General features: G+C 39.7%; 4 protein-coding genes and 2 pseudogenes across 11 annotated transcripts; 5 read left to right on the top strand and 1 right to left on the bottom strand.

The window, feature by feature from the left end:
* The first annotated feature begins 7,890 nt into the window (after window positions 1-7,890).
* LOC105102701 (CD5 antigen-like) lies at window positions 7,891-17,216 on the top strand. The gene is made up of 5 exons (XM_064477883.1): window positions 7,891-8,053; window positions 11,667-11,693; window positions 12,035-12,199; window positions 14,530-14,853; window positions 16,213-17,216. Coding segments are annotated over exons 1-5 (543 nt in total). The 5' UTR covers window positions 7,891-8,028; the 3' UTR covers window positions 16,215-17,216.
* A 7,015-nt stretch (window positions 17,217-24,231) lies between these two features.
* Window positions 24,232-38,328, top strand: FCRL1 (Fc receptor like 1). Of its 3 annotated transcripts, XR_010377498.1 has the most exons (12): window positions 24,232-24,342; window positions 28,142-28,162; window positions 30,441-30,704; window positions 31,930-32,217; window positions 32,382-32,660; window positions 33,007-33,111; window positions 34,133-34,160; window positions 35,160-35,242; window positions 35,469-35,540; window positions 35,770-35,881; window positions 36,105-36,136; window positions 37,064-38,328. XR_010377498.1 is itself a non-coding variant. In XM_010996118.3 (11 exons), the coding sequence occupies exons 1-11, from the start codon at window positions 24,312-24,314 to the stop codon at window positions 37,133-37,135; spliced, it is 1,275 nt and encodes a 424-aa protein (XP_010994420.1). In that variant the 5' UTR covers window positions 24,232-24,311; the 3' UTR covers window positions 37,136-38,328. The 3 variants fall into 3 exon arrangements, 2 of the variants coding, with proteins under 2 accessions (XP_010994420.1, XP_031291879.1); XM_010996118.3 differs by lacking the exon at window positions 35,770-35,881; XM_031436019.2 differs by lacking the exons at window positions 32,382-32,660; window positions 35,770-35,881.
* Window positions 38,329-50,246: 11,918 nt separating this feature from the next.
* LOC105102703 (Fc receptor-like protein 2) lies at window positions 50,247-101,935 on the top strand. 6 transcript variants are annotated; one of them, XM_064477874.1, is made up of 15 exons: window positions 63,980-64,233; window positions 64,917-64,942; window positions 70,703-70,835; window positions 79,111-79,131; window positions 80,505-80,747; window positions 81,240-81,494; window positions 81,733-82,017; window positions 82,810-83,097; window positions 92,314-92,592; window positions 92,976-93,104; window positions 94,244-94,271; window positions 95,320-95,438; window positions 95,652-95,720; window positions 97,206-97,237; window positions 97,328-101,935. In XM_064477874.1, exons 3-15 carry the CDS (start codon window positions 70,805-70,807, stop codon window positions 97,466-97,468), a joined length of 1,920 nt encoding a protein of 639 aa, XP_064333944.1. In that variant the 5' UTR covers window positions 63,980-64,233; window positions 64,917-64,942; window positions 70,703-70,804; the 3' UTR covers window positions 97,469-101,935. The 6 variants fall into 6 exon arrangements, with proteins under 6 accessions (XP_064333945.1, XP_064333947.1, XP_064333948.1 ...); XM_064477875.1 differs by lacking the exons at window positions 63,980-64,233; window positions 64,917-64,942 and adding an exon at window positions 50,247-50,328; XM_064477876.1 differs by lacking the exon at window positions 79,111-79,131 and having other exon boundaries at window positions 63,979-64,233.
* On the top strand, window positions 53,746-55,387 carry LOC116148225 (Fc receptor-like protein 2; annotated as a pseudogene).
* Window positions 60,411-61,566, top strand: LOC105102707 (voltage-dependent anion-selective channel protein 1-like; annotated as a pseudogene).
* On the bottom strand, window positions 88,239-89,281 carry LOC105102702 (prothymosin alpha). The gene has a single exon (XM_010996115.3). The coding sequence runs from the start codon at window positions 88,990-88,992 to the stop codon at window positions 88,681-88,683; it is 312 nt and encodes a 103-aa protein (XP_010994417.1). The 5' UTR covers window positions 88,993-89,281; the 3' UTR covers window positions 88,239-88,680.
* Window positions 101,936-122,172: the final 20,237 nt, after the last annotated feature.

Genomic DNA, 122,172 nt, shown 5'->3' with positions numbered 1-122,172 from the left:
GAGATTTTGCCTTTATCTGATCAGGTTGTCTCTTCCTGATTTTCCCTGCAGACTAGTATCATGTTCCCTCCACTGCAGAGTATCTAGAATCTAGAGGCCAACTAAACTGCCTTGATCGAGTCATTGAAAAGCTCTTTAATCCTGAATCAAAGCGGGTTGGAATTTCACAAGGGGAATTCTGACTTCCCCTCAATTTCTGCTCAAAAATTTCTTTTGTAAAAGTCCACCTTTAAAAGACCCCAAAGAACCAATTAGACAAAAGTAACACCTTCCAATGCAGAAAGCAAGACATGGCAGAAGTTTAATAGTGTTAAAGTTCTGATAAGAATGTATCCTTTAAAGAGAGGAAATTGAGAGGCTGAAAGACAAAGTTGACACTAGCGTGTTAGCACTGTCCAGGAGAAAAGTGTTCTCTGGCCCAAGAATATGGTTGTTTATCTTGATTTCCAAAGTGGACAGGGATAAAATAGCGTATCAGAGCCTGAAGAAATTAGCAGAGTGACAACTACTGACAGTGCTCACAGATATTCATGCCTGCCTCTTCTTCCTGGTCTATCCTTTGTCTTATTAGAAGATACACCAGCCAGTCCTCCGGGCCCCACCCTAGCAGGGCAGTGCAGTAAACTGGAGCTCTGCAGTCAAAGAGAATATTACCCATTGGGTATTTTAGGTGTTGCCAGTTGGCACACAACTTATCCCCCAAGGACCTGTCCTGTAACCAGCATCTCCTGAGCTTGCCCTGTTCTGCAGAACTACCTGGCACGTGCAGGCTCACTGCACATTCGTCCAGGGGTCCTGGGCAGCAATGACCCTCCAGGTCTGTGGAGCTGGAGCCTAACACCAAGTACCTACGTATTCTCCAGTGAGGAGGGAGGCCACCCCGGAAATTCACCCTGAGGTGGTAGCTGCAAATTGGCAACAGTCAGTCCCCATTTGGACTTGCTGCCTGGTGGCTCCAGGCTTCTCCAGCAACCAGGGCTCCCAGGTCTTTTATCTAGGTGGGACCATGTGTCCAGTTATTACAATAGCAGTGATTTATGACACCTTCCCATCAAGGCAGATAACAATAGCTTGCCTCCTCCGTGCTCCTTCTCTCCCTATCTTCAGGCTTGTGAAGACCCCAAGGACCTAGGGGAGGGCATACTCAGAAGACAGAAGGAGCCTGGAACTCTGAATGATTGTGTGGGGCCGGGGTCTGTCACTCACACTCTGCTGATTGTGTCATGATTAAGAAATAAACATTATTTCTGTTAAGCCACTGAGATGTTGGGGTGGTTTTTGCAGTAGTTAGTTTAGTCTGACGAAAACAAACATAAACATTGTAACCTGACTATACTTCAATAAAAAGTAAAATAAAACAAAGAAAGATAAATAGTATTTATAAAAAATCCACTACATTGTTTCAAACCTCACCAAATGACTTTCTGACAACGGGTTGGCTTCCTCAAAACTTCTGGGTATCTAATATTCCATACTTATCAGGAAATGTGAGACTTGGCCCACACACCATTTTATTTCTGGTATAAATTAACTCTGTTTTATTTTTTAAAACACTTTTTATTGATTTATAATCATTTTACAATGTTGCGTCAACTTCCAGTGTTCAGCACAATTTTTCAGTTATACATGAACATATATATATTCATTGTCACATTGTTTTCTCTGTGAGCTACCATAAGATCCTGTATATATTTCCCTGTGCTATACAGTATAATCTTGTTTATCTATTCTACAGTTTTTTTTAACATTTTTTATTGATTTATAATCATTTTACAATGTTGTGTCAAATTCCAGTGTTCAGCACAATTTTTCAGTTATTCATGGACATATACACACTCATTGTCACATTTTTTTCTCTGTGAGTTATCATAACACTTTGTGTATATTTCCCTGTGTTATACAGTGTAGTCTCTTCTACAATTTTGAAATCCCAGTCTATCCCTTCCCACCCCCCACCCCCTTGGCAACCACAAGTTTGTATTCTATGTCTATGAGTCTGTGCTTCTTCTTGATTCGATGATTTTCTGTATTTGTGTGATTTGACTCCTTCCTTTTTATCTTTTATATATCTACTACATGTTTTTGTTTTATAGTTATCATGAGGGTTACATAAAACGGAGTTATAAGAGTGTATTTTAAGCTAATAACAATCTGACTTCAAACTCACACAGAAGCTCTATGCTTTTACACTCCCCTCCACATTTTATGTTTTTGATTTTTTACATATTTTAACATTGAGTATTCATTAATAAATTATTGTAGATACAATTATTTTAGTACTTTTGTCTTTTAGCCTTTATACTAGAGATATAAGCGATAACCTACCAGTCTTACAATATTAGAATATTCTGAGTTTAAATATATAATTACCTTTACCAGTGACTTTTATACTTTCATATGTTTTCCTGTTACAGATTAGCTTCCTTTTATTTCAGCTTGAAGGACTCTCTTTAACCTTTCTTGTAAGGCTGGTTGAGTCATGAATCCCTTCACCTTTTGTTTGTCTAGGAAACTTTTTCTCTCTCCTTCAGTTCTGATGGGTAAGTGTACCAGGTAAAATATTCTTGGTTGGCAGCTTTTTCTTTCAATTGATAGCCGTATGGGGGCTTCCTTGTGAAGAACAAGTCTCTTTTCTCTTGCTGCTTTTGAGATTCTGTCTTGTCTCTTAACTTTTGACAATTTAATTAAAATGTGTCTCAGTGTGGGTCTCCTTGAGTTAATCTTTTTTGGTATTCTTTTTGCTTCCTGGATCTGGGTGTCTATTTCTCCAGATTAGAATAATTTCAGCTGTTATTTCTCTGAATAAGCTTTCTACTCCTTTTTCTCTCACTTCTTCTACTCTTCTATAATGTGTATAATGATCCACTTGTTAGTGTCCCATCAGCTCCTCAAATTATCTTCACTCTTTTTAAAAACTTCTTTTTTCCTTTTCCTTTCTTGATTTCTTCCTTGATACAATGAATTCCACTGTCTTCTGTTCTAAGTTTGTTGATCCTTTCTTCAGCTTAATCTAGTGTGCTGATCTGCTCTACAGATTTTTTAAAGTTAATTATGACAGTCTTTATCTCTAAGTTTTCTGTATGGTACTTTTTAATATTTTCTATATCTTTGTTAAAATTCTCTCTTTATTCATGCATTGCTTTCTTGATTTTGGTGAGGACTTTTGGACCATTATTTTGAACTTTCTATGAGGTAAATCATGTATTTCATTTCACTAAGATTGTTTTCTGGAGATTTATCTTGTTCTTTTGTTTGAAATACATTACCCTGTTTCTCATTTTTCTTGACTCTTTATGATGGTTTCTGCACATTGGACATAACAACCACTTCTCCTGTTCTTGACAGACTGGCATCATGTAGGAGATGTACCTTGTCAATCAACTGAGTCTGAGCTCTTGGTTGCCTCTCAAACCTTTGTGATTTTCTAAGCTGCTGTCCTTGTTCTTAGCAGCTCCCAGTAGATGAAGGTGTTCCAAGACCCATCAGTATCCAAGGGCAAGGAAAATATCCATACACCTGTTCAGGTTCCCAGAGGACACAGATGGTTCTCTTGATCACACAGATTAAGGAAAACCATCATCACCTTGGTGAGGAAGGATTGGAACTTGACAGCACAATTATCCCCACGGCTAATATCCACATGCACAATTTACATGTCACATGAGTGAATTGTGCATGTGACTCTTTACAGAGCCCTTGTATCAGCGTTAGGATACTGTCCTCCATGGTGAGGCAGCAGAGTGCACTGATGCTCAGTAACCCCTTGGACACTTCCCGATTTGAGGCTGGTTCATAGGTTCATCACACAGCTTTTCGTTCTCTCCTCTCATTGGTGCTGTACTGACCATTTATTCTTACATTACCAGAATAAGGGCTTTTTTTCCGACTTGAGAATGTCTGTCTTTCATGGGGACTAGGTTTAGGATCAGTTATGTCTAGGGAGCTAACTTTCCAGCACAGAAAAACTACATAAGGCTAATTAGCTTGAGGAAAGGAGTTGGCCTCCTGTGTTTGGTGATTAACTGAGAAGTCACCCTATAAACGACTTGCTTTGCTGTCATTTTTGATTTCCCATTTAAAAGAGGAACATGAAACTGGATAAAGCAGGATTAAATTACTGAAACATTTATTTAATAAAAAAGGCAGAAGTGAAAACTGATCATTCTAGCAGAAAAGGTTTAAATCATGTTCAACAGAACTACCCCAAAGGGTCAAAGTAACTTGCTCAAAGTCACATGGCTATTAAGTGACACAGTAACCAGGTCTGTGTGCCTCCAAAGCACATCCTCTTAGCCCCTGCACTGCAATGCTTCTTTGTAAGGACAGTCCCAGGAAAGTCCAGAAAAGCACAGGTTGAAGTTCACTGGGCAGAGCACACCAAGGACATAAAGACGTCCAGGGCCAGTTTTCTGCCAGCAGGATGTGGACAGTCCAGGAGGATGCACACAGAGCAGCCAGGGTTACAAGATTTCTTCCCTGTGAACCTTACTCTTTTGGCTGCCATCACCCGTCCTCTTCTCTCTTGGGTTTGTCACTTCAGGTGCCAGAAGAATGAGAGGCCATTATGGACTTTGTTGTGTCCTGAGGGGGGCCACAGTCCAGGAGTCCTGCCTGGCTCAGCATACCTGACAGGATTGCTGCTGGCATTTTCAGAAGACTTTAGGATCTTTTTCCTGATCGTGTTTAGAGTGTTTTTGCAATTTTGAGACTTGGTGACCAAAACATAATTACTAATAATCAACTAACCATAAATAATGGAATCTATTAGTAAACCGTATGACTAAATAGCTACAGTTATAGATCATGTTCTCTCAGAGAACCTATTTTGTCTTTAGAGTTTTCTCATGATGCGTTGAGCAAATATTTTCCTGAAGTGTCCATTCATAGGTTTTGTTATCTCCTCAGGAATACCACAAAGCCGTTTTATTCTAAACGCCGGAAAAGTGTCCGTGTGCTTCCTCAGTCCCGAGTCCTGGATCTATTCCTTATTTCGAGCTCCTTCTCACTGATAGGTGTTTACAGAGGTACACGGGAAAGGGCAGCCATTCCACCAGAATCCTGTTTTCTAGACCAGGTATTATAGAAAGACAGCCCAAGAGATTCCTAGTCATTCTGCCAACCATCTCAGAATGTCAGTCTTTACTTTCTCCCAGCCAGGAAGCACACCCCAAAGGCTGTCACCTGTGGGTTCAGTCCCACCCATCTCCAAAGCCCATCCTGCATAAGATAGGTGCACATTAAACACCTTGTCTCACCAAAAGTGACTAGAATGAGTCTTTCTGGAAAATAATCCCATTATTATGGTGCTGGACACCTGACTGAATTAGTATCCTATTAGCTTTTTCAGACTGCCCTTTGATTATGCAAACCCTAGAGAGGCAGAATACTTATTTCCTGCCAGTTTTTTCTCTTGGAGTCCCTAAAGCCCCTGTCTCCTAGCCCATAAGAGACAATGCGGACATAATAGACAAGAGGTGATGTTTCTTTGGTTCTATGGGCTCAGTGATGTCCTTTGGCTGCCAACATAATCCTTTATTCATTCACAGAGTCAACAGTCACTTATTGCATAACAAGCACTGGGCATACAAGGGGAACGACTTGGATGGTTTCCTATTCTCATAGAGACCACCAGTAGTAGACATACTCAGTTCTTTGTCAGATGGATTTCACTTTGATGCTCAAGCAGCAGAACATGCAGCTCATCCTTCAGTAGAGCACCCCAGAGAATGTCTTCTATGCTCTTCTGTTGTTACACATCGATGTTCTCCAGACAGCTATCTACTTCCACACAGCTTTGGGCTTACCACCCCCTGCATCCCACCCCATCTTCCTCATCTAGAGAAGCCTCATACTGATAGCCCCTTCTCAATTGCCTAAACCCCTCCGCTTTGGAAACTTCCACCTTCATTCACTTTCAGTCCCCTGACTTGGGACTTGTCATTGCCATTGCCCAGAACTGCTTCTCCTCCAAAACCTTAAACACTCCCCTCCAAGTCTCTGAACAACTTGTCATCCCGTGAACTTTCTGTCACTTTCATTTCCCCTAGCCCTTCCTCAGTGAGATCCTCTTTCAGACAACTTGTTTCTCTGTTCACTTGTTATCAGCCAATTTCCTGATCTCTAAGTCTTGTAGGCTACTTGAGTTACTCTCTCATCTCGAGCCCCTTACTTTACCAACCTCCCAGCACACTTTCTTACAAGGCTCCAACAAGGAATCCATCAGGCTGATAATCTCATGCTGACCCTCTGACTGCTGCTTGAGAGGACCTCACAATGGGGCACATTGGTTCCCCTTAACAAATGCAGGTTTTCAACCAAGTGCTTGTCTTTATCCAGGGTCCCTTTTCCTCTCATTTACTATGTCAGTCCCTTACCACTTTTCAGAAGCTTCCTGTCCAATCCAGCCTCTCTGGCTCCTGTTATGCAGCTCACCCTCCATTCCACCCCCCTGACACTGTGACGGTGAAGTGTAGTCTCCTACTTTCCACGTACCATTGCCGACATTCATCTTTATTTTCACCCTCTGTCACATTTTTTTCCCTCCAGAAATCTGGAAATCGTCTCAAAGCACTAATTATTCCTCATTTTCACATCCGAAGAGCAAAGTCTTCTTACAGATTCTACAATTAACTGTCTCATACCCGTCCCTTCCCCTCAACACCTCTCACCAGCCTGTCAGTTTGAAGTTTCTTCTACTCTCCCTGGACTGTCTACATTTTAACACCAATAGCCCCTGGCACCTACCACCAAGCAGGCTGTGACTCAGCATTTCCAAACTCCCCTTTGTTGTTTACATGGTTCATGCTACTTCACTTGTCTGCTTATGCAGAGCAACGTCTTTTCCCACTTTGACTCTCCATTCTACTATCCTTTATTTCCTGTTCAAGTGTCATTGTCTCTCTAAAATCTATTATTAACCCCAAGTAAAGGTGACCACTTCCTCCATCGTGTTCCCAAAGTGTCTTATACTTTCCTATATGAAAGCTGTTTTTACATGGTATTCCAATTACAAGAGCATTTCATCTTGAAGCAGCAAATATCCTTTATTCATCAAGGTACTGCCTCCATAAATCATATTCACCTGGCACTCACGGTTGCTAAAACCTTTTTACTGAATATAATAAGAGGTAAAATATAGGAGAAAAAAGCAGGATTAAATATAAATGCCTATAATGAACCAAAGTTTGTGCGGAGGAAACTGAATGTTACAAAGAAGCTAAGATGTTTTATCATAGAGGAAAAAATTATTCTGTTTGAAAGAGTAGGGAGTGATAATAGCATACATAATTGAGTCCAGAGTTAAATAGCTCTTGAAGTATAGCTGCACTTAATAGCAAGGCAGGAGGACCTGGGAATATTGAAGGTCTTGCTACTCAATCCCTGACCTTTTTTTATTTTAGACCTAAGAATGTCTTGATTCCATTACCACAAGGATCTGTTTCCACTCACCTTCCAAAAATGGGCATAAACCAGCATAGCAGAAGAGCAGGTCCATATCGCACTGGAAAAGCTGGTTTGAAGGACATAAAGCCAGCCCTAGCTGCAGAGAGTGACACCTTGATTCTGAACGATGGTCCTGACTCTGGATTAGGGTGCCTCCAAGGGCAACTCTGGAGTTATTCTATGATCTCTGGCTTCTATAGTTTTTAGCCATTTCCATCTGGAATGAAGGAACTAAGTTTGGCTTTTTGTCCCACAAACTACATGGGGCTCAGTCTCTGGATGGATGGAGCTAGGATTACAGCAGAACCAGGTCATAACATCTTGGGATTTTTCTGTTTGTTTTCAGCATCTTTCTACCAGTTCTGGCCACCTGCCTTCCTCTGGGGACATGCTGATTTCAGCAAGTCCAGCTCCGTCATTCTTCCCCTGAGCCCATTGGTTCCTTGTCATTTGAAAGGCTCTGCAGCAGATAGGAACTGCTTCCCTCCCTCTTCTTGGCACACTTGCAGTCAAAGCTGAATTCTGCTCTTCTGACATCTCCTTCCAGCCTTCGATTTCAACTCATCGTCTTTAGCTGCCTTGGTCATGGCTTGGCTGTTCTTGATCCTTGGTGAGTATTTCTGCTCCTTTTGGTCTAAGCTTTAGAGTACTCTGGACCTGTGATCGGGGGAATCTCCCTGCCCATCTGGTGCAGATCTAAGTATTTTTAAAGGATAAGCTCCTCCCTCCTCTCCTCCTTTCTGTATTTCTGGCAATTGTTCTAAATCCCCAAAGCCACTTAATCCATACCCAATTTATAATCCACCTTGATTACTGGATAATTTTCTATTTCCCTATATTTGCAGTGACAAATTCATATTAATTTATCCCATTCCCTTTTCACATAAATTTTCCTACATGCACTATTTATAAAAAGACAAATAAATAGACCATGGGTTGCCACAGGTACAGCAAGAAAAAGAAGTAGAGCTGCAGGACAAATACCTTTCATTGATCAAATTGTGCAGTTTCCTCTAAAAGGTGTTTCATATAATGTTTCCCTAGCTTTCCCCAGTTTCTTATTGCTCAGATTAATGTAGAGTAAATGGGGATTTTGGAATCCAAGAGATCTGGGTTACAATCCTTGTTCTTTGATTTCTTAGTTGTCTGAATTTTTAAATTTTTATTGAGTTATAGTCAGTTTACAATGTTGTGTCAATTTCCAATGGAGCACACAATTTTTCAGTTATATATGGACACATATATATTCATTGTCTCATTCTTTTTCACTGTGAGCTACCACAAGATCTTGTATATATTTCCCTATGCTATAAAGTATAATCTTGTTTATCTATTCTACATATGCCTGTTGTTATCTACAAATTTTGAACTCCCAGTCTGTCCATTCCCCATCCTCCCCCTGGCACCCACTAGTTTGTATTCTATGTCTATGAGTCTGTTTCTGTTTTATATTTATGTTCATTTTTCCTTTTCTTTCTTTCTTTCTCTCTTTCTTTCTCTCTTTCTCTCTTTCATTCTTGCTTTCTTTCTTGCTTTCTTTTATTCTTCCTCTTCCTCCTCCTTCTCCTTCTTTTTCTCTCCCCTTCTTCCTCCTTGTCCTCCTCCTCCTCCTCCTCCTTCTTTGCCTTCACCTTCACCTTTAGATTCCACATATGAGAAATCTCATATGGCATTTTTCTTTCTCTTTCTGGCTTACTTCACTTAGAATGACATTCTCCAGGGACATCCATGTTGCTGCAAATGACGTTATGTTGTCACTTTTAATGGCTGAATAGTATTTCATTGTATAAATATACCACACCTTCTTTATCCAGTCATCTGTTGATGGACATTTAGGCTGTTTCCATGTCTTGGCTATTGTAAATAGTGCTGCTATGAACATTGGGGTGCAGGTGTCTTTTTGAAGTAGGGTTCCTTCTGGATATATGCCCAGAAACAGGATTCCTGGGTCATTTGGTATGCCTATTCTTAGTCTTTTGAGGAATCTCCATACTGTTTTCCACAGTGGCTGTACCAAACTGCATTCCCACCAGCAGTGTAGGAGTGGTGCCTTTTCTCCACAGCCTCTCCAGCATTTGTCATTTGTGGACTTTTGAATGATGGCCATTCTGATTAGTGTGAGGTAATATCTCATTGTAATTTTCATTTGCATTTCTCTGATAATGAGTGATATTGAGCATTTTTTCATGTGCCTATTGATGATTTGTATTTGTTTCTTGGAGAATTACTTGTTTAGGTCTTCTGCCCATTCTTGGATAGGGTTGTTTGTTTTTTTCTTGTTAAGCCATGTGAGCTGCTTATATATTCTGGAGATCAAGCCTTTGTCAGTTTCATCTTTTGCAAAACTTTTCTCCCATTCCGTAGGTTGTCATTTTGTTTTGTTTATGGTTTCCTTTGCTGTGCAGAAGCTTGTAATTTTATTAGGTCCCATTTGTTTATTCTTGCTTTCATTTCTATTGCTTGGGTAGACTGCCCTAGGAGAACATTTTTGAGATGTATGTAAATTACCACATCTTTCTGAAATCTCATTCTCATCTATGAAATTCAGATACTATGTTTTTCACAGGTTTGTTAGGAGCCTTTTCACAAGATACCAGTGGCTGCTAGATCCCTTCCCTAGTCAAATGCATCCATTTTTATTGTCTCAATTATTCACTGCATTACTGAAGCCCATACTGGCTTCTCCATTAGACACTTGTGTGTTTTATGCAGGAGACTGGTCACATCATTAAACTTCTGTGCATCCCCTATGTCACCTAGCAGGTAGTCTCACCCATCATGAACATACTATTGAATCTCCCAGGCTTACTTTCCATTCTACCTTCTTCATGAAGCCTTTGGATCTGGGATACTCATAGTTACCTACTCTGCTACAGAGCTTTCAAGTCACTTTTGGGCTCTATCACTTTCACACCTGCATATCAGGCTCATCACATTCACTTTCCTTTGCATGGACATATGTTTTGTACTCTTCACTAAACATGTGGGGTGTGTTGTATAAAATAAAGTTGAGTTTTGGCCAATTGCAGACAAGGTCTTACTGAGTCTGGGAGTGGACATATCCTAAAGATTAAGGGCTTGGGGTTGATAAGAAATTACTTGGAAATCAAATGCAGACAATATTCCAGGACAGGCCACTGAAATACTTGGATGTGCCTCAAAAGCTCTAGGTTGGAAGTCCAGAGATATTAGCTCCTTCAGAAAGGTCCTATAAGATGGGGTGTTGGTGAGGGGGATGATGGGTTCTGCAATTCAAAATGCCTAGATCTCAAGGACCATTGACAGTCACAGGGCTGAGGACTCTCACTACAACATTACGGGGAATCCTAATGGATAGAAGAGTCCAATTACACAGAGATCCTGTAGGAAGAAACTCTGATGTTTCAAAGATGTGCTGGTGCTCAAACCTGGAAGTTTAGAAGTAAATGTAAAAGTGCCTTCTGACCTATTGATTCAGGGTTTGGAAAAGTACAGCCTGCAAACGAAGAATGGATTTTACACTTTTAAATGGTGGGAAAAAAATCAAGAGAAAAATAATATTTGGTGGCACTTAAAGGTTACATGAAATCTAAATTTCATCGTCCATAAATAAAAGGTTCGTTGCAACATGGCCATGCTCACTCATTTACTTATACATGGCTGCTCTCGAACCACAATTGAGAGAATTCAGTTGGTATTAACAGAGACAATATGGCCCAGAAAGCCTGAAGCAACTGGCTCTTTACAGGAAAAGTTGGTTGATCCTAGTCTAAATGCAGTGTCAGTGAACACAGACAAATCCTGCTGATTTTCCTGTGTCCTTTGTGCTGTCCCCATGACATCTTTACCTTCTGCAACCAGTGGGCCTTATCAGTGGTCTCCAGCACACTTTCCTGTTGAGCCCAGAGGTTGTATCACCACACGTCAGTGGTAATCATCAATCAATCTAATTGACGAGAATAGAAAACTAAATCTATTCACACTTGGGTAGAGCCAACGTCAGATGTAAAGAGAACATGATGGGTCAGTTAGCTGTGGTGTTTGTGGTTCCTAGCCAGTGTACGTCCTTCGGGGCTGGTCATTCCAACATGATAAGGTCCCAACAGGAATGACTTTGGAAGCTATGTATTTACTACTCTAATTGTCACACAAAGTTTGGCAAAGACTTTCTAGAGAGTTGTGTTTTTGAACAAACTCTTGGAAATTGACTCATGATCTCACTTACTTCCTTCTTTTTCTCTCAGCCTTTTTCACTGGACCTGGCCTTCTAGGTAAGATTTTTTGGGTCTTAAGAGGGAGGCCTTTAAGCTCTGGAGAGGGGGTTGTGAAAATTCCAAGCCAGGGAGGCTCTGGTTAGAAACATACCCAGTAGAATTCTTTCTGGTTTCTCAGCCCACTTACCCTTTCTTACATGAGTATACTTCCACTTCCAAAACCTAGAAAGAGTTATCTTGCAAAGAGATCCCTCCTCACTTGCCCTCTGTGGCCCATGACTCTCAGCCACTTCTAAGTAGTAGATGGCTTGGTTTTGGCTCAGAAGTTACCTTATCCCCTTGTGTGCATATCTGGGAAATAAACTTCCTTTTCCCCTCATGAGTTCTACCACTTACAGGTGCCTCTGCCAGCTTTAATAGTACATTTGTACTAGAAATGCATCACCTTCTATGCAGCACATGGCTTCGCATGGCTTCTATGCAGCAGAGTGCAGACTGGGTTTCTGACACCACTGGCCACCTCCCCGAGGAGTCTTTGGGCACTGCGCAAACTATTCACAGAGGTGAGGATGGGACTGCACAGAGAGAATTAGCTTGTGGGAGAAGAAGGCTCTGATGGTCCAGACAAGGAGGTTGGCTGTTGATTATCAGTTTCTTTTACCTTATCCTTTCAGTCTATTCTTTCTCTTGATGGTAAAGTCTTTACCAGGAAGGGGCCACTATAAACTCTGCTATGAATGTGGAGGATCCTACATCCCACTCGGTGCCTTTGAATCCTTAAGGAGTGCTGCTTCTGGGCCTCATCCAACACTCAGATTACTTGGTCTTTTTTATTCTCTGGACTCCAGGGCTGCCCCTCACCGCAAGTGCAGTGAGACAACTGCTCTCTGTAGCGTCCTGACATTCCAGGATATTGGTCCTCCACCCTTGGGTCTCTCTCTCAAGCCCTCAGCTAATGAAGTAGACTGCCTAGGACACAGCCTAGGGCACAGCTGCCCTGACAACCCCCTGTGTTCTTCTCTCTGACTTTCAAATGTTTCCTCAACCTTTCTTTCCTCTCAAGCTGGATTTTTCAAATATTTATTCTTTCTTTTTCTTTTTCTTCTTCCTCTTCTTTTTCTTCTTTTAATGTATTTCTTCTTTCCTAGGAGGTGTTCCAGTCCTCCAGTACATGGAACATGAAAATTTATTTAAAACCAGAAATTTATAACTCAAAATCAAACAACCTGTGCATGAACCTGATGGCTGCTATTTGCTTGAGTACACCGTAATGTCTATCCAAACTCTAATTAATCTTACTTATAATGCCTCAAAAGTTATTCCTAGATAACTCTACTTGAATTATATTTGTACTCAGATATATATGCCTTAAACTTTGACGTGCAAAAACTGAAATTTTTTCTTAGTTTTTTAAATAGTTTTATTTTAATTTCTAGCTCTAACCTCCATTCCTCATACTGCTTCCCTCAAGAAATTATGGAAGACAAGGAGAGAAATAAACGCAAATGAACAAACCAAACATAAATTTCCTAATACAGTTTAAAGTAAGCCAGGTCAGAATTTTCTCACTCAACTGCTTCTTCTCGGGTTGATACCAAGTTCTAAGAGGATTTGCGCAGGGTTGAGACAAGGTAGACAGTGGAAAATCTGATCCTCTGATGTCAGATTCCATTCATACATGTGTCTGTCTTATTCCATGTGGCCCATGTTGCCATATGTTACACTGATTATATTCCTATAAACCACAGGCCACCAATCCAAATGTGGCCCCTACGGGTATAAACGACCTCTGTCAGTCAACTGCCCTCCTCCATGGAAGCATGGCAGATGTAGTTCTTTATCCCTGTGTCACTCTGGGGCTGAGGAAACTTGGTGGGATTACCTCAAGCCTACAAAATGTAATCTCCTTGGGGTCAGCAATGCTGACTACCTTATTCATCACTATTCTCTGAATTCATACAACAACGCCGCTATTGTAGTACTCAAAAATTTCTTTCCTGATGGGCTCTTCCTTGGTGTCCTCACACATCCATCTCTACTCAGTGTCTAAGTCTTGCTAGAAAGGAAAGAATTTCTGTTAGTCTTTTCTACCTCCATAGCTGTAGTCAAAAAGCAGAAACAAGTCCTGGATTCCTCAGAACGTATCTGAAGGCTCTGTGAAGTCTCTCTCTTACTACCAATGCCTAGAATGGTCTAGACTCTGTTTTGGGGCTCTGAGACTCTGAGGCCTGACTCTTACCTTGCCCAGTACTCTCTGTATTTCTTCTGAGCTGGGTTCTTGGACATGGGAAAATGTCATAGGAAGTAACAAGGATGGGTAGGGCTGGATTATTGACATTGGGAGAGAGAGTCAGCTTGTTCAGCCTGAAATACATGCAGGCAACTTGCCTCAATCTAGCTGCTGTGGAGAGGAGGCAGAGTCATGAAGAAGAAAACACAACAGATATCATCTCTACACTCAGGTTCTGACCTGGAGCTTCCACTATTTGACAGAGTGACCATATGATCTTCAATTTCATGAGGATCATTTTCTTCACCAGTGCAATTGTGGGGCAGACTTGATGATCTCTGTGGGTCCTTCTTATCCTGACCGCCAGAGATTCTAAAAACTCTGCTGATTGTTCAACCATCTTTCTCTTAATCTTCAAACTCAAAAGCCAGCAGTTATATCTCGGTGTCTTGAGGTGGTAACATAGTATATGGAAGGTTAGAAAACCAGAACTCAGAGATGGGGTCCTGAAGCTCCTCATCATCCTCTTCCGTTTTGACCTCTTCTCTCTCATTCCTCAATTTTCCATACCCTGCAAGTGTTGGAAGAGTTCCAAGAAGACTGTATACTGAGTACTCTCCAGGCTCCTCCCAGATCTCCAGCCAATATCTCATATCTTTGCAGAATCTTCATCCCACGTACGCCTGGTGGGAGGTCCACATCGCTGTGAAGGGCGAGTGGAAGTGCAACGGAATGGCGAATGGGGCACCGTATGTGATGACGGCTGGGACATGAACGACGTGGCTGTGGTGTGTCGGGAGCTGGGCTGTGGAGCAGCCATATGGACACCCAGTGGTGTTATATATAAGCCATTGGCAGATGAAGACCAAAAAGTCCTTATCCAAGACGTCAACTGCACTGGGGTGGAAGAAAATCTAATTCAATGTGAACAAGATGAAGACGTTTTTAGTTGCTCCCACAATGAGGATGCAGGAGCGAAGTGTGAATGTGAGTATGGCAGTGCTCAAGAACTATCTGCCACCTACCTGTACCCCACATGCCCACTCTTGTCTTTATTCTCCACCATGAAATTTCACACAATGGCTGTTTGGCTCCTCGTCCTTCACATCTCACACTTTCTCAATTTGGGCCCTGGAGACAAACATTATCTTCACCTAGATGTGTTATTTTTCCTTGATTTCTATCTATATGAGAATCAGTTTCTCTTCTTCATATACACACATAAACATGCACAGATCCAACAACCACTAAATATTTGTTGAATAGTGTATCTGTATTTCAAGGGATGTAATTGAGTCATTCTAGTAATGAATAGAATAATTATAATAATAATGAAAAACAATACCATATATTATTGAATTTGAGAACAAGAGGGGTTTTGAAGATTATTGGATTAACATCCTTAGATTAAACATGAAGAAAGTGTAAGTCAGAGAACATAGGTGACTTTGCAAAATTAAAAAAAAATGCTTTTGAATGATGGAGCAGAACTAAAATGACCAGGCTTGACTCTTAACTCGGAATTAGTTCTCTTAGATGACTGCAACCTTCAAACTCTAAGTTTAAACTGCAGAACATGGTCCCACCTCATTCTACCGATTGTCACTCCCCAGAATGTAAGTTCATCTGTGGGAATGGAGCTAGGGTAGGGGGCTATTTGGGAATGCCCATGAGAGTGTCTTTCCAGAGAGGCCAGAGTACCAGCCCTGCACTGCAGATCTCTTCAGGGGAGTGAATGAAGAAACCCTGTCCCTGCATGAGCCAGGAAATGCAAGCGTGACCCCTAGGTGGCTAACTCAAGAGAGTCACACTCTGAAGCCCAGCTTTATAATCAGGCTGGGAAGCTGGTGTGCACGGCTGCTTGGTTAAACCCTCAGCTATGGAACCAGGGAAGAGCTGACCGTTGACCAGAGATGTCAAGCAGTTAGTGCCCAGAAGAGGAGAGATTTAGTGACAGAAGACTAGGCTTTGAATCCTGCTGCTGCTATTCTGAGGCCATGTAATCTTAGTCACTTCACTGCTCAGAAACTCAGTATTTTCATCTGTACAAAGGGAGACACTTATCCCATTTCTCTTGAAGAGCTCTGTGATCGTGTGAGGGTAAGAAGCGTTAATATGTGAACGCTGCCTGTGACTCACATGGGAGCTGGTTGAATGAGTCCCTGGGACACTGCACCAGATTCCGACTTGGTTCACGTCAGTGTGAGACGTGTGTGTGATGAAGCTCTAGGAGGGTCTCCTTTCCTATTCTGGGACCCCATTTTTCTTGGCCTCTTTGTGACTGAAGGAAATAATCCCCTCTTGGCATGTCTGCATCCTAACTGTGCATTCTTCTTCTCTTTACAGAACATAATCCTGACCTTCTTGGTGCTTGACCTGCAGGTCCAGAGTGACCTTTACTTTCTCATGGGGCCCTGACTGGCCCAGCATGAGCACTGGGCCTGCAGGCTTTACCTGCTGCTCCCTCAGCCCCTCAACAGGAGTCTGAACACTCTGCCACACCTGGCTCTCAGAGCCAAGTAGCCCCATCGCTGCCTGGAGATGTGAGTTGTTGAAGTGTTTCTTGCTGGAGAAGATGCACTCCCAGTCACCCTCTCCTCACTGCTGACCCTTTGACATTGGTTCTCTCCTCTCCTGCTTCTTCTCAGCCAGCCTGGGATCCCCAAGCCTGTTCCTTTAACCATGACAGTCCATTTCTAAGACAAGATCTATGTCTGTAAAGAACGTGAAAGGAATGCGACAAGAAAAGGAATATTGGAAAGGAAATGTGGGTAAACAATTATCTATGGAAGTGGCAGGAAAGCTTAGAGTCTTTTTGAACTCTTTTTCTCAAGCTTCAGGTGTTCATCACCATAACACCTCACTATTCTCTTATTCGTTGATGACAGTAGACCATTTTTCAAGAGCAGAGCAGGATTTGTGATCCTAGAGATTTTCATGACACTTGAGAAGAGATTTCACATCCCCTGAATGCCCATAGTAAAACATTTTTGTTGACCATCTGCATACAACTTGCTAATGTGCTGTGCATTTAACAAGAAGAATCTCACAAATGAATTATCTTAGGAAAAATATATTGGCATAGAGCTGCCACTGGGAGAAGGGAAAGGAAGGGATGCAAAAAGAGTTTGGGGAGGTCCAGAGTTGTGTCTCATGCAAATCAGATGATATCATTTTATTTTTATCAACTCAGACTTTGAAGTCTGCAAGTCTGAGGCAAGACAGAGCAGCACTGAGCTGAGTATCATGACTTAATCCTAAAAATGGACAACTTTAGACTCAGACTAACTTGAGTGGCTGCAACAAGCCTACATTTATGCTTTCTAATAAAGTACATCTTGAAGTCTCAACAGTTGCCTCTCTGCATGATAAACTCTTTCTACCTAAGGGGAAGCAGGAATGTCAGCTTTCCAGGGATGGCGTTTGAGGCAGGATTAGGTAGAAAACAACCTGCCAGCAAATGCAGTCATATGTGGGTACGTGAAACTTGGTCCACACATCATTTTATTTCTGGTATAAATTAACTCTGTTTTATTTTAAATATTTATTTTTGATGGTCTTCTGAACACCTTCTTCCCCCTAACAACAATGCAAGATGCTCATTGAGAGTTCCTTGCAGACTTTTTTTGGTGTGTGTATCTTAATACTTGATTTTTTCTAACAGAGCCACTTTAAGTTCACAACGAAATGAAGTAGAAGCTACAGCGAGTTTCCATATACCTCCTGCCCTCACACAGGCATAACTTCCCCTATTCTTAACATTCCCAGCAGAGTAGTAGATTTGTTACAACGAACCTACAGTGAAATATCATTATCACCGAAATCCCATAGTTTACCATTTTACATACGTTACAAATTTATAAGCACGTATTTACCATTACAGTATCATACAGAATAGTTTCAACATCTAAAAATCCTCTATGCTCTGATTATTCATCCCATATTCCCTTCTAATCCCCGGCAACCATTGATCCCTTTTACTGTCTCCATAGTTTTACCTTTTCCAGAATGTCATATAATTGGAATTATACAGTATGTAGCCTCCTCAGATTGGTTTCTTTCACTTAGTAATATGCATTTGCATTTCCTCCATGTCTTTTCATGGGTTGATAGCTTATTTCTTTCAATCACTGAATAATATCACATTGTCTGGATGTACCACATTAAAAAAATCCATTTATCTATTGAAGAGTATCTTGGTGCTTCCAAGTTTTGACACTCATGAATAAAGCTTCTGGAAACATCTGTGTGCAGATTTGTGTGTGGAAATAAGTTTTCAACTCCTTTGGGTAAATACTAAGGGGCATTTTTCAACAATACAATTATGCCATCCTGGCCACGGTTGATACCAAGAGTGGACATCTGTTTCAAGCTGGATGAATCACCCCTTCCCAGGAGACAGGAACTGTAACTGTAAGTAAATTAGTTTCTTCAAGTAACTGGCCTGTGACAAGTTAACCCAGGAGTTGTGGGTAGTCATTTTCCACATACCACGTAGATAAGAGAATGAGAGGAAACCCTTCCACAGAGATACATGACATGAACTAAATAGATGCACAGAGAGGACCAGAGATGACTGATCTTGGTTCTGTGACAATTTGTTGTGTATTTATAACATATGTATATATATAATTTATAACATATATAATATATAACATTTATGATATATATTAAACTTTTTTTTTCAAATTGTCTCATTGGTTTTTGTACTTCTAACCCAAATAACCCTAACCAACTTTCCTGTTTTAAATTAATAAAGTGATAATTCACCTGTCCGGTGTAAGTTTAGTTAGGTAAGCTCATTTATCAGTAATGAATCAATTCTCACTGTATTTATAAAGTCAGATTTACGGAGCTGAAAATGAGGGACAAGGACCTATAACAAATGTACCACTACAGCATGTTACCCTTGAGTGGTTCTGGTTGGATGGATGACCAATAAACTTATTTCTGCAGGTGACATGTATAGCGCATGCTCTCCTTATTAAAACACAGATGAGCTAAGGTGATGTCATCAAGATGGTGACATAGGTCATTCCACACTTCAGTCCTCATAAGAAGACCAGCTAGCAACTATCCACAGACAGGACATCACTGTGGAAATTCCCAAAACCAGAGGGTAAGGCTGAAAAGCACCCTGGGCCACCAGGACTGAGAGGGACCACATTAAGGTTAGAAGGAGCACTTGCACTTTGCATCGCCCCTCCCCTAGGCTGCTACAGTGCCACCCCGAGAGCACCTCCTTGGGCCTGTGGTTTCTCCAGTAGGAAAGAGAGCCCAAGGTGGACACCCAGCTCCCCCAGCATCATGGGATGCTCCCAGGAGGTCCACCCAGGTCTTGCCTCATGAGCATCATTTCGGCCTTTACTTCAGTATTTCTTCATCAGGATACCCAGTAATCTATTCTGAAGGGGAGATGACCTAGACCTTGAGCAGTCAATAAAATTGGCCACAATTTTATTTGAATTCATGAATATGCTCTGAAAGTTGTAAGAATGTCTTCATCTCATGATTTCTTCCAGAAGCAGGACCCTAGACCCAAAATTCTCCAGAGAGATTCCTGGGAAACTAGATCCTGCCATTTTTATCCTTCCCCTGACTCACACTTGCCCCTCCTAGGGTTTCTTTTCTTCTCCTCTGAGGTGAACGCATCATCTTATGGGATTTGACACATAATAATGGGACAGGTGTGCCTAATGGTCCAAGTCCATGTGTTCTGTACAGACTGGCAGTGGGCAGGGGTAGAATGCATCTTCTTGTTGAGGGTCACAGTCTAGGGTGGCTCTGTCCATAGATATGTAACATGAGCCACATTTATAATTTCAAATTTTCTAGGAGCCACATTAGAAAAAAGTTTAAAAAAGAAACAAGTGGAATTAATTTTAACAATATATTTTATTTGACTTAATATAGCCCAAATATTTCCAGTTTTAATCAATATAAAATTTCACAAGGTATTTTACAATCTGTTTTTTTTTCTTACTAAGTTTTAAAAATCCAGTGTATAAATTACACTTACAACGTAAGTATAAGATAAAGCCATTGGGGGTCATATCAGCCTTAGTTCTTATCACAGGTAAAACTCTGAAAATTACTGAACGTCTTTGAGTTGTAGATTCCTCATCTGTAAAGTGAGTAAATTTTTTAGCTCATAATGTTCAAAACTCAACAGATTTGAAATGTACAAATATCTTCTCTTTATGTCCTGACCTTTATCTTACTTCTCCATCACCATCACAGTTATGGTGGCTTTATGATCCCACCTTAAAGAAAAAGACAAAAAACAACTTGTCTCTCTCTTCCTGCACACCCACAAGTTTTCTCTCAAACTTTTCCTTAAGTCCACTTCTCTCAATTCCTGTTCCTGCTTCAGATCTCCGTCATGTGCAGGCTATCCCCTCACTAATTCATCTTCTATATGTTTAGTTGTGTCTTTCCCCTACCATCACCCCCATCACCTAGAGCAGAAGTCACAAAGCTGTGGTGCTCTACAGAAATGCTTTGCTTTTAAGCAAAATTTTAAATTTATCTCGAACATTTAAAAATTAGTAGATTTTACATATAGTTCCAAAACTCTGGTCTCAAACAGATGATCTAGCAACAGGTTTTAACCTCATGACAATGACCAACTGAACAGAGTAGCAACTGCTCCCTTAGATGAGGGATGCTTTCTCCAGCCCATTGTTGCCCAACCTGGCCCAATGCCCCGTGTGGATATTACACCCCCAAATTCTTAGTATAGCATCTAAAGCCTTTCACAACTTACCCTCTATCTGTGTTTCTTTAGTCTCATTAATGAGCAATATTAATTTGAAGATGAAATCAAAGTGATAATGCATTATAGTAACCAGCAACGAATCTATTGTGAGACTGTATTAGCTTTTCCTGTGATAAATAATCTGTATGGATATCTCATGGCTTACGATGTAAACTTTTGTTTCTTGCCCAGGGTAACCAAGTTGGGCTCAGCTGGCCTCAGCGGGGCTTGGCTGCAGGCCATGGGCTGGGTTCAAGTTTCCCCTGTTTCCTCATTCTCAGAAGGGGTTTGAGGAGCAGTCAAATCAAACCGTGCCACTGCAATTAAGTGTCTGATTGGAGACACAAATACCTTGTACATTTACATCCCTTTGGCCAATGTCCTATAGCCAAGTGAAAAGCCAGTGAATCAGGCACATCCACTTCTCCCAAAGGACACTTGAGCAAGTCCCCTGACACTGAGAAAGCATATATAATTCTCTTACAGGAAGGAGGGCAATAGTTGGAAGCAGTAATCCAATCTAATACAGTGTCTTGAAACAAATTTTTTCTCTTCTATGGGCCACATTTTCTTCATCTATAGTATTTGGGAATGAAAATTTCTTTTCTACTTTTTTCTTTTTTTTTTTTTTTTTTACTGCACATCTGGGCATGTGGCCCAGCCAAACTGACACATAAAATGAACCATCAGAGCTTCCCCTATGGAAGTCAAGTCCCAGTTTGCTGGATATGACCAGTGAGCCTTGTAGATCTCTTTTCTGTATTGTGCCATGGTACTCACCTCCCCAAACTCTTAAATGTGAGTTCAAGTCACCTCTGTGCCCTCATCACTGCTCCATGGAGCAAAAAGTGATTTCCCAAAAGAATCCAGATCCACCGTCTTGTGAAAATTCTTATCCTGATGGTGGAAACCCCATGATAAAATTCTTTCCACATTCTTCTCCTGTCTGGTGGCTCACCATTTCACTCACCACCTCTCAAATCATCTCTTACCCCCATGTACCGCATTACAATCTTTGTGAGTGGGTTCATGATTTTTCGTTCATTACAGTCCTGCATAATTTATATGCATGTTCCATTTCTTAGTGTATCTCTATGTATTAATGTTATAAAAATAAAAGCACAAAATCTTTTAAACCCATGGAGAAGGAGGGGAGAGATATTTTAATCTGAGGGAATTGTGAAGGCACACATGTGCACAGGAGAAAGGTGTGAAACAGCACAGGGTATGTAAAAAAAGTCTTATGCTCTGAGTTTAGAGGGCTCCACATTTCTAATTGAATTTTTTAAATTTTATTTTATTGAGTCATAGTCAGTTTACAATGTTGTGTCAATTTCTAGTGTAGAGCACAATTTTTCAGTTATATATGAACATACATACATTCATTGTTGCATACTTTTTCACTGTGAGCTACCACAAGATCTTGTATGTATTTCTCTGTGCCATACAGTATAATCTTGCTTATCTTTTCTATATACACCTGTCACTACCTACAAGTTTTGAATTCCTAGTCTGTCCCTTCCCACCCTCCTCCCCCTGGCAACCACAAGTTTGTTTTCTATGCCTATGAGTCTGTTTCTGCTTTATATTTTTGTTCATTTGTCTTGTCTTTTTCTTGTCTTTCTTGTTCATTCTTTCTTTCTTTTTTTTTTTTTTAAGATTACACATATGAGTGATCTCATATGGTATTTTTCTTTCTCTTTCTGGCTTACTTCACTTAGAATGGCATTCTCTAGGGAAATCCATATCACTGCAAATGGCATTATGTTGTTGGTTTTATGGCTGAATAGTATTCCATTGTATAAATATACCACATCTTCTTTATCCAGTCATCTGTTGATGGACATTTAGGCTGTCTCCATGTCTTGGCTATTGTAAATAGTGCTGCTATGAACATTGGGTGCAGGTGTCTTTTTCAAGTAGGGCTCCTTCTGGATATATGTCCAGGAGTGGGATTCCTGGGTCATAGGGTAAGTCTATTCCTAGTCTTTTGAGGAATCTCCATACTGTTTTCCACAGTGGCTGCACCAAACTGCATTCCCACCAGTAGTGTAGGAGGGTTCACTTTTCTTCACAGCCTCTCTAACATTTGTCATTTGTGGACTTTTGAATGATGGCCATTCTGACTGGTGTGAGCTGACACCTCATTGTAGTTTTGATTTGCATTTCTCTGATAATTAGTGATATTGAGAATTTTTTCATGTGCCTATTGGCCATTTGTATGTCTTCCTTGGAGAATTGCATGTTTAGGTCTTCTGCCCATTTTGGATTGAGTTTTTTGGTTTTTTTCTTGTTAAGTCATGTGAGCTGCTTATATATTCTGGAGATCAAGCCTTTGTCAGTTTCATCTTTTGCAAAACTTTTCTCCCATTCCGTAGATTGTCATTTGGTTTTGTTTATGGTTTCCTTTGCTGTGCAAAAGCTTGTAAGTTTAATTAGGTCCCATTTGTTTATTCTCATTGTATTTTATGCCTTGGTCCTGAAACTTTAAACTAGGCAAACTCATCCCCATAGAGGCTTTCTCAAGTCAATAAACAAAGCTGTGGCATACTTGTCTTGTTTTCTTGCAGTTTCCTAGGGGCCTTTAGTCTGCTCCCAACACTGCTCCTCCTCCCCTCCAGTTTTGCACATCATTGGCCGCTTGTTTCTTTTCTCAATTTTTCTCTTCGGACTTGATACCTGGACTTGGATGCCATTGCTGAATAGCATCTTCCTATGTCCCCTAATATCTTAGCTTCCACATATGCTTAATTCTAGACACTCAAAGACTCAGGAAATGTTGAAAATTAATACGGCTTATTCCCCTCAGATCCACAGTATGAATTATATACAGGCCTTAGGTGTGGAGAACTGATAGCCCCAACGTATGTAAGGAAGAAATGGGAGAGATCATAGATACCCTGATTTGGGGTGAGGGGAGGAACAGTATTACAAATGCCAGGGTTAGTGATAATAATGAACTGACCCCAAATGCTCAGAAGATAGTTTGCATATGTCTATTTCCTGTATTTCACTTATAAAAATCCCCCAGACTGTAATTCCCCTCGATTTTATTTTTCAGTTGTTTCATGCTCACATATGGTACACGGTGAACACTTAAATGAGAAAGCTAGTATCTTACGAGTAGCTTGACCCCACAAATCATCATATGCCACAATTGTCAGACATTTCACATAACCAGGGTGACAGCCCATCAGTCCCTGGCTTATTGAAATTTGTGCCTAGTGTGACTGCAGTAGAGGCTGTTTTGAGACAAAAGCATGTGCTGATTAGATATGGTTGAGGAGACATCAAAGATGAAGGGCATGATATTTGAATTTCAGCAGGACCCCTGCCTGAGGAGACTCTCATCAAAGTCAGAAATGGCCTCCGGGAAACCTCCTCTGAGATACATGAGTCCTTGAAGAAGGCGCTGATGTATTATTATGCATTATCTTCAAAATTTGGAAATAGAACCAAATTATAAAAAAGGTGTATATTTAATTTTCTTGGCATCCAGAGCAGAGGAAATAGAGATTGGCCACCAGAGGGTTCTTGTTCCTTCTTCTATTTCCGTAAACTTGTGCTTTCAATCGTGTGACTTCTGAGCCTGAGTTCCTCTGACAAGCCACTGCCTCTTACCTTTGAGGTGAATTCTATTTTCAGTGAGAGAGCATCTTCAGTTACAGTCGACCTCGACCTGGTCCTCATGCTGCTGAGGCTCTTGCTGTTGATCTGTGGTGAGTAGGGCAACTCAGAGAAGGGTGTGGGATTCCAACCACTAGCACCCTGCCTCCTGACGAGCTTTGGGACTTCTCAGGACTAAGTTTCTGCCTGGCCATGGTCAGGTGAACTCAGATCTCTATTTCCTACTGAGGGGTCAGTGTTGGGCAGAAAGAAGAAAATTATCATTTTAGCTTTTATCTCATAGGAAGTGTTCACTGTATGTCTTTCTTTTCACTATTAATTCTGACTTTGTTCTTGGCGGTTTTGATAGCCACAAAGATAATTCATATAACAAATTGGCCTCTCAGTTCCCTGCCCTCTTACCATCAACACTATTTTCTTTTATCCTTCCTTGACTTCCCCATTTCTACCATCAAATCCTAGAACTTATCATCACCAAAAACTGTCCCATTTCCAACATCTTTGTTTTCAGTATCTACCCTCTACCCAGCTATACTGTATTTCCAGCTCTTTCTCTGAATCTTCAACATGTCTTCAGCTTCCCAAGATTACTTTTCCATTGTCATGTCCTCACTCTTTATAATACTTAGCTTAAATTCTGCAGTCCCTCACCTTGGATACGCCTTCGTCCCTCTGCCCCCATAGCACTCTCCTGATTAACACACTTTTCTGCATGCTTTACACCTCCGCCTAAGCAGCTGACTGTGACTTTAAACCAAAGGCACAATCCTGCTGGCTTCGCTTCCTTCAAATGTAGGACCACCAATCTCAGGTGGCCGTCAACAGTGCCACACAATCCTCCAATCCTTTCATAGTCAATGGTCTTCCATTCTTGACCATTTCTTCACACCTACTTCTCTCTACTCAAACTTCTTTCTTCTTACTCTCAATTTATAATATGAAGAAAATAGAAGCAGTCAGAAGAAAATTTTCCTCATCTTTCTACTGCTGTATCTATCAGCCTGTCCACCTTTGCCTTTACATACTCTGCCTTTTCTCCTGCCGTCATGGATATATTTTCCCTCCTCCTGTTGAAGACAGGACTCTCCTAGAACGTGTGCATTGGCTTCCAGACCCCCCTGATCCGTCATCAAAGTATATCTCCATCCTGGATTATTCCTATAAATATACAAAGAGGCTATAATATCTTCTATCTTAAAAAAATAAAAATGTGGGCTCCCTTTGCTTCACCATTCTGTGTATCCTTTACCGTTTTCAGTGCATTGCTATCTTTACCTGATGTTCTCTTATCCTTTCCTTTAAAAATCATTTTTAATTTACATTATAAGATTCCCTTTTTGGATGCACTGTCTATGATTTTTGACAAAGATTTAGAGTCATACGACTACTACCGTGGTAAGAACACAGAAAATTTCTATCACTTTGAAAATTCCTTCACACCCTGAATCCCTTTATGGTCAACTCCTCCCTCATCCTTAACCCCCGGAATCTGCTAAACTGTTCTAGGTCTTTCTAGTTCTACCTCATCCTTTCTTGAACCCACTTCAATCAGCCTTTGTCCCCACCAGTCCATTGAAACTGTTCTTGTTAATATCATCACTCATCTCTATGATCCCCGACCCAGGATTTAATTTTTATTTCTCATTTTATTCAACATCTCAGGAGTGTTTGACATAGTTGATCACTCCCTTCTTGGGAACTACTTTTCCACGTGGCTTCTAGAATACTGTATTCTGCTGGTTTTCTTTCTGACTTAATGCCTGCTGCTTTACTGACCTCAAAATATTTGACTTTCCCAAGGTTGGTACCTAGACTTCTCCATCCATACTCATTCCCCCAAGTTATACAGTTTAGACACTTAATGGGCCATGTTAAGCCTAAATAGCTTAAAATAAAGCTTATTTATCCAAATTTGATCTCACTTTGAAAACCTTTCATGTGTTCATCTGCCATTCAGCTGTCTAATATGTATTTTAAACTCAACATGTCCAGACAGGGCCTTTGATCTTCCCCATGAACTACTGCCACCACAGAACTTAAATCTGTTTCTCCCTACAACATCTCCATTTCTCTAAATGTCACCATTCTTCCAGCCGTTGTGGCCAAAAATCTAAGAGTCATGCTTAATTCTTCTTTTTCTTTTGCCCTTTACATCCACTCTGTAAGTAATGCCTGTTGATTCTACTTCCAGATTTGGACTGAAATGTGTCCACTTCACAGCACCAGTGCTGCCTGGCCTGCGCCATCACCCTCACTCTTCCCGACTAAACTCCCACTAATGTTCTCCCTGCTTCTTTTGCATGTCTGCCTGTTCTTTTCACAGTGAAAGAGTGATTTTACAATGTAAATTAAGTCAGAACTGTCCATAGCACCCATTACAGCATTAATAGAACCCTAAACTATTACCAAGTCCACAAAGCCGTCCATGAATGGCTTCTGCTTAACTTTTCACACACCAGTTTCAACCAGTGCCTACCTACCTAGGCAGTTTCAGATGCATCTGCCCTCTCACTCTTCCTTGGACAACCGCATTCCTTCTCAAGTTCTTTGCATTTACCGTTTCTCTGCCAGGAATGCTCTTTTCCCAATATTCGGAAGGCTTGCTCTCTCATTTCATTCATATTTCTATTCAATTGACATCTATCTAAATAGTCAGGCCCATCCCAAGATACTCTCTAACTTATTTTTCTGCTTTATTTTTCTTACAGCACTGATCAGTCTCTGAAATCATGTTACACGTTTCTTTTTAAACTGGCTCTCTCTCACTATAATTTAACTTTCTTGACAGGAAAGATTGTCATTCTTGTCCATTCCTCCTGTAACCCCAGGGCCATGTACAAAGCCTGGCATGTAGTAGGCACTCAAAATTATTTGTTGTGTGTGTGAATTAATAAAATATGATTTTCATGCTAGCCTCCACTGATTCCCTTCTCCTACCCAAGGAGATAATTATTCAAATGAACATTTAACCTAAAACAGTAGACATTTCAGACTAAACTGGACTAAAATAGGAAATAATAATGAGATATTATTTACTGAGTGCTAGGTAATGAATACTGGATAAATATTGAATGCAGGCATTCTTCAAAGCATTTTGTGGATATCACCTTTTTAATCTTCATAAAACTCTGTGAAATAGGTCTATTATTATCTGCATTTCACAGAAAAGAAAACTAAAGCACAGAGAGTTAAAGCATTTTTCCCAGAGTCACACAGTTTATAGGAGGAAGAGCCAGGATTCAAATCTACATCATCTGGCTACAAAGCCTGCATTTTCCCCAGAATTTTCCATTCTTGACCATTGTGCCATAGTATTAGGGTCAAATCCCTGGGAGATGAGAGAATCTTAAGAGAAACCTAAATTCTTTCTCTGGACATTAGCCTCTTCTGCTTTGAAATTGTTAAATAAAGGGGCATCATGTCTTGAGAATGAACCTGTCCACTCTCCTTGTCTGACTGTTACTACTCTGAGTCAGCAAGTCCAGAGCTGGACCACCAAGACTTTTGAGACAAGGGATGAGGATGATGGCCTTGAGGAAGGGAGCTGCTAAGTAGTTACAGAAGAAAGACCCCCATGTCATAAATCATAGATGAGAGAAATCGTTGGAAACCACTCTATGATCAACTGGACTATGTGTTGTTTTGTAGGCAAGTGGTTGATGTGGAATGTGGGAAAAGGAACAGAGAGAAAGAAGGAAGGAAGCAGGGCAGGAAAGAGGTGGAAAATAAGGAGACAGAGAGGGAAGAAGAGAAAAAGGAGAGAGGAAGGCAGAGGTGGGCAGGGCGCGAGGGGAGGAGAGCGCGTCGTTGGGCGAGCTCTCCCGGGGGCTAAGCTTCGGGCATGTTTGGGACTTGCTGCTTTGTACTGATCTCTGCTGATTTCTCTCCCAGCTCCACTCTGCGAACCAACTGGTGAGTCACACTTCCTTTTCTTCTTCACGGTCTGTGGGTATCTTGTCACTTGAGCCAGTGCAGGAGGCCTGTGGATGACTGTTTGACCCCCGGTGACAGCTACTGAGGTATACAGATGACAGTGGCTCCCTTGGGCCCAGGTTGCATATGGTCATGCCAGTCTCTGCACATGACATGTGCCTGCTCAGCTGGTGTAGCAGTCTTGCTCTGACCTTCTCAAGACCACAGCCTTTTTTTTTTTTTTAATGGGAAGTCCCAGCTCAGAGAGAGTGATGCTCTCTGCTCAAGGAAGTCAGGGGGTACCAAAAATTGATGTTAGAAGAACTTCTTCCCTCTGCCTGAAAGCTCCAAAGCTCCCGTCTACTTCCCAGCTGGGTTCTTCACCAGGAGGGATGAAGCAACTGCGGAAGCCACACCTCCGTGGAGAACAACATCACAGTCAGTGCTCAACCCAGGTGCAGCCTGAAGCAGTAGGGCCGCCTCCTTCCCTATTTTCAGCCCTGCTCTGCAGCCATGACTGCTACCCCAGGGCGATTCCTCTCTCCGACTCTGTTTATGCAGACTTACTTCATCACTCTGATCCTGATTCAGTCTTACCAGATGAAGAAACGAGGAGATTTCCCCCCAGAAGAAGTCTTTCACTAAAGTATGTTTAAATCCAATATATGTGAGGACTGTTTTCTTGTGCATAAAATAATAACCACAGGGTTAAAGGAGGTTATCCTGCTCCTTGAAGAACACAGGCTACATGTACAACTAGGGAACACAGGGTTAGGAACTCCTATGACCAGAGACACTCAGAACCAGCTCAGCCTTCTGGGTTCGTCACTTGATGCTTGTCCAAGTCTAACTCATGACTTGTGTTAATGTCATGACACTTTGTGCCTGGCTCCACTTTTACCCCATAAGCGCACGTGACCAGTCAGCCTAAGCAGAAATCCAAAGCCACATCGAGGATGAAGAAGCAAAGCTTCTGTCATCAGGAATTTGCCAGGTGGCCTGTGTGCCTGAGAACTATCTGAAACAAGCTCTGAGCTACAAGACTGAGCTCCAGACCCGTGCACACTGCCCTGTCTGGTGTCCTACTCCTCCCTCACCTCAGACTCATACCTAAGGGTGGGTTTTAGGTGCCAAGATGCCTTTTTTATTCCTTTCTCTGCTCAGCCTCCAAAGCTGTGTGTCTCCTCAGTCCTCTGGGGACTACAGTTTTCCAAGGAGAGAAAGCGGCGAATGCACAGGATATTCCATGCCTGTACACAGAACAAACATTCTGTTCTAATGGTTGAATTGATTTTTTAAAAGTCCTAGGGTAAAGTATTCCAATAGAAATTCTTGGGGATTATAGATACTGGACCCAGGAATCACCCTTCAGTGATCTAGAACACTTAGCATGTTCATCTGTTAAGGCGAGAATGAGGCTTTTCTTAGGAATATTCTTAAAGATTCCCAAAGAGCAAAGGCTCTGAGGGTTGGATAAACAAATGCCCAGAGAGCGAATGCTATGAGGGCTCTTGATATTTTATGGGCTGCTGCAACGGGGATGGGTAAGGAGAGGAGATGAAAGCAGAACACAACTTGACCCACCTTCAATTCATCCAGAAAAGAGCCCCCACAGCCAAAGAGGGATACATGGCTTCTACAGAGGTTTGTACAGAAGCCCCAGAGCAAGCACAGGTGGATGTGCGGATGCAGGGTATTTCTAGGCAAGTGCACCCCTGTTCCTTCCATCTGGAATAGCAAATAAAAGGAGCAGAAGAGAAACAGTAAAGAAGAAGTTGATTTCCTCTAAGTATTTCCCAGGCTGACAGATCCTCCCCTGTCTCATACTCTTTGAAAGAGGTAGTGTGGGTCTGGGACATCCAGGAAAAGGGAACAGGAGAAAATGATTAATATGGTTGATTACAAAGATTACAAGTTTCTAAACTTCAAACTTCACCATCTCCGATGCCCACTCCGCAACGGTTGTCAATATCCCTGCACTCTCTCTGGAGTTTTTAGTTTACGGACAGAAACTTCAAAGAGTTAAGAACCAAGTCAAAGGTAAGGGTTGCCTTGTGCGAGGAGGTGATGCTGTACAAGGGCAGGATGTGCAGGGGGTGAGCAGCTGGAAGCCCATGAGCCATGTCAGGGTGGGGTGATAATGTGGGAGGTGGTCGGCGTGTGCAACTAGCTGGTTCTTTGAGTCTTGTTGAGAACAAATGCTGAGAACACAAAGTGCCTCCCATCGGGAACTCTGAACCCCATTGCCCTAGAATATGTGTTTAATTCTTCTCTCTAGGGCTATTCCTGACAGCCAGCCCCTCTCGGCCCACAGAGGGTAAGTCAATGACCCTGGCCTGTAAGACCTTTCCACAGAAGTTAGATGGCCAGCACCAGTTCCGCTTCTACAAAGATAACCTGGCTCTAGGACTGGACTGGAACAGCTTCCCAGAACTCCAGATTCCTGCCGCGTGGAAGGAGGACTCAGGATCCTACTGGTGTGAAGCAAAGAGCATGCAACAAAAAGTCACACGGAGCCCAAGAGTCCTGATAGAAGTGCACAGTGAGTGCCGGCGGGGCCCTCTGCTGGGGTGGGCTGAGAAGGGCGAGGCAGAGGCTGGTCTGCCCTGGTTCTGCTCCTGCGTGAAGGGGTGCTTTCTGAGACAGTACCTGAGCTCCTCTTCATCAGAGTTCCTAAGGGGTCTTCCCTTACCCTTGCTATTCCCATTCAAGCAAATCAAAGAATATTTAGGAAGCCCTTACTGTGCGTCTTCACTGTGCTGGAGGGTGTGGAGGAATTAGCTGCATAATAGATGGTCCAGGACTGTGAGAAGCTGATGTTTCACTGGCGTCCTTAACAATTAGGGTGAAATATGTGGTGAGGCTGTACTGGTTGACTATTAATAGAAACTACAGAGAGGGGAGAAATCAGAATGAGGTGGTATGAGGAGGCTTTGAGGAAAAGGCGATTGGGGAAAAGCTTATGGAAGAGAAGTTAAAGCATGATTTTGAAAGATAAAGAGGAAAAGAGGTAATTTTGTAACTCTGAAACGTGTTATTGCATGTCAGGGTTGACATTTCTGGCATCCTCTCCCACGCTCAGACAAAGAGGTATCTATGATACCATAAAGCACATGCTAATTCCTCCAGAAAGCTGGGCTTTCCCAGACCTGCTCAAAACGTGATACGGTGAACCTGGACCACTGCCAAAAAACAAAACAAAACAGAACAAAACCAAAAAAAAACCACTGGACAGTTCATATGCCGCAGGCCCTGTTGTGGTGCTTCGCACATACTGTTTTACTGAACCCTCACAACTATAGGAGGTAACTGTCACTGTCATCTCCACTCATCAGATGGGAAATTGAAGCTCAGAGAAGTTAAGTAATTTGATCAAGTGCAACACTAGAAGAGTTGGGACCCACATTCAAACCCAGGCAGTTTGATTTGCAACCTAGACTTGTAAGCACTGCACTATTGTACCTTGAAATGGGAGTTTGAGAGACCCAGGTTCTAGGAATCATACTTTTCCAGGCAGGGAAATAACATTGCAACCGAGCCTCATGGGAATATTGTGGTACCTTTCTTACCTTACCATCATCAAACCAAGCAGTGTCAATTCCAAATCAGCAGACTCCCACACCCCCTGCCCTGTCCCCTGCCTCACCATTAAACTATATAAACTATTGACTTTACCCAAGGACTTTGCTTTCAATGCTGTCACACATACTCTGTCCCTGAAACAGTCTCTGCTCAGGGCCCTCATGTATCATCTTCTGTTCATGTAGGAGTCCCCATCAGTAACGTAAGCTTGAAGATACAACCTCCAGATGGACACCTGGTGGAGGGAGAGAAGCTTGTTCTTGTCTGCTTGGTTGCTGAAGGCACAGGAGATATCACCTTCTTCTGGTACAAAGGGGCCTTGGGTTTAAACCTGGAAGTGAAGACCCAGCGTTCACTGACGGCACAGTTTGAGATTCCTGCAGTGACAGAAAGTGATGCTGAGCAATATTACTGTGCAGCTGACAATAGCTTTGGCCCTAGGCTCAGCGAGCTGGTGAGCATCACTGTCAAAAGTAAGTTCCACTGCCCTTCAGCTCGGCCAGCGTGTCACAACCTGGGGTCCATATTCCCCTGGGGCACCTTGAGGAAGTTCAGTAGAGCTGAGCCTTTCTAGGCAGGGATTATGAGTCTGTCACATCATCAGAGACCCTCTCTGAAAGTCTACTATCTCCATCAGTTCCAGTGTCTCGCCCTGTCCTCACCCTCACGGCCCTCAGGGCCCAGGTTGTGGTGGGGGACGTGGTCCAACTTCACTGCGAGGCCCGGAGAGGCTCTCCCCCGATCCAATACTGGTTTTATCATGAGGATGTCACCTTGAAGAACAGCTCAGCCCCCTCTGGAGGAGGAGTGTCCTTCAACCTCTCTCTGACAGCAGAACATTCTGGAAACTATTTCTGTGAGGCCAAAAATGGCCGGAGGGTCCAGCGCAGCGAGGTGGTGCCACTCAACATCACAGGTACAGCTCACAGCGTGGAGCTACCTTGGTCAGTGCCTCTTTCCCAGGATCCTGGGAGAGTTTTGCTGCCCCCACGATGTTTCCAGTGGTGTGCTACCAAAGATGGGGCTTCTGCGGGTAGTGTAGTCCTGGAGATGTATCCGGGGGAGTGTGGAGGACGTGGAGGCTGGTGCCTCTCTTCTTTCATCCATATGATAAGCTGCAAGTCCCTAGGTACCTAAATAAGTCCCACCTCTCTACCTTCCCCAGGAAGAGCAGACCTTGGCCTCAACCCACACCCAAGATGTCTGCTCTCCAAACCCAAGCCCTTCTCCTTGGCAGCTCATGCACAGGTCTCTCCCTTCAGGGCCTGCAGAAGACAGAAAAGAACTTCTTACTTCAGGAGCCATTGGCATCGTTGGTTTCATCACTATGGCCCTATTATTTTGCTGTTGGCTCAAAAGAAGAATAGGTTAGTATATACAGAGATTAGTACTGTGTTACTGTGACCTTTGTTTTCACTGAAATAAGGCTATTTGTGACATGTGCACTATAAAGGATGAATTTGTCCCGTTATCCACCTTGCCTGCAGATCTGCTCACAGCCCCCAAGCTCATGGGATGGCGCCTATTAAACTAGTGCAAGTTTTTAGTTAAGCCCTTTATCCCCATGTGTTATCAGTCGTGCTTCTGTGATTTAATTTTTATTTAAAAATTTTAATTTATTTAAAGTAACTGATCAGCCGCCAGAAGAGAAATACAATGAGCAGTTCCAGCCGTACTGACCATCTCCCAGTTAAAGTCAATGCATTAATTCTTACTCATCTTGGAGTATCATCACATGGTTTTTCTTCTCCCTGAAATGCTCATCCACACATCCACACATCCACACAGTCTACTCGTTGCTGGATCTTTCTCACCTTTCAGCTTAAATGTTATTTTCCCCAAGAGGCTTCACCTGGCCACACAGCCTAAAACTCTCTTCTACTCTTCTTCATCAGAGGACCAAGGTTTTTAGCTTCACATTTTATTACAATTGGTAATTATGTATTTATTTGTATGTTTAATCTTGGTCTCCTGTTCTCCACTGAGCAAGTTGGAGATGGGGCAAGAGAGGACAATGTGAGATTCTCACTTAAATTCCAAGCTTTCTGGGCATCTTTGGACATTTTACCCTAACTATGGTGAGTCTGTGGCAGTGCCTAGTATGGTTGTAAAACAAAAACTAAAAAATATAGTAGGTGTGCTGGTACAGAAGCTTGGGCTCAAGTTTAGTCCTGGTGTTAACTGTCTTTGGGAAGCTTAGCTAAGCTGGACCGGAGTCTCTCCATCTGCAGTATAAAGCATCTGCCTAAATGTCAAGTATCCTCTGGGCACACAGTGGCATCCTATGTTGGGCATCTTGAAACAAGGCACATTCCCTGAGCCAGGACTGTATGAAAGTACCCAGAAAGTTCCTTAATTGACATATATTTTCATTTGTTTGACTTGCAGGAAGACGTTCAGCCAGGGATCCACCCAGGTGAGGCCTCTGTTTCCTCCATGGGCCCTGATAATATAGAAAAATATGTTTCAAAAATGTGAATTGTTCTCTTTCATGAGCTTTTTTCATATTCTGTCATCTCCAAAAATGCCACTCCAAAGATCTTCCACTGAAAAGTTTGAACATCCTCTTGTGATTCTGCTCTTTTTACATATTAGCTAATTAATTTAGATCTTTTCATCATTCTTCCCAATTTAGCTCCTTCACTAAATCTGCAGAATAAGAACATTGTATTATTTTGACCAGTTTCATGCATTTACTCAATCAATTAAGTAACATCCGAGAGTCTGTGAGTCATTTTGTTGAGTGCTAGAAAGCATGGAAATATGGAAAGATCTTGACAGCCTTAAAGTATTTAGCTATATACAGATTTGTCTAATGCAGGCCAGAGAGTAATAAAAATGCTGAAAAATTGTTGATGAAGTTCCTTAGAAGATTAGTGGAGGAAAAGATTTTTAAAATACTTCCATCTGGGGATATCCATGTTTAGTTGATACCTTTTAATACTGTTATTATTTTTTACCATCAAAAACCAGATTTTCACCCCAAGACAGAACAGAATTTTTCAGTGGTATATGTACATGCAAGACCATTTACTGCTTTTCCTTCCTCAAGCTGCTCGTTCTGCCTAGCAACCTGTTTCCATCTGGGGTGAATCAATATTTACTGAGCCCTGTGATGTGAATGGCACTGTTCTGGGTGTGGGCAACAACACAGCGAGCCGTCAGATAAGGACTTACTCTCATGGGATATGTACTGTAGTGATGCTCTGCAATGCCCTGCTTAGTGTAGGTATGGGGCCGTGGCTTGCACCAGACAGCTGTGCTGATTGCTAATTTTCCCATAAATTAGTATCTGCTCAGGACATCTTCTAACAGGCTTTTCTCCTCCAGTATTTTACTCATAAACCCAGATAGTTATGCCTGGGACATCTGGGATGCGCCCCAAGATAGATAGCATGTGTTTCTGTGTTCGCAGGAATCCTCCCAGCCCTGCACCCCAAGAATCCAACTACCTCAACTCTCAAGCCCCAGGGCAACTACAGCCTGAATACGAAAATGGTAAAGCTTCCCAAATGACCTGGACCAAAGTAGATAGAGCGAGCCGGGGAAGAGGCAATGAGGTGACGCCTGTTATGCAGATCTGACCCTACTGTGTCCCAACCACCTCTAAAAATAAATGACTCGTCTGCTTTCATGGCTGTGATATGACAGGTGGCAGGTATGGAGTGAGTTACATGGCAGGAAGAAGGGACTGTATCCTGATGCCTCCCTTTTTCTCTTTCAGTGAACCTTGTAAGTGGAGACAAGATTTACTCTTTGGTGTACTGCGTGCAGCAGGAACAGCACTCAGCAGTAGGTGAGGCATGAGGGAGTGGATCTGTCTCTGACTTTTGTCTTTCCTGGAACCAGGAGGATAGTCAGTGACCATGTATGACAACATGGCAGTGCTCTTCGGTTCTGCTGCTTCTGCCCTTGAAACTGACTAAGAGCACTGTCTGAAGATTGGCGTTTGGTCTGGAAGCTGCCTTGAGTAGATCCCAGTGCTGTTGCTAACTTGGCCTCCTGTATATCTCACTCCCAATCAGATGGCAGCGCTGGAGATGGTACCCACTATGCACTCCCTGCAGACCCCAGTGCAGCTGCCTAGTTGCTGTTGTTGACCCATCCAGTACTCTGTGGGCACAGAAATGCTGAGAGGTACAAACGCCAGGAGGGACCTACTGACCCTTCCACACCCAGGCTGCCAATTTTCCTCTGTACAGCAAGGGAATCATATTTGTAATAGGCAGAAAAATCAAGACTGAAAATATTAATGGAAATAAATCCATGGGAAACAGATGGGAGAGAAAGAAGTCTATTAACACTGATTCAGTGAAGCATTTAAAATGGAATCTTACAGTACATACATTTGTCTTCACAGACAAACCCCCGGGGATCCATACTGAGGACAAGGTGAGTTGGAGTCCCTGTTCTTTCCTCCATGTTCTTTTTCTCCTTCTTCTGAGGACTGGTTCTCATACTTAAAAAATTATGACCACTTATGGAAAACAAAAGTTCTCATGGTGTATCTCCTGCCTTATCTCCCCACACCATGGTGATAAAAACATTTGATTATGATAGTAAAGTGTCATCGTATAAAGCAATTTGGGGGGCTCACATACACATTTTTAAAGCAATGGACATATGGGTGGTTTGTGGCTAAACTGTAGTGCATGCCTGGTCTAAAAATTCTATTGACTTGAAAATCTTTATCCTGAAATACTGTTGAACCATACACTTTGTGCTGACATACAACATGTCAAAAACTATGTTAATATTGAATAAAGCAAAACTAGTAGTGATTATTGTCATTATAAACCAGTAATTTCTAAATCTTGATCAATTCATCACTGGTGATACAAAAATGCTTTCTGAAAATCACAGAAATTCCAACTCTGCTTGTGTGCCAGGAGATAGGCGCTTTGTAATTTTGTCTAGCTGTAATTTTGCATCTGGTGTAGCAGCCAGATGTCTCAGGACAGAATTCAAGTCCTTGATAAACTCCAGTGACAGGGTAAATTTAGTTTATGAATACAAAATTCTGACATCCTTAAAAAGTTTAGCCCACGGAACTGCCTAACAATGGCCCATACGAATGAGAGAAGGCCTTGCATGTTTAGATCTGTCTGCTCCTCAGGAGCACCTGTGTAGCCCACCAGTGGGATGCAGCCCCTTTCAAAATGCTGGCCTCGGGCCACAGTCTTCCAAGAGGCTCCAAGTTATGTGCTGAGTGATGCCCCATGATAGGGGGCACCCAGACTGATCGGGGAAAAGAACCTGTGGGAGACATGGCTACTTGTCTTCCCTGCTCAGGTCCTACCCATGTACCTTCGTTTCTAGGACTCCTTGGACATCTATTCGAGGCTGAAGAAGGCAGATCTTACAGATGTGGACTATGAAGATGCTATGTAAAGAAGGTTCTGCTCTTTGGAAACCTCCATGACCCCACACCTCATAACTAAAATGCCCTTCGGAAATCCTGGGGGATTCCATTACACCTCATCCAGGTGTTTTCCTCCATAAGACGATTTCTGCATCTCCTGGGAAGTGATGTTAGCTCCAGCTTTGAAGGGATCACCCAGAAGAACCAACAAGAACTCAGGAATGGGAAGAACTTTGTTGTCAGAACCCAATTCCCATTGGTCCTTTCAGGTACAGGTCAAACTGTGCTCTAACTTTTTACAGGAGAAAACAGGACGGGATAAAAGAACTTGAGATCTTGGGGTAGAGGGACAGTGAAGCTTAGAGTACACAAACCCAAGACTTGTGATTTTGTGGGACTGCTCCATACAGAGAGCTACGTCCACCTTCAAGTGCTTTCTCTGCTCAGACAGTACAGAGCTCTAACCCTACCACTTACATTAATCATCCTATTTCTGCATAAAATATGTGACTCAGTGCATTTGGGGTCACTGTTACCAAGTTAGAATTAAAGCAAAGTTACATAAAAAGTTATTGTGGCTACACTCAATTTTAACACCATGTTTTGTATGCATGGGCCAGTCTCGGTGCTCCCCTATTTATAATGAGATGTAATCTTAGTAGGTTTCACTGCATCCAAAGTTCTGTATTTGTTGCAGCCTCTAGAAGCTTTATGAATATAATTCTTTTTTAATTTACAAACTTTTTGAAAATACGTGATAACATGATGTGAAGTCTGTATTTTAATTTTAAAACAATCATAAGCTAACAAATAAGTTAAAACATTTTAAAATTATGTAATATAAAAATCAAACCTTCCCTATAAACTGACACCATAAGTGGTACCCATTGTTAAATACTTAGTATTATTAAAAATCTTCATTCTGCCCACATTTTTAAATTTTTTTGTAGAAACCCATCTACATATGTGTGAATATAAATTTAGAAGTATACCTATGTAATAAAATATTACAAAATATTTTCAAGTCTGCATATAGATTATTGTACTATTGTAAAAGGTTGTGTAGTACCCTGTTATATGATAAATCATAATATGTATTTTTCTTTTTTATTTTGTGTTTCTTCTATTTTTTCTTTTTTATTGAGGTAACATTGATTTATAACATTATGTAAGTTTTATGTGTATATTCTATTTTTTAAACTGAAGTATAGTTGATTTGCAATGTTCTGTTAGTTTTAATTTGTCTTCCATTTACACTACAGTGTGCTTACCACCAGAAGTTTAGTTTCAATTTATTACCATATAATTGGCTCCTTTTATCTATTTTGCCCTCTTCCCACCCCCTTCTCCCCTGGTAACTGCTAATCTGTTCTTTGTATCTATGTGTTTGTTTCTGTCTTGTTTTTGTGAGTGTTGTAAGATATGGGTCAAGTTTCATTATTTTGAAAATGAATATCCAGTTTTCCTGACATCATTTATTGAAGAAACTGTCCCGTCTCTGTTGAGTATTTCTGGCTCTTTTATCAATTATTAGTTGACCAGATATGAATGGGTTTATTTATGGGCTCTCAATTCTGTTTCATTGGTCTGTGTCTGTTTTTATGCCAACACCATACTGTTTTTTATTATGATAGCTTTGCAGTACAGTTTGAAATAAGGAAGTGTGATGTCTCCAGCTTTGTTGTTCTTTCTCAATATTGCTTTGGTTATTTGGGGACTTTGGTAATGCCATACAAATTTTAGGATTTTTTTTTTTTTGGTTATATTTCTGTGGAAAATGTCATTGGGATATTGTAGGGATTGCATTGAATCTATAGATGGCTTTGGATAGTATGGACACTTTAACAATATTAATTCTTTCAATCCATAAACAAGGATTGCATAAAATGGATATCTTTCCATTTATTTGTGTTTTCTTCCATGTCTTACATCAAGGATTTATAGTTTTAAATGTACAGATCTTTCACCTCCTTGGTTAAATTTATTCCTAAGCATTTCATTGTTTCTGATGCTGTAATACATGGGATAGTTTTATTTCTTTTCAGATAATTTGTTGTTAATGTATAGCAGTGCAATTGACTTCTGTGTGTTTATTTTTTATTTTGAAACTTAACTGTATTCTATTTCTAACAGTTTTTTGGTGGAGTCTTTAGGATTTTCTATATATAAGATCAAATCATCTGCAAACAAATATTTACCTCTTTCTTTCTGATTTGGATGCCTTTTGTTTCTTTCTCTTGTCTAATTGCTCTGGTTAGGATTTCCAGTGTTATGCTGAATAAGAGTGGTGAGAGTGGGCACTCTTGCTTGTTCCTGATCTTAGAGGAAAAGTTTTCAGCCTTTTCACCTTTGAGTATGATGTTAGCTGTGGATTTGTTATATATGGCCTTTTCTATATGGAAGTACATTCCTTCTATACTCAATGTTCAGAGTTTTTATCATTAAAGGATGTTGGGTTTTGTCAAATGCCTTTTCTGCATCCATTGAGATGATCTTATAGTTTTAATTTTTATTCTAGTAAATTGATATATTCCATTTGTTGATTCGCATATATTGAACCATCCTTGTATTCTAGGTATGAATTTCATTTGATGATCATAATGTTTGATCCTTTTAACATGCTGTTGGATTCAAAGTATTTTGTGGATTCTTTTTGCATCTATATTCATCAGGGATATTGGCCTGTAGTTTTTTTCTTTTCTTGTAGTGTTCTTGTTTCACTTTGGTACCAGGGTAATTCTGATCTCATAAGATATTTTTGTACATGTTTATTTTCCTTCCATTTTTTTGAACAGCTTGAGAGGAATTGGCTTGAATTCTTCTTCAAAAGCTTGCTAAGATTCACCTTCTATGTTGTCCAATTTGTCAGAATATAATTTTTATAGTAGTTTCCTATGATCCCTTGCATTTCTGAGGTATTAGTTCTAATGTCTCCTTCTTTCATTTACAATTTTATTTATTTGAGTCCTCTTTTCCTTTTTTTGTTTAGTCTAACTAAAGATTTGTCAACTTTGTTTATCTTTTCAAAAGAACCAACTCTAGTTTTCTTATTCTCCTCTGTTGTTTTCATATTCTCCATTTCATTTATTTTTGCTTAATCTTTTTTATTTCCTTCCTTCTGCTAATTTTGAGCTTAATTTGTTCTTGTTTTTCTAGTTACTTGATATATAATGTTAGGATGTTCATCTGAGGTTTCTTTTTTAATTCTTTTTAAAGGTAGGCATTTATAGCCATTAACCTACTTCCTTAAACTGTTCTTGCTGCATTCCTAAGTGTTGGTTGCATTTTTATTTTATTTTGTCTCAAGATACCTTTTGATTTCCCTTTTGCTTTCTCTTTTGATCCATTAGTTGTTCAGGAGTGTGTTGTTTTATTTCCATGTATTTGTGAATTTTCCAGTGTTCCTCCTGATATTGATTTCTAGTTTCATACCATTAATGGTAGGAAAAAATACTTGATATAATTTATTTCTCCTTAAATTTGTTGGCACTTGTATTGTGGCCCATCATGTTACCCAGCCTAGAAAATGTTCCATGTGTACTTGAAAAGAGTGTGTATTCTGCTGCTGATGGATGGAATGTTCTGTGTATGTCTGGTAGGTTTATTAGGTCTGTAGTGTTGTTCCTATTTGCTGTTTCCCTATTGATTCTCTGGATGATCTATCCATTGTAGAGGCAAGGTAGTTAAATCCCCAACTATTTTTGTGTTGATGTTTATTTCTTCTTTAGTTCTGTTGGTATTTGCTTTACATATTTTGGTACTCCAATGTTGGATACATAAATATTTACAATTGTTATAGTTTCTTAATGAATTGACCCCTTTTACATATATAATGACCTTCTTTATCTCGTATTATAGCTTTTGACTTAAAGTCTATTTTGCCTGCTCTATATACAATAGTTCTCTTTTGGTTTCATTTACTCAGAATATTTTTTTTCTTCCCTTCACTTTGATCCTATGTATGTCCTTATAGATGATGTGTCTCTCTTGTGAGCAGTGTATACTTGAGCCTTGTTTTATTATCCATTCAGCCTTTTGATTGAAGAACTGAATTAATTTACATTTAAATAATTACTGATATGTAAGGATTTACTAATGCCAACTAATTCATTATTTTCTGCCTGTTTTGTAGTTCTCTGTTCCTTTCTTCCTCTCTCATTGTTTTTTTTTCTGAATTGATGATTATTCATAGTGATATGTTTAGCTTCTCTTCTTTTTATATTTTGTGTACTACTGTATGTTTTTGCTTTATTGTTGCTATGAGGCATAACTTACATAAAACATCTTGTAAACATAACAGTCCATTTTATGCTGATAACTTCAGTTGCATACAAAATTTCTACCTTGTTACTACTTTCACATTATGTTTTTGGTGTTACAATAGACCACTTTTTGTAATATGTAGGTATTAACAAATTATTAACATTATATTTATTTTTAAACTTTTGTCCTTTAAATTTTATGCCAGAGTTAAGTGGTTAACATCACCATATTGTAGTATTACAGCATTCTGAATTTGACTATATACTTACCTTTACCAATGTGTTCTATATCTTTGTATGTTTTCTATGCTTTTAATTAGCATTCTTTCAACTTAAAGAACTCCTTTCAGCATCTCTTATAAGGCAAGTTTAGTAGGTGATGAGCTCCTTCAGCTTTTGTTTGTTGGGAAAGTCCTTATATCAACTTTATATCTGAAGGACAACTTTTCTAGTTTTCTTAGTTGGCAGTATTTTTCTTTCAGTGTTTTGCATATATCATCCCACTTCCTTCTGGCTTGCAATGTTTCTGCTGAGAAATCCACTGATAGCCTTATGGGTGTTACTTTGTATGACAGAATTTTTTTCTTGCTATTTTAAAAATTCTTTCTTTTTCTTTGGTTTTAGACAATTTTATTATCATGTGTCTTGGAAAAGATTGTTTTGAGTTGAAATTTTGGGTGGCCTATTAGCTTTATGAACTGGATATCTAAATCTCTCTCTAAATTTGGGGTGTTCTCAGCAATTATTACTTTAAATAAGCTTTTTGTCCCATTTGCCTTTTCTTCTTCTGGGATTCCAATAATGAATAGATTATTTCTTTTGATGATATCTCATAGTTCTTATAGAATTTCTTTACTTTTTAATTCTTTTTTTTTCTCTATTCTCCTCTGATTGGATATTTCAAAGAATGTGTCTTCTACTTCTCAGATTCTCCTGCTTGATCTAGTTTATTATTGATGGTCTCTGTTGCATCTTTTATTTCATTCATTGTATTCACAGCTCTAGAATTTGTTTGGTTCTTTTTTTATGATTTTTATCTTTTTGTTAAACTTTGCATTTTGCTCATATATCACTTTCCTGATTTCATTGAATTATCTTTCTGTGTTGTCTGGTAGTTCACTGAACTTCCTTAAAACAGTGATTTTTTTAATGCGCAAATCACAGATCCATATTTCTTTTTTTTTTCTTTCAAGTTTCTACATTTTTTTTAAATTGAGTTTTAGTCAGTTTACAATGTTGTGTCAATTTCCAGTGTAGATGTTGGTTATTGAAAATGATCGTATTCCTTTGGTAGTATTATATTTCCTTTATTTTTTATATTTATTGGGATCTTGTATTGCTGCCTTTACATTTCAGAAAGCAGTCACCTTCTTCAGTCTTTACTGACTGATTTTGGGAGAAAAATACCTTCTGTCAAACCTGCTAGGAATTCTAAGGCTTTCTTAGATCCCTTCTGTGAGTACACCTGATCCACATTTGTGTTCTCTCTTGTAGCAGAATTCTTAGGTTGGTATGCCTTCTCTTGATCTGTACAGCCAAGCCAGGTGCTGCCAGACTCCCTTTTGCTTTCTCTATGGTGGTCCTGAATGCTTAAGTTGTGTTATTTCTCCTAAGCCCACAGAGTTGTTTCAGCTTTCTGTGTGTGTTCATTAGCCATTTTCAAAGGTTAGTTCTTGCTGCTGTTGGAAGCATGCATAAAGAACCAGCCCTGCAGTGGGGAAATGTGTGAGTGAGGCCTGTGGAATGCTGTAGGTGTCTGTGAGCTAGTTGTGATGCAGTTAGTTGCACTGGTGTCCCTTTGGTCCCCTCTGACAGCCCTATCTGCCACTTTCCTTGTTAGTCACAGAACACATGTCAATATTCCCTTTCAGTGCGTCCAATATCTGATTTTTTTGGCCCAACACTGTGTTGGAACTTCTCAGATGGACTCAAAGGCATTCTTGTTCTTGGGGGATTGTCTAAATTGGTGGCCTTGGAGGAAAGACGGAAGAAAACTATTATTCTGCTATGATGACAATGTCACTCCAGTCCAATTTTTTTCTTCATGAGCTTTAACTTTCTAGTTCGTTTTGCTACAGTCTGTGAGTTCATTTGTCCAAAAGGTGCAAAAGCAGAATTTAAGATTGATAGTTTACTTTTGCTCTCAGTAGTTTTAATATTTTATTCCATGGTCTTCCTGCTTCTATTGCTGCCTTTGAGAAAATTTCTCTCAGTTTAATTGTTGTTTCTTTGTAGTTAATCTGTCTTTTGTCACTGGTTAGTTTTAAGTCTATCTTTGGTATTATGTAGTTTCATTCTGATGTGCCTAAATATGAATTTATTTTGCTTTAGATAAATGCTTCTTAAATCTGAGGATTCATGACTTTAAGCTTAGAAAATGCTTAGTTATTATCTCTATTATTATGTTGCCTCATCATTGTCTTAATTCTTTCTTTCAGAAATTCATATTAGAAGTTCTCTGGACCTTCTCATGCTATTCTCATGACGCAATTAGCTTTTCCAATTTTTCATGTCTTTATCAAGCTTGTGGCATTCTGGGCAATTTCTTAATCTCTATCTTTCAGCTATATCTACTTTATTGTTTAATCTATTTCTTTCTTATTTCAATGACTTTTAAAAATTCCTTTTGAGAGGTATTAGTAGCAAAATTTTAAAAGCATGGTTTCTGAAGAGGTGCCTGGATGTACATTTTGGCACCACCATTTACTAGCCCTGCAGTTTTGGTGAAATTAATTAACCTCTGTATGTTTTTCATGCTTAAAATTGGGATAGCAATTGTACCCAATATATAATGCTATTTTGCTAATTATGTAAAAATCATTTATTTAAAATGCTTAAAAGTATATTTGGCACGCATTAAGTTCTCAAAAATATTATTATTACCACTTTTCAAATTTGCCTTTTTGTTATTTAGAGTATTTTACTGTTATGGGCTTAATGCAGTTGACCCTTGAACAACGTGCATTTAAACTGTTTGAGTCCACTTACATATGAATTTTTTTCAATACATGTACTACTACATGATTCATAGTTGAATCTGTGGATGCAAAACTGAGGACATGGAGGGCCAATTGTAAAGCTGCGCGTGGATTTCAGGTTGCAGGGAGAGTTGGAACCCCTCACACCTGTGTTATTTAAGAGCCAACTGTACGTTATTATTTTAACAACCTTAGAATAGTTTAAACACATTTAATTTATTATAATTCTTTGTTCTTCTGAAGTTTTAGGTAGTTAAGCCTGTATTCATCATATATTTTGAATCTTGTTCCTCATAATTTTATGACTTTAGATTAAGAAGCTTTTTGTACAGGGTAGGAATTCCATGCACCCTGGGCTTCTGAGTGCATCTCTCAAAAGCCATTTTGTATTTGCTTCTTCTAAGCCCTGGGAAGTCACTGGCCCAGGACCAAACTGTGTGATAATTCTTTATTTGGAGTTTTCCAGGGAACACACATGAGCATGGCAGTCTTGGTCTTTCATTATTTCAGAGGAAACTTAATTTTCCCCAAGTTTGTAAAACACAAGCTTAACTTGCCATCTATCCTTACTTGTGACTAATTTTTTTTCTCACCAAATTACTCACTTATTAAAATGAAAATTTGATGGCCCAGATTTTATGCAAAAGTTTTAGTTTCAAGTTTCTGCCTTTTGTAGGCCCAATTCCTAATTCCACATGGACTTAAAGTGTGAAGCATATAATTATTTTCTGTAATATTTTCACCCTGACTCCTCCCCAGGGAAGCTGTAATGTAATTTACATGTTTGGCACTCTGTTTTCACTTCCTTTTTTTTCTGTCATAGGGGAATTTCCCTTCTTACCTGCTTGGTTATGCATTTTAAAAATCATGTAAAATTTATCCATCCCTTAATGAATATACGGATGCTTTCTCTGACTGGGGATTATACCTTTGCAAACTGGGGAAGAGTTGTTAAGAGAGCATGTTAGGAGAGTGAGCAAAAACCCTCTGAAGGGAAATCAAGATCAAAAGCCTGGGTATAATTTGGATCTTGGCACTTGTTTATGTTTTGACACCAATAAGTGATGTTCAGCTGCTAGGAATTTACCCACAGGAAGCTGCTGTAGGTGGTGCTATAAAAGTGGGTATAGTCAATTATCACAGTTCCTCTTGGTAATTGTCTTTCCTGCCTGGAAAGTCATAACTCATCCACCTTCTGGAAAACCCACAAACAGAAAGTAGAGAGCTTCAGATTGAATTGTCTTTGATTGGTGGGGGCCTCTCTGCACCTGCTGTCCCCAGGGAGTCCAAGCCAGTTACCAGGAGGTGTTTTTACACATGGAGGGAGGACTGCTCCCTGGTGCAGATGCTGTTCAGTTATCTACCAAGATCCTCACTAAGTCCTCCTGTGCCTATGTCTCCTCTCCGACTCCAAGACTGAGTTCACCTCTACTCACCACAGGAATAGTGATGCCTTCTTTAGAGAAGGTTTACAATAACTTCTCCCAACACTGAAGAAACTGGTACTTCTCACCAAGAACTATTTGAGCTCTGTAAAATTCCAGTATCCTAAAACAATCACTATCTGAAACTAAAACTTGCCCTTCTTTAATTGCCTGGAGAAAATATGTGGATAATTCTGTTAGAAACTGGATCTCTGGAGCATTTCCCTTTTCATATCTGCCAGGGAGGTAATGAACAACAGCTTCCAGGTATTTTTACTCAGTCTGAATTCCAGGCTATGCTGTCTGGCTTATGCAAGGCCCCAGCAGATATCTAGAAATTAATTAATTGCATTGTAGAAAATCTTCTGGGCAGAAGGGTTTGGTTCTGCCTGAATAACATCTGAGGAGTGTCTACATAGACAATGTCAGCATTTCCACTAGCCAATTCTGCTCCAGATGGTCTCCGATAAACATTATCACCTTCAAAAGTATATATTTATTATCCTGGACATAAAATTGCTAGGTCAAGCTCTATTCAACAAAGACATATCGTGTTGTTCAAGATTATTATAGTAGCTATTAAAATTACTACTACAGTTACTACCACACAATGATGATGATTATGAGTGTAACTCCTTCTACTGTCATGTGTGCAGCAATTACTTATGATGTATGATTTATACACATTATGACATTTAATTGTATTTAATTCTATAGTGACCTTGGAAATCCAAGTTCAGCCATATATATCCAGAGATTTCCAGAGTTTATCAGCCTTATTTTTCCACTCTAACTGTCCTAGAAATCAACTTCCTCAAACAGGAGACGTTATTTATTTTGTACTGAATTACATTTCATGAAGACTCTCTTTGTCTCTGTCTCAATTCTGGCATACCCCATCTTGGCACTGGACTTTGTGTCCCATGCAAAACAATGAATAGAGTTTACAGTGACTGCTTTTGCTCAGCATCTGAGATAGCATCCTTCTGTATCCACCTGTGAAATCTCCAAATCAAGAGTCTACCTGGTTGAGCCAAGGGGCTTTTATATCTATGTGTAACTCTGCTTCCCTCTGGTACCTGTGAATCCATCTTGCTGGTGGTTAAATATCCTTGCACAAGGGGTATTTTAATTCACTTTGGCCAAACCTACACACACACACACACACACACACACAATTTCACTTCTGCTATTAAAATCTTAAACAATAAGTTACCTTTTCCTCTATTGAACCACTTAGCTTCCTAATCTCTGCTGTGGTCTCTAGTTTGCGTCCAAGTTTAGGTATGTTTCTAGTCTATGTCTATCCACATGCAAATGTCTACCATTTGCCAACTACAGACAGGACCCAGATGGAGCTTGTCAATCATCTTAGAGGACTCGTTGTCCCCACGGTGGCCTATCCACCTCACTACGACAGCACTTGTCTCTAACAACTCATTATTTCTCTTTTCCACCTGCAACACTCACTTTCACACAAACCATTGCCATAGAGGACATGTAGGGATCAATGAAAGGATGTGAATATTTTGAAAAATCTTCTCGGATGTCTATGAAAAACTTATCCCTAGCACAAACTCCTTCATCATCTTTTGCTTGCTCCTCTCTCTGCTCTCTTCCTGAATTCACTTCCATCCATCAGAATCCTGTGCCCTCCTGGCTGGCCAGGATAAGGAGGAATTACACACCACTTAAGAACCCTTCCAATGGGCAAGGACTTGGTGGAAGCTTAGTGATCAACTCTGGTCCCAGGAAAAGAAGAACTCACCCTCTTCTAAACACAAATTAACTATTATACCTATGCAGAAAGTTAAAGTAGCATTGCTTGATATACTTTGAGATGAGAAAGGCCGTAAAACCCCCGTTTTAAAAATGAATCTTTTAAAAATACATAAATAGCATATATTTATTGTAAGAATACTAGAGAACACTGATAAGCAAAATGAGGGAAATAAAAATCACTTTGATTACATTATTCAGATATAATTACACAAACGCTTTGGTGTTTATTGTCCCAGATATTTTTTATTAGGGAGTGGGGGAGTAATGTACAGCAGATAAATTGCATCTGCTTTTCTTAACAATATATCATGAGCATCTTTTATTGCTATTAAATATTCTTTTACAGAATCATCTTAATGGCAGCTCGGTAGTCCACGGTCTGACATATCATTTGCTTTTCAATCTGCCTTTGTTGGGTGTTTTTAGTGTTTTCTTTTTACATTATTATAATGATGTATCACATCACATCCATACATCAACATTTCCCAAAGTAAAACCACTTTTATGGTGAGTGATAATGTTAAGTATTCACCTGAACAGATGACATTTATTCTATGATTATTACTTAATTGTCAGTCAGTCCCCAGGTTACAAACATTTATGATTTGGGGATTTAAAGTTTTGCACTGCATAAGATCCAAAAGGGCAACTTGCATCTGCCCAGATAGCCTGATCCTGAGCAGATTATTATGTATGATATTTATGAGGACTCCATCTATCTAATCAGAATGAGAGTGATAATAGGCTTTGATACAATGCATGCTTTGCAGGGTGTGGCTATATTAGGACCAGCCTATGGTACAAAAGGCAATATGGATTAGAGAGAGGGAAAGGGACAATGTTTGCAATGATAGTTGCAAGTGTTTTGAATCTCAGTAAAATCCCATTCTACAAAGTTAGAAATTGACTAAGGAAAATTTCATATAAGAAACCTGAGCCATGACAACACTGCCCTTGTTATCTTAAAGAACATTAAGAGTCAATATATCATAGTAAAACATCAAAGTGTTTAAGGGCAAGACTATGGAACTGGACTGCCTGGCTTTAATTCCCGACTGTTAATTACCAGAAATTGATCATGTTGATCTTGATCAATTTACTTGCCTTTTCTGTGCCTCAGTTTCCTCAATTGCATAAAGGGGATAGCGCTGACTTCACAAGCTTACTGAGGGTATTAATAACTTAGAAAGCATAAGCCACTCCAAATCTATCTAATTCAATAACAGCCATGAAAGTGTTAGCTATTATCAGCGAAAAGATGTGGAGTTTCTCTGGCATTGAGAGGATCATCTTTAATTCTCTTAGCACATTCTGGAAAGAAGGCAGAGGTGAGAAGAATGAAATTGGAACATTCCTTAACACTATATTAAAAAAACTCAAAATGGATTAAATATCCTAAATTTAAGACTGGAAACCTTAAAACTCCTAGGGGAAAACAGGCAGAGCATTCTTTGACATAAATCATAACAATTTTTTTGGATCTATCTCCTAAAGCAAAGGAAATAAAAGTAAAAAATAAAAAATAAAACCCAGATGGGACTTAATTAAACTGAAAAGTTTTGCACAGCAAAGAAAATCATTGACAAAAATGAAAAGACAATCTACTGAAAAGGAGAAAATATTTGCAAATTATATGACTGTAGAAGGGGTTAATATCCAACATACATAAATTGTGCATACAACTCAACATCAAAAAAGCAAACAACCCAATTAAAAATTAGACAGGAGAACTGAATAGACATTTTTCTAAAGAGGAAATGCATATGGTCAATAGGCACATGAAAATATGCTTAATGTCCCTAATTATCAGGGAAATGCAAATCAAAACCACAGTGAGATATCACCTATCAGAATGGTTATCATCAGAAAAGAATACAGATGTTGGTGAGGATGTGGAAAAAAGTAACCCTCATACACTGCTGGTGGGAATGTAAATTGGTATAGCCACTATGGAAAACAGTATGGAGGTTTCTTAAAAACGGAAAATAGAAGTACCATATGACCCAAGAATTCCGCTCCTGGGTATGTATCTGAAAAATAAAAACACTAATTCAAAAAGATACATGCATCTCAATGTTCATAGTAGCATCATTTATAATAGCTATGATATGGAAGCAACCTAAGTGTCCATCAACAGAGAAGTGGATAAAGAAGATTATATATACACACACACACACACACACACATATACACATACACACAAGGGAATACCGCTTAGCTATAAAAAAGAATGAAATTTTGCCATTTGCAGCAACATGGATGGACTTGGAGGGTATTATGCTAAGTGAAGTAAGTCAGATAGAGAAAGACAAATATGTACGATACCACTTATATGTGGAATCTAAACTAGTGAATATAACAAAAAAGAAACAGACTCACAAATACTAGTGGTTACCAGTGAGGAGAGGGAAGTGGGAGGGGCAATATTGGGGCAGGGGATTAAGAGGTACAGACTATCATGTATAAAATAAATTACAAGGATATATTGCACAACATGAGGAATGTGGTCAAAATTTTATGATAACTGTAAATGGAATATAGCCTTTTAAAACTGTGAATCAATATTGGACACCTGTAACTTACATCATATTGTACAGCAACTATACGTCAATAAAAAAGAGTTCTTCTACTTCCCTATTTTGCTAATTATACAAAGCTTGCTTTGAAAAGCAGTTTTCATTCCTGCACGGGAGGCTCAGCTGGTGGCTGAGGGAGCATCTTCTCAAAGAGCTGAACCAGGCTTTCAGGCTATTATGGTCATTGCCAATCAACTTTGGTGAGTTAATTATTTGATTTAGAACTGAAGTGGAAGCAAGGTGAGATCTCCAGCTCCTGAGAGGTCTAAGGAGTTATCAGAATCCAGGGACCAGTACGAATGCTCAGGTCTCTGCTTCCAGGTTTGATTTCAAAGGCAGATGCAAAACAGTGGCCCCAAGTAAATCATACTGCACTGCATCCTAATTCTTAATGTTCAAGACAAGCCACCTTAGCATTTGTCGATAATAAATTGAATGAATGAGTGAATGAATCTTTTTATATCCTGGATCTCAGAGAGCAATATGTTCTCATAAATAAATTTGTCATGATTTCAAAACTTCATCCTCCTCCATAAAAACTATTTAGTTATCTACAAGATTTTGGTTCAACAGTTGCATTGAGACCCTTTGCTAATGTTCCTGTGCTTAGTCGTGGGCTATGAGGGAGGGGAGGGCTGCTGCTGGGAAAAAAGATTCCTTTCTTACATTCAGTAGGTACTGAATATTTATTTATTTAAAAAAAATTTTATTGAAGTACAGTCAATTGCAATGTGTCAATCTCTGGTGTACAGCACAATGTCCCAGTCATGCATATATGTACATATATTCATTTTCATATTTTTTTCATTAAAGATTATTACAAGATATTGAACATAGTTCCTTGTGCTATACAAAAGAAACTTTTTTTAAAAAATATATTTTTATATATAGTGGTTAGCATTTGTAAATCTCAAACTCCCAAATTTATCCCCTCTCATCCCCTTTCCCCGGTATAAATATTTCTTAATTGAGTCAAAGGACTGACGCATAAACCATGACCAGAGAAAAGAGATCAATTCAGGTTGTCTTCAATTCTCATAACTCTCACTGGGTATGTTTCATGATGAGCTCTTTGCAACATGAGACCATGTTATCATGTAGCAGTTTGTCTACCCCTTGAAAAGCCTGGGTGAGAAGGCAGTTGGTGGGGGAGAGGAGAAAGAAAATGAAATGGAGAGAATCACTGAACATCTAACATCCGTGGGACTATGCATGGGTCTGCAACTCCCCTTGTGATTGTAAAGTAAATAAAGGTCAGTTGTATGTTTGAGGGAGACTGAATTGTTGGTGATAATGGAGTAGGGGCATAGAAAAGGAGGGAGAGATGAAATGTTTTTGAGCAATGTAGCAGAGTAATGTATATTTCTTAATTGTGATGCAAATGCTCTATGCTAACCTTGGAGTTTTGATCCCCTCACTGCTCTGCTCAGTGAACAGGCGGGCAAGCTATACCGTGTCTTTGTTGTTGGTAGTCCATGGTATATCAGTCACATCTGTAGAGATGGATGTAGAAAGACTGGGGAGATGTCTCAATGTCATTGCTCCCCTGGGCCAACCTGCTCCAAGGTCACAGTCTGCTTCCGACCCTGCCTTCTTGGCTGGGTAAAATTAAGACCTGTCCAGCCTTCCCAAGGCTCCAGTGTTTACCTCCTTCTTAAAATGGCAGGTGGAGGCAGGGAAGTGACATCTGAAAGAGGATGTGCAGAGTGGACAGAAGGGTGATTTGGAGAGAACTGTTTTCCTGGCCACTGGACCATAACTCTTCAACGTTGTTTTGCCTAACATCCTCACAGCTCTGAAAACAGTTATTCTCTGAGGAAATTGCCTAAGAACTTTTTTCTGGTCAGAATGACCATGCATCTATCATTGTTTCTCTGGCTGTGGCTCAGGAGTCAGCAAACTTTTTCCATAAAAGGACAGAGAGTAAATATTTTAGGCCTTTTGGATCTCTGCTGTAACTACGTAACTCCATCATTGTGGCAGGAAAGCCATTACAGACTGTGTGTGAATGAATGGGCACAACTCTACCCCAGTAACATGTTACCAGAACAGGCAGCTGACCAGCTCACAAGCCATGATTTGCTAGTCTTTACTCTAGACCATTATTTAATTCTGGATTTTTTTTTTCATACGTGTGATACTTTCCTAAAGTTGTGTCTCTAAAGCTAATTTCACCTCAGTCTTCTTGATTTAAAGCTGTGCTCAACAAAGGAGGTAAATGAAAACAATATTTTATTCTCTGTATAGAAAATCCACATGAGCCAAGACTAAATCTGAGAAAATGGAGAGTTGTTTCCTTGCTTATCCAATGAGAACCATCAAGTCAAAGGGGCTCTGTGGGCTCTAAAGAACTGTACTGGGACAAACAGATCCCTGTCTCACCTTTAATTGTGAGACATTAATGGAACAAGAATGTATAGGAACACCCACAGGAGTTTTGGCCTGGAGCTATCTCAGGAGCAAGACTCCGCTCTTGCATTCACTCCATCCCAAGAGTAATCTTTAGTGACTGACTCAAAGGTTCAGTTAGCCAACTACAGCCCTGAGCATGTGAGGTTGTCCATCACACGTCTTTTTAATAGCATCTCTAACCATGACTCAGAATATTTCCTTCTTAGCCCTGAAAGCATTCTCCCTGGGAATTTTTTCCAGCCTCTAGATGAAGACTCTACTAATGGTTTAAAAATTGGCTTGATTGTAGGTCCCAAGGCCAAGTCTCCATGGGATCTAGTCTCTATCTGTGAAGGAGGGCAAAATTCTTGAACTAAGTTAATTGATTCTGCAACCCACATTTCTGCTCTTCCAATTTTGTTAACACACACACACACACACACACACACACACACACACACACACACAAACACAAACACACCAGATTATCCTTAATGTTCAAAAGATAAATCTGGTTCTCCACCTGTAATGGTCAGTAGCACACTACATATTTTTCTTAAAAATTATCATCTCAAATTCCATAAGCTTCCTGTGGTATTTGGCTCTGAATCTGCAGTGCTATTTTAGGAGGCATCTTTTACATGACTGACCTCTGTTTCTTCACACTTCATATCCAAATTCTAGCAGTCATGGTACAATTGAACAGTGATAGGCAGAATATTTTTATTTGAGATATGACTTAGTTCCTCACCTTGAGGTCAAAATCCTCAACTATTATCCTAAAATATAATGCAGATGTCACAAACACAGAACATAGTCTGGAACCATAAATGAGTGACGAGACAGGGTGGAAGTTAGAGAATCCCTAGCCAATCTAAGAAGAGCAGCCTTGGGGGAGGACGTTTGTCTTTGGCAATGACTTTTTTTCCTCTCTATAATCATTCACCTAAGAACTGAACCTTGGATTAAAACATATCTCTACCTCCTTATACATTGAAGGATGGGCAAACATTTTTTGAAAACCTTTAAGTGGAAAGTTCTGACAATTAAAAATACTGGATCATATTCCAGTTACCGGCTTATTCCCCAGTTATCCTGGCCACTTGGTGGTTTCATCTAGCAGGGTAAGAAGAAGGAACAGAACATGAATTTATAACACAGTGTAGTGTCTTTAAAGACTGGATGAAAGCATAGGGGGTGGGAAAGCACAATGCTCACTGAGGACAATGGTCCCCTGTGTGATGTCACCAGTGGAGAGAACTAAGGAGCAGGAGCCTTACCAGAACACCCTTCATCCATGTAAAGAGTTATATTTACTTTGACATTCCCTTCAATGGACTGAATGCTTTAGCCCACTCATATGTTAAAACCGTAATCCCAACGTGATAGTGTTTGGAAGCGGGACATTATTTGTGAGATAATTAGATCACAAGGGTGAGAATAATGGAGGACTTGTTATTGGTATTGTTATGAGGAACAGAGCCTTTTCAAAGGTAGGACTAGTACTACCGGTGACCCTCTGCATTCGATGCAAAAGGTGTCGGTCTGCACAGTGACTCATCCCAAAAATATGTTTCCTCTCTCATAGAGTGGATGATTCATCATAATTCTTAAATGATTGCTAGCCATGGAATTAGCCAAGATCAGGGTTAGGACTTGCAAGTGTCCACATTCTTCAAGGATAATTACCATGGATTCCTTACCTTTGTATACTTATAATACATTACATAGGCAATACTCATATTCCCACTCCTGGCATTAGAGTGCGAAATAAGTCTACCTTCTGGTTCTGAGTCTTTCATAGTCAGGGTTCTCACATATCATCTTCTATTCATTGAGAAGTCCCAGTCTCTCATGTAAGCTTAGATACCAGGTCCCTGGGGGATGAGTAGTTGAAGTGGGGAATCTCATCCTACTCTGCTCAGTGGCTGATGGCACAGGAAGCATCACATTTTCCTGGCACAGAGAGGCCACAGGAATGAGTCTGGGAAAGAAGCCCCAGCATTCCCTGTCAGCAGAGCTGGAGACCCCAGCTGTGAAGGAGAGCAATGATGGCCATATTACTGTAGAGCTGACAATGGTCATGATCCCATCCAGAGCAAGGTGGTGAATATCCCATGAGAAAAAGAGCTACACTCTCATCCATCTCAGACAGAAACCCCCAAACCTACAGCCAAGAATCATGGGGAAACTCCAGCAGATCCCAGCGATCAGTGTGGTGGAGAACCAACAACAATTTAAGGGTGGGTTACCTTAGCAAGTTAAGCTGTTGATATCTTTCTCTTCATGGAAGAAAACACAAAGGGGGCTGGATTGGCATTAGAAATAAATAAGATGAGAACAACACATGAACACGCCTCTGGACAATAACAGAGTTGATATCTCCCCAAATTTCCAAAGACATTGTTGAGAAAACAACCTCTGATTTGCTCTAGGTGGGATACGAGAGTGGAAGGAAGACACGATGACCAAGGGGCCAGGCCCTTTGTTGAGATGCTGGTGGGGAGTCTGTGAGTCTAATGCAGCGTCACAAATCCTCTCTGATAGCCCCCTTCCGGTCTGTTAGTTCCAACATCTTGTCCTGTCCTCACCTTCAGGGCTCCCAGGACCCAGGCTGTGGTGTGGGAGGTGGTGGAAATTTGCTGTGAGACTTGGAGCTGCTCCCACATGTCCCACAATCTTGTACCAGTTTCAACATGAGGACATCACCCTGGGAACAGCTCAGCACCTTCTGGAGGAGGAGTGTCCCCCAACCTCTCTCTGACCATGGAACATTCTGGAAACTACTCCTGTGAGGCTAACAATGCCTGGGGGCCCAGGGCTATGACGATGCCACTCTCTATCTCTGGTGGGTTGCTGGTCCCTTGACACAGGAGTCATATTATTATCACTGGCTTTGTTCCAGCCATCTTTATTGGTACCATTTTGGGGTTTCAGAAGATAGGTGGATGCCTGCCCTGTGGGAGAAATTAGAGGAGGTGATCTACGTGCCTTATTACTTTTCTTGTCTCCACACTAACCTGAAAAGTACACACTATACTTAAATAAAGTTACATGAATTTATACTTACCATTCCTGCATAGTATTGGCAAAGATTCAAGGGGTCCAGTACTGATATAAATTGGATTTGTGGTGGGAGGAGAAGCAAAAAGAAAACCTTTAAAAACCTAATCAATTATTTTCATGCTTCACAATTTTCTAAGGTTCCATGCAGTGGGTAATGTTGCCATGTTACTAATTTCACAATATGTCATTTTCCCCTGTGTGTAGTCACTTGAGACTAAAACCATTAACACATTCCTCCATGTTTGACTTTTAAATTAAAAAGTCCAGTAACTAAATATAAGTTAATAATTTTCAATAGACATAATTAGCTTATATGCAACGGAATAAAATGTAATAAGGAGCTATATCTAAATAAATTAAAACAACTTAGTACATTATTGTGTATTATTTATCAGTTTCTTCTCAGTTACCGTACTTATAACAAGAGCAGTGACTCCTTTTTGAATTCTTGGATCTATTATATGTATCATGAGGGGCCACCCTCACCCAGGTGTCTGGTGGTTGATGCCGGCTGTGGGTTGGGACCTCAACCTGGGTTGCCATTTGGCACATGTATGTGTGATCTTACAATGTGGTCTGAATTTCCTTGTAACGTGCTGGCGTTGGGGTAGTCAACCTTTTTACATGTTGGCTTAGGCTTCAAAAAAAGAGCGTGATAGTGAATCTACAACATCTCATCAACTAATTTACAAATTATGCACTATCCCTTCCACCAAAATTTTATTGGGTCCTAGTGCCTAACGAGCTTGCCCGGATGCAGGACGAGGGAGCATAAGACTCCACCTCCAAACTAAGGAACCATTGAAAAATTTACAGCCAATGACTTCTTTGATAATTTATAATATTGCATTAGCTTCAGGTGTACAGCATAGTGATTTGGTTATTATTATTTCAGTTTATATTCCACTATAGGTTACTATAAGATATTGAATATAATTCCCTGTGTTACACAGTAGATCCTTGTTGCTTATTGATTTTATGCACAGTAGTTTTATATCTGTTAATTCCACACTCCTAATTATCCCTTCCTCCCTCTTCCCTTTGGCAACCATAAATTTGTTTTCTACGTCTGTGAGTCTGTTTCTGCTTTGTATGTAGGTTCATTTGTATTACTTTTTAGATTCCACATAGAAGTGGTATCATACAGTATTTGTCTTTCTCTGTCTGATTTCACTCTAGATCCCTCCAAGTGGCTGCAATATTCATTCTTTTTTATTTTACAGCCATATTTCTAAAATTTCCACACACACCAACACGAGTTTCAATGCATGCCTCCTAACCCCCCAAGACTATGTTAAAGAACACGTCTCTTAGCTGCCCTCCAAGGACTTGGCAAATGTCCTTTGGAACAAGTGGTTTCAGAGCCAAGTTTATGTCCCTGAACTCCTTTCTTCTCTGATCTTGTCTCAGAAATTCTTCACTATCTTATTATCTCTTCAGTATCTTTAAATAGACTTTTAAAAGTATTTTGCCCAGCATTTCTAGTGATTCTGAGAAGAAAGGTTAGTTCAATTTCTTCTTCCGTCATTACTGAAAACATAAAAGCATCCACCTTTTATAACCAGTACTTTCATAAAGCTGCTGTGTGCTTAGCATTTTCAGCATGACTGTATCTCCTTGCAGTATATTATTTTTAAGACCAAGAATTTAGAGAGTTCCTCTAAGCGATAATTCATAACTGATCCGTAGAAATATTCTACTAGCCAAAAAAAAATGTTACCAATGACCAATGATTGGATCTGTTGTGTATGGCAAGCTTACATATATTAACTGTAATTATAAAAAAAATAAAATTTAAGTGTGTATTACTGTCCGGGATTAACAATCTCAGAGAAGCAGTTTGCCATATTCACAGGAGACGGGACAGCTAAGACCAGAATCTATATTTGCCTGAGCACAAAGCCTCAAACCTGACTTTCTTGCAACTCTGGACTTTATTTTACTCTTATAAAAACTTGTAAATTTCACCCATTTTAGTAAAATGTCATTTATTAATCTATAAAATACAAGACAACGTGGAGTACAGCTGAACTGCAAGGTATAATTTAAAGCTGTTGCAAAATTGCTTCCTTAGACTTATCTATGACCACCAAGTAAAAGAAGTTTGGAAATTCGACAATCTTTTTCCATGTAGAAAAAATTTAATCCAGTTTTTTTTCTAGTCTAATGTAAGCTATATTTTTTTAAACAGACGATCTAAGACTAAGATACTGTGGTATTACACCAACTGGATCCTTCTCTGCTTCTCTAGTCCCCAAATAACTTTCCCAGGCTCTCATTCTTTCGTAGAACCTCCTGCTTCATCTCTGCCTTGCTTTTTTTGTGGATGAGATGAACTTCCAGGACCTTCTGTATGTATAACCAGCTCTGTTTTCTCATCCACAAAATAAGAAAATAAATTTACCTCAGATCTATCCCAGGACACACCTGACCTATCTTCAACTCTTCTAGGCTTACAAAAGGGGAGATTTATTGTTTTCCATGAAGACAGCACAGAGTGTCCGAGAAAGGGCAAGTGCCCATGTGAAAACACCTTTTGAACCTCCTGTTTAGTCACCTTTGCTATCGCTCTGCTGGCTAAAGTTAGTCTCAGGCTTATGTCCAAATGTGAGTTGCAGAGAAGAGTGAAGGGGAAGACTGAAGAAGAAATGGAGAGGATGAGTGACAAACAGAGGGAACCAGAGAGGTGCCAGGAGTCCTGGTATGAGTCTTGGAAGGTGGTACAGGACGGCCAGGCTGCAGTGTTAGTGACTGTACTCCCCTTACTGTTCATTTTATCCTCGTGACTCACTTTTTTGGTAACTGGAAGTTCGTATCTCCTAATCTCCCTCACCTGTTTCAGTAGTCTCCCCACCCACCCTCCCCTCTGGCAAACAAATATTTGTTCTCTGTGTTGATAAGATTGTTTCTGATTTGTTATGTTTATCTATATGTTTTGTTGTTTTTTTGATGCTACATATAAGTGATATCACACACTATTTGTCTTTCTCTGTTTGACTTATTTCACTTAGCATAATACCCTCTAAGTCCATCCATGTTGTTGCAAATAGTGAAATTTACTTCTTTTTAAAGGCTGGTTAATATTCCTGTGTGTGTGTGTGTGTGTCTGTGTGTGTGTCTGTGTGTGTCTGTGTTTATACACCACATCTTTAGTCATTTATCTGTTTACGGACACTTAACTTGCTTCCATATCTTGGCAGTTGTAAACAGTGTAGCCATGAGCATTGGGATGCATGTATCTTTTTGAGTTAGTGTTTTTGGGGTTTTTTTGTATATATACCCAGAAGTGGAATTGCTGGTTTGTATGGTAGCCCTTTTTTAGGTTTTTGAGAAACCTCCATACCACTGTCTATAGTGACTGCACCAATTAACACTCCCACCAAGTGTACGAGGGGCCCCTTTTCTCCACACTGTCGCCAACTTTTGTTATCTGTGGTGTTTCTGATGATAACCATTCAGACAGGCGTGAGATGATATCTCATTATGTTCAATTTGCATTTCTCTGAATATTGCGGATTTGAATATCTGTTCATGTGCCAGCTGGCCACCTGTATGTCTTCTTTGGAAAAGTGTCTCTACAGGTCTTCCACCGATTTTTTAATCAGGTTGTATGTTTTTTTTGATGTTGAGTTGTACGAGTTATTTGTATACTTTGAATTTTAACCCCTTATCAGTCATATCATTTGCAAATATTTTCTCTCATTCAGTAGGTTGTCTTTTTCTTTCCTCAATGGTTTCCTTCACTGTGCAAAAGGCTTTAAGTTTAATTAGGTCTCATTTGATTATTTCTGCTTTTATTTCCTTCGCCTTAGGACGCAGATGCAAAGAAAGGCTCACTAAGCTGCCTTCCTGAGTTTTCTTGTAACGTGTTGAGTTTCTTCATAACAGCTATTTTGAATTCTTCCTCAGCTAGATCACAATATTCCATGACTTTAAGTGTGGTTCCTGGAGAATCGTCATTTTCTTTTTGTGATACTTCAAGGTTCTTCCTAGCACTTGATGGGTTTTCTTCTGCTGGCCCATTTGAAGTAGCAAACACCTTTCTTCTCTTGGTAAAGCTTTTTTTTAAAAAAACCTCTCAATTCTATCATTTCAACAGGTTAGTAATTAAAAGCTTTTCTTGTGTTTTCCAGGAGGTGGCAACGTAGCACACCTTTTTGGTTTTTCTTATCTGCGGTCCCCCTGGTTATATTTGAGAGTTGGCACTGTCCACCCTTCACCCCCTCAGCCGGGTGTGACACCCAGTGCCCTCTCTGTTGACACTTGTGCCTCTGTGGTCTTTGCTGCCTTGTTGTTCCCAGTGTTGTCGGCCTTGTCTCCCGAGGCACCAGGATGGCAGGTGTCTGCCCTTTTCTGGGTTCTCCTGGGTGGCAGACTCTGTTGGCGCAGGGGTTGGGGAGTGAGCATGGTGGGGCTGGAGTTGCGGGTGCCTCTGTGGCTGAAGGGACATGGTCCACAAGCCTCCTTGACATTGTTGTCAAGTTCCAGGTGCTGCGCGCGCTGCTCTGTGTGCCTGGGAAGCTGGTGTCATGTATGCTGCCTCCTCTGATGGTACCAGGCTCTCTGGGGCTGCAGCTGACTCCAGCCCCTTCAGTTAAGGGTCCAGGATCACAAGGTCTCAATATATATATTTTAAAATTTTCTTTGTTAATGGAGGTACTGGGGATGGAACCCAGGACCTTGTGCATGCTAAGCATGCACTCTACCACTGAGCTATACCCTCCCCTCCCCCTAGGCCTCGATATTTTAATACACACACACATACACATACACGCACACAGATACACATACATGTGTGAAAACACTCTTGGAGGAAGTACTCCAATAAGAGGAAAAGTATATTCAGGAATAGGTCACAAGATATGGAATGTAAGGTTGAGTAATTAAATAGTAAAATTTTGTTGTTTAAATAAACAATGACAAAGCATATAGAAAAGAAAAAAATTATGTTACTTAAACTCAAGAAGATGATAACATGATTGAAAGGTGAGGAGGGAGTTGTTACTCATCTTAGTTACTTAGAAATTACCACCCTCACATAAAAACAGAATGTATGACTCTCAGAGCAGCATAAAAAATTCAACCCCTAACCAGGCCGGAGCTGCTGCTGAACAGACAGTGGTCCTGCCTCCTGTGAATGCTGAGCTTGGCAAATCTGCCAAGGATGTCTTCGCTAAAGGCTATATATTTGGCTTAATATAATTGGATTCAAAAACAAAATCTTAGAACAAACTGGAATTTACAAGTTGAGGCTCAGCCAATCCTGAGACCACCCAAGTGAAGGGAAGTGTGGCATTTTCTACCCTTTTTTACCCCCTCTGTCACCTGCTAGACCAATGGACAAACTATGGCCTGGCTTTTAGGGGGAAGTGGAACACAACAACACTCTAGGCACTGAGGTTACCATGAAATTTCAACTCGCACGTGAACTGACCCAATGTTTGATTCATCCTTCTCACCTAACACTGGGCTGGGGAAAAAACTAAAATCAAGACAGGAAACAAGCAGAAACACACCAGCCTGGGTTGTGATGTGGATTTTGACATCATTGGACCCTTACTCACGGGTGCTTTATGCTGAATTATAAAGGCTGGTTGGCTGGTTCCCAAATGAATTTTGAGACCACTGGGTTCTGAGTGACTCAGAACAGCTTTGCAGTTGGCTTCAAGTCTGATGGACTCTGGCTTCACACTAATGTGAACAATGAGGGCTTTGTGGCTCCATTTACCAGAAAGTGAACAAGAAGCTGGAGATCACTATCAGTCTCACCCAGAGAGCAGGAAACAGTGACATCAGTTTAGGAATAAGCAGCCAAGCAACAGGTCAACCCATCTGCTTCTCAGCTAAAGTCAACAAGTCCAGCCTGACGGGTTCAGTACACATTCAGACCCTAAAGCCAGGTATCTGTCAGCTCTGCTGGTTGGCAAGAATGGAAATGCTGGTCGTCAGAGCTTGGTCTAGGGTTGGAATTTCAAGTATAAATGAACACTGTACAATCATTTAATTTCAACCTATTTTTTCAGTGTAACTATCTTCAGAATTTAGAACTTTTAGTGTCCTATGCCTGATATGCCAATATTGCTAAAGATCATGTTAGACCAACAAGTTAAAGGTGATTAAGCTCAGCCCACCTCCTGCCCATCCAGAGCCCAGTCTCTACACACCGGCTCTGTCATAGATCATTTAAATGCTTGGTTTGTTCCCTGTAAACCAGTGGTTCTCAATTAGGAATAATGGCTCCCATGGACAGTCGGCAATGTCAGGAGACAATTTTTGGTCTAACACAGCTGGGGGAGGGGTTCTACTGGCATCTTGTGGGTAGAGACCCAGAATATCACTAAACATCCTACAATGCACAGGACAGTCCCTACTACAAAGAATGATCCAGCCCCAAATGCTGATAATATCACTGCTGAGAAACTCTGGTGCAAAAATAAGAATAACAAAACCTACCTTGTGGGGTTGCTACAAGCTTTGAAAGTGAAAACATGTGTATGTGCTCAAACATGATAAAATTTCTGTTTAATCAAGTCACGTTTTCATCAACCAGACTTCATTTTAGCTGGAATCTTGGCATGCAGGGGTTCCACCTGTCTAGAGATCCCTTTGTCTGGACCATCTCACAGAAGAATTAAATAATTTTTTATCAGTACCTTGGAGGTTGTATTGGTTCAGTGCCAAGACTCCTGTGAGTCATAGTTTTAGTAAGTTCAAAGAGTTAACAGGACATAAAATATCACAGCCCAGGCCCCATACCCACCGGATTGTAAAAAGTCAACCCTTAACCCTAGAACAGTTATACCAAGCAGACTTACACATCTAGCACCTATATTTGGTGCTTCCAAAGAACATAACAGAGATCCAGTCACATACAAGGAAAGGAAATTAGGTAAAGAAATTCTTTGTTTAGCCTCAGTGGGATGACAGTCAGTTGGTGCCAGGTGATGCTGGTTGACACAGAAACTTTGAAGTTAAACTCAGTTTTGAGAAACCTGCCAGCACAAGCTTAATGTTGACACTAAGCATTACTGTTTTGTGAATGGGTGGGAACCACCTATTTTGTGCCATTTTTCCAACTAATGTATTCAAAACTTCTTTGTTTTCACTTCCCCTTTGAGTGATGCCCTGACATCTCAGTTCTGAATTGAGGAGAGGAACTTTGAAGTGATGTAGCGTCTGCACTCTCGCGTAAGCAGATCGGCTGCTGCTTCTTCTGGAACCACAGCGTCCCAAGAAGCCTGCCACCTGGGAAACGTGTTCATTTAGTTCCTGTATTTATTTTGGTTGGAAAATATATCTCAGCAGAATCTAGAATTGAAACCACTGTGTATGTTTCTGAAGCCTGTACCCCAAGGGTTCAGTGAGAACCAATCCTTTCTCTGCACCCCAAGAACCTGACCCTCCTCCCCTTTTGAATTCCAGTAGCTTATCAGTCACATTTTCCAATAAGACACGGATAAGACCTACATGTCCATTTACAATAACTATACGATCTTGAAACTTGCTCAGTCATTCTTTAAATACTTTCCACTCTTGAGTTCAAGAGTGAGTGAATTCAAGAGTGATCCCTCCAGTTTGCTCCTTGAGCCTGAAAGCAGGGTAGAATTTGTGGTGACTGATATGGGGGAGCTTTTCTAGACCTGACACTGGCGATTTGAAGCTGCGTCTTTGCTGACACTTTTTAGCACACAAGGAAACTTACAGCTAAAGGGTATTATTCCGGTCACTGGTGCTTAAAAAAACTATAGAGAGCTCTACTTCACAAAAAAAAGATCACCTGCTTCAGCTGTGACTGCCTAGAAAAGCCACTCAGGCTACCCTGGGTCTTTGTTCAGTCATCCTTGTTGTCCCCAGAGCTCTGTGTCTGGGCAGTTCCCATGCTCATCCATATGCCTGCTGCTCACAGTTAAACCCTTGCCTCGTTTTTTCCTTCTTATAAAGGCCTTCGCAGATCCACTGAGGTACTTGATAAGGTTCTTTTACCTTTTGCTTATTGATATCGATGGTTGTAGTCCTGCCTCTATTAGAACATTCACTGGTCCATAAAAAAGCCATCACAAGCTAATGTTATCCACCTAGGTCACAAAAACATGGGCCCTAAGGCTGTAAGACTGTTGCCTAAGCTCAGTAAAGTTAAAAAGGTGGCTGAGCATGGGCCTCTTTAATCCACAAAATGCCTTCCACTCTTAATACAGCCTAAGGCTGAAGACCGCAGTGCCTCATCCCACCAAAAGCCTCACCTTGTGAATATATGACTCTTACATGTTTGTTCCTTTTTTTTAAAACTTTTTTTATTGAGTTATAGTCATTTTACAATGTTGTGTCAAATTCCAGTGTAGAGCACAATTTTTCAGTTATACATGAACATACATATATTCATTATCACATTTTTTCGCTGTGAGCTACCACAAGATCTTGTATATATTTCTCTGTGCTATACAGTATAATCTTGTTTATCTATTATATGTTTGTTCCTTTGTATTTATTTTTGTTATATTTAAGCCCATGCCCCAATTGTTTGCATCCCTGAGAATCTGTTCTCAAAAGCCTAGCACTCCCCCCTCCACCCCCAGTGCAGAAGGCCCATGCCTGTACACAGACATCTCTACCAGCAGTCTTGCATTCAAGATGAAAAGCATGGAACTGAAGTAAGTTTGCCTCATTTGTTATTCCTAAAATTTAGCAATCCGATAAGTCATTTCACTTCTCCTGAGGCGGAATGCATCAGTAGCACAGAGAAGAGCAGAATGGGAGCTGCAAACACATGGGGAAAAAAATGTGTCCCCTCAGCACGGTCACTCATTATTTTATTCACACAAATTAAAAGTGACTCTGTTCAGTTAGGGTTGCTAGGTTTAGCAAATAAAAAAATACAGGCCTTCTAGTTATATCTGAATTTCAGATAAACAATGAGCCTTTTTTAGTGTAAGTATATCCCAAATATGTATAATACATAGTTATAGTAACATTCATTTTTTAAAATCTGAAATTCAAATTTAACTGGGATCCTTGTGTTCTATTTGGCAACACAATACTTAGTGTCAGGTATTGTGCTAGGTGCTGAGACTAATGCGAACATGACGTAGTCCCTGCCTTACAGAGGGGAAGATAGAATACCTAGTATTTTTGGCACCAGATAGGCAATAACATCCAACAGCCTGTTCTATGAGCATCTCTTTCCAACCTCATGAAACAGTTGTTAGCAGGAATCATCTACATCTTCACATTTGACCATGAAATGAATTGTACTGTTCATGGGTAGAATGTCAGACTTTGATGAACTACATCTCAAAGCCATTCATATTCAACTGATCTTTCCTTTTATTGACAGCTGTGCTGGACACGGAGAAGTCAAAAGTGAGTCATTTCTTTCCCTAAACGTACTTATACTACTGAGAAATACTGTCAAAGGTACAGGAAATTACACTGAACTGCATGATAAACTCTGTGGTGAGGGAAATCAATGTGTTATGGAAGCACAGGAGAGGGACAGCTAGCCCAAATTCAAAATGTCAGAGAAGATTTCTTAGACATGGCACACACACTCTGTAATTTTTAGTTTGTAATAATCCCATACTACACAGTAAACTGAGTACAGTTTAAATAAACTGCTTAATTTAATTTAGATAAATAGTTATAATCAACACCTCATCTCCAGAATATTGTAAAAAGTGCCTTTAACCAGGAGTGACTAAAAAACCAGCTTAAATGCATCTGTCTTCTTCTATCATATTGTTCTCTATTAGTCATTGGTCATTCACCCATTCAGCAGATATTTATTGACAAATTAGTGTTTGACAATGATCTGCTAAGCAATGAAAACATAATCGAGTTTTGGGATAGCATCAAGTTGGTGGAGTAAGAAACCCTAGACCCTCCTTCTTCCCAGACCAAGTCAGCAACAGCTCACGGAAAAAAATCTCTTTTTGCGAGAAATGAGAAACTAATAAAAGGCTCCCGAATCTCATGAGAAAATAAGATGAGACTCACAAAGCCAGAAGGGCAATCTGTGACATCCTCTCACTGGAGACCTCACCTCTGGTATAGCACCATAAGATCAGAAAAAGACTCCCTAACACCCGGATTCACCAGTGGGTCCAAGAAAAAATCAAAAAGGGAATTAGAAAATACCTTGAGTCAAATGAGATCAATAACACAGCCACCAAAACTCATGAGACGCAGCAGAAGCAGTGCCAAGAGGGAAGTTTATAAGGATGAATGCTTACCTTGTAGACCACCTTGAGGCAGCTTCTTAGAGGACTGACTTCTGCCTTGTCAGTGTTGGATCTCTGACAAGTCCAGCACATTCTAGCCTCTCAGGGAAGTATGGAGAGTCAGTAAATTGGGCTGTTAGATGCCATTAATCCTGCCCCAGCTCAGGACAGAGTGAGAGATGAAAAAAAAACCCTGTTCTCTATCCAAAGATCTAGCACCTCTTTCAAGAGTCTTGAAGCTCTGATGAGTCTGCACGTTCTAGCCACCAGAGAGAGAATGGAGATGTGTCTTGGGAAGATTGACACAATAGCTACTTCCCAACCCAGATCAGCACAGAGTGACTGGATGAAATCACAGCTGTATTTTTCTCCCTGAAGAGAAACAGAGTTGCAGAGGACACCAGATTCTCTGGGCTGGATGATTGGTGGGGGTTTTGTCCTGTAAGAGGCCAGTCTGCGAAGACTCAGAAAGGTGCCAGCTTTGTCTAATGAACAGACACCAACATAGAGAGTCAAGGATGTTGAAGAACCAGACAAAGATGTGCCTAACAAAGTAATAAGATAAATTTCTAGAAACCAGTTCTATTAAAATCATTACATAATTTACCTGACAGAGAATTTAAAATAACTCCCACAAAGATGCTCAATGTGGTCCAGGGAACAATGCTTGAGCAAATTAAGAATTACAACAAAGAAGGGGAAGATATAGCTCAAGTGGTAGAGGGCATGCTTAGCATATACAAGGTCCTGGGTTCAAACCCCAGTACCTCCTCTAAAAATAAGTGAGTAAACCTAACTACCTCCCCTGACTAAAATTAAATAAATATTAAATTAATTAATTAAATAAAACAAATTTTTAAAAGAAGAATTACAACAAAGATACAACAACCATAAAAAGAAACAAATAGCAGTCTTGGAGCTGTAGAACATAGTAACTGAACCGAGAAATTCACAAAAGGGATTCAACAACAGACTAGATCAAACAAAAGAACAGATCACAGAACTGAAGATAGGTCACTGGAAATAATTCAGTAAGAAGAGCAAAAAGGAAAAAAAATATGAGAAAGAGTAAAGTAAGCTTAAGGTATTCAGGGGACAACATCAAGCAGATGAATATACACATTATGAGAATCCTAGAAGAAGAATGAGAAAAAGGACCAGAAAGATAATTCAAAGAAATAATAGCTAAAAAGTTCCAAACTCTGGAAAGGGAAATAGACATTCAGGTCCAAAAAGCCCAGAAGACCCTAAATGAAATGAATTGAAACGAATCAACATCGAGACACATTATAATCAAATTATCAAAAGTCAAAGACAAAGAGAGTTTTGAAAGCAGAAAGATAAAAGTGAATTTACAGCCACACAAAAGCATGTGAAACTATAAAACTCATTGGTAAAGGTAAATATATAGACAAATACAGAATTCTGTATTACTGTAATGGTGGTGGGCAAATCACTTTTAACTCTAGCATAAAGTTAAAATACAGAGGTATTTAGCTATAACTAAAATATGATAGAAGATGCACAACATAAATAGATATAAACCACGACAACAATAACATAAAGTGGGTGGGAGGAGAGAAGTTAAAGTATACCGTTTTGTATGTGGTTGAACTTAAGTTATCAGCTTAAAGTAGACTAATATAACTGTAGGATATTTTATGTAAGCCCTGAAGTAACCAAACACAAACAAATGCACACAAAACCTATAGAAGCTACACACACAAGAGAAAGGAACAAAGCATATCAATATGAAACCAACAGAACATAGAAAAAGACAGACAGCTACAGGACTACAGAAAACAACTATTTCACACCTGTTAGGATGGCTACTATCAAAAAAAAAAAAGTGTTGGCAAGTATATAGAGAAAAGAGAATTTTTTATTGTACAATTTGTTGGAATGAAAAATGACCTGGCAGCTGTGGAAAACTTCTAAAAATTAAAAGTAGAACAATTCTTTAATGTGTGACATGGATAAACCATGAGGACATTATGCTAAGTGAAGTAGACCGGTCACATAAAAACAAATATTTCATTATTCCACATATGAAGTATCTCAAATAGTCAAATTATAGAATCAAAAAGTGGAATTGTATTTGCCAGGGGGAGGAAATGAGGAGTTACTAACCACCTGGCATAAAATTTTAGTTAAGCAAGATTAAGCTAAGCTCTGCAGATCTGCAGTATTACATGGTATCTATTGTCAACAATGATGTATTATAGAATTAAACATTTGTTAAGATGATAGATATCATGTTAAGTGTTCTTACTACAAAAAAAGAAAAAGGAACGAAGGAAGGAGGGTAGAAAGGAAGAGTGAAAGGAAGAAAAGAAAGAAAACAGGATGGAGAACACATCAGACTTCTCAGCTCTTGTGATACTAGTCTAATGAGAGAAAGAGACATCATACTGTTGCCGGTAGATGTAACTGGTTTCCAGGCTGTTGTCCCATCCCAGAAAGAGTTCAGAGATAAGACACAGTTGTTACAAAAGCAAAGTGAGGACTTGTTAAGGGATGGATAGTGCACTCTCAAGGCGAGAATGGGCAGGCTCAGGTGAGAGGCTGCCCTGTGTTTCTTTGGCAAGTTGGTTACACAGGGTGTAAAAATGAATGGGCAGAATATTCATTAGGGAGGGATGGGTGTGGGGTCGTATTCCCTGATTTTCATCCCAACTCCACCTTCCCAAAGGGAGGAGGGATTTTTGCCCTTATTTAGTCTGGATCAAAAATGTCATGGTGTCGCTGCATGATGGGTACTTCTAATCTGCCAGGCTAATTTTATTGAAATAAGGGCATGATGAGCAAAAAGTTACATTCAGACACTGGAGAGTCTTGCTGTTTCTCACCTTTCTCTGTTGGCCTCTGAGGTGCTTATCACCCCCAAATTTGTGACCACTTACCAGCCCACAGGTTCCTGCTTCTCTTTCTCTGCTCAGGGACCCCTGGTGCTTTCATGATGCACGGTTTCCTGCATTTGGCCTATGCCCCTCCTCTCTGCCCAGTTCCTGTCATTTGGTCTGTGTCCCCCTTTTCCTGCCCATATCTAGCTACCTGCCTGCTCTAACAATACAATCACATAAGTACATAAATACAAAATGTACTAATAATTTGTACATTATAATTTCTGGGGGAAAGAATGGAATGCTATTTGGTTAAAGAAGAGGACATCTTTCCATTATAGCCTCAGGATGGCCTCCCCAAAAAAGGGAAACTTGATCAGAAATTTTCTGTTTCTAATATTAAGGAGTATTTGAATGGTCATATCTTTCTATCCTGGTAGTTACGTTGCTGAGAATGGCATGTCTAGAGCATGCATTCCCAACAGAGGTGCTATCACCCTCAAGGCAGCAAAAACTGGTTCTTGTGGAGGTGAAAAGTATCTAACTTTTTATTTATAAAGCGTATATATATAAATACTCTATGTATTATATATATATATTTTATATATATATACTTTATGTAATACAGCATATCTGTGCTATTAGTGTTTCATGGAGGAGGGGGGCGGTGGTGGCTGGAGAAAAAAAAAAAATCTAAAAAATGCCCTTAGGGGAATGCTGATGAAATCAATGTTGAGCAACACTGGTCCAGAGTTTTTCATAGTCCCTCAAAAAATATTTATTAAATGCTTATCTTCCAAGAAAGAGTTGTTAGAGACACAGGGGATAGAAGGATGAATAAAATAAACACAGGCCCTTAAATGTTAGCTGAGGAGAAGACACAAAAACAAGCAAAAAAACAGAAGAAATAATTACAAATTATGACAAATGCTGTGAAAAAAGCACACAGGGGCCTGAAACAGAAACTAATCAGGCCAAGACGTCTGTGACTGCAAGTTCTCTCTGAAAAGGGCTCTGGCTTTAAAAACAGGGGTTCTTTAGTGTGAGCCCTAACAGTTCGTTTTTCTTTTTTGTAATGTAAACGCGTGACTTACGCTTTGATTGCAGAGATATCCATTCGAAGAGTTATTTCAAATAAACACATTGCCAGCCGTTAGATAAAAAACCAGTAGCCCCCCCCTCCCACCTGGGGGGCGGGGTGGCCCAGCCTTCTTTGTTTTAGAGATCTTGGGTGATTTTGGTCACTGGCCATTTGGGCCTGTTTTTCCTCTTCCTGTGCTTTAAATTCCAGCTCTTATGTTTTAAATTCTCTAGTAAAGAGTGAACCCTCGAAACACTAGGCCCCCGACCTCCACTTGAATAAAAGCAGAACCCCAGGGCCACAACCACACTGTGTAGCCCTGCGTGTGCCATGTGCTTTCCAGGACCTGGGAGTGATAAACATTTTTTTCCAAAGTTTCTTCGTGGTTGTTGCTGACAGTGTCTTGCAATCACAGTAAGAATCACAGGGGCCTGTCCAGCCACAGCACTGGTTATAGGCTAGGAGAGGCACGAAACAATTGCCTACCCTATGCCTATTCATCTGTCTGCTATTTGTACAGACGCGCGGGGAATTTAGGGGCAGCCCCTTTTGCTGGTCTGTGAATTTTTTTATTTCCCTCTCTAACAACTTCATGCCAGCTTAGGTAAGGTCAGACGGTTTTCGTGTCTGTTTTGATGCTTTGACTTTTTGTGATTCACACCATAAAACATAGCAGGACACCACACTCGCCAAGTGTGTCTTTATTAGAACCTGAGGTTGTATGAATTGAAGGTAATGAAGGGGTTTTTCCACTCGAAAAATGCCAAAATGCAAATCCACAGCTTGGCATTTTCAGAGAACCCAGAAGAGCCTTGAAGACATTTCTCCCAAGAGAGCTGGGCTGTTAGAAGATGACCAACATCTAAAAATGCACAGCCACCGGGGCTGAAATACAAACATCTAGGAAGGTGGCTGTGTGAATTTCTCGGAAACTAAAGCAAGATACAGTTCTTTCCTTCCCCTTTTCTAATGCTTGCAGATCTCATCTGAGTACCACGCTTCTGTCTTCTTTCGTGGGTGAAAAATAAGCTTGGCTTTTGGTGAGACAGACTTCTCCTGCCCTCAGCTGAGCCAGGTCCCCATGCTTCTGTGGCTCCTTCTGCTGATCCTGGGTGAGTAGAGGGGCTGGACTGGGACAGGGGCCTCAATTTCTAATATCAGCCAGGGGAAATCCAAGGAGCTTCTGTCTCTGCCTCCACTTGGGGTTCAGAGACAGACAGCAAGTGTCAGCCGAAAGAAAAACACACAAAGTAAAAGTTGTGAGTTAAGTTTTATTTGGAGACCTTACTGAGGACTGTAGCCCAGGATACTGCCTCTCAGATAGCTCTGCGGAACTGCTCTGGAGAGGCAAGGGAGGAGCCAGGATCTATACAAACTTTTTTGCTGGGAAAAATGTGTAATCCAGCATCAAGTGATTACTGCTAGTGGCAAAGAACAGACATCTCAAGTAAACGATTTTAATGCTTTTCTATGAATGGGAAGATGCAAGAATTAGGAGTTATTTGAAAATTTTCTTTAGATATGCATCGTAATTGTCTAAGTGCCAGTATATCCAAAGCATGGAATTTTTCCTGCTTTTCTCCACTCTGCTCCGCTCCAGGGCTCACTGTCAGGGCAACTACAGTGGTTAATGGTTTGATCCTTGTAGAACAGGAGTCACAGGCAAATTTTTAAGTTTACAGTGTCCCTCTGTAGGTCGTAAATTCAACCAAGGTTTGGGAGGCATTTCATGACCATTTTGTTCTGTGGCACTAAGAACACTTACTCTTAGGTAAGACCAAGTTCTCTGTAATAGGTCATTCATGGGCTGTATCTGGATTAGGTCCTATTAATAACCTAAAATTCTCTGGATCATCTGTCTTACTAGTGTATTATGATCTAGGAAATGTTTTTCCCTTGTTACTTCTTCCCGTATCTAGAGTTGCACTATTACAATTATTCTATATAGAGTTAGATATGTGGTCAATTGCCTTGGGATGTTTAGCCATCATTAATTTTGTTGGAGGTCTGGTTATCCACCGGGTAATGCAAGAGACAACAATCTTATAAAATAGACGAATATAAGTAATAGAGCTGGTAACAGTAATATGATCAGAATAGAGGGGAGACACAAAGCATAAACAGATTGAAAACAACAAAAAGAGAGCAAACTAAAATGATGACTACTATAACTCGTTGTGATCTGGATTGCAATAAGCCATCAAGTCCAGAGGGGAGCCAGCCAGAGAAGCCAAATTTTGGAGGGATCAAGTAGAGAGAAAAAGATAAATGTTTCACCTTTGTTTACAAAGGTATACTTTATCAACTTTTTATAAGTCATAGCATAAGAGGAAAGGTTCTGTGGAAAATAAGGATTAAAGGTCAATAATATTTCAGACAAGAAGTCATAAAATTATAAGTTATATTTGTTCGTTCATTCAGTCCCACACAATTAATCCTGTTGATCTGGATCACAGGTCACTGTGAAACAATAGTTACTCATTCAGCCAAAGTGACAATAAAAGCTTTTAAAGGCAAATACACAAAGTTAGAACAAATTACTTTAAAGATGAAGAAACTTTACAATCTGTTATCAAAAGCCGATCAATATTCCAAGAAAATTTTGTTCTCTTGACACAGACAGAAAGCCAAATTCTAGTTTTGCATCAGCATACTTTTAATATTTAAATGTGTTCACTCAATTAAGTTTTATTTTACCCTTAGCCAGTCTTGAACATGCACAAAATTTTCTCGTGGTTTCTTTCCCACAAACCTTCTATAACTTTCTTTTTTACTTTTAGGTTTTATCCCATGCTTTTTCTTTCTTTCTCTCTAGGACAAAATTACTATGTTTTCCCATAACAGAATGCATTTCCATTCTTTAAACTGTTTCCCTTTCATACAAAGATGTTTTGCTTGTTAATTTTAGTAGTTTTAATTACACATATTAATTAGAATTCTTAACTTTTAAAAATCTTAATTTCTAGTGAAAACTAAAGAGTAAGCAATTATGAACTGTCTTTTACATTAGTATTCTGTAGATTGGCAAAACTATCAATGTTATTATAAATATTATTTATGATTTCTAGAAACATTTTTATAGAAAATTTTAATGTGGCACCAAATATTTTTATTAATAGTCCTAAATATCTCTATTTTCTGTATATAAGGAAGCCTATGTTTAGTAATTGTTTCAGTATACTATTTTATGTGAAAATGATCTAGACATTTAATAAATTTCCATCATTTAACTTAGCAAAACTGTGAAGTTTCAAGTTACTGAAAATGTGGAGAAATAATTTTTAAGTAGACATACCATAAAATATAATTAAAGAGTTCACCTAAAAGCTTTTACCCCATTTATATCTGTTTAATTCATTTGTTCCTAACAATTATGTTTAGATTACCCATGAAAACTTTATGAGACATGAGACAAAGTCAGCCACCATCTCAAGCTATTTTTCTTGCTCATAAATTTTATAATAGATAACACGATCTTATTTGACTTTTAGTAAACCTAGGTGTAATAAAAACAAGATGTCTATATTAATTAAACCAACAAACTTAAAATACTGGATATTAATTTAATATTGAATTATTTCTCAGATTACATAAACTGGAAATTCATTTAGGTTAGTTTCTATTACATTTCAATATGTTTAATTTGTAAGTACTTATTTTTATATCAATTAAATAGAGCTTTTTTGTAAATTTCATTTTGATAATACTATCCAAAGGTCAAGATATATCATGTGTATAACATATACACAGACATATAAACAGACATAACAAGAGAGCTCATAGCTTCATTTTAAAACTTAGTCATGAATCAGGTATTATAAACTTACTAATTTATAAATAACAGTTGCTCTAAGTTAAATTTATTTGTTCAGATAACTAAAGCTTTTTACTATTTGTGGAAAAGAACTTGAGATTGGTATCTGTCCTTGATAAATCCTTAAGGAAGCTGTTAATTAGATTTTGGGTGAGGGAGCTTTTTGAACAATTTTTTTTTCCATGTGTATATATATTTATTGAAATATAGTCAATCTACAGTGTGTGTCAATTTCTGGTGTACAGCATAATGCTTCAGCCATACCGGAACATACATATATTTGTTTTCATATTCTTTTTCACCGTAAGTTACTACAAGATACTGAATATAGTTACCTGTGCTATACAGTATAAACTTGCCGTTTATCGGATTTTGTGAGAATCTTCCTGTATTTCGAAGCGAGAGACACTCTGTCAGAGTTCAGTAGGTGTTCTGTGCAATTCAGTGGGTTTGTAGACGTAATTCTTGGTGTTTTTGTGGAAGAGGGTGCGCTGTGAGTCTCTCTACTTTGCCATCTTGGCACCTCCTGCTTGTGAGTAGTTTTAAAAGGCCTCTTTTTCCCTTTTTTCCTCTTTGGTTTCAGGTTCAACTCAATTGAGTTAATTGGGCTCAACCTCAGGTCACTGTGAGCTGTATTTACATTTCTGATTTGTAGAGATAAGCAACACAAAGACACAAAGACAGTTGCTTTTTTTTTTTAATGTACTAAAATGGCAACAGTATTTCATTCTGTTCAGTGATAAAATATTCTCCCTTTGCTTTTTTTCCCCATTTTAAAAAGTTGAAGTATAGTCAGTTTACAATTGCTGGTAAAGTTGTGTTAATTTCTGCTGTACAGCATAATGTTTTAGTTATATGTATATGTACATATATTTTGTTTTTTGTTTTGTTTTTTAGGTTTGCTTATTATTTATTTATTTATTTATTTATTTATTTATTTATTTATTTATTTATTTTTAGAGGAGTTACTGGGGATTGAACCCAGGACCTTGTGCATGCTAAGCAGTGCTCTACCACTGAGCTATACCCTCCCCCACTACATATATTCATTTCCATACTCTTTTTCATTATAGATTACTATAAGATATTGAATATAGTTCCCTATGCTATACAGTAGAAATTTGTTGTTTATTTATTTCATATATAGTAGTTAGTATCTGCAAATCTCAAACTCCCAATATGTCCCTTCCCATCCACGTCCCCCACCCCCACTACCCCGGTAACCATAAGTTTGTTTTCTATGTCTGTGAGTCTGTTTCTGTTTTGTAAGTAATCTCATCTGTGTCTTTCTTTCTTTTCTTTCTGTCTTTTTTTTTTTAAGATTCCACATATGAGTGATATCATATGGTATTTTTCTTTCTCTTTCTGGCTTACCTCATTTAGAATGACAATCTCTACGTCCATCCATGTTGCTGCAAATGTCATTATCTTATTCTTTTTTATGGCTGAGTAGGGTTCCATTGTATAAATATACCACAACTTATTTATCCAGTCATCTGTCGATGGACATTTAGGTTACTTCCATGTCTTGGCTACTGTAAATAATGCTGATATGAACATTGAGCTTTTTGAATTAGAGTTCCCTCCAGATTATTTTGCCTAGGAGTGGGATTGTTGGATCATATGGTAAGTCTATTTTCAGTCTTTTGAGGAATCTCCATACTGTTTTCCACAGTGGCTGCACCAAACTGCATTCCCAGCAGCAGTGTAGGAGGGTTCTCTTTTCTCTACACCCTCTCCAGCATTTATCATTTGTGGACATTTTAATGATGGCCATTTTGACTAGTGTGAGGTGAACCTCATTGTAGTTTGATTTGCTTTTTTCTCTGACAATGATATCAAGCATTTTTTTCATGTGCCTATTTGCCATTTGTGTCTTCATTAGAGAATTGCTTATTTAGGTCTTTTGCTTACTTTTGGATTAGGTTGGTTTTTGTTTGTTTGTTTTTATTGTTGTTGTTATTAAGTTGTATGAACTGTTTATATATTCTGGAAATTAAGCCCTTGTCAGTGTCATCATTTGCAAATATTTTCTCCCATTCTGTAGATTGTGTTTTTGTTTTGTTTATGGTTTCCTTTGCTGTACAAGAGCTTATAAGCTTAATTAGGTCCCATTTGTTTAGTTTTACTTTTATTTCTATTGCCTGAGTAGACTGCCCTATGAGAACATTGCTAAGATTTATGTTAGAAACTGTTTTACCTATGTTTTCTTCTAGGAGGTTTATAGTGAAAGACAGTTGCTTTTAATTCCCAAAAATCCTGGTCTGTCACCAAGTGATATTTAAAGATTAATTTGCCAAACTGATGCAGGAAAACAGATGTGGAACGTGAGGAGGGCCGTGTCCCAGGTCTCTGCTGAGCCCCTGGGATGTGCCCCACCAAGTGTGGGTCCTTGGCTTCGCACAGGAAAGAATTCAAGTGCGAGCCACCGTTGAGTAAAGGTAGATTTATTTAGAGATACATACTGCATAGAGTGTAAGGCAAGATAAAGGCAAGGAAAGAGGTGTGGGAATTAGGTGCTCAGGTTAAAGTAAAAGTAGGTACACACTCCATAGACAGAGTGCAGGCCGTCTCCAAAGAGGAGGGAGCGAAAAGGGCCACTAGGCGTGGTGTTGCCAGTTTTTATGGTCTCAGTAGCTTCACATGCCTTCAGGTGGGATCATTCCAACTGCAGTGGGGAAGGGGCTGGGGTTCCCAGGGAGAGGGCCACCGCCCATTCTTTGGCCTTTTGCAGTTAGCCTTGGGGCTGTCATGGCGCCTGCGGGCATGTTATTTGATTGCTGTTACAATGAGCATATAATGAAGCTCAAGATCTACCAAAAGTCAAACCTCTTAATCCTCAAAGCCAACTAGGAGGTGAATCTTCCACCATTTTCATGTTAAATCGCTGTCATTCTTTCTGTGGCTGTGTCCTTCCCCCTTCCCTCCTGTCTCAAAACTAATTTTCTTTCATTAGCTTTTATTATAGCAGGGAGAAGGTTTCCAACGAAACTGGAAATCAGGGGTTCTATATTCTAGAACATTAGGATTCAATTTATCATGCCTTCAGAAGTTTGCACAGGGTGTTCAACAAAAGCCCGCTTTCTGAATGTACAAGAGCAATTAATTCTAGGAGCAAAATCTTTTTTATTGCTTTTGTTAGTTCCTGAATATTAGTTTTTGCTTTATATTGTATGGGCACAGGTAACTGTATTGGTTTCCTTTAGTATGTTTAATTAATATTGCCTGAAAGGCAGATTTATATGCTCTGTCTTATAATACCAGGAAGGGAAGGCATTCCTCAGAGAGAAATAATGTCTATCCCACAGTACAATTAGGCAAAAAAGAAATAACCATTTTATATAAAGCCTGTTCAAATACACAGTTTTTATAAACTTTCATCTCAATTCTGTAACTCTTATACCTTTACATTTAGTCTCGATTAGGACACCATCAATAGGTTTTGGTCTTATAAGAAGTTCCAGAAACTTTTCTCTTTATCCCCCAGCCATTTTATCCATTTTTGTATAAGAGGGTTTGAGGTCAAGCTAAGGGACTCAGGCCCTTTTGTCAGTCTTAACTTGATTAAGTGATCTAACTGTTGTCCCAAGCAGTTGCTGGTCAGGTATCTCAGTGTAATTTTCTTCCAGTCTTTAATTAAAAAAAAAAAAAAAAAGGGAAAATGGAATGGATTTTAATGTTAGAGGGACAAGTTGGAGTCCCTTTGGCTCACCCAACCTCAGATAGTGTTGTATCAAAGACTTTGCTTTAATCCCATCAACATTTGTTTTATTTATCCCATTTCTTTAAAACTATCTAAAGATTTCTATCCTGTTGGGATGAATCCCTTTGAAATTTTCACCTTGTTGGGAAGAAGTATTTTGACTTTTCACTCAGTTTCCTCTTATTTCCTTGTTAATCAGGCTAATATTTTTATCAGCATCTATAAGACCTATTGAGGGGAAGTGGAGACCATAAATAAATCTTCTTGAAACAGTTTTTTTACCCTCGTTTTAAACTAAAAGAGTTCTTAAGTTTAGTTGTTGCATTTCTGCATCCACCTTTTAAATTGGTCCTTTCATAAGCACCAATAAAAGCTGTTTATAATGAGAGTTCTCTAAAAATTTACCAACTTAGAAGTTTCTCCAGTTTGAAGGATCCATCATCTGGCTATTGATAAACAGTATCTTAATAGCAACTCAAACCAGTAAGAACACAAGAGGCACCCCACAAGAGAGTGCAAAGCAGGTAGCCTGTTGTGGGACACAACCGAGCGGCTGGTTGGTGACATGATGGTGCATGGGTTGGTAAAAGAATTTACCAAAGATAAAGTATGAAAACAGGAAGGAGTTTATTAGGGTGCACTGTCATAGACAACAGTGGGCCACACAGATGACGGGTACCTGCATGAGCACCGAGGGCCCGTTGTTGGGGTGTTTTATCAGGTCGGGTCACAAGGTGCCTGATGGACTTGTGCACAAGTCTCTGATTGGTTGTAGGTAAGGTAAGAGGCTTAGGTCCATGAAAGGCAGTGGGGTCTGACTGATAAGGTGGGGTGAAACAAGCCAGCCTGAGCTATTATGAGCTTAGGCATTACCTAGGGCTATTAGTTTGTTAGGGCAAACACAACCGGTAACAAATGAACTTTATCTGTTGAGTGATCACAGGAAGACATCTGAGAGCCCAGAAATGGGGATCGTTGGACTTTGAAGGATGTTAGTTGGCCAAACACAACCTTTATAAGATCCACAAAGTTTACTCTCAAAAATAGTCTAAGAAAGTAAAGGCCTTTGTTGTACAGGCAGATGCAATGAAGTTTAAGATGGCAAAGGCCCCTTATGGACTAGGATCCTTTATGATGAATTTTCTTGAGAGCTGACACAGTCCGGCAAAAAGGCTGCTTAAAACCCCAGTCTATTTAACTGACTGCCAAACGTGCACCATTCGTGTACCTTCTACACGGCAGAGACCCAGTTCTCAAAACACAGAATAAAATGCCTAAGAGGATCAAGTAAACATTTACATCTCAAAGGCAAGTTCCTCCTAGACGAGCTTTTGTTCTTTTAAGGTCATGCAAGTTCCTTAAAGGCAGAGAAATACAAGTTCCTCCTAGAAGGGCTTTTGTTCCTTTAAGGTCAGAATTCTGAAAAAATGTTTTATCAAGCTGGTTTCCTTCTAACCAGTTTTGGAATGTCAAAAGAACCCTATCTTGGCCATTTTAGGGCAAGAGTTCCTTTAATTCCCAACTAATCAAGTACTTGTAGGTATAAATTCCATACATACATAAACCTGGCTGGAGTGCTAGTTGGAGACTGGGAGGAAATGAACTATGAAGCTGCTAAGTATGAGATAGCGAAGAGATGAGCCAGCGTTGTGGATACAAGCCATTCACATTCATGAAATAAATTACAGACTATTCTTTTTTGTTTGTTTGTGGGCTATGAGTATCTTAAAATGGAGGCAAAGAAATGGGAAGGAAAAACCAAAGAAGAGGTTGTGGCTGGGTTTTTGGAACATTTCTCAGAGAGTGTCTAATTGAAGAGATGTGAAAAACATTCCTCTGTGCTAATCTTTAAATCTTGGCTCTCTTACAGCTCCTGGAGGAGGACAATCAGGTCTGTTTTCCCTTCTCTCTGTTCCTCCTGGTCTCCAAGCATTGGTCCTCTCAGCCAACCCTCTCCGTCCCCATAAATGAGGCTTGTGGCAATGTGCCAAATCAGTAGTGTTGCTACTTTGAGGTCACACCTGTTGCTATGGTGGGTGAGCAGACCATCCTCTGATTTCTCCAGTCTTCAGTTATTTTCCTATTACTGAATGTCACAGTGTAGAAGCAAAGACAGCAGAAGGCTGGGCAGAGGCAGGAGGCTGATGCTGAAAGAACCTCAGATTTGATCTCCTTTAATCCCTCTGTACGTCCATGCTAATACCACTATCAAAGAGTATAGAGATACTCTCATTCACAGAGGAAAGTGTTGCAGTCAAATCTTTATATCTCCAAAAAAAAAGCTCATATCACTGCATTGTTTCAGTGTCTGATTCCACTGGTCAGTTGCAATTACATACACAAATATGATTACTCCAGCAGACCATGCCCCTTTGTTCACATTCTGTGCATCCCTCACTTACTGATAGTGTCCAACTTAGACGGAGAGTAGAAAAGTTGCTTTCCCCATCGAATCTCAAATTAGGCAAGGTTTGAAAGTATGGCAAGTAAAAAGGAAATCTTGTACATTAAATATCAACAACCAAGTAGGAACTGGTTTTTCAGAGTCTAAAGACTGCTTCTGAGGTGTGCACGTCCCAGGCTAATTTTACCTTAACAGGAATGTATAGAACAAGGGCTTTTCAGAGTCAGCCCACCCTCTGAGGCCCTCACGGTGTTGCTCAGCTGTTGCCGAGTCCAAATTCATTCTGCTTGCCGTGTGACAGGCCAATAAATCAGGAGACGAAGTGTTGGGGCAAGGAATAACGACTTTATTCGGAAAGCCGGCTGACCTAGAGGACGGCAGACTAACGTCTTGGAGAACCATCCCGCTCTAGTCAGAACACAGGCTCCATTTATACAAAAAAATAAGGGAAGGGGGGTGGTTGGTTGTTGTAATCTTCTTGCCCGCAGGCATTCTTTGTTCTTGCAGCCATCCCTGTGGGCCAGGTCATGGTGTCCCTGTAAACCTCCAACAAAACAAAGGTTATTCTCTACTACACAACTACAAATCATGTCTGGTGAACTATTCTGAGCCCACATACCAGGAGCCTGAGACCTTTCCCCGATGACACCCATCTACTCTCCAGGCTAGGCAAAAAATGAGGAGTAACAGATTCTGCCCTAGGCCTTTCCCCAAATTGTGTCTGCCCCATTTCCAACCCTTTCCAACCCTTAATAGGAATTAGCTCAGAAAAACTCCTAGCTTCAGGCTGGGCCCTCCTCTGCCCTCCACCCTCCTCCCACTCCCCTTCACCTGCCTTTGCTTTTCCATTTCCTATTCAGGAGTATCTCCAAAAGCTTTTCTTCTCCTCAAACCTCCATGGTCCACACACTTCCAAAAGGATAGAGTGACTCTCACATGCAGGGATTTCCATTTTCCTGCCCAAGGAGACATATCCTGGTATTATAATGGCATGTCGTTGAATAAAGAATCTGAAGAGATCCGAATAGAGAAGACTGGATATTACAAATGCAAAACCCGAAGATCTTCTCTCAGTGAACCTGTGTATGTGGAGTTTTCAACTGGTAAGGAAAGAAAGAGGGAATCCCTGAAATTAAACCACTGGGCGATATGTCTAAGGGCTGGGTTAATTCAGGGAGACCAAGCAGGGCTGTAAACAGACATGAGGATATTTGATGTACTGACTTCAGCAGGGAAAATAAGGAAATAGGGCAGCAACAGGATGCTGGATTTTCTATTGACTCCATCCAGAGAAGTATCGGTAAGTCAGAGGTCGCCGGGTAAAAGGGACCTAGGTCTGAAGAAAGGTGTGGTTTTAAATTCCTCTTTTAATAGTACATATGGAGATTTCTTAAGGACATTATCTGGGAATCAGTTCATTATCCTAGCGTAACAGAGAACCAGGCATTGGGACCAGGTAGAAATGTTGGTTGTGTGTACATGAAGTGAAAGGCAGGTGTGTACATGATTGTAGTTCTTTTTTCATGGGCAGAAATTAGAGTTTGAAGAAAGAAGCAGCAGGGAGTAAACCGACTGTGTTCCTTCACTCTCTGCAGACTGGCTGATCCTCCAGGCTCCATACCCTGTCTTTGAAGGAGATAAAGAAGTAGCGCTGAGATGCCGGGGGAGAGAAGAAGCCAGCATTACTGAAAAGACTTTTTACAAAGATGAATTAAAAATTAGTTCTACATCACCCTTCATATTAAATCCAGTCCCCAGGGACAATGGCAAATATCATTGTACTGCTAAGAAAAGAAATTGGATCATACCATCTAAAGAAACTTCAAAACCTCTAACAATTCAACTTCAAGGTAATGGCTAGCATCCTGTGGGTAACAGAGCTCAGTGGGGAAACCATGTGTGAGGATTTAGGGAGGGGCTTGCAAGTGGGAAGTTCATTAAAAACCTCGAGTCATGGGAGAGAGATGGGAGGTGGTCCCACCTGCCGGGGTCCCCGTGTTTTGGTAGCTGGTGCTGAGAGCACATGAGCATCCTTCCAGGAGCTCTGAGACTTACCGCCCTGGGACCTGTGTTTGCTCTTCTCCCTAGAGCTGTTTTCACCGCCAGTGCTGACCGTCAGCCCCTCCCAGCCCACAGAGGGGAGCGCGGTGACCCTGAAATGTGAGACCTGGCTCTCTCCACAGAGGTCAGACATTCAGCTTCAGTTCTGTTTCTTCAGAGAAGACAAGGCCGTGGGGTCAGGCTGGAGCAGCGACCCAGAGCTCAAGTTCCCCATCATGTGGAGTGAAAACTCAGGGTCTTACTGGTGCCAGGCAGAGACAGCGACTCACAGTGTCAGAAAAAGAAGCTTGAGATCCCAGATACGTGTGCAGAGTGAGTATCTGTGAGGCTGCTGTGCCAGGGTCAGAGCTGGGAAGAAGAGAGCTAAACAATGGCATGCCTTGCTTTTGGGGGAACTGAACATAACAGAGAGGAGGAGCTTCCAGCTGTCCTGGTAGCCTTCTCTCTCCAGGCTCAACATTAGCCTCACTTCCCTAGGCTTCCTTTTCCATCTATTGTATTGATTGATTCCTGGGTCCCCAACCCTGTGGAGGCTACAGAACCATACAGGATATGTTCTCTTGTGAATCAACAGATAACTAGAAGCACAAATGACCACAGGCAGTCTTTAGAGGTCCCTATGCCACTTCCATTTGTTGACCTGAACATGTCCCAAAATAAAAGAGGAAGATAAACACAAATTGGAATAATCAGAGAAGAATGTAGGAAGATGAAGGTGAGGCTGGAGAAAAGTTTTGAAGGATACGAGAGGGGTTTGGATTTAAGGGTAGAAATAATATTCTGGGTTCTCATTTATTTTGTGGGGCATTGGTGCATCAGAGATTCCTTAGAGAGAAATGTCCGTGAAATGTGACTATCGTCAACATTAGGTTTAAGAAGATCGAGAGCCTTGTCCCACATTCCCCCAGGATGGAAACTGTTGTGTATGGTGGGAGGGATGTTGCCCTCTTTATAACAATATACACAGTTAAATCCCTATTGCCCACTTTGGACCTCTGCTTATTGCACCTGCTGCTATTTGCTTATTCATGGCAAACCAGCCTTCTCCTTGACCCTGAAGTTTCTGCCATGGGAACCCTCATGTGTCATCTTGTGTCCTACCAGGAGTCCCTGTGTCTGATGTAAATCTAGAGATCTATCCCCCAGAGGGGCAGCTGATTGAAGGGCAAAGTCTGCTCCTTATCTGCTCAGTAGCCAAGGGTACAGGGACTGTCACATTCTCCTGGCACAAAGAGGGCACAGTAAGAAGTCTGGGAACAAAGATCCAGCGTTCCTTGTCGGCAGAGCTGTGGATACACACTGTGAAGGAGCACGATGCTGGGAGATACTACTGTGCAGCTGACAACATTCATGGTCCTATCCTCAGTAAACTGATTACAGTCAAACTGAGAAGTAAGTTCTGATTCCTCCTATTCAGCCTTGGTTCACAAACATAACATCTTTTTTTTATTCATCCATCCATTGATGGATACTTAGGTTGTTTCCACATCTTGGCTATTGTAAATAACACCATAATGAACATAGGGGTGCATATATCTTTTCAAATTAGTGCTTTTGTATTCCTTGAATACTCAGAAGTAGGAAAGTTAGCTCATATGGTAGTTCCAGTCTTAATTTTTGAAGACTCTCCCTACTGTCTTTCATAGTGGCTGCACAAATTTGCATTCCCATCAACAGTGTATGAGGGTACCCTTTTTGTTACATCCTCATCAACACTTGTTGTTTCTTGCTTTTTTGATAATAGCTAATCTAACAAGTGTGAGGTGATGTCTCATTATGGTTTTGATTCACATCTCCCTAATAACTGGTGATGTTGAGCATCTTTTCTTGTGCCTGTTGGTCACCTGTATATCTTCTTTGGAAAAATGTCTGCCTAGCTCCTCTGCCCAATTTTAAATTGGGTTGTTTGTTTTATGCTGTTGAGCTGTATAAATTCTTAACCTATTTTTAATAATAACCCCTTATTGGATATATGGTTTGCAAATGTCTCTTCCCACTTGGTTTTGGTTTTGTTGATGGTTTCCTTTGCTATGTACAAGCTTTTAAGTTTGATGTAGTCCCATTTGTTTATTTTGCTTTTATTTCCCCTGCCTGAGGAGACATTTCTAGAAAGATATTGCTAAGAGCAATGTCAAAGAGCAGAATGCCTACATTTTCTTGCAGGAATTTTATGGTTTCAGGTCCTACTTTCAAGTCTCTAATCCATTTTGTATTGATTTTGAGTATGGTGTGAGAGTGGTCTAGCTCCTTCCTTCCTTCCTCTTCTCTTCTTTTCTCTTCTCTTCTCTTTTCTCTTCTCTTCTCTTCTTTTCTTCCTTCCTTCCTTCCATTCTTCCTTCCTTCCTTCCATTCTTTCTTTCTTTCTTTCTTTCTTTCTTTCTTTCTTTCTTTCTTTCTTTCTTTCTTTCTTTCTTTCTTTTTCTTTCTTTCTTTCTTTTTTCTTTCATCTTTGTGACTGTCCAATTTTCCCAACACCATTTATTGAAGAGAATATATTTTCTCCTTTGTATATTCTTTACTCCTTTGTCATATACAAATTGCCCATGTATGTGTGGGTTCATTTCTGGGGTCTCAGTTCTGTTCCATTGATCTGTATGTCTGTTTTTTATTTTGGCCCTGTGATATAATTTAAAATCAGGGAATGTGATAACCTCCACTTTTTTTCTTTCCCTTCAGGACTGCTTTGGCTATTTGGGGTCTTCTGTAGTTCCATATAAATTTTAAAATTTATATGGATTTTGATAGGGATTTCATTGAATTTGTAGATTACTTTAGGTAATACAGACTTTTTAATAATGTTAATTTTTCTAATTCATAGGCATGAGATTTATTTCCATTTCTTTGTGTCTTCTTTATTTTTTTTCACAGTGTCATAGTTTTCAGTGTACAAGTCTTTCACCTCCTTGGTTAGATTTATTCCTAAGTATTTTATTCTTTCTGTTGCAACTGTAAAGTGGATTGTTTTCTTAATTTCACTTTCTGCTAATTTGTTTTTAGTGCATAGAAACACAAGATTTTTTATCCTGCAACCTTTACTATATTCATTTATTATTTCTAATAGTTTTTTTGGTGGAGTCTTTAGGGTTTTCTGTATGTAAAATCATGTCATTTACAAATAGTGGATGTTTTCACTTCTTTACTTCCAATTTAGATGTCTTTTATTTCTTTTTCTTGCCTAATTACTCTGGCTAGCACTCCCAATTCTATGTTGAATAAGAGTGATGAGAGTGGGCATCCTTGTCTTGTCTCTGATACTAGAGGGATAGCTTTCAGTATTTCACCACTGAGTGTAATGTTAGCTGTGGGTCTGTCATATAGGGCCTTTATTTTATTTAGGTATTTTCCTTTTATATTCATTTTATTTAGATTTTTAAAAATCATACATTGGTGTTGAATCTTGTCAAATGCTTTTTCTGCATCTATTGAGATAGTCATATGTTTTTTATTCTTCATTTTGTTAATGTGGTCTGTTATGTTGATTGATTTGCAGATGTTGAACCATCCTTTCACACCTGGAATAAGTCCCACTTGATCATCGTATGTGATCCTTTTAAAGTACTGTATTTAGTTTGCTAATATTTTGTTGAGGATTTTTGCATCTATGCTCATTTGAGATATTGGCCTGTAATTTTCTTTTTTTGCATTGTCTTTGCCTGGTTTTGGTATCAGGGTGATGTCACTTGTAAAATGAGTTAGGATGTGTTCCCTCCTCGTCAATTTTTTTGGACTGTTTTGAGAAAAATAGGTATAAATCACCTTTGAATGTTTGATAGAATCCACCTGTGAAGCCATCTAGTCCTGTACCTTTATTCTTGGGAGGTTTGATTACTGTTTCAACCTCCTTACTAGTGATTGGTCATATATCACACACATATATTTTGTGATTTAGTGTTAGAAGGTTGTATGATTCTAAGAATTTGTTCACTTATTCTAGGTTGTACAATTTGTTGATATATAGCTGTTTATAGTATTTTTGTATAATCCTTTGTATTTCTGGAGAATTCATTGTTATTTCTCCTCTTTCATTTCTATTAATTTTTTAAAAAATTTACTTATGGAGGGGAATTAGGTTTATTTAATTAATTATTTATTTTTAAAATGGAGTTACTGGAGACTGAACTGAGGACCTTGTGCATGCTCAGCACACACTCTACCACTGAACTATACCCTCCTCCTCCTCTTTCATTTCTGATTTTATTTATCAGAGCCTTCTCTCTCTCTCTCTCTCTTTTTTTTTTTCTTAGTGAATCTAGCTGAAGTTTGGGCAATTTTGTCTATCTTTAAAGTAATTAGCTCTTAGTTTTATTGATCTTTTCTATTGTCTTTTTAGTCTGTATTTCTTTTATTTCCACTTTGATTTTTATCATTTCTTTCCTTCTATTGACTTTGGGCTTCATTTCTTCTTTTTCTAGTTCCTTTAGATGTAAGATTAGATTGTTTATTTGAGATTTTCCTTGTTTCTTGAGGTTTAGCCTGCATTGCTATAAACTTCCCTCATGATACTACATTTGTTGTATCCCATAGCTTTTGGTACGCTGTATTTTCATTTTCGTTTGTCTTCAGGTATTTTTCCATTTCCCCTTTGATTTCTTGGTTGATTCAGTAGCTGTTTAGCAGCATGTTGTTTAGTTTCCACATATTTGTGGTTTTCCAGCTTTTTCTTCTAGTTGATCTCTAGTTTCATACCACTGTGATCAGAAAAGATAGTTGATATGATTTCAGTTTTCTTAAATTTATTGAGACTTGTTTTGTGTTCAAACATACGGTCTATCATTGAGAAAGTTTTATGGGCACTTAAGAAGAATGTGTACTGTACTGCATTTGGATGGAATGTTCTATATAAATTTATCAAGTCCTTTTGCTATAATGTTTCTTATAAGTTTCCTTGTTGACTTTCTGCCTGGATTATCTATTCATTCATGTAAGTGGGGTTTTACAGACCCCTATTGCTACTGTGTTGCTGTCAATTTCTCCCTTTAGGATTGTTAATAATTGCTTTATGTACTTTGGTGCTCCTATGTTAGGTGCATATATATCATTGTTATGTCTTCTTGATGAATTGTCCCCTTTATCATTATATAATGTCCATCTTTGTCTCTTGTTACCTTTTTTGGCTTGAGGTCTATTTTGCCTGATGTGAATTGACTTCACACACTTTCTTTTGGCCGTCATATGCTTAGAGTATCACCTTCTGTCCTTTCACTTTTAGCTTATTTTGTCTTTAGAGGTGATATGAGTCTCTTGGAGGCAGTATATAGTTGGGTCTCATTTTTTATTCCATTTAGCCTCTCTGTGTCTTTTGATTTGTGAATTCAAGACATTTACATTTAAGATGATTATTGATAAGTGAGAACTTACTACTGCCATTTTATCTTTTGTTTCTTGGTTGCTCTGTATCTCCATGGTTTCTTTTCCTTGTGTTTCTGCCTTCCACTTTGGTTTGATGGTTTTCTATGATAGTTTTCTCAGTTTTCTTCTTCTTTAATGTTTTGTATATCTGATCTAGATTTATATTTTGTGGTTACCCTGAGATTTGCATGAAACCTTTCCTAGGTAAACTAATCATTTTTCTGCTGACAGCATCTTATCTTCATTTATGTTTATGGGTTTAATCCTTTTCCTATTCCCCTTTTATGTTTTTGTTGTCTCAAATTGTCTATTCTTATTTTGTAAGTTTGTTACCAAATTGAAGTAGCTATAGTTTTCTGCTTTCCCCTCCCCCTTTTCCCTTTATGCTGTAGTAAGGTGTCTAAAACCTATTCTGATAAATAGTTGCAGTTTTCTGATTCTATCTATTTATCATTTTCCTCAAGAAAGACCAATATTATAGATTTTTATGATGTACATAAAGTTTTGTGTACTTTTGCCTTTTTGTTTCTAGTAGAAGAGCTTCTTTGAACATTTCTTGTAAGCAGAACTGTTGATAAATGTTGATGAATTCCCTCAGCTCTCATTTGTCTAGGAAGGTCTTTGTTTCTTCTTCATATCTGAATGATAATTTTGCTGGATAAAGTATTCTTGCATGACATATTATCTTTCAGTATTTTGAGAATGTCATTCCTTTCCTGTGGTTCCTACTGAGAAATCTAATGATAGCTACATGGGGGTTCTTTTGTAGGTTACTATTCTTTTTTTCTCTTGGCTGTTTTAAAATTCTTTCTTTGTCATTAAGTACTTTTGACAATTCTAATATGTCTTATAGAAGGTCCTTTTCCATTGAGGTAATTAGATCTTCTCTTAGCTTCATGGACTTGTTGTTGTTGTTGTTGTTAGAACGACTCAGCAAAATAAAATTCCAGTTTATTGTTGGACAACATTGTTTCACACATACATCAAACTGGCCAAAAAAATAAATAAATAAACAGAGACTTCATAGACTGAAAAAGGGGGAAAAAAAGGAAACCTTTTATCTTTGACCTTTTTAACCATCTCATACAAACCAACTACTTACAGTACAGCTAAGTACATACACAAAAAAAAGTTACTGGAATGCTCGGAATAAGATTGTTTTCGTGTTGGTTTTTTTTTTTTTTTTTTTTTGCACAAGGTTTTTTTTTTCTCCTTTGGGATTATAATGAACATGGTTATACCACAAGTCAGAAGCAGGACAGAGAATGCTCCGAAGGCTGGTTTGGTCATCCGAGATCATTAAAAAATGGCTGACTCCTAACAATATGTACAAAAATACAAAATGTAAATAAAAAATACAAACAAATTTTCCTTTTTAAAGTACTTTAAGAAAAAAAACAAGGCCTTGGACTTTTGGGCTCTTTTTTCTTCCCCTGTTGCAAATTCACGTTGTGGTTTTGGTTGGGTGGTGGAGAGTGTGTTATTTGCAGGTGGCGCTGCCCGCGGCAGGCGGGCATGTGGGCCTCTCTACTCGAAGGTGACCACGTTTAGATTCTGAGAAGGGAAGTAGAGGGTGAATAGGTCACGGTGGCCTTTTTTTTAAGTTTAACTTTTTTTTTTTACTGTCTAGTCATCCTTACCAGTCTTCTGCTTCTTGGTATCAACATCGTCATCCTCATCATCTTCAGCTGCCCGTTTGCCCGTAGCTGCCTCGTCTTCATCTCTATCCTCTTCCTCACCATCACCTTCCTCTTCCTCCCCACCTTCTTCCTCTTCTTCATCTACCTCATTGTCAGCCTCCTGCTCCCCGTTTTCCTCATTAGCGTTGCCATTAGCAGGTGCCTCTCTCCCGTTCTCTGCCTCCTCCACAACTTCCTTCTTCTCTTCTAAGTCCTTGGTGGTGATCTCGGAGCTGGTGTCCACGGCCATGTCTGACATGATAGGCAAGCTGGTGATCCCATGCAGAGGATTAAAAAGAAAGCGAGAGTTGAGGACTCTGGCGATAAAGCTGCCGGAGTCCGCGGCGGCGGCGCAGGAGGCGCGCGGTGGAGGTGGCTGCGGCGAGCGCGGAGCCGGACACGGGAACAATGCAAAGATGGCTTTTCACAGCAGCCAGTGGGGCTTCATGGACTTGTATATTCAGTTTCTTCCTCATGCTTGAGAAATTCTCAGCTATTATTTAATTAAATATACTCTCTGTGCCCTTCTCTCTGACTTCTCCTAAGATACCCGTTACTCTAAGGTTGCCCTTCCTGTAAGAGTTGGATAGCTCTCAAAGAATTCTCTCATTTTAAAATTATCTTATTTCTCTTTCCTCTTATACTTGTACCATTTCTAGATCTATATCTTAGAGATCACTAATCCTCTCTTTCATACAGTCTGCTCTATTTCCAATGCTTTCTAATGCATCCTTCTTTCTCGTTTATTGAGTTCCTTAATTTCAGAATTTCTGTTTGGTTCTCTTTTAGAGTTTTAATTTTTCTGGTAAAATACTTCTGTTCATTGATTTTATTTTTAAGCTCATTAATCTGGCTTTCTGAGTTTTCCTGTCGCTTGTTGAGTTTCTTCATGACAAATATTTTGAATTCTTTCTCAATTAGGTCACAGTATTCCATGACTTTAAGTTTGGCTTCTGGAGAATTGCCATTTTCTTTCTGTGGTTTAGTATTACTGTGATTCTTCATGATACTTGGTGAGTTGTTCTTCTGCTGGTGCATTTGCTGTAGTGACAGGTTAGAAATTAGAGGCCTTTCTTTTGTTTTCAAGTAGGTGGTGCTATAGCATAACTTTTTGGTTTCTTTTCCTTAAGCTGCTTCTGGTTATATTTGAGAGTAGGCACTTTGTATCCTCCCCGTCTCTGTAAGAGATATGGCTGTATTATCTCTTCTTGTGCCTCGGGGTCATTGCTGCTTTGCTTCTGAAGTGTTGCTGTTACCATGACCTGGTGCCCCACGATTGTAGACTCTTCCCTCATATCCAGGATCCCTTGAGTCTTAAGCACCACAAATGCAGAGAAAAGGAAAGAGTAGGGTGGGAGCCAGGGTCAGACTGGCATCTCTGCCCTGTCTGGTGTTGTAAGGTCTGTGGGCTCCACTGCTCTGGGTTTAGGGGCCAGGGCCAGAGTCGTGAGCACCCATTAAAAATGGAAAAGGACTTGAATAGACATTTCTCCAAAGGAGTTATATAAATGGCCATTAAGCACATGAAAAAAAATGCTCAACGTCACTGATTATTAGGGAAGTGCAAATCAAAACTACAATGAAATACCATCTCATACTCAAGAAGATGAGTACCATACAAGATAATGGAAAATAACAAGTGTTGGCTAAGATGTGGAGAAACTGGAATCTTTGTGTAATGTTGGTGGCAATGAAAATGATGAAATAATTGAGAACAGTATAGAGGTTCTTCAGAAAATTAAAAATAGAACTACCATTTGGCACAGAAATTCCGCTGGGTATACACGCCCCAAAATTGAAAACATATTCTCAAAGGGGTATTTCTAAACCCACATAGAAAACAAGCATTATTAGTAATAGCTAAAATATAGAAACAACCCAGGTGTCCATCGACACCTAAATAGATAAGCAAAGTGTGGTATATACATAAAATGGAATATTATTCAGACTTAAAATGAAAATTCTGACACATGCTACAACCTGGATGAATCTTGAGGTCATTATGTTAAGTGAAACAAGCCAGACCCCAAAACAAATACTGTATGATTTCACTTACAAAAGATATTTAGAATAGTCAAAATCATGGAGTTGGAAAGTAGACTGGTGCTTGTCAGGGGCTGAGGAGATGAAGTGTAAGGAGTTATTGTTTAATGGGTATAGAGTTTCAGTTTTACAAGATAAAAAGTTACAGAGGTGGATGGTGGTGATGGTATTCACAGTATTCTGAATGTATTTAATACCACTGAACTATATACTTGAAAAGTTTATGATAAGTTTTGAATTATGTGTATTTTACAGGAATAAAAAATTGGATAAAAATATATGAGGCAACAACATGGGTGGAAAGGTACATGGAGATGTGCAAAGAACATATAAAGTCTTACCTCTGAGTCTCTTAGCATTTAGCCCAAGTCATTTTATTTTGCAAAAGATGGACAGAAGGGCCAAACTGAAGTTACCAGTTTAAATTTAGCAGGAATCCTACACTTCCAAAAGCAAGATGGCGTTTCTACCCAGATGAGGCAGCTGATGCCGTCTGTCTTTCAGCCAGTAGATTGCATATTTTCAAGTTGAATTATTCTTCTTCAATGGAGTATGACCCCAACCTCCCTCCCGTTTAGCCAATCTCAGACGCAGAGCCAAGTTTAAGATCCTTACCCAATTTCTCTCTTCAAGGAGCACACAACTTACGTCTAAAGCACCACACACAGATGGGCTCATCCAGCTTTCCTCACAGTTCAGTAGAATCAGCAATCTTACAGTTCATGTTCCACATTAATTAATGATTGACTGATGTGTCCATATATTAATTAAAAGAATAATGATTTTCTGTTCTTCCTGGCTGTCCTATTTCTATTATCATCAATTAAAATGGAAATCATTGTTTCTATTGCTGTATCTGGATATTTGAGGGGCCAATCTAGATCAATGTGGTCATCCACCTATCCACCAATTATTGAGGAACTATTCCATGCCGAGGCAAAATTCTAGCAGCCAGAAATACAAAACGAAAAAACAGATAAGTTCTCATTATAAAACTTACATTCTTTTGGGGGAATCAGATATACAAAAATGATAGATAAATAGATGAGAGAAAGACATAGATATATACATAGATTGATAAAATGTTAGTGCTAATGCTCTGTAGAGAAATAAAGCAAGGCAACTGGGTGGAGGGTAATGAGGTCCTACTTCAGATAGATTGTGGAAGTCTAGGTTTAAAGTTAAGACTCAGGAATCAATACTATTGAGAAACAAACCTTGCTTTTAGTTATTATTTCTATCAATAATAGTAGCTAACAGTTATTGAGTACTTTACATACATGATTCTTATTGCTTGAGATATAATTATTATTAGCTTCATTTTACAAAGGAATAAGCTGAGACTCAGAGATATTAACAAGTTTTAAAACTTCAAGATCCCAGAGCTAAGAAAGGGCAGAGGCAGGATTTAAGCTCAGGCTTTCCTGAATCCCAGGTCCATGTTCCTACTATTAGACTAAGCTGCATGTTCCTTCTATTATGTTATCTTGTGTTCATACTTCATTAAAACTGTTGATGAACTATGTTCCCTCCCCAGTTCCAGTGTCTCATCCTGTCTTCACCTTCAGCCTTGCTGGGGCTCAGGCTGTGATGGGAGACGTGGTGGAGCTTCACTGTGAGGCCCAGAGAGGCTCTCCCCCAATCCTGTACTGGTTTTATCACAAGAATGTCACCCTGGGGAACAGCTCGGCCCCCTTTGGAGGCGGAATGTCCTTCAACCTCACTCTGACAGCAGAGCATTCTGGGAACTACTCCTGTGGGGCTGACAATGGCCTGGGGGTCCAGCGCAGTGAGGTGGTGACACTCAACATTACAGGTGGGTTGGTGGTGCTTGGGCTCTGGGTTATATTTATAGTCAATAAAATATTTCTTCAACAGACTGTACAAATTCTACCAGTGTCAAAGAGTTTTTAACGTGACACCCAGGCTTGGGGCTTCTGGAGATTGGGACTGATTTCATGGTGGAGAGGAGAAAGGAATAAATTTTAATCTCAGTTGCTGACAGTCACTCTCCAAGTGCTATTATTTTGAAAACTACAAATGAAACTGGAAATTATTCAAATTGAAAAATCAGAACCTGGCCAAAAAAAAAAAAAAAAAAAAACCTGTCTTTATAGATCTCTAGCCCCGACTTACATGTTTTTTGTCTAGATCAAAAATATTTGGCACTGGAACTCAAGTAGAGGTCTCTTCACTCAGGGCCCTCCAGTAACAAATACAAAGCAAGCCTTATCACTGTGGGAGTCCCCACAGGGCTGCTGAGCATCCTCGGCCTTGCTGCTGCCACTGCTGTTCTGGTGGGTTACTTCAGGACCCAGAGGAGCTCGGGTGAGTGTCTACATCTTACTGTTTGATGTTGTGACTTTTGCCATTGCTATGATAATGTGAACTTGTGTAGGGCATCTTATAAAGGCCAATTATTCCTTTCCAAGTAGGAGGCCCTCAGTTCTTCTCATTGCCACTCTACGGCAGTGACAAAAATGTAGAACAAATTTTTCAGTTGTGACTCCATGTGTTTAATCTGAGATTTAAATCAGATCAGCAGTTTTGCTTCCAATTAAACATTAGAAAGTTAAGTATTTACTGTTCTAACCCCAGTCCAAATCTTACTGATAACAAAAAGACTGAGAAACAAAATCCTCCACTTGTAACAACAAACATAGACAATATTCATAGGTGCAAATCATAAACTCTGAGATATGCTTTAATACCATTTAAATACAGTGAATACAGAAAATTCGTAGAGATTCTGAGAATGACATTAAAATGTCAGTTTCTGATTGTTTGTTGCTAGGATGTAAAATTCAATTGATTTTTGTATATTGATCTCATATCCTGCAACCTTGCTAAATACACTTCATTCTAGTATTAGTTTTGTAGATTTCGTCAGATTTTTTAAATAGATGATCATGTTATCTACAAACAAAGATAGTTTTACTTTTCCTTTCCAATCTGGATTCCTTTTAATTATTTTTCTTGCCTCAGTGTGTTGGCTAGAACCTCCCGTACAATGTTGAATAGAAGTGTTGAGAACAGACACCCTTTCACCATTAAGTATGGTAATGTAACTGGGATTTCTTGTAGATGATCTTTATTGGGCCACTAACTGTAATTTGCTGAAGGTTTTTATGGGAAAAAATGACAAATTCTTTTACTACATTGATTGAGATGACCATACGGTTTTCTCTTCTAGTCCACTGATACGGATTTTGGATTTTGAATGTTGAACCAGCTTAGCATTTGTAGGGTCATGATTTTTGACTTGCTAAAATTTTAAGAATGTTTGCATCTATGTTCTTAAGGGATATTGGTTTGGTAGCTTTATTTTCTTGTCCTTTTTTTTTCCTGACTTGATGTCAAGGTAATATGCAGTGAGTTACCACTTCCAGAATTCTTCATTCCTCTGTATGTACGTAATTCCATATTCACACAGATCACTTGTCATCAATCCTTTGTTTGTCTTTCAGGAGGACATTTTGCCACTGGAACACCTAGGTGAGGTCTCTGCTTCTTGTGCTGCTAACATTTTTATGATTTATTTATGTTCACAAGATAATTATGTACATTAAAAAGATTTGATTGGGTTTTCCATTAATATTTTCAAATTCTTATGAAATCAAAAAATGTGAAGAGAGGAGTGTACAGCTCGCTGGTAGAGTGCATGCTTACCATGTATAAGGTCCTGGGTTCAATCCCCAGTACCTCCATTAAACATAAATAAAGAAACAAACAAATAAATAAATAAACCTAATTACCCCTTCAAAACTTTTTTAAATGAATAAAAAATATAACCTGGAAGTTCTTTAAAAATGTGATTAAGAAGGCCACTTTCAATCATGTTTGTAAATAATACTCACTTACACACGGAATTAATGTAATTTGTTATCCGTGTTAATTTATCTCCTTCCCTAAGTGTGCTCCAGTAGAGAATTGACCACTGATGTCTTAATGATATCATCTTTCATAAGGCTACATTTCATTCATTCCCTTATTGCTCATTCCTCTACTCATGCACTCGTTCAGGAAAGGATTATGGAATGCTGGCCACTTCAAATGCACGATATCAACTGCAGAAAGAAATGAAACTGGAAAAAAATACTTTTCGTGAAGAGCCTTCATGGTATCTTACAGGAAATGTAGATTGTTGCAATATGAAGTAGAAATTGAAAGGGACCTTTAAAAAAAAGACAAAAGTCAAGTTCTGCAGGAATACAGAAGTCTTTGGGTTTCGATGTTTAAGTATGTGAACTTTTGAAAATAGTAAACTATTAGTCAAATACAAGTGATTAGTCTGTCAAAGGGACCTTGAACTGTGTCACTTTTGCACTCTGCCCTTGCCCCAGTTGGCCTCTCTATAACGGGCACCATCTCGGGCCTTAGTTCTTCTGACATTTTCTCGAGAGCCTTGCAGACTCTTAGAGCAAGTAGCCGTGATATTTTTATATGAACCATGCTGGGCTCTTCCTGGTTAGTGATTTTCCTGAGATTCTGTACGGTCTACAGATACTTTTCTCCTTTTTATCTCACTAACCCTCTGTCACAGTTACAGTCCCAGTGAGTTTCAGGAGCCTTCCTGGTCCAGGACCTCCAACGCAGACCCCCAAAATCCCAAACACTCTGAGCCACCAGCCCTACAGGAGCCACAGCCAGTGTACAGCAACGGTGAGGACTTCCTCAGGGAAAGAGGGCTCCAGGGATGCACCAGGGAGGGAAAAGAGATTGAGCAGGAGTCCATGGCCTGGCCGTATTTAACTTAAAAATGACATTTCTGGCACTATGTCAGGGACAGAGGGCGGTTATAGACTCGGTGGTGAGGAGGAAGAGTCTGTAGTGTGGGATCTTGATTACAGCCAGCTGTAATTTATTCTTTCCCAGTGAATCTTGGAGATAGCAACCTGGTTTATTGCCAGATCTGGAACACACCGCATGCAAAAGAAAACTCAGGTGAGACACCTTCCAAACAAGTAGAGGTAAGGTGCCAGTGTTTTATCAGATGCAGCAAAGGGTCTTTGATCAAAGAGTTATCTCAAATGTGAATTGAACATGAAAAGCGTTAACTGCTCCTCTTCTATTACCAGTCATATAATCATATGCATTCCCTCTTACTTGTCTGTACTGCCACCATTGCCCCGTAAACCCTTTAAGGATAGACACCGTAAGTTTTTGCTCGTGTATCAGTAGCACCTAGTGGGATACTTAGAAAACAACAGGCCCCCTCAAATGTTTTCTTTTGATAAATGCATATAATTGCTAAATCAAGCCTTTCATTATCTAATATGTAGACAATTGTAATTCTTTTAACTGATCTCTTTATTTCTAATCTTGCTCTCCTTGCAGCCTTCTAACAATCTGCTTGCAGCATGATCCCTCTGAGAGGCAATTGCTCACATCATTGCCTAGATTAACTGCCCTCAGTGACTCTCAATTCTAAAGCATGACCCTTCCCTCCCTCTTCATTTGGCCCTTCCTCTGAGTTCTGCCTTCTGTCCTTGCTTTAGCATCCTTACTTGGCGTTTCCTTGATCAAACTGGGCTATTTCGTGCTTTGGTTCTCATGCTTCTTGGTAGACCTCAAATGTTTTTGCCTCTAGTTTACCTGGTGATCTTTGCTCAAATTTTAAGACACAATTCAGTTACCACTGTGAAACTCACAGTGATCCTCACCAGCCCTCCCTATCTCCTAACCTGAGAGGAACTGATAACTTTCTGTGGCAACAGCATACTTTAATATGTATTTTTATGTTGATGCTCATAAAACTTGTTGTATCTGTTTCCATGTCTACTTTTCCCCTTAAAAATTAGAAGGTCCTTGATTGAATGGACTGAGTTTATATCATTTTTGTCTCCTTATAGCCTACAAATGCTTAACAGAAAGTCTTATTCACTGCATGCTTATTGGCTGAATAAATAAATGAGAGCTCCAAAGAGCCCCTTGGAAGGATAGGGGAAACACACACACTGAATTTTCTCAGTGCTAACACTGCAAGTCTCTGTCTTACTGGGAATTTTCTGCGTGGCCTCAGAATGCCAACTCTGTATCCCTCCTCCTCCAATTTCTCCGTGCAAAGTGAAGTGAATCATATTTTGCTGCCTTCTCCCAGATGATCGGTATAGCCATTGAGGCCCTGAATGGAGGTGGGGAAGTGGAGGTAGCAGTGCTACTCTGTTGGGGTTGTGACGAGCAGTGGAAAAAGAAGGATATTTTCAGAAAAGTTATTCTGTGCATTTTATGGGCAGAGGAAAAGGCTTTTTCGTGTGTGTTAGTATGGGATACTTTGTCTGTGAGGGCTTGGAAAAACTCAGCAGAGGAAACAGTTAAGAAAGGAGTCAGCAGTCAAGCAGATTGGCCTGGAATGCATTGTGAATAGGTTGTAAGTTGCAATGCATGACCCACAAGTTACTGTTTTTCTTTCTTCTTCCCATCCAACAGCAAATTCTCCAAGGAGGCATTGGGAAGATAAGGTGGGTCATATTTCCTGGCTTTCTTCCCCCTCTGTTCTTCCTCACCTATATTTAGGTGCTTAATATTGTTTTTATTTTTTTCCCCACTAGGAGCCCACCATCATCTATTCAGAGCTGAAGAAAGCATATCCAGATGACTCCACAGAACAGGACAGCAATAGAAACATAGATGAAGATGCCACAGAAAACTATGAGAATGTCCCATGCACATCGTCAGCTGTAGACCACTAGCTCTGTATCCAGCATGGCTCACAGAGACCCTGAGGAGCAGCCCGTGTCCTTCTCTCTGTTATCGCCAACCATGCACCCTCGTTCCCTCCAGGACTCAGCATCCCAGGAGGCTGGGCCGTAGGGGACGTGAGGCTGTGTGAAAGTTCTGCCAGCTTTCTCTGTGCCTGAACCTATATGTTCTCCAGGAACATAATGGGCAGCTGCATTCTTTTCACACTCGAGATACATGTGAAGACAGGGCAGGTGGGCCTTCAGCTCCTGGACCTGTTGAAGAGAAGGGAGAAACAGTCTCGCCAGGACCACAAGGGTGCAGTCATGACCGGTTGATCTAAGTGTGATCAAAAGCTTTTAATGTACTATCCTTACATAAACAATTTGCTCTAAACATTTTGTTTCCATCTTGTGTGGTTGATAGTGGCATTGCTGATATCCTGGCTTATATGCTTTGTTCCAGCTACCATATTGGAAACACCAAAAAAGATTCATTCTGCCCACTTATATACTATTTCTTCATGAAATGTACATTAGTATTAAGATTTAAAAAATAACTCATTCTTTTTAATGGGAGAGATCTTCCAAATTGTCTGATTAGATAGTGTTAGGGACTGAATTGTACTCTCTCAAAATTCAACGTGACTGTACTTGGAGATGGAACCTTTAAGGAGGTAATTATGGTTAAATGAGGTCATAGGGTGGACCCTAATCCAACTGGGCTGGTGTCTTTGCAAGAAGAAGAGGAGACACTAGAGATGTCTCTATCTTTCTTCATGCACACAGAGGAAAAGCCATATGAAGACACAGCAAGAAGGCAGGCTTGTGCAAAACCAGAAGTGGCAGGAAGAGAGGTCTCACCAGAAACCAACTCTGCCAGCACCTTGATCTTGGATTTCTAGAACTGTGAGAAAATAGATACCTGTTGTTTAAGTCACATCGTCTGAGGTATTTTGTTCTGGCAATCAGAGAAGACTAATACAGATTTATACAAAGATACATAGATGATAAGTGATTGATGATGATGATGATACATAGATGATAAGTGATTGATGATGATGATGATGATGGATGGATAGATAGACAGATGGATAGATAGATAGATAAGATAGATGCAGGTGAATGACACACACGCACATACCCAGACCATGTAGAATTTGTAGTCTTCAAGACACTTTCCCTTTCACAAGATCAAACATTCCTCCTCCCCAAAGCAGCTCAGTTTTATTGTTTAATTATGCAACATCCACTATTTGATGGCTACAGAAGCATTAACACCAACGTTGGAAGGTCAATAGAGCCAATGATTCATATGACTCAGAACCGATCTGGCACTGTATGTAGATGGAAGGCAATTCATAGTCTCAAAGGAGGACATCCCCTCCCATTGCTCAATGACTCTTAAATCAATTCCTCAATTGACTGACAGACACTGAGTATCCACCAATGAAGAAAAAAAATTTTAAGTATGCCCTTTGTGTTTAAATTTCAGGAAAAATGGCACAATCACTTTTATTCATAAGCTTACTGGGGTAGAAAAGGAATAACTGAAAGTGTTAATCTCTATCACCTAGTGTTACACTGACATTTTTTTAGCTCTGAAAACAATAGATCTGAAGAAGATTCTGGTAAGTTCACTGATGACTGATGCACCTCAACTGATACAATTTATGGACATCATTGATTTAACACCAGCCATTGTTGACAACTTTAAGTAAATAATGCAGTGATGCTTTGCAAACCTTGAAAACAACTCGAGCATAAAGGTATTGTGTATTTCAAATTTTATGTATTTCCCCTTGGGTTTTGGAAGCTTAGACAACAGAAAGTATAACATATATCAAAATGCAATCTGATTTGACATTTTTATCTTAGACTAATGAATTCAACTAGCAAGATCATTTACTGAGGGAAAAAATAATTCCCTTCTTAAAGAAGAAATGCATATTTTATAATGAAAGAGGGACTTATATGTCTTGTTTCTGTATAAATAAGCACAAAATACAATTCATAATGTATACTTGGCCTTTGGGTGGAGCAAGGAATCCAGATATAGTCTGTGTGCTTAAATTTTGCTCCAAATACCTCCCCACTTAGGGATCCAGGATGAGTAAAATAAACAAGGGAAGGGGAACATGCACTAGGTCCAGCTGTGGGAAACCCATCTAAAAGAATGGTGACAAAAGGTAGGTTTTCTCTTTTGACTTAAGAGAGAAAAAAATCCCTAAGGGACAAAGAAAGGACTGAGGTAGCCTCCCATGGACAGTGAGAGTCTCTCCAGGAGTGCACGCCGGTGGTGAAAGCAGCACCAAGGACAGCAGCCTCTAAGATGGAGAGAATCAGTGAATGCCAGCAAGAGATGGGGACACCCGAGGACTCTATAGCACACAAAATTGTTCTGCGTGTATAGAGGACCTCCCTCTCAGATCCCTTATGCAGGTCCTCAAACTGAGTGCAAATAGTAGTACCTGAAAGCAGCCAGGGAGACTCTAAGGGATATTTGGTAGAAGATCCAAGAGGAAATTATGTTTCCAATTAGCCAGGAAGGTAATAGTTGAGGCATCAAGATTCAAGACATTACTATAATTTCTTTCTTTACAGTATATTTATTTACAAATTATCGACTAATTTATGGATAATAAACTACAGATACTTTAAGGGTACAATTTGATGATTTTTTGACAAATATATACATCCATGAAACCACCACCACAATCAAGATCCCAAATATCTCCATCACCCCCTAAAGTTTCCTTCTCCCCTACGCAGTACTTCTTTCCTTCCACTTTCATTTCATGCAATTACTCATATGCTTTATGTCACTGTAGATCAGAGTGTATTCTCTAAAATTTTATATAAATAGAATCATAGAGTATATACTCTTTTGTTCCTGACTTCCTTCACCAAGTAAAAAGGTTGTAAGATTCATTTAGATTGCATCATGTATCCACAGTATATTCCTTTTTATTGCTGAGTAATATCCCATCACATGGATATACCACTTTTGATTATCCTTTTACCTGTTAATGGACATTTGGATTGTCTCATTTGTCATTATTAAGAATCAAGCTACTATAAAAATTCATGTACAATTCTTTGTGTGGATTCTTTGTGTGGACATATGTTTCCACTGTTCCTTTGTAAACACTTTGGAGTATAATAGCTGGGTCACATAGTAGATTCATGCTTAACATTTTAAGAGGCTATAAGATTCTTTTCCAAAGTGGCTGTACCATTTTACATTCTCATGAGCAGTGTTAGATAGAGTTGCTCCACATCCTTGCCATCATCTGTCATTTTCAGTCCTTAATTTTAGGCATTCTAAGGAGTGTGTAGTGTAGTATAGTGTTATTTCATTGTGGTTTTAATTTCCCCAATAATCAATAATGTTGATTATCTTCTCAAGCCCCTATTAATTCCTTTTAGATCCTCTTTTGTGAAGTATTTGTTCACATCTTTTACCTCTTCTTTATTGGATTCTTTTTATTACTGGGTTGCAAGAGTTTTTTATATCCTGGTCTGATGTATGTGATGCAAATATTTTATTCATGTTTGTAGCATGCCTTTCATTTTCTTAATTGTCTTTTGAAGAGAAAATTTTTTAGTTTTGATAAAGTCCAATGTATCAACTTTCTCATTTTATGAGTATGCTTTGTGTTTCTTATGTAAGAAAGTATATGCTAGGGTCAAAAGATTCTTTCCTATTTCTTTTTTTTTTTATAGAAATTTTATAGTTTTAACTTCTACATATAAGTTATTTAAGAGCTATTTAGAGTGAAAATTTTTGTATATGTATAGTGTGAGAAAAAGTGTTTATATTTTTTTTCCTGTGAATACCCAGTTGTTCCAGCACTATTTGCTGAATAAACTTTCTTTTGCCTCTAAAATTTGAATTGTCTTCTTGTTGCTGAGTTACTGGAGTTCTTTATATATTTGGGATATGTATTTCTTTGTCAGATATATGTTTAGTGAATATTTTCTCCTGGTATGTGATTTGCCTTTACATTTTCTTAACTGTATCTTTTAAAGAACAAAAATTTTAATTTGATAAAAATTGTTTATCAGTTTTTTCTCTTACAGTTCCTGTTTTGCATATCCTGTTTAAAAACCATTCACCTAACTAAATGTTATAAAGATTTTCTTCTACGTTGTCTTTTAGAAATTTAATAATTTTAGATCTTGTATTTAGATATGTGATTCATTTCAGGTTAATTTTTGTATATGTCATGAGGTAAGGGTTGATGTTAAGTTTTCCAACACAGTTATCCAGTTGTTTTACCACCATTTCTTGAAAAATATATCTTTTTTTTTCATTGAATTATGTTGTCACTTTGTCAACAGTCAATTGACTACATAAGTATGGGTCTACTTATGGACTATTCTGTTCTATTGATTATATATACATGTATCTACCTGAGAGTTTGTGTAGGATTGATTTTTTTTCCTTAAAAATATTTAATAAAATACACCAATGAAGCTGTTTGAACCTGGACTTTTCTTTGTAGGAAAGTTATTTTAATAAGAAATTTAAACTCTTACTAGATAAAGGACTATTCATATTTTTTCTTCTTTTTGTATCAGTTTTGGCAAGTTGTACTTTCCAAGGGATTTTTCTGTTTCAAATTGTCAAATTTGTTAGCAAAACATTTTATATATATTTTATTATCTTTTTACTGTCTGAATTATTTGTAGTCTTAACCTCTCTCATTCCTAGTATTGTTAGTGTATTTGTTTTCTTTTTATTCTTTATCTGTTCAGCTAAAAGTTTCTCAATTTTGTTGATCTTTTCAAAGAACCAGATTTTGTCTTTATTAATGGACTCTTTTTTTTTTTCTGCTTTCTGTATTGTTGATTTACTCATCATTATCATTTCATTCTTTCTGCTTATTCTGTGTGTGGTAGGCAGAATTCTAGTATGACTTCTAGGATTCCTACCCCAGTAACCCACATCCTTGTGATATCTTCTCTTTCTGAGTATGATCAGGACTTGTGAATATGATTGGCTCTCACTCCATGATTATGTTACTAACTGTTTATCTTTGACTAATCAAAAGGGGGATTTTCTTAGGCCACCTAATTAGGTTTAGTCTTTATTTTTACTTTTTAATTGATGTATAGGTGATTTACAATGTTGTGTTAATTTTGGTGACAAATATATATATGTATATACATATATATACTTTTCAGATTCTTTTTCCATTTTGTGTTTTTACAAGGTATTGAATATAATTCCCTATGCTATACAGTAGGACCTTGTTGTTTATCTATTTTATATATATATATATATACATGGTGTTAATCCCAAACTCCTAATTTATCCATCTCCCCTTCTTTCTCCTTTGGTAACCGTAAGATTGTTTTCTATGTCTGTGAGTTTGTTTCTTTTTCATAAATAATTTCATTTGTATCATTTTTTAGATGCCACTTGTGATATCATAGGATATTTGTCTTTCTTTGACTTATTTCACTTAGTATGATCATCTCTAGGTCCATCCATGTTGCTGCAAATGGCATTATTTAATTCTTTTTTTTTTACAGCTGAGTAATATTCCATTGTATACATATACCACACCTTCTTTAACCAGTTATCTGTTGATGGACACTTAGGTTGCTTCCATGTCTTGGTTATTGTAAATAGTGCTACTATGAACATTGGGGTGCATGTTATCTTTTCAAATTAGATTTTTCATTTTTTCTGGATACATGCCCAGGAGTGGGATTGCTGGATCATATGATAACACTATTTTTAGTTTTTTAAGGAACATCCATGCTATTCTCTACAGTGGCGGCATGAATTTACATTCCCACCAACAGCATAGGAGGGTTCACTTTTCTCCACATCGTCTCCAGAGGTAAGTATTTGTAGACTTTTTAATGATGACCATTCTGACAGGTGTGAGATGATACCTCAATGTAGTTTTGATTTGCATTTCTCTAATAGTTAATGATGTTGAGCAACTTTTCATGTGCCTGTTGGCCATCTGTAATCAATGAAGTTAGAATACTCCCTTACACCATACTCAAAAATAAATTCAAAATGGATTAAAAACTTAAATATAAGACACGAGACCATTAAACTCCTAGAAGAGAACATAGGCAAAACATTTTCTGACATAAATCATAGCAATGGTTTCTTAGGTCAGTCTCCCAAGGCAAAAGAAATATAAGCAAAAATAAATAAATGAGACCAATCAAACTTATAAGCTTTTGCACATCAAAGGAAACCATAAACAAAATGAAAAGACAACCTACAGAATGGGAGAAAATATTTGCAAATGATGTGACCTACAGGGCTTAATTTCCAACATATACAAAAAACTCATAAAGCTCAATATCAAAAAAATAAACAGCCCAATCACAAAATGGGCAGAAGACCTAATGGACATTTCTCCAAAGATAAGTCTTTTTTTTTTTTTAAATGGTGAATCAGAGAGATTTTCCTATAGGTCTTAAAGAAGAAACAAATTGCCAGGTTGTGAACTGCCTATGAAAAGAGGGGGAGTTTCTGAGAGCTGAAGGTGCTCTCCAGACAACAGCAGCAAGAAAAAGAAGACCTTAGACATCCACCTGAAAGGAAATAAAGGGAACTTGGAAGTGGATCTTGCCTCAGTCAGTCCTCCTTAGGAGGAAGCAATAAGCTAACACTTCGATTTCAGCCTCCTGAGACCTTGAGTAAAAGACCCAGCTGAAATGTGCCAGGCTTCTGATCCATCAAAACTATAGGATAAAAAAAAGTTTCAAGCTGCTAAGTTTGTGATAATTTAGCTGCTCTGATCCTCTTTTTCTTGCTTCTTAAAATGGTACCTTGCATCATTTGTCTTACATCTTTCTTCTTTTCTAAATGAGCATTAAGGCTACAAGATTTTAATACTAACAGTGGCTCAGCTGCATCCCACACATTTTGTTATTATCGATATATACTGATAGAGTAAGTTAGATTGACCTTCCATTTCATTATTTGTTTTTTTGTTTTCCTCTGATTTTTATCTGTTTTTCTCTGATTTTTCTGTTAAGCCTTCCTGCCTTCTTCTAGATTATTTGTATATTTAAAGTATTTTATTCAGTTCTAAATACTTTCCAATCAATAGCCGGTATAATTTTTCTTTGACTTATTAATTACTGAAAAGTATGCTGTTAACTCCCAAGTATTTGGGATTTTCCTAAATATCTTATTGATATTCTAATTTAATTACATGGCTATTGGGGAACATTCTATTATTTCAATCATTCCAGACCTACTAGGACTTGTTTCATGACCCAACATAAACCTATCTTGATGAATATGCCATGTACACTTGAAAATAATATATATTTTACAATTTTGGAGTGTACTATTCTATAAATATCTATTAAGTTGATGAAGTTGAGAGTCTTGTTTAAATTTTCTGTCTTTATTGAGTTTTTATTTAGTGTTCTATTAAAGTCTGAGAGAAGAATGTTAAAATTTTTACTACCATTCTGGAATAATCTATTTTTCCCTTTTTACCATCAATTTTTGTGTCATGTATTTTGAGGTTCTGGTACTAGACATGTATACATTAATAATTATGGCTTCCTGAAATTGTCTCTTTTATCATTATGAAATATCCCTTTTATCTCTAATAATTAACTTTGTCTTAAAGTCTATTTTATCCAATGTTAATATAACCACTCCAGCTCTCTTATATTTACTGTTTGAATAATACATCTTTTTCCATCCATTTAGTTTCAATCTGTTTGTGTCTTTATAGTCCAAGTGTGTTCCTTGTAAGCAATACATAGTTAAGTCTCACTTTTTTATCCATTCAGATAATCTGTTTCCTTTCATTAGTGTTTAGACCTTTAACATTTCAGATAATTATTGATATGGTTGGATTTATTAATGTTGCTTTTTGTTTTCTATTTTTCTCTATTGTTTCTTTGTTACTTTGTTTTCCCTCTCCCTCTTCTGAATTATTTGAATTTTTTTTTAGCATTCTATTTCAGAGCCTAATCTAGAGATTACAACACATTCTTAATCTTTCCTGATCTACTTGAAATTAGTATTCTGCTTCTCCACAGGAAATGTAGAAATCTTGAAACCATATAGGTATCTTTGCATCCCTGCCCCTTGAATACTTTACGGAGTATTTGTCATAGGGATTACATTTACATACATTTAAAAAATCACCAAAGCAATTGTTGTAATTTATATTTTAAGCAGTCATACATATTCTAAATAGCTTCTGTAGAAAATTGTAATCTTTTATTTTTCTCCAGTTATTTACCATTTCAATGTTCTTAATTTTTCCTGAATATCTAAGTTTCCCATTGATGCTACTTTCCTGCAGCAGTTAATACATTTGGACATTTTTCATGCTCTTAAATATTTTTTCTAAAACATGAATTTAAAAGCTTTATAATATTGCATCATATAGACGTTCTGTAATTTACCATTCTTCCATTTGGAGATATTCCATTTTTTTCATTTTTGTAAAAACTTTGAGGTGAACTTTTGTCTGCACCTCTGATTATTTTGTCATAATGAATTCTATCAGGAAAAGGAGTATAAAGAACTTTAAAGATCTTAATCTAAAGAAGCTTTATATTTTATTGTCCCAGAAATGTACATGAGTTCCAACACTGGGTGCTGTATTTTTTTATTTATACAAAAATGATAGCAGAAATTATATTTTGTTGTTTACATTTTGTTTGGTTATTAGCAAAGTTGGATATCATATTATGAGTTTGGGGCAGTGTTCTTTTTTTTTTTTTTTTTTTTTGAATCAATAGTCAGTTAAGATAATACTTTTATACTTTTTCTAGAAATTGGAATACCCTTTTCCTAGTGAACTATATGATTACTTTATGAGCCAATGACACTAATCCTTTATCTATTATGTGTGATGCAGACATTCATGATGTATTATTTGCCTTATACTTTTGTTGATGGCATTTTCATATGCCAAAGTTATCTAATGGATTATGGAGATATATTCATTTACTAAAATGCCCTCTTCTAGCCGTGGGTGAAGAGACATAGGACATCTGCTGAGACTTCTCTAAATTTCTTTAAACATGAAACCAAAACTAAGTCTGAAGAGAGGAAATACCCATGTGTGATGTGGAAGGCAAACCACTTCTCTCCAAAGCAGAGAGTCTTGATGCTCGAGATCTCTGAACATTAGGTGTTGGACAGAAAGATTTAAAGACAGGAATCACTAACTACAAACAACCTAACAGCAAAGGACCACTTCAGAATCATGAACTAAGTGTTACTGTTTAAGAAAACCATAATCCTTGGGTCACTCAGTCTAGAGGACAGTTTTATTTTTCCAAAAGTGAGTGTAGTGAAATATATATTGGAGCATCCATTTCTGTCTGTGCTATGCACTTACAGGGGGTGTACTCTTAATATGCAAGCAAAAGCAATGTCTTGCTGATGAATCAAGAAACATTTATATCAAGAGTTATAAGTGACAATGCAGCAGTCTCTCACAGGTCCCTGTGATGTTTTACTTTCCTCCCAGTACCGTCTTTCTAGTAGATGAAATCACATTTACAAATTACTCTCTCTTGACAGTTGTAGATTCTTCTCTCTCTACTCCTTGGATTGAAGGAAGTTGAATGGACCTATCTGCTACACAAGCCTCTCTGAAAACAAATCTCTCCCTTCTTCTCTGGCAAGGAGTAATTAATGTAATCCTGCTGCAACAACTGCTATTTCTTCATGCCTTCAACTAGGCCAGGGCTGCTTTACATATGGTGTGAGAGGTAAAAAGAGGAACAGAGGGAAGTAAGCACAAAAGGAAGAAGTAGTGGTTAGTAGCTTGCTGAGAAAGTTCTCAGATGGTTGCAAATTGAAAAGATTGGAAAAATGAGCAATTCTGTACAAGTGTCTGGTTTCTTTTCTGTGGCATTTCCAGGCAGAAGAAAAAAAAAATCTATGACTTCTCTTCCTTCTTTATGATCTCCAGGCAAGGTCAACTCCCTTTTCGGTACCCAGGGAACCCATAAATAACTAAGCCCCTTCTGTCTAAGAGCTACAACAGTGTGGCCCCCTGCCACTTGAGGCCAAGGGAGCTCTGTGGTTACACACATCTTCCCTCCAAGTCACTTGCCCTGTCATACTGTGTGAGCAGACCCTGCCCTAAAAGGTAACCCTGCCTGCTGAGGAATGCTAATGAGAGAGGGGAGGCGCTCTTCACAGAGAAGGGCAGGTTTTACAGGTGGCTGTTGATAGAAAAATGTACCACCATAAATCCCCTTGGGGCTCGCAGTTGATAGATTCCAGTACGATGGATCCTGAAAACAAGGGAGCTATTGCAGACAAATCCATGTTCCAAGTGTTCCATGTCCAGAATACAATAATATCCTCGTGATCATCATCTTTTTTTCAGTATCCAACCCTGCCGCTTAACGTCAGCTTCAGATTAACCAGGTGCCTCAAATATTTCTCCATAAACACTTTTTTATTTTGTCCTTCAATACCTGATGGAAAGAAAGGCACTAACATGGCCAAGAGAAAAGCCTTGCTCTCCATGCAGGATTAAATCTCCTGAAGTGGGGATTGCTCTTTTATTCATAAAGTACTGACAGGACTCTCTTGTTATCAGGGAACATGGTACGATAGACAGAAATGGGAAATTATTATTAAACAATCATGGCTTTTAGAGTACTGATTGGGAAGGTCAGGAAGAAACTGGAGCCAGAAAGTGGGATGCTGTGGGAACCTTGGCACAAACCTGCCCCTGCGACCGGACAGACTCCTCCACCTGCCATCTGTGTCCTTGGACAAGCTACTCAACTTCCTTACACTTCAGTGTCCTCCTCTTCAAATGAGAATAATAACATTTACCAAGCAAGATTTTGTGAGGACTAAATGAGTTGACATAGGTGAAGGGCTTGGCGCTATGTGTGAAATTTACTAAACACTCCGGTAGTAGTTACTGTTGCTGCTCTCATTGTTCGTGGTTGTTAGTTGCCCACCTATCTTCATTTCTATTTTGTTTCTTTGATAGAATTCCCACTATCTAAAACTATCTTGTTTACATAAATGTTTATTTGTGTAATATTTGCCTTCTCCGCTAACACGTAAGTTTCCTCACAGCCTCACTAAAGGAAGTGAAGCACAGTGGGGCTGTGTGCCCTGTTTGCTGGTGCTGAGGACGCACGCTCAGCCTGCTTCTCACTCAGCCCTCTGAACACTTGAACTCTGGAAACTGTAACTATGTCTCATCGCCGGGGCTGCTTCTATCTCTCTGGCTAAAAGCTGGACTTCCTGGCCCAGGGAGGAGAGCTCAGGGAACTGCAACTGTAACGAAGATTTCATTCGGTTTCAAGTCAGACTGACTGAGAAGACGATCACATACCAGGCTTGAAGTTCTGCCCCTTGGAAGGATTTTCTTCATCGCTTTCCTCCAGGAACAATCCTAGTTGGGGTTGAAAGGCTATAGCAGCCGACTTCCAGTGAATTCCAACATTTTGTCCAAAGTCATCAAGAAACAAGCCTTGGTTTTTCTTCTTGAGTTAACTAGTTATAAAGATTTCTAGGTGAGGCCATAGGTGTGGATGAGAGAGAGGAGGGGAGGAGGCAGAAGCTGGGGCCACAGCAGTGTAAGCTCCCTGCTCATACAAGCTGCTTATGCCTCCCCGAGCCTTGTCTTTCCTTTCTTGTACATTTCCTCTTGAGGACGGATTGCTGCTGTGCATGTACAACCTTATGATTAGATGACATTTAGCTCATGATGAGAAGTTCAGTTGTGTGGTCACTGGATGTCCCATGGTTAAGCATTCCAACAAATTGGATGCTGCTTCTCAAAAGAAGAGCAGTTATCTCCAGGAGAGAGTACGGTTTTGCTCAAAAATCCTAGAATCCTATGCTGGAAGTCTCCTCTCCTAGTTCCCCAGATGCTCCATACGGCATCCACATGGGTCATGGTCACTTGAGGCCACATCAGATATGCTGGGTCATACACCTCACCCCACGTGGTGGAGCAGCTTCCACGGCAACGTGGACTTGTTGAAAAGCCTTCTCTTGCCCTAAGCCTCACTTAAAACTGACATCTGGGCTGCTCAGTAAGTGGGTCAGAGCAGTACACTGAAATAATGAATGCATTACCTCCAAAATCCCCCAAAATCTACCAAGTATTTTGCCTCCTCTTTAGTAATAAGGGTGTGCAAGGTGCAGAAATTTGTTTTGACTTTGGTGATATCCTAAAGTGGGGGTAATATCATCTAATTTAGAGCAGCTTTGTGAGGGGAACATGAGCTACTTGGTCCAACATATAACATTTGGTAAGTGATGATAATTCTGTTTATTATTGTTACTGTATTTGGCATTTAAGCACCACTGCTTAGAGAAGTCCTTTTCAGACTTCTAAAATTTTTTCTTCCTCTGCTCCTCACCTTTTCTTCCTCTGCTCCTCTGCACACCACAATCAGCAGAGTCAGAAAGGGCTAGAGATAACATCTGAAGTAGCCATAACTTTATTAATAGCCCTTCATAAAAATCGGCCATCAAATTCAAGATATTAGCTTATATCGCTACTATAAAAAAATTAATAAACAGAACCCTCAGTTCAATAGAGTTGGGAGGCCAGCAGGGGGAGCTCTCATGCCCAGTGATGATAGCAGAGGCCAACAGAAGAAAGATTCCTTTCCTGGCAGGGATTCAGCAAATAAAAAGCCATGGACTGTTTATTACAGCCCATCCAACTTCCTTCTCCCCTCTATAAAAGTATTCTTCTTCCCTTGACCTGTGAGGACTTGCATGTGGCTCGTCACATTTGTAGACCTTGAACTGCAATTCTTTGCTGATTCCAAATTAACCCATCTTTGCTGGAGAAATAACTGGCAGCCTATTTGTGTCAGGTCGACAGTACAAACAGCTGTTACGTGGCTGAATCATTTTATATGTAGCAATATGTTTCTGTGAAGTCCTATACTGTTTTTTTAAACAGCTTTTAGCAAGAAAAGGCAAGAATCTCCTTTGTCCGTCCAACTTGCTGTATATATTTGTGTGAATGTGCATTCAGGGCAGGGGTATGAGGAAGGATGGGGTGGGGGAACAATAACTTTCATCCCCAAGAGGATAACAGGTCTTTGGGTACCTAAGTACCAAATCCTTCATAATCCTAGAAAGAATACATAGGTTTTTATGGATTTCTGTGGGCTAAGACCTTCCCAATGGACAATTTAATCTTTACTTTCCAGAAGGGAATGAATACTTTGAGTTCAGAAGGCAAAGGCAGTGGTAGGTGAGCCTGGAATGAGACTTAGGGGAAGAAAAAGAAACAGAGGCGTTGGGTCAAGGAGGGAGGTAGTCTTCTGCTCCTGAATAGATGGCACTCCTGCGTGTCTCCCTTACCTTGTTTCCCAGATCTGTCTGTATCCCACGAAGTCCTAGGGTCAATCACCTGTAGACGCTGCCACTGGGAGGGGCATTTTGAATGTGTCAAGCAGTGGTGGCTAAAACAGAGGACCTGCCCCAGAGGTACTTATGCTAAGGAAGCCCTCCTGCCACGGGACTAATATCATTGTTACCCATGGGCTCCCAAGCCCCGAACACCTCTTACCTGCAGAGCTACGAGCAGGTAGGTTTTGTGGGAAAAGTGGGGGCAAGATATCAACAGGCAGATGGAGGAGGGAAAATCAAGGAGTGAATTGAGTGTCTGCTGTCTGTTGCAGACTGGCTGATTCTCCAGGTCCCATATTTTATCTTTGAAGGAGATAGAGTGATTCTGAGATGCTGGGGGAGGGAGGAGGGGAACTGAATGAAATGAATTATCACAAAGATAGGAAAAAATTTGCTGCTTTTACAAGGAACTCAAGCTTCATCATACCAAAAGCAGTCTCCAGCGACAACGACTGGAGAATGGGGAAGGTTATGTATCCCTATGGGAAGGAACTTCCAACCTGGTAAGGATCAAAGTTCAAGGTAATGGCTACACGCCAGGTTTAGCAGGGCTGGATGCAAACAAGGCTTGTCAAGGAGCAGAGAGGCGGAGGATGTGCTCATCAAGCTCCCCTAGAAAGCCATGGGTAGAAGCTGTGATAATTCAGCTGTGTCAGGGAGATGGGTGGTAATTCCGCTGACTTGGTTCTGTGAGACCTGCCTGATGGTGCTGAGAACACAGATAGGTCTCTCCAGGTGCTCTGGGCCTCCCTGCCCTGGGATTATGTTCGTTCTTCTCTCTAGAGCTGTTTCCACCTCCTGTGCTGATAATAACACTCTCTGGTCCACCAAGCAGAGTCCAGTTACCCTGACCTCTGAGACTCGGCTCTCTCGGCAGAGGTCAGTTGCCCAACTTCAATTTAACTTCTTCAGAGATGTCTGGGACCTGGGGCTATGCTGGAGTGGCTCCCTGAAGCTCCAGCTGTCAGTGGGCAGATGGAGAAAAGACTCAGGGGCTTACTGGTACAAGGCACAGTGACTTCCTTTGTCTGGAAATGGAGCCAGCGATCCCAAATTCATGTGTGGAGTGAGTTTTGGTGAAAAGGGTCGTTGGGGATGGAAAAAGGGCATTAGTCAGACCTTAGTTCCTTCTTGTCCTATCAGATGGGAGTCGGGGTCTGTTCCAGAGAGATCCTGATGCTCCCTGAGCTCCTCTCATTTCTAATAATGCTTTGGGACTGGAATGGTTATCAGGAGACCTCAAGAATTATGAAACTTCAGAGTGTTCACCACCTTCCTCTTAACTGTACCTTTCCCATTGTAAAACCATCACATATATACTGGGTGCCTCTAATTATGCTGTAGAGGTTGTGTGGGATACACATGGTATGTGACGCGTGTCCACTATGGGCAGGGAGCTGACATTCAGCTAGAGAATAGCCTGGTACCAAATCCAACACAAAATAGGGATTAAGAGAACAGAGAGACTCATTTTAGAGAAGATGGTATTGAAGCAGGATGTCTTGAGGTAGGTCTGAAAAAGGGGACAGAAGCAAAATATCATCTTGTGTGATGTCCCTTTAAAGGAAAGCTAATATTTTCCATTGTCCGTAGTTTTCAACACAGGACTTTTCCACACACTGTTGTTAAGCACATGCACAAGTATTTTTACCTGGGGTTGTCCATCCTGGCCTCTGAGGGATACCAGGCTCCTGAAGTGAGCACATGACAAGCTGGGGAACCACATGTGACTGCAGGCTGGGAAGTGAGGCTCTGGCTTCCCACAGAAATATACTCAGAATTTCTGAGTCTATACCCATCATCCTCTGTTTTCACTCTGCAAAGATCTGTTTTCTGGTCTTGCTTGAAATTTTCCAACTCATCTGCTATCACTTTTAGGGTGACAACAACCACTTCAGCCCTGATGTTCCCCAGAGTCGGGTGTCCCCTGCTGTCTCCTGTTCACACAGGGATCCCTGTATCTTGTGTCTCCATGGAAACTCTGCACCCAGGGCAGGCAGCTGATTGAAGCGGAAGATGCTGGTCCTTGTCTGCTCTGTGGCTGAAGGCACAAGGAACATCTCATTCTCCTGGCACAGAGAGGACACAAAGGAGAGTCTGGGGAGGAAAACTTGGTGTTTCCAGAGGACGGCTGGAAATCCCTGCTCTGAGGGAGAAGCAGCCCGGGGGCTGCACTGTACAGCTGACCACAGCTATGGCCTCATCTAGAGTGAGGCAGTGAACGTCACTGTGAGAAGTGAGTCCCACCCTCCCACAGTTCAGCCGGAGGCTCACAGACAGGGCTCAGGGTTCCTGCATAGGGCCATGAGAACACTTTAAGATGGCCATAGGATCCAGAACTATGAAAAGCTCATTCTTTTCTGATAAAGGCAGACCTTCTAAAATAAGTAGCTGCTCTAGCAAGCTACGAATTTGGTAGAAAAAAATAAGCAAATAGTAAGATGAAAAGAGATGAACGACCATAATTGCAGTCAACAAGCCAGAGAAAGGCTTCCTAGAACTGATTCTAACAGCTCTGGAGTAAAGGTCTCTACCCTTGTTCTGCCCAGAACGGTGGCCGCTAGTCCATTTAGCTTTTTACATTCAAATTAATGGAAATAAAAATTCATTCACACTAGTCCCATCTCAAGTGCACAACAGCCATGTGTGGGTAGTGTCTACCACAATAGACTGCACAGGTATAGAGCATTTCCATCGTTGCAGAGAGTTCTGTTGGTCAGCTCTGCTCTAAGGATTAAATCTGGAATGTGGGGACACTGAGATTTGAGAGGTGTGTTTGGGGATGTGTTATGCTGAGTATATGCAAGGGGAGGTCATGAACTGTCAAGCAGAAGGGACCCTCTCTGATGGCCCACTGTCTCCCTTAGGCCCAGTGTCTCGCCCTGTCCTCACCCTCAGAGCTCCTGGGGCCCAGGCTGTGGTGGGAGACGTGCTGGAGCTTCACTGTGACGCCCAGAGAGGCTCTCCCCCAATCCTGTACTGGCTTTATCATCACCCTGGGGAATAGCTTGGCCCCTTCTGGAGAAGGAGCATTCTCTTCTAAACCTTTTTAAAGAAAATTTTATTTTATATTGAAGTGTGGTTGATTTACAATGTTAGTTTCAGGTGTACAGCAAAGCAATTCAGTTATACACATACATACATATATATATATATTTTCAGATTCTTTTCCATGATATGTTATTATAAGAAATTGAATGTAGTTCCCTGTGCTATACAGTAGGTCCTTGCTGTTTATCTATTTTATATATAGTAGTTAGAATCTGCAAATCTCGAACTCGCAATTTATCCCTTTCCGCCCCTTTTCCCGCTTGGTAACCATAAATATGTTTTCTATGTCTGTGAGTTTTGTTTCTATTTTGTAAATAGGTTCATTTGTGTTATTTTTTAAGATTCCACATGTAAGTGACATCGTATGGTATTTTTCTGTCTCCTTCTGGCTTACTTCACTTAGAATGATAATGTCCAGGTCCATCTATGTTGCTTCAGATGGCTTTATTTTATTCTTCATTATGGCTGAGTAGTATTCCATTGTGTGTATATACCACAACTTCTTTATCCAGTCATCTGTGGGTGGATATTTAGGTAGTATCCATGTGTTGGTTATTGTAAATAGTATTGCTATGAGCACTGGGGTGCGTGTGTCTTTTTGAATTAGAGTTCCCTCTGGATATATGCCCAGGAGTGGGATTGCTGGATCATATGGTAACTCTATTTTTAGTTTTTTAAGGAATCTCCATACTGTGGAGGAGGAGCATTCTTGAACTGTTCTCTGACCACAGAACATTCTGGAAACTACTGTGTCAGGTCAACAATGGCCTGGGGGCTCAGCACAGTGAGGCAGTGCTATCCAGTGTCATTCGTGGGTTGCCTGAGGCTGGGCTATGAGCTCTCCTTCCAGAGGACAGACTCCAAGCCTGTCTATGAGAAAGGGCATTTGGTTAAAACTGGAGTTCTTTTAATTCAAAAAGACACATGCACCCCAATGTTCGTAGCAGCATTATATATATATATATATAAACTGAGGTTGCTAAGTGACTGGAGATTGTGAAAGTTAGCAGCTGGCCTCACACTTGCCTAACAGGGATGGACTACACTCCTGGTCATTGGACAAATAACTGAACATCTACTTAACTGTTTCAAACTAAGACAAAACTCACTGGGACCCCTGCCCCATCACCCCCCACCTCACACCCACCTCCCCTGCAGGATCTGCAGGATTCCAGCCTGCGCCTCGGACCTCTGAGCGTCACACACAGAAAGGCCTCTCTCCTCAGAGCCTGCAGAGGACAAGTCACCTTCTGGCTGCAGGTACTGGGGGCGCTTCTTGGTTTCCTGGCAACGGCTGCTCTACTTTTTTTTTTACCTAAGGTTCCAGAGGAAGTCAGATTTGTAACTTCTGCTTTTACTCTTTGTTACTCTATCATTGATAATTACCAAAAGTGCTACTTTTGTGGATCAGGTAGCATACACATATCTGGAAGCTGTCAACCGGGGGTGGGGCTGTCAGTTAAAGTAATTCAACCCTCCAAGAAAGTGCTTTACATATGTGAAGTCAAGTGAGACTGATTGCACATTCTTTCGTACAACAGCTATCAGAAACGATCTCCATAAAGATGCATTAACAGAAGAAATACAACAGGGAGCTAGATTTTATTTTTATTTTATTTTGTATTTTAAAATTAATTAATTTATTTTTAATTGAAGTATAGTCAGTTTACAATGTTGTGTCAATTTCTGGTGTACAGCATAATGTTTCAGTCATACATATACATACATACATTCCTTTTCATATTCTTTTTCATTATAGGTTACTGCAAGATACTGAATATAGTTCCCTGTACTCTACAGTAGGACCTTGTTGTTTATCTGTTTTGTATATAGTAGTTAGTGTCTGCAAATCATGAACTCCCAGTTTATCCCTTCCCACTCCCCTCCCCTCTGGTAACCATAAGTTTGTTTCCTTGTCTATGAGTCTCTTTCTATTTTGTAAATAAGTCCATTTGTTTTTGCTTTTCTTAGATTCCATATATAAGTGATATCATATGGTATTTGTCTTTTTCTTTCTGGCTTACTTTACTTAGAATGACAATCTCCAGGTCCAACCATGTTGCAACAAATGGCATTATTTCATTCTTTTTTATGACTGAGTAATATTCCATAGTATACATACACCACATCTTCTTTATCCAGTTACCTGTTAATGGACATTTACGTTGTTTCCATGTCTTGGGTATTGTAAATAGTGCTGCTATGAACATTGGGGTGCATGTGTCTTTTCAAATTAGAGTTCCCTCCAGATACATGCCCAGGAGTGGGATTGCTGGATCTTATGGTTATTTTGGTTTTTTGAGGAATCTCCATACTGATTTCTATAGTGGCTGCACCAAACTGCATCCCCACCAACAGTGTAGGAGTGTTTTCCAGCATTTGTCATTAGTGGACTCATTGTTCACGTATGGCAATGGTCAGTGATGTTCTTAGGTCAGGGCTGCAGGTAAGGACAGGGGTAGGGAAAGGACCAATGAGGTGAGGCTTGTAAGGATGTCCTTGACATCTCAGGTCCTGCTGAGACTCATTTGAGGTTGTCAAGGTAAGAATGAAGCATGTGATCAGAAAAAGTGCCTCTGTGAGTCCTTGGCCACCACCTTCTGTCTAACCTTGTCCCCTCTTGCAGTGAATCCAGTGTGTCTCGGTGTGGTTTATTCCCAGGTCTGGAGCACTTGTCAGAGACAGGAGGGCGCAGGTGAGCTTTGGGGCGGTGCTTCTGTCTTTGCCGGAGCTGATGGGGAAAGTGGGCTGCTGGGCCCAGCAGAGCTTTTCAGGGCAGTAACTTATGCCCCTTGGTACTGACAGCAATCATCACTCTGCACACAAGAGAACGTGGGTCTCCACTGATGGCTGTCTCCTTCAGAGCCCACTGCTGTCGTGTCTCCTGTCTTGGGAGAGAAGCTGAAACTCTGGGGGATGAAGTTTAAGGACTGGGCTGTAAGAAGCTTGTTGTCTTTCACTGCTCATAATTTTCTTATTCCCCCCACCACCTCACCCAGCAGAGCACTTGGAAACAACTCTGAAAGGCAAAGTAGGCCCATGTTCCTGGCTTTCCTCTTCTCAGGACTAATTCTCCCTAATGAAGCAAGTGTTCAATGCATTAGACACAGTGGGCCCCCCACAAAACGTTCATGAGCTTTTTCCTCCTCAGGGTTCCTCCATTGTCTATGACAAGTATAAGAAAGGACAGCCCCCCGCAGCCTCAGCTGAGCAGGTCTCAGCATGAAAGCAGCCTGAGAGGCACCTCCAGCAAGTCAGAACATGTCCTGTAAGCATGTCTTGACCCTGACTGAGGTCATCAGGGTCTTCTTGTACCCATCAGGATAACTGCGCACTTCTCTCCCGGGAGCCCCAGCCATTGTTTCCGGGAAAAGGAGAGTTATTTGCCAGGTCAACAAGAGCTAAGAAGTACCTCAATAAGGATGCTAGAGAAAGTCCTGTATCCATGACCGGCTCATGACGCAGACCCTGTGTTTCCTACAGGGACCAGTGGTTGCTGTGGGAGCCATCTTTCCAGTTCTCTGCATCGTTTCACCCTGGACTATCCCTGTTCCACTCTGAGGTGAAGTCAGAACAGCCCAGGGCCCTCAGCCAGGAGAGCCAGGCCACAGAAGGGACACAAGGGCAAGGGGACCCTTGTGAGTAGGAGCCGCCCGCAGTCTCCTGAGGACCGGCTGTGCCGTCAGCACCAGCACATGGTGAGCGGAAGCCAGAGCGCCTGGGGGAGGCTTTGCCACGAGCCTTGCATTTAATTGTGACAGAGGGCTCTCAACTTGGTAAGCAGTGGGAGGAGATGTCCCTGCCAAGTCCATGTCCCTGCCAGACATTGCGATCTGCCACCCCGTGAACCTTCTTGCCAGCATGAGCTTCAATTTCCCCAAACAACATTCTCAAACAGGGTCAACTGATTATCTTGCCCTCCTTGCCTCGGTCGCAGGAAACCAAGACCTGAACTTTCAACCGCTTTTACCGCCAGGCAGGGCCTTCCGGTTTGCATGTTGTGTTCTAATTCCACTCTTGGTTTTGTTTCACTCGTTGACCCCATTGCTTTACATTTAATCTTTCCACATTCATTTAAGTCTTGATTGTCGCATACATTTTTTATCATCTACCCTAGGAGGCTAGAATAAATCAATAAATTAAATATAATAATGTAGTGTAAGTAGTTCTTTTTTTTTTTTTTTTGGCACTGCAGGTTCTCACTTTGTTGTACCCACAGTAAATTTTTTTTCCCTCATTTAAAAAAATGGGAGTTGATTTACAAGGTTGTGTTAGTTTCTGATGTGCAATATAGTGATTCAGTTATACATATAAATATATACATATTCTTTTTCTCTTTTATTACAGGTTACTATAAATCAAGTAGTTACTACAAGTAAGTAGTTCTAAATGGAAAAAGGAAGCAAGTAGTGAAAAAACTCTTGTGATGACTCTCTGTATCAGTGGTATGCTGTCACATCCACCTGCCTTATCTGCATACTGCAGTAATACAGTCAGACTACACTGTACTACATTAAGGTAGTTTAATTACGTGAAAAACCACCTCAAAGCATTAAGTTCCCAGCTAAAGGGTTCCCTTTCTCACTCTGCATCCTCTACTCCCCATTTCTCCCCTCCAAAAAAAACCCAGATTAATTCTTAATACAGTTTCTAGGTTAACTTTCAACTTGACATATATTTAAAAAGAAAGAAAAAATAACTTTCTTAGGCAATTTGAGTGTGAATATTCTTTCCAGAATTCTTTTTTACATTTTTTTATTGAGTTATAGTCATTTTACAATGTTGTGTCAAATTCCAGTGTGGAACACAATTTTTCAGTTATACATGAACATACATATATTCATTGTCACACTCTTTTTCACTGTGAGCTACCACAAGATCTTGTATGTATTTCCCTGTGCTATACAGTATAATCTTGTTTATCTGTTCTACATTTTGAAATCCCAGTCTGTCCCTTCCCACCCCCTGCCCCCTTGACAACCACAAGTTTGTATTTAATGTCTATGAGTCTGTTTCTGTTTTGTATTTATGTTTTATTTTCGGTTTTTTTTAGATTCCACATATGAGTGATCTCATATGGTATTTTTCTTTCTCTTTCTGGCTTACTTCACTTAGAATGACATTCTCCAGGAACATCCATGTTGCTGCAAATGGCGTTATGTTGTCGGTTTTTACAGAATTGTTTTTTTACTACACTATCAGCTTGAATTTCATATCCATTTAATCCCTAGCTCTAGAGATTTCAAATAGTTATGAAATAAGGCTTTCACACCAGGAAATATAAAGTAATTGAGACAAATATAAATTTGCCTTTACGAAAGTTCACTGCACTGTCTCTGAAAGCAGACACCTGCCTCTTTCCTTCTTTTATGCCAAGTTTTTCAGAGTCCATGGTCGCCAAATACCGCAGACTGCCTCTCCTATCTTCCTCGTCCCCATCCCCACTTCTTACCATATACATCATCAGCCTCTTCTCTCTGGACTGCAGGAAAAATGTAAATCTTTGAAATGTTTCCAGGAACTTGTTTAGACAAAGAAGACAAGACATATATTTCAGAAATAAAAGGGAGTAAAGTAAATTCTAAACAGAGAAATGATGGGTCAAAACAGCCCCTGGTTGCTGCAGAAATAATAAAGATGTCATAGACAAAAGTAAGGTGGAAAAAAAGAAGAAAGGAAAACCTGACAAACTACCTCAGTTGAAGTCAAGACACGTGATGGTTAATCTTATTTGTCAACATGACTGGGCTCAGGGATGCCCAGATAGCTGGTAAGACATTAATTCTGGGTGTATCTGTGAAGGTGTTTCTGGAAGAGATTAGCATTTTGATCAGTAGACTGAGTAAAGAAGATCTAACCTCAGCAATGCAGGTGAGCATCATTCAAACTGCTGCGGGTCCTAATCGAACAACAAGGTGGAGAAAGGGCTTGAGCTGGGACATCTGTCTTCTCCTGCCTTCAGACACCAGCGCTCCTGGTTCTTGGCTTTCAGACTCAGATTGGTTACACTGTTGGCTCCCCCGGTCCTCAGGCTGTCAGATTTGGGCTACAACTACACCACTGGCTTTCCAGGGCCTCCAGCTTGCAGATAGCAGATCATGAGAATTTTGAACCTCCTTAATCATGTGAGTCAATCCCTCTTAATAAATCTCCTTTTGATATATCTATCTATATTCTATTGGTTTTGTTTTCCTGGAGAACCCTGACAAATACAAGGCACAAAGAACGATCTAGGTCAACCCAAAGAGGGCGTGTTTGGAATAAGAGCATCCGGAGTGCACCTAGCAGCATTTACCTGTGTGTTTGGAGCTGGCAGTGCTGAGAAGCACTCATCAGTAAGTTACAAACCAGAAAGAACTAGAAATAAGATGAGGGTCTGAGAATATCCGATTGACACAATGGTTAGGAAAGATATCTGCACAGACTTAACAATAACAAGATGAGGTTCACAAGGTATATTTGGGGCTGCGATCTTTCCCACTCTGTTTTTGGAAGAAAGGTGACATGACAGAACAAAAGGAGAACAAGATTGGTCACTGAAAGAATTTGAATCTCAGAAGTTCTGGACTCTGTATGTCCCAATCACAGATTTATTTGATGAATCAGTTAAAATATTTTCTAGACTCCCTGCTTTCTACAATGAAATGGAGGATTTTTGATTAAATGTGTTTTGTGGTCTATATAAAAACAATGCATTTGCTGGTGTCACTTACCCCAGTACAGAAGGATCGACTTCTACTTTCTCTCTCAATTTATACCATCACTAATGCCCACAAACCAACAATAACCCCAGTTCAGTTCTGGCAACCACATATATGCTGAGAATTTTTTTTTTAATTCTGGAGTTCTTCAAGGTAGGAACTCCACCCAGTTGCCAAGAACTAAAGTAAGGAGACAAGCTTAGGAAATCTTCCAACTATCTGAATTGAAGAAATGTCTTCTTAGGCTTGAGAGAGCATGATATTCAGAAGTAAATGAATTCATAGTGTCTTTTTTTTTTTTTTTTTTTTTTAGATTCCACATATGAGTGATATCATGTGGTACTTTTCCTTCTCTTTCTGGCTTATTTCACTTTGAATGACAATCTCTCAGTCCATCCATGTTGCTGAAAATGGCATTATTTTATTCTTTTTTATGGCAGAGAAGTATTCCATTGTATAAATATACCACATCTTCTTTATCCAGTCATCTATCTACGGACATTTCAGTTGGTTCCATGTCTTGGCTATTGCATATAGTGCTGCTGTGAATATTTTGGTGCATGTATCTTTTTACATTAGAGTTCCCTGCAGATATATACCCAGAAGTTGGATTGCTAGATCATATGGTAAGTTTATTTTTAGTTTTTTGAGGAATCTCCATACTGGCTTCCATAATGGCTACACCAAACTATATTCCCAGCAACAGTATAAGAGGGTTCCCTTTTCTCTACACCCTCTCCAGCATTTGTCATTTGTGGACTTTTGAATGATGGCCATTCTGACTGATTGTCACATTGCAATTGGCTATACTTCAATTTAAAAAAAAAAAGTAAATGGATGGATGGGGAAGGGAGAGAAGAAAGAGGTAGGACAAAGATTTTGTCCTACCCTCTCAAGCAGAACTCTTTGAAAATTGACGGTTCAGTGTTCTTCATCTCTTTGTGTACCCAACCATTTTTTTTCCCCCAACCATAACCCCTTCCATAATCTGGAGAGGATGCAAGAGGGGTTACTACAAAAGGAGTTCAAACTTTAGGGTCCCATAAGGAAGAATCTCTCTGTCAAAGAGGTAGAGTCTTTTATCATGCGGACCATGAGGAACCTATGAAGAGGGAGATTTTTTTCCACTTTCCTGAGATAAAGTCTCCTTCAGAATGCCTCCCCACTTGGCCTCCTGCCACTTTTGTCTTTCTCCTCCCTGACTTGCTCTACCAGATCCTAAAGCCAAGCCCTGAAAAATCTTTATCCTTCCCTATTTGTGCCCCTATTTTATCCCATCGTATCATACATTCATTCATCTAGTCTGTGTTTCGGCCACGTTACTTAATACTATATATTGACCAGAGGGGAAATGTAAAACTCCCACCATACTGGTGCTGGTTGACTCACATAGCATTTAAAGGTATTGTTTAAACCAGTTGTAATTTAGAACGCAAGAGATTTCACATAAAAATCTGTATTTGGGGCTTCTCTTAAGACGTTTGAAAATCAGATAATAACAGATCTTCAGACTTGGTAACAATATGCTGGAGTTGCTTTCAAATGGAGCGTGTGCTCTCCAATGGACCACGGTATCTGCCACTCCC

Source organism: Camelus dromedarius, chromosome 23 (assembly GCF_036321535.1).
Source record: "Camelus dromedarius isolate mCamDro1 chromosome 23, mCamDro1.pat, whole genome shotgun sequence".
NCBI classification, from domain to species: domain Eukaryota; kingdom Metazoa; phylum Chordata; class Mammalia; order Artiodactyla; family Camelidae; genus Camelus; species Camelus dromedarius.
The sequence above is the reverse complement of the archived record's forward strand: the minus strand, read 5'-3'. Positions and strand labels throughout refer to the sequence as shown.

Excerpts from the sequence above, each read along its gene's own strand:
- LOC105102701 (XM_064477883.1), top strand. The coding sequence starts at position 8,029 with ATGGCTTGGCTGTTCTTGATCCTTG. Across the intron at positions 11,694-12,034 it reads CACTGGACCTGGCCTTCTAG|GTGCCTCTGCCAGCTTTAAT; the intron begins GTAAGATTTTTT and ends TACCACTTACAG. Across the intron at positions 12,200-14,529 it reads TGCGCAAACTATTCACAGAG|AATCTTCATCCCACGTACGC; the intron begins GTGAGGATGGGA and ends ATATCTTTGCAG.
- FCRL1 (XM_010996118.3), top strand. The coding sequence starts at position 24,312 with ATGCTGCTGAGGCTCTTGCTGTTGATCTGTG. Across the intron at positions 24,343-28,141 it reads GCTCTTGCTGTTGATCTGTG|CTCCACTCTGCGAACCAACT; the intron begins GTGAGTAGGGCA and ends TTTCTCTCCCAG. Across the intron at positions 30,705-31,929 it reads AGTCCTGATAGAAGTGCACA|GAGTCCCCATCAGTAACGTA; the intron begins GTGAGTGCCGGC and ends CTGTTCATGTAG.
- LOC105102703 (XM_064477875.1), top strand. The coding sequence starts at position 70,805 with ATGCTTCTGTGGCTCCTTCTGCTGATCCTGG. Across the intron at positions 79,132-80,504 it reads TCCTGGAGGAGGACAATCAG|GAGTATCTCCAAAAGCTTTT; the intron begins GTCTGTTTTCCC and ends TTTCCTATTCAG. Across the intron at positions 81,495-81,732 it reads TCTAACAATTCAACTTCAAG|AGCTGTTTTCACCGCCAGTG; the intron begins GTAATGGCTAGC and ends TCTTCTCCCTAG.
- LOC105102702 (XM_010996115.3), bottom strand. The coding sequence starts at position 88,992 with ATGTCAGACATGGCCGTGGACACCAGCTCCGAGATCACCACCAAGGAC.